This window comes from Mesoplodon densirostris, chromosome 19 (assembly GCF_025265405.1).
Source record: "Mesoplodon densirostris isolate mMesDen1 chromosome 19, mMesDen1 primary haplotype, whole genome shotgun sequence".
Lineage (NCBI taxonomy): Eukaryota > Metazoa > Chordata > Mammalia > Artiodactyla > Ziphiidae > Mesoplodon > Mesoplodon densirostris.
The window spans coordinates 2657496-2801674 of NC_082679.1; the positions used below are offsets into that span (position 1 = coordinate 2657496).

At 42.1% G+C, this 144179-nt stretch overlaps 4 protein-coding genes, 1 long non-coding RNA gene and 1 other non-coding gene across 16 annotated transcripts; 2 read left to right on the forward strand and 4 right to left on the reverse strand.

Moving 5' to 3' along the window:
* Positions 1-1428: 1428 nt before the first annotated feature.
* On the reverse strand, positions 1429-26929 carry LOC132480270 (zinc finger protein 582). Of its 5 annotated transcripts, none has more exons than XM_060084347.1 (5): positions 26577-26897; positions 25193-25281; positions 23439-23565; positions 23095-23190; positions 1429-2802 (listed from the first exon to the last, which is right to left on the reverse strand). In XM_060084347.1, exons 2-5 carry the CDS (start codon positions 25199-25201, stop codon positions 1751-1753), a joined length of 1284 nt encoding a protein of 427 aa, XP_059940330.1. In that variant the 5' UTR covers positions 25202-25281; positions 26577-26897; the 3' UTR covers positions 1429-1750. The 5 variants fall into 5 exon arrangements, with proteins under 5 accessions (XP_059940330.1, XP_059940331.1, XP_059940329.1 ...); XM_060084348.1 differs by lacking the exon at positions 1429-2802 and adding an exon at positions 9716-9755; XM_060084346.1 differs by lacking the exon at positions 1429-2802 and adding an exon at positions 13113-14554 and having other exon boundaries at positions 26875-26929.
* Positions 26930-39214: 12285 nt separating this feature from the next.
* Positions 39215-62298, forward strand: ZNF583 (zinc finger protein 583). 3 transcript variants are annotated; one of them, XM_060084333.1, is made up of 5 exons: positions 39215-39497; positions 41378-41468; positions 53024-53150; positions 53448-53543; positions 60102-62298. In XM_060084333.1, exons 2-5 carry the CDS (start codon positions 41460-41462, stop codon positions 61577-61579), a joined length of 1710 nt encoding a protein of 569 aa, XP_059940316.1. In that variant the 5' UTR covers positions 39215-39497; positions 41378-41459; the 3' UTR covers positions 61580-62298. The 3 variants fall into 3 exon arrangements, with proteins under 3 accessions (XP_059940316.1, XP_059940317.1, XP_059940315.1); XM_060084334.1 differs by lacking the exons at positions 53024-53150; positions 53448-53543; XM_060084332.1 differs by lacking the exons at positions 39215-39497; positions 41378-41468 and having other exon boundaries at positions 53012-53150.
* Positions 59615-79174, reverse strand: LOC132480276 (uncharacterized). Its single transcript, XR_009530626.1, has 5 exons — positions 79039-79174; positions 76911-76958; positions 63968-64063; positions 62590-62677; positions 59615-60055 (listed from the first exon to the last, which is right to left on the reverse strand). It is a non-coding gene; the product is annotated as an uncharacterized LOC132480276 (long non-coding RNA).
* A 1706-nt stretch (positions 79175-80880) lies between these two features.
* Positions 80881-108095, reverse strand: ZNF667 (zinc finger protein 667). Of its 5 annotated transcripts, XM_060084327.1 has the most exons (8): positions 107961-108095; positions 106606-106944; positions 100275-100456; positions 100007-100169; positions 94650-94741; positions 92794-93022; positions 91405-91497; positions 80881-83720 (listed from the first exon to the last, which is right to left on the reverse strand). In XM_060084327.1, exons 5-8 carry the CDS (start codon positions 94680-94682, stop codon positions 82141-82143), a joined length of 1935 nt encoding a protein of 644 aa, XP_059940310.1. In that variant the 5' UTR covers positions 94683-94741; positions 100007-100169; positions 100275-100456; positions 106606-106944; positions 107961-108095; the 3' UTR covers positions 80881-82140. The 5 variants fall into 5 exon arrangements, with proteins under 5 accessions (XP_059940310.1, XP_059940311.1, XP_059940313.1 ...); XM_060084328.1 differs by lacking the exon at positions 100275-100456 and having other exon boundaries at positions 100007-100166; XM_060084330.1 differs by lacking the exon at positions 100275-100456 and having other exon boundaries at positions 92794-92920.
* A 24582-nt stretch (positions 108096-132677) lies between these two features.
* On the reverse strand, positions 132678-136356 carry LOC132480273 (zinc finger and SCAN domain-containing protein 5B-like). Its single transcript, XM_060084355.1, has 5 exons — positions 136310-136356; positions 135317-135821; positions 134817-135023; positions 133750-133900; positions 132678-133377 (listed from the first exon to the last, which is right to left on the reverse strand). The coding sequence occupies exons 2-5, from the start codon at positions 135698-135700 to the stop codon at positions 132731-132733; spliced, it is 1389 nt and encodes a 462-aa protein (XP_059940338.1). The 5' UTR covers positions 135701-135821; positions 136310-136356; the 3' UTR covers positions 132678-132730.
* Positions 136357-138602: 2246 nt separating this feature from the next.
* Positions 138603-138709, forward strand: LOC132481022 (U6 spliceosomal RNA). The gene has a single exon (XR_009530730.1). It is a non-coding gene; the product is annotated as a U6 spliceosomal RNA (small nuclear RNA).
* The last annotated feature ends 5470 nt before the right edge of the window (positions 138710-144179 follow it).

Consider the following 144179-nt stretch of genomic DNA (forward strand, 5'->3'; position numbering starts at 1 on the left):
GATATTTTCTATACACTTATAGTTTGGTAAATCTTTGCTCTTAACAACTGATAATACTACAGTTAAAAAAAAACACTTAAGTGGATTCCCTATAAAATCTGTCCTTTTCTAATATTCAGTCAACTCTGGAAAACTTAGTTTTTTCTTTATAGGAAGTGAAGTATATCTAAATTTGAAATTTATTGGTATCAAAAATGTAAAGCATGCAACCTTATTTTTGAATACTCTTTATGTGTTATTACATCCTTGTTTTTTTGTTTGCTTGTTGACATCCTCATTTTTAACAATACTGTAGCATACTTTTACGAAATTTATAAGTGCTTATATTTTCTTTTTAAAGAAAAGGCTTCAAGGTTAATAAAACCTACTTCTCTGTTTAAATTTCAATTAATTTTTTTCTTAATTCTGTCTGTTGGTGAGTTATGTTCATTTTCTACCTTCTCAAGGTCTCTGGTTCACTTATTATTTACATTGTTTGTAGTTTTCTTATCTATAAATGCATTTAAAGTAACTTTGAGTATAGATATGGTCACATCCCATGGGTTTTGTTTTATACTGCTCATTCACTTCATCGTGCTCTCACTGTTTTCACTGAAGGAGAAAATATTAGGTAGTATGTAACATAAATATTTTGTTAATGTCTAACTTATTACATTTTTACCTGAGCTATAGCCCTATATGATTGGTTACAAACTTCTCCACACCTTCCTCAACTTGATAGTTAAATGTTTACCTGTTGTTCTTAAATGTGTGCTGTTTTATTCACTGTGTATTTTCTGATGCACAATAAATGATGAATGGGATTTTTTTTTTTTTTTTTTTTGCAGTATGCAGGCCTCTCACTGTTGTGGCCTCTCCCATTGTGGAGCACAGGCTCTGGTGTGTGCGCAGGCTCAGCAGCCATGGCTCACAGGCCCAGCCGCTCTGCGGCATGTGGGATCTTCCTGGACCGGGGCATGAACCCGTGTCCCCTGCATCGGCAGGTGGACTCTCAACCACTGCGCCACCAGGGAAGCCCGGGGATTTTTTTTTAACTTACATTCTTCAAATATGAATTTTCTGATTAAAAGAGAGTTATGGGGCCTCCCTGGTGGCGCAAGTGGTTGAGAGTCCGCCTGCCGATGCAGGGGATACGGGTTCGTGCCCCGGTCTGGGAGGATCCCATATGCCGCGGAGCGGCTGGGCCCGTGAGCCATGGCCGCTGAGCCTGCGCGTCTGGAGCCTGCGCGTCCGGAGCCTGTGCTCCGCAACGGGGGAGGCCGCAGCAGTGAGAGGCCCGCATACCGCAAAAAAAAAAAAAAAAAAAAAAGAGACTTATGGCTAAAGAACTTCCCACATACCTGACATTCACAGGATTACTTTCTCTTTTGCTTTCTTTTATGTAAGTTAGAATTAGCTTAAACTAAAGGGTTTCCAAAATTTCTCTACTTTGATGGTTGCTAGCCAGGATGAATTTTCCAGTTACTAATGATTGACAGGTAGTGTTGGGAAGCTTTGCTACATTATCATATTAATATGGTCTTTAATGTTGAATGTGATGGTGATGAATCTGCTGATGAATGTAACATAAGTTGAACCAAAAAGCGTTTCTACATTTCACAAGGTTGTACATAATTACCTGATGTTCCTTGAGGGATGAGACCAGTGAAGTCTTTGCTTCACTTATTTATAGGGATTTTCCATAGCATGAATTCCTTAAAGTTGAGGAAGATGAGAGTGCCCGAAGGCCTTCCCACATTTCTTACATACATTAGGAATGAATTTTCTTATGTCGAGTAAGTTGTGAGCACTGACTAAAGGCTTTCCCACATTCCTTGCATTCATAAGGCTTCTCACCGGTGTGAATTATCTGGTGTTGTTTAAGCTGTGAGCCCTGCCTAAAGGCCTTCCCACATTCATTACATTTATAGGGTTTCTCACCAGTATGAATTCTTTGGTGGTGGTTAAGCTGTGAGCCCTGCCTAAAGGCTTTCCCACAAACCTTACATTTGTAAGGTTTCTTACCAGTATGGATCCTCTGATGTTGAGGAAGATATGAACGATGGCCAAAGGCCTTTCCACATTCATTACATTTATATGGCTTCTCACCAGTATGGATTCTTTGATGTTCATTAAGTTGTGTGATACCTCTAAAGGCCTTTCCACATTCCTTACAGACATAGGGCTTTTCTCCAGTATGAATTCTCTGATGTTTAATAATCAGTGATAAGTAACTGAAAGCTTTTCCACATTCAGTACATTGATAGGGTTTTTCACCAGTATGAGTTCCGTAATGTACGTTAAGTTGTGAGAGCCGAACAAAGGTTTTTCCACAATCCTTACATTCATAGGGTTTCTCACCAGTATGAATTCTCTGATGTCTGGTAAAGCGTGAGACAGAACCGAAGGCCTTTCCACATTCTGTACATTCATAGGGTCTTTCCCCACTATGAGTTTTCTGATGTTGAGGAAGATAGGAACGGCGATGGAAAGCCTTCCCACATTGCTGACATTCATAAGATTTCTCACCAGTATGAATTTTCTGATGACTAAGAAGACATTTCTTCTGCCAAAACCCTTTTCTACATTCATTACACACATAGGGTCTACTTCCAGGTGGAATGTTATGAAGCAGGTTATGGGATGTTTGCTGTCTCAAAGCAGGTACTTCTTCATGAGTGATGATGACTTGACTGGAACCTCCTTCCTCATTTCTGTGATATGTTTCAAATGTGCCTTCACATTCCCAGTCATCTTGGAAACTGGGATTCTCAGGATCTTTGTTTATAAATTTTTCCATTTTCTCCCATTGGGATACCTGATCTGAAAAATAATGAAAAAGCAGAGATGCTTTAGTCCCTGGTGTCAGTTAGAGCTTCTTTAGTAGAAACAGTTTTAAACTGAAAATAATGCTTATGAAAAAAGTAAGTGTTCCATACAGCTCCCAAATGTGACTAAGCAGTTCCTGTTCTCCAAAATCCCCAGAGTTCCTGCTTTAGCAGGAAGGATCCAGCCAATCAGCAATGCATGCCTGAAACATTGATGGGATACTAGGTGGGCTCTGACCTGGAAGAGCTGCCCCCCTGGCTGCAAGGCCCAGACACAACCTCATCAGAGCAGCACGCAGGATGAGGTTGGGTGCCCTTGGCCAAGGAGCAGTGCACAAGCCCAAACCAGGAGCAAGAACAAGATAACAGCATATATTGAGAGAGAACATAAGTATGGCTTAAAATGCATCAAGAGATCAAGGAAGAAACAAAAATCTTAACTGCTGAAAGGAAAACAAACCAAGCAAAGGACACTGACAAAGAACTAAATAGAAATTCTAGCAATTGAAAGTACAGTGACTTTAGTTCGTTTTGTCAACTGGCATTCAGTATCCATTCCCACCTCCTAGTTGGCCTTCCTCTACTTAGGCCGGGGAAAGTAATTTTCCAGCTCCTGGCACTGAGGACTCTGAAGGGAACGAAGTTTCCACCCTTTGGGTGCACTTGTGTGATATTCAGATGATAGAAGCAACGTTTTCTGCTGCTTTGGCTATCAAAAGGTGGTTGCTGGCCTCTTCACTCCAGTTTCAAAGTACGTGTGGCGGCAGTGGTGGTGGTCTCTTCGCCTTACTTTCTTTTTAAATTTTATTTATTTATTTTTGCTGTGTTGGGTCTTCGTTTCTGCGCGAGGGCTTTCTCTAGTTGCGGCGAGCGGGGGCCACTCCTCATCGCGGTGCGTGGGCCTCTCACCACCGCGGCCTCTCCTGTTGCGGAGCACAGGCTCCAGACGCGCAGGCTCAGTCGTTGTGGCTCACGGGCCTCGTTGCTCCGCGGCCTGTGGGATCCTCCCAGACCAGGGCTCAAACCCGAGTCCCCTGCATTGGCAGGCGGACTCCCAACCCCTGCGCCACCAGGGAAGCCCTCTTCGCCGTACTTTCTGATCCCAGATCGTAGCTCAGGCAGCGTGCACTTGGAAGTGGTGGTCGTAGTGGCAGCCCCTGCGTCTCCATCTTGGCTGAGGCTGAGGTCGCGCATCTTCCAGAGGTTCAGTGTTGCCACGTTCCGGAAGGCATCTCTGGAGAGCCGGCTCCCGTAGCCCTGCTCGCCGTTTTTAAGCACCCATTTCCCATATTTCATATATTTAACTACCTTCCTAATTTAAAAAAGACACACACATACACAGTCTTAATACTGATCTTAAGAAATTAGGAAAAAAAACAAACCAGGATTTCAGGAGAAGATAAGCCAGAGCAACCCTTGCAATAAAACCACATTTAAAACATAAAACCTACACCAAAAAATCTTTATCAAAGATCTGAAAAAAACAGCCCAGAATTACCAGGCAAAAATCTAAGGAAACTTGAGCTACCAACTCAAAGAGTCCTGAAGCTGGTTTGCCCTGAATACCAATCCTAAGTTTAGTTCAGGTGAGAGAGAGAGAGAGAGAGAGAGAGAGAGAGAGAGAGAGAGAGAGAGAGAGTGTGTGTGCGTGTGTGTGTGTGTGTGTGTCTTTTTTTGCCCAAACCCATGTCAGGTGTCTTAGTCCATTTGGGCTGCTGTAACAAAATACCACAGACTGGTTACAGAAAATTTTTTCTCACAGTTCTGGAAGCTGGGAAGAATGAGCTCAAGGTGCTGGCACTCAGTGTCTAGGAAATAAATTCTTATGTTGAGCCACCATATTTTGGAGTCAAGCTAAGCTTGCAGCTTAGCCTGAGCCCTAACACAAAAGTAAAGTCAGTTTAAGATCACATGTGAAAAAAAAAAATCGCACGTGAAAGGAGCCTCATTTTCTCTGTAAACCTTTGAGAAAAGAGTTTAGAAGGGGCTTCCCTGGTGGCGCAGTGGTTGCGAGTCCGCCTGCCGATGCAGGGGACACGGGTTCGTGCCCCGGTCCGGGAAGATCCCACATGCCGCGGAGCGGCTGGGCCCGTGAGCCATGGCCGCTGAGCCTGCGCGTCCGCAGCCTGTGCTCCGCAACGGGAGAGGCCACGACAGTGAGAGGCCCGCGTACCACACACACACACACACACACACAAAAGAGTTTAGAAGGAAAACCTCTGCAAGCCAAACAGGTGAGGTTTGTTGGTTTGTTTGTTTTTCCCTGCAGTGGCTTACCCCTTCCTCACTCAGCTACAGGTGAGGTTTGTTGGTTTGTTTTTCCCTACAGTGGTTTAACCCCTTCCTCACTCAGCTCCTAGGCTGCTGTCTCTGCACCACCAACAGCCATTCCCTTGTTCCAACAATCGATCACACTTGACTTAGAATTGCTAAACTTTACATATAGGAAAATGAGTGGGACCTGGTCATGCTATTGCTATCCAAATGCCCAGTCCCTTGAGGGGACATGGATATAGCAAAGGAAAGAGAATGGCTTGAAAAATCAGGAAGGTGAAGTTTCAGAAGTAACTCAGACCTATTTCCAACTTTACAAATCTCAAACTGTTGCTTCCAAAATGCAGTCAACACTTTAGCACTTCCCTGGAGGGTCAAGATGGAGGAATCATGATGCTCAGGTGATAGTGAATTATGAGAGGACGGTCTTAACCAACAGCTGAGACTCCTGTCGTTCTCCAGTTTGTACACATCCCTCTAGGTGGCTATGTGTGGGAGGAGAGGGAGGGAATTAGCCACACACACACACACTGCTCAAGTGGAGTTGATGGCCACATCTTTGTGGTTATCCTGGTAAGAAAAACTAACATTTTTAGACTTTGAGAGCTGAGTGACCACATGACCCTGAGAGGAAGGGCAAATTTGCCTCGGAAAGGGAAAGAAGGCACTATAAAAAATTTTTCTCAGATAGCCTTAATGTATTGAGTCCAATACTAGTTAAATAAATTACCTAACACCCATGGATTTACTCATTTTAAAAAGTATTTGAATGTAATCGGCAAATTTCTTTCTGACAGTGCAATTTAAATACAATTATTTTTTGAGAACACATACATCATTGTGAATGTTTAACATTACCACAGACATTTTCCCTTGTTCTGAAAAATTCTTCACACATAATTTTTATTAACTGTAGAGTAATCCACCACATGAATGGACATGAGATTCACGTGTAAGTCTGTGACTTGCCCAGTCATTCTTGATTGTAGGGCACTCCTTTTAGATAAGACCTTAAGGTCTTTCCCAGAATCTGGCTCTAGACTAGTGGTTCCCAGTTTCTGAGAGGTGGTGTACATATATTGAGTCTAAACAGGGTGAGACTGCTGGGGTTGGAAGGACAGCTGCACCAGTGTCCTTAACTCCTCCATGCCTCAGTTCTCTAAACTTTACAAGGGATAGGTGACACTATGTACCTCAGAGTGTTGCTGTGAGGATTGACTTATGTGCTTACTATATTATACTGCTTGCTACATAGTTATTAGCAAATATATATATGTATATATAAATCTGTATGTATATATACACACATCTATACCTACAGATCTTACTCAATTTACTATGGCGTTATGGCCTGATAACCCCATGGTAAATTGAAAATATTCTAAATCGAAAATGCAATTAATACACCTACTGAACATCATAGCTTAGCCTCGCCTACCTTAAACGTGCTCAGACCACTTATATGAGCCTACAGTTGGGCAAAATTGTCTAACACAAAGCCTATTTTATAATAAAGGGTTGAACATCTCAGGTAACTTATTGACCACTGTACTGAAAGTGAAAAATAGACTGGTTGTAAGTGTATCCATTGTTTACACTCAGAACTTCCTGGCTGCCTGGGAGCTGCAACTTGCTGCTGCCCAGCATCATGAGAGCATCATAGAGCATAGCACTAGCCCAGGAAAGGGTCAAAATTAAAAATTCAAAGTAGAGTTTCTACTGAATGCATATCACTTTCATGCCATTGCTAAGTGAAAGAATCCTAAACTGAACCATCGTAAGTTGGGGACCATCTGTATATATAGAGAGATATCTATATCGACATGTATCAGATATATTTATCAATGGATATCAATCAGTCAGTCTCTATCTGTCTTTCTATACACACACACACACTCTCTCTCTCCCTGAACTAACTCTAGTCAGGCTCCTCTAGGCCACAGTCTTGGGCTCTGCCCTTCACCCATTTAGTCCAGTTTTAGGAAGAATTCCCCTGGGTCAGTTTATCAAGAACACCCCCACCTGCCCCCATCCTGAACATCTCATCACTCTCGCCAGCCCTCAGCAAGAATCCTATTAAGACCTTTTAGCCAGATTCTCCCTCTTACCCTTGATGGTTCTTTTTTAGTAACCGTATATCCAGTGACACCGCCCCCCTTCACTATAAATCCCCACTTGTTCTTGTATTTGGAATGGAGCCCAGTTACGGACAAAGGTCTCTCGCCCTATGGCAATAATTCCTGAATAAAGTTTGCCTTAAGAAGCTTTCGATTCTGTCCGGCTCTGGTACTTTTTGACAATATACTGGGGAAGGCTCAGATAACTTTGGGAATCCATACAACTATAGTCCTCTTCCTAAGAGAAAACGCAAAAAAAAAAAAAAAAAAAAAAAAAAGCAAAACTGTCCAAAACCTTAAGTGGTTTGCGGGGTCTACGAATCCCAGATTAAGTATCTTTAAGGAAAAGACGCTGGGATCCATTTGTGGCTGGACACATTCCCTGTCGCCATGGTCTCTGAGAAACGTAGTCCAGAACTTGGTCATCCCATCACCACCCCTGAACCCCCAAAATACCTTCCCCGCCACCCATAAAGAGCTCGGCCCCGGCCCCGGGCGGAGCGGAACGTCGACCCACTCTAACGCGGCAACAATCGCCCGGAATTAAAACGCGCGAAGGCTCCGCGGACGAACCCGCTTCTAAACTCCAGGGAGCTTGGGCTCCTCAGCTGGACAACACGGAGGCATCCGAGAGCGGCCCTACCGCAGTGCCCTCTGGGAAATGTAGTCCAGAGCCGGAGGGCCCGTCGCCCGAAGAATGCTGGGAAGACAAACCCGGACCGTGATTGGGCCCCGGCCGCAGTTGGATTTTGGGAGTGTAGTTCGGTGTGTCCCTCTGTTCGAGCTGGAGCCCGGTCTTCCATCTCCTCAACCTTGGCCTCGTCTGACCGCCCAGAACCGAATCTTTCTCCGTGAGTTCTGCCTGTGGGCCATGACCTGTCCTGCGTACTTCTCCGGGTATGAGCTGTGGGGCAGCCTGTGTGTGACAGAGGGGAGGCTGTGGGTCTGTGACGTGAGACGGTTTGGCCCAAGACGGTGCCAGTGACTGAGGGTGGGGAGAGGCAGGTGAGTGGATACACCTGCCTCTGCGTGAGTGGCGGATGGGATTCTGCGACGTGGAGCGTTACCGTGCGAGAAGGGCTTTGTATGTGACGTGTCTTTGTGTGTGACCGCAGGTCTTAGAATGTGTGGCCTTGGTTATGTGTGAAAAGTTGGTGTGACTCTCAACCTTACTTCAGTCTATCAATGTGACCGGAGTTGTTCAGAAACTGTGTAGGTTTAAGATAACATGAATGTGGGTTTCTGTTTGGTTGCCTGTGGGGTTGTGATAACTGCTTCCAGGTTTGCTTTCCCCCTTTACAAATAGGGTAATAACTCCAAATTTCTTATTACCCTGAAGTTCTGCAGCAAAGCACAAACAACATAAAAACATGATAAAAACATGACTTTTACATTAAATAAACTCAAAATTATTATAGAGAAAAATTCAAAATCAGCCTAAAATGTTAAAACATGAAGATGGGTTTCAAAACAATTTCTTATCAATCGTATGGTACCGCCTGTCTTGGCTCTGACCCAAACACCACAGTTAGTCATTTCCTTTTGCTGACTGGAATGTACCTGCAGAAATTCGGGAAGCCTTGGACTGCAGCATTAGCGTTACCCATCCTGAAGCGCTCATCTAGAATATGCATGGCCTGGTCTGCCCGCTCTCTGAGGAAGGGCGCTTTCCCTCAGAAGGTCTCGAAGCTTGCCCAAGGCAGCAATTTCTCCCTGAGCCAGACCCAGAACTCAGAGTTTCTACCCCTTAATATAGTTTTGTTTTCATCTGGCCTCATGGCTTCTGTGATGTCATGAAGCAAATGTCTGTTATCTCTGATATTGCTTTCTCTAAGGAGTTTACCACCTTGATTCCACCCATATGGGGCTGGAATAAATAGAGGAACATTTCCCTGTAGGCCTTGTATTTCATGGAAGGAAATTTTAGAGTCACAGAGATCTGACTGGAAATACTAACTCAGCCACCCACATTCTCCAAGTCACTTGTAGTTTGTGGTTTTCAGCAAGTCACTTTTCTACATCGGTCTTATTTTTTCTCCTACAAAGAAAATCTGACTGCAAGGTTATTTTGAGGAATTACGATTACTGATATTAAAAGTGATGTTAGCATAAAGAGGTTGAATCTCACACTTTAGTTGTTACTGCATCCCTTTTACATCTTCAAGTTTTTGAATCATGAGGATATACTGCTTATTCAAAATATTAAAGATTTTTCAGCAGAAATAAAATAGAACAATTGAGAATAAACAATATTTAGAAGAAAATTATCTTGGGCTAAAAAAAAAGGCAGGAGATATTTAAACATACCCTGCTAAGTTCCTGAATTCTAAGGATAGAAAGAAACTCTTGCCAAATGCTGGCATGGAAGCAGTTACTGTGGTAGGCAGAATTATGGCCCTCCAAAGATGTCTACGTCCTAATCCCAGGAACCTGTGGGTATGTTTTTACATGGCAAGAGGGAATTAAGTTGCAAATAGAATTAAGGTTGTTAATCGGCTGACCTTAGGACAAGATTATCCTGGGTTGTCCAGATGAGCCCAATATAGTCACAAGGGTCCTTAAAGGTGAAAAGAAAGGCAGAAGAGTCAGTGTCAGAACGATGCAATGTGTGAAAGACTCAGCTGGCTACTGCTGGCTTTGAAGGTGGAAAGGGGCCACACCAAGGAAGGTGGTGGGTAGCCTCCAGAAGCTGAAAAGGCTAGGAAACAGATTCTCCCATAGAGCCTCTAGAAGAGAACACAGCCCTGTCAAGACCTTGATTTTGGCCCATTGAGACCTGTTTCAGACTCTGACCTCCAGATAATAAATGTGTGTTGTTTTAAGCTGCTAAGTTTTGATAATTTGTTACAGCAGCAACAGGAAATGAATACAATCCCCATAAGCTAAGAGAAACAGACTAGCATTGGGTTCGTCTTCTAGAAGATCAGAAGCCAGAATTCAGTGAAGTGACATCTCTGGATTACTGAGAAAAAAAATATAATCCAAGAACATTCCACTAACGAAAAATATAATTTGTGAAGGTCCAAGAAACTCTTTTGGACATATAAGGATTCAGAAAATACCAACTATGTAACATTTATTGAGATAAATATAAATACTCAATAAAATAGTCTAACCAAATTGCATTTGAAATAAATCTGTTACCTCAAGACAGGGGAAAACAGTAAAAAAACAGTGGCCAGCAATGAATGTTACTCTGAATACTATATTTAAGTTTAAATGGAAATCATGAATGGGTCTGGCAGTAAGTAAGATAAGCTTCAAATACAGTAAGTCCCCTATATATGAACCTTCAAGTTGCAAACTTTCAAAGATGCAAACATGCATTTGCATATCCAATCACGTTAGTTCATGTGTCTGGTGTGCATTGTCATGTGTATGCATCCTCTCCAAGTGGTTGTGCTTTTGTGTACTTTACTGTGCAGTACTGTGTAGAGTACAGTAGTACAGTATCTTTATTTTAAGCCCAGGATGTCTGGAAGCAAGCGTAAAAGCAGTGGTGATGAAACTGGTAAGAAGCGCCAGCTGTTGTACTGTACTCCAATACTTTTCAAGGTACTGAACTGGAAGATTAAAACTTTTATTTTTGTGTTTGTTTTTTATGTATTATTTGTGTGAAAAGTATTAAAAACCTATTACAGTAGGTACTATATAGCCGATTGTGTTAGTTGGGTACCTAGGCTAACTTTGTTGGACTTATGAACAAATTGGACTTACGAACATGCTCTCGGAACAGAACTCGTTCGTATGTAGGGGACTCACTGTAAATAAGAGTAAAACTAGAAGCTTTGGACTATGAGTTTTCATTAGGTTAGTAAAATGGAGGAAATGTTAAAGAACAGGCTGTGAAGGAAGGGAAAGAGAAAGCAAGGATGGTCTCTTCTCAGAGGACAGTAACAAAGAAAACTAATGATGGGTTAGAAAGTATAACAGTGCTCTCATTCTGCCCAATAATGATTAAGAACGGGGAGATAACCACTACCCTAAGCACAGTGGGAAGTTCCAATTTAGCAAGAGAAAAGGAACATAAGGAAAGGAAAAGACCAAGAAAACATAAATAGTACAAAGTAAAATGAAAGGAATAAGGTGGAGTTATTGCACTAAATAAAAATGTGAATTTCCCTACAGAAAAAGAAATTTGTATTTTGAGTTATTTAAAAAATTAGCTATATTTTTTTAATAAGAAATAACTAAAATGACAGGGGTTGAAAATAAATGGATGGGCAAAAACATACCAAGGAAACGAGGATAAATCATTATTATTAGTGTTACACAGTATGGAAATAAAATACCAAAAGGATTATACTAGGCCAAGGTTGGCAAACTTCTTATCTAGAGGGCCAGATAGGAAATATATAGGCATTGTGGCCATAGTCCTTGTTGCAACCACTCAGCTCTACTGTTGTAGACAATATGTAAATAAATGAGCATGACTGTGTTCCAGTAAAACTTTATTTATAAAACAGGCAGCAGGCCAGATTTGGTTTGTTGACCCCTACACTTGGCAGAGTAGGATATTGTTTAGTGATAAAAGTATGATTCTTAAATAGGGGTTAAGTTATATGTCTTTATAGGTCAAACAACATAAAGTAAAAAATCTCCAGATATTCAAGATTGTGGTTAAAAAATTCAATTTTAGGAAATTCTGATCCTGTATACCAAATTATATAAGAATGTGGAGAATTTTATCATTATAATCTACTGCTTAAATAGATTCTAGTATCCGAAAAAGAATATACATTATTTTTCAATGTTATGGAACATATACAAAAATCAATCCTGTACTTAGCCACAAAGAAAAATGTTAAATACAAAAAAGTAGATACTTTCAGGCCATATTTACCAATCATAATAAAATAAAATTTGAAGTTACATCATTTAGGATGCTTTCAGCTGCAAGTTTACAATATATCCAACTAAAAGTAACTTCAGCAATAAAGGTTTATTTTTCTTAGATAACAAGGCATCTAAGAGTCAGTTCCAAATTGGCCTCATAGCTCAGTGTTAGGGTGCTGGGTCAGCTTCTTTGAGGTCCTCTCTTTTCTGCTCTTGGTTCCAAGATGGCTGCAGCAGCTCCAGGCATCAAGTTCTCAGAGGAAAATGTTTAAAAGCAAGAAATGAAAGAAGAGGGAGTCTTCCTAATGTATCTGTCTCTTCTGAATGAGGAAGATCTTTCCCAGAAGGCCCTGTGGATCCCTAGAACATACTGGCCATACACTGGAACATCTGGCCATCTTGAGCTGCAAAGAGGCCTGAGAATTAGCATGTGACATCTGCAGCTTCTAAGACAAGACACAGGTGCTGCCAAGAGGAATGGGAATTGGGTATGGCTGCTAGGTAGGCAACCAACCCCTTCTGTCTGTGATAAGTTATAAAAGATCATCTAAAACAACCTGGAAACTAAGAAACAGTCTCCTAAATTTAGTTTACTCTTGGATCAGAAGGAAATAAAAAATGAGATTATTGTAGGATAACCACTTTCTATTTCATCATTTTCTGTTAATGTATTCATCATCAGGGTGTTTGGTATTCTCTTTTCTGGCTTCTTAAATAATACACTTAGTAAATTTGAGTACTATCTTTCAGGTTTTCATGTTTTGCATATACTTAAAGGCCGTAAAAGTTCCTCTGAGTAACTTCAGCCACATCACACATTTCTTGACATGTAAAAACTCTCATTGTCATTCTGTTCATTACCACTGATGGTAACTGCATGACTTAGTTTCTTGTTAACCCAAGAGTAATTTGGCAGTTTTTTTTTCTTTTTTAATTTCCAATAAAATTCACACTTGGCTATTGTTAAAATTATTACACTGTGGTGAGAAAATGTGATTCTGGTGTGTGTTAGAGACAAAATTTTTTCCAACATTTTCATCTTTGACAATCATGGTCTAAAAAATTTGCATCCATATAATTTTTCTTCAATATGAATTTTATTACTCAGGATAAAGGACAACTCTGAATAAAGTAATTCTCACTTGCATTACATTCTTCAAGTCTTTCTCCAAGATATAAAGAGTAAGTTGTGATTAGCCTAAGCTAATGGACTCTTCCCATTATTTCCATTCATATGGTTGCTTGCTAACATAAATTCTCTGATGATTAATAAGGGATAAGTGCTGATGGAAGGTTTTTCTACATTTATTAAATTCACTTGTGTTTCTCTATTATGCATTCTCTGATGTTGAACGGTAGTTGAGTCATGATTTAAAGTCCTCCCACATTCCTTATATTCATAGGGCTTTTCCTCAGTATGAATTACCTGATGTTGAATCAGTTGTGAGCAATGGCTGAAGGCTTTCCCACATTCCTTACATTCATATGGTTTCTCACCCGTATGAATTCTATAATGTACAGTAAGATGTGAGACCCGTTTGAAAGCCCTACCACATACCTTACATTGGTAGGGTTTCTCTCCTGTGTGAATTCTCTGATGTTGCTTAAGTTGTGAGTTCACCCTAAAGGCCTTCCCACATGCCTTACATTCATAGGGTTTTTCACCAGTATGAATTCTCTGATGTCGAATAAGAGTTGAGCCTTGATTAAAGGCCTTCCCACATTCTTTACATTCATAGAGTTTCTTGCCAGTGTGAATAGTGTGATGTTGAATCAACTGAGAACGATGACTAAAGGTCTTCGCACATTCCTTGCATGCATAGGGTTTTTCACCAGTATGAATTCTATAATGTACTTTAAGATGTGAGATCCGATTGAAGGCCTTGCCACATTCCTTACACTGATAGGGTTTCTCACCAGTATGAATTCGTTGATGTTCAATCAACTGTGAGCTTCGACTAAAGGCCTTTGCACAATCCTTACATTCATAAGGTTTCTCACCAGTATGAACTCGCTGATGTTGTATGAAATTTGAACCAGAATTGAAGGCCTTTCCACATTCCTTACATTCATACGGTTTCTTGCCAGAATGAATATTCTCGTGTTGAATTAGTCGTGAGCCATATTTAAAGGCCTTCCCACATTCCTTACATTTGTAGGGTTTCTCATTAGTATGAATCCCTTGATGATTAATAAGGTAGTCCTCTGGCCAGAAGTCTTTTCTACATTCATTATATCCATAGGGTTTTTCTCCAATATGAATTTTCTGATAAAAAGTAAGAGATGCTTGCTGGTCAAAAGTGGACATTTCTTCATTATCGATTATCATTTGACTCAAATGTCCATCTGGATTTCCCTCTTGCCTGTCAAACTGACTTCTGCATTCCCAATCATCTTGGAAACTTGAGCACTCAAAACCATAACTTGTAAGGCTTTCCATTATCTGCCACCGGGGTGATTGTACTTCATGACTGTGCTGCTTTGGAGATAATACCTTAGTATCATACCTGGACTCCAATACTGAAAAAGAACAAAACAAGTATGTATTTGTTTTTTCCTTTTCCAGAAAAAGTAACTTCTATAGTAAAAACTGGAAAGTTCAGACTCAGGATAATATCTGTAAGCTCTTGAATGTGACTAAGAAATTAGAAATGGAGTAGAACAGAGAAAGAGGAAATACCATAAATTAAGATGAATGAGGTAATCAGAGAGATTATAAGAGTAGTTCTAAAATGTTAGTGTGGATCAGAATCACCACTGAACCATGCTTTTAAAAAATGAATGTTTCTATGAAACCCTAGAAGAGACACATATGAGTAACAGAAAGAAAATCATTTGTTGCCAGGGGCTGGGGGGTATGAGCAATTGTGTGGGAAAGAGCATAAGGGAACTTTTCAGGGTGATAAATATGTTCTCTATATTGTCTGTGGTGGTGGTCATGTAAGTGTATACATTTGTCAGTAGCCATTAAAATATTGTACTTAAGATGCATGCATTTAATTTAATATAAATTATACCTCAACAAAGTAGATTTTTAAAAATGATGGAGAGGGGTGACTGGATACTTCTCTGGCCAGAGGAACATGACAGTGCATCTGCTTGACAGGGGGGTGTGGTGGTATAGGAGGGCTATTTTCACATGTCCACTGGAAGGTGTAATAACACAGCTGTGGTCATCTGCTGTGATGCTTTCTGTCTCTGAAGTTTAGCTGAACACCGTGGCTAGAGCTAATGTCAGCTGGACCAGTCTCTCCTGGACTTTTCCACTGCCTAAAATGGACCTTGGAAAAAGGAGGGCCTTGTTCCTTGTTTAGGAGATTAGGCCCAAATTTAATGGGGGTGGCCTCTTCCAGAGCAATATTCTTTGCTGGTTATTCAAACTGCAAGGAAAGGCTGAATGGTGTGTTTGATCTTGATTCCACCTGGTACATGATTTCCATACAGTGGCCCGTTTTACTGCAATCACAGAAATCAGTCCCCTTTGGTTAATAAAGAATTGGTTGCAGCTTCATGCAAGGAACTATGGGGAAAAGTGAATGGGTGCTTTTGAATGTGTTCATAAGTTATAGACAGAAGGCCAAAGGGGACTTTATATGGGGCACTTTCTATGCTTCCTGTGGTAGCATATCAGAGACCACTATTGGTTTTTTTGTGAAATTATTAAGCAAAAACTACTGGAATCCACGATTACTTTGACGATGCAAGAGGATGAAGTCTGTGAAGTATCAATTTTCTGGGAAGGATGCCGCTATCACCTCAAAAATTTGCACCACGTGAAGATGTAAGAACAAAAAGAGTGAACAGAGCAAAAAGTAGAGGCATTGTGTGAAAAGAGCAAAAAGCAGAGGTATTTTTTCAGACACCATGTTTGATTGCTGAAGAGGGAAGCTCTCTTTACGGGTCTCTTTACTGTGCTCTAACAACTGTGCTAAGACAGATTCCAAACACATCCATTATAAGGGCTACCTATGAACTGGTGGTCCATCTACTCAATGGTTAGCAACATCTGGCTGCCATCCTATAAAGAAGGGACCAAAAGATTGCAGTGGACCATGGAATATTAAAGCCAGCCTGGTGGACAGAAGAAAATTAGTTTGGGAATGTAACTATGCCCGAATGGAAATCTGGGTTTAGGAACTAAAGTGATAACACATTACTTGGTCTTTTTGGCAATGTAAAAAAAACTGCCTCTAAGGACATGCCATTAAAAGCACTCCTCTCTCCAAACTGCCATATTTTCTGTCACAGATATCAGACACAGTTGAGTTTTGCTGATTTATGGCGGTCAGAGTACAGTGTTTATTCCATGAGCACTCTGCACTCATCTGAATTAAGCCATCTCTAATCATATATTGTGCTATAACCATATAAAGATAGTACTAATTTTCTAATTTCTGGCTTCTGTTCTACTTCTTGTAAAGTTGCAAAATAGCAACAATGATAATGAGGTCCTCTGTATTATTTTTATATTTTCCTGATAGGATCTGGTGCAGTTTTTAGAAGTTGATTATTTAGCATTACTAGTTACTGTTTTTAACAACAAATGAAATAATGTCTAAAAATCTTATGTATAGTCTTAGCATTAAAATGTTTTGGTTTCCTCATATGGAAACTCAAAGGATCCCAAATGGCCAAAACAATCTTGAAAAGGAAGAACAAAGTTGGAGGCCTCTCTCACTTCCTGATTTCAAAGCATATTAAAGAGCTACAGTAATCAAAACAGTGTGGTACTGGCATAAAGGAAAACATAAAGACCAGTGGAACAGAATAGAGAGCGCAGAAGTAAACCCATATACATATTGTCAAATAATCTTCAACAAGGATGCCAAGACCACATAATGAGGAAAGGACAGGCTCTTCAACAAATGGGGCTGAGGAAATTGGATATCCACATGCAAAAGAAAGAAGCAGGACCCTTACTTTATACCACATTTAAAAAAATAACTCAAAGTGGATTAAAGACCTTAACCTAAGACCTAAAACTATAAACTAGAAGAAAACATAGGGGAAAAGCTTCATGACACTGTATCTGGCAGTGGTTTCTTGGATATGGTACCAAAAGCACAGGCACCAAAAGCAATAATAGACAAATGGGACTATATCAAACTTAAAAATTTCTGTGCATCAAAGGAAAAAAATCAACACAGCGAAAAGGCAACCTACAGAATGGGAGAAAATATCTGCAAACCATATAACTGGTAAGAGGTTAATAGACAATATAAAGAACTCTTAAACTCAACAAAAAACACAAATAACCTGATTTTAAAATGGGCAAAGGACTTGAATAGACATTTCTCCAAAGAAGACATATAGATGACCAACAGGCGTATGAAAAGATGCTCAACATCACTAATCATCTGAGAAATGCAAATCAAAACTATAATGAGATACTGCCTCACAGCCATTAGGATGGCCACTACTAAAAAAAAAAAAGTGTTGATAGGGTGTGGAGAAATTGGAGCCCTTGTGCACTGTTGGTGGGAATGGAAAATGGTGCCATCACTATGGAAAATAGTATAGTGGCTCTTAAAAAAGTTAAAAACAGAATTACCATATGATCCAGAAATTCTACTTTTGGGTATATATCCAAAAGAATTGAAAGCAGAATCTGAAAGAGATACCTGCCCACCCGTGTTCACTGCAACTTTATTCACGATAGCCAGGAGGCAGAAGCAAGCCAAATGTCCACTGACAGATGAATGGATTAAAACATTGTGGCATATAGATACGGCCTTCAAATGGAAGGAAATCCCTTCACATGCTACATTATGGGTGAGCCTTAAGGACATCACGCCAAGTGAAAGAAACCAGACACAAAAGGCCACATATTGTATGATTTATGCGAAATATCCACAATAAGCAAATCCATAGAGACAGAAAGCAGATTAGTGGTTGCCAAGCACTGGGGAGAAGGGGGAACGAGGAATGACTGCTTAACGGGTATGGGTTTCCTTCTGGGGTATGTGTCTAGGAAAAACACACTTCTCAACACCATTCTACTCTCCATGTTTCACTTCTGACACTTATGGTCACCAAATGTGTGTGGGTTTTTCGCTTACACCAAGCAGCCCTCCATCTCTTTGGTAGATACTGATTGGGCAACCCACAAATTCAATTCTGACACTATCTTTCTGCAGATCTCACACATGAAGGGCTCAGTCTCACAAGACTGCCCCTACCAGCGCCCCACCCCCCATAAATGGAAGTTCCCACAACCCCCTCCATGGGTTTTAATCATTTGCTAGAATGGCTTGCAGAATTTAGGAAAACAGTTTACTTACTATATTACCAGTTTATTACAAAGGATGTAACTTACGACCAGACAGACAGAAGAGGTGCATCGGGCAAGATGTGGGGAAAGGCTGTGGAGCTTCCATACCACCTCTGGGCACACCACCCTCCCAGCACCTCCATGTGTTCGGCAAACTGGAAGCTCTCTGAACCCCATACTTCAGGGACTTTATGGAAATCTCACTGTGTAGGCATGATTGATCAAATCATTGGCCATCAGTGATTAACTCAACCTCCAGCACCCCCTTCCCTGGGGTTGGGGGTGGAGCTGAGAGTTCCAACCCTTTAATCACATAATTGGTTCCCCTCTCAACCAGCCCCCATCCTGAAGCTATCCAGGAGACCCCAGCCACCAGTCATCTAATTAGCATATAAGAAGACACTTATGACTCTGGAGATTCCAAGGGTTTTAAGACTTGTGTGCCAAAAAACAGGGATGAAGAACAAATATATATTTCTTATTATAAATCACAATACCACAGGGTGATAAAAATATTCTGAAACTAGATAATGGTGAATGTACTAAATGCCAATGAACTATACACTTTAATAAGGTGAATTTTGTTATGTATATTTTACCATAACTTTAAAAAAATTAAAAAACATTTTCCATAAAAACTATAAATGACCACAACTGGCTCAAGAAATGCAACACCTGAATGTTAGATTCAGTATCAGGAGTTCAGTATTAGGAAACCTATTCATATAATGCAGATTTTGTAGATGGAAAGAAAAAAAACAATAAAATATGAAAAGGTGGATCTTCTTTAACCTAAGAAAATACCCCTGTCTCATTCCTATGACTGATATTATGCTTAATGAAAGACACTAAAAATATTCCTATTAAGGTCAAGAACAAGATTAGTACATAAAACCCCTCTTAACAGTGTTCTGCGGGTACTACATAATCAGCATCCTAATCAGGCAAGAGAAAACAACCTGCAAGGTATAAAATGTAAAAACATTATCACCATTTGCAGATGATATAATTGAATACTTGGAAAGCTCAAGAGAGTTACATAAAAAACTGTCATAGGGCTTCCCTGGTGGCACAGTGGTTGAGAATCTGCCTGCCAATGCAGGGGACACGGGTTCGAGCCCTGGTCTGGGAAGGTCCCACATGCCGTGGAGCAACTAGGCCCGTGAGCCACAGCTACTGAGCCTGCGCGTCTGGAGCCTGTGCTCCACAACAAGAGAGGCCGCGATAGTGAGAGGCCCGCGCACCGCGATGAAGAGTGGCCCCCGCTTGCCACAACTAGAGAAAGCCCTCGCACAGAAACGAAGACCCAACACAGCAAAAATAAAATAAATTAATTAATAAACTCCTACCCCCAATATCAAAAAAAAAAAAAAAACAACTCATAAACAAGGAGAAAATGCAGTAAGTTGGGTTAGCTACAAAATTCATCTGAAGATGTGAATGGCTTCTGTCATATATAAAAAAATAACCAGTTGGAGTATAAAATGGATGAATGCCATATTAGTCTATATTATAGATTATGCCAGTAACAGCAATAAATATAAATTACCTAGGAATAAATATAATAAGACACATATAAGATCTATATAAAGAAAATGTTAAGACCTTAATCAGGGATGGACATAAATGAAAGGAAAAGCCTGTCACGTTCTTCAACAGAAGACTCCGCATAATAAAATCAGTTTTCTCCCAAATTAATCTATAAATTTACAATGATCGCAGTAAGAAACATTGCATGATTTTATTTTTTTTGAAAGCAAACATTCTGATTCTAGGGTTTGGACAGAAAAGTAAATGAGACTAGCCAGGAAAACTCTGAAAAATAAGAATGAAGAGGGACTAATTCTACCAGATATTTAAAACATTTAAACTCTTAATAAATGAAAACCATATGGTATAGACACATGGTTAGAGAGATTAATGGGCTAGAACAGAAAGTCCAAAAATAGATCCAAATACAGAGGTGATAAAGCAGATGACAAAGGTGGCTTTATACATGAGTGGTGAAGAGATAAATCCTGTTTCAGTAAGTGGATAATAATCTGGAAAACAACATGAAATCACCTTATACTGGGAAAAATTCCATATGGGTCATAAATTTCATCATAAATAAGCTAGAAAAATATCACAGGGGACTCAACCTCAGAGGGTGAAGTTCTCTTTAAATATGACACAAACCCACATATCTAAGGAGTAAACAAATTGAACACCTCAAACAAACACATGTTGTCAAAACTCAAACGACAAAAGCAAAAAAATCTGTTCTGTGACATTTCAGGTGTGGTAGGCAGAATAATGGCCTCCCAGAGATGCCCATGTCCTAATTCTCGGAACCACGAATATGTTAGGTTACACGGCAGCACACAGCTTCTCTCCCCATGTTCACTCCACCGCTGGTCTCACTCACTCCAGGGGGCCAACTACCACTTCAACGTGGATGAATCCACCGCATCAGTAACGCTTAGTTCTTAGCTTCCCGTTTGAAATTCTCTTGAATGCTGCAGAAACTGTTTATGGACATGATTTTGGTCTCGTGTCACACTGTAACTTTGGGTCTAATCAGGGAAGATTTTGCCCCCCACCCCAGGGGACACTTGGCAATGTCTGGAGACATTTTTGGCTTCACAAGTAAAGGGAGGCCAGGGAAGCTGCTAAACATCCTGCGATGCATAGAATGACACCCCCTCCACCCTGGCCCCAACAAAGAATGATCCCGCTCAAAATGTCAACACCACTGAGGTTGAGAAATCCCCCATCCAGAACAGGAGCACCCCAGGCAGACGGGACAGCAAGGGAAGAAGCCTCGAAACAGGAATAAGCTTGATGTTTCAAAGCCAGGATGCATATAATTGTACTGTCTGCTTTCGTGCTCCCATGGCAGAGCTGAGTACTTGCGACAGAGACCACAGAGCGGGCAAAGCCTGAAACACTTACTGTCTGGACCTCTAAACAAGACATTTGCCAACCTCTATGTTAATGTAACAGCAAAGAGGCTTGTGTGGCTGTAACCGCGTCAGCAACATGGAGGGCGGCAGGAAATCAAATCAGAGTGGAGGCTGCAGGGGAGATTCTGTAGAGCAACTTAGTCCAACACAAGTTTCTGTGATACTGAAAATGTTCTATTCTGCACTGTCCAGTACGGCAGCCACTAGCTACACATGGCTACTCAGCATTGGCACTGTGGCTAGGGCGACAGTGAAATGGAATTCTACATTTCATTTTAGTTAAAATTAAAATTTAAATAGCATGTGTGGCTGATGGCTACAGTACAGACACAGAGCCTTCTAGGCCATGGTATGGGTTTTGGGTTTCCTCTTGAGTGATGGGAAGTTGTGGGCAGGGTTTTTTTTGTTTTTTGGGGTTTTTTTGCGGTACGCGGGCCTCTCACTGTTGTGGCCTCTCCCGTTGCGGAGCACAGGCTCCGGACGCGCAGGCTCAGCGGCCATGGCTCACGGGCCCAGACGCTCCATGGCATGTGGGATCTTCCCGGACCAGGGCATGAACCCGTGTCCCCCGCATCGGCAGGCGGACTCTCAACCACTGCGCCACCAGGGAAGCCCTGTGGGCAGGTTTTGAGCAGAAATGTGATACACCCTCACTGAAGTTTTGAGACGGTCCGGCTGCTGTGTGGAGAATGCACTGTAGTGGACAACAGTGCAGGCAGAGGCACGGGGAGGAGGCTATGCAGTAGCCCAAGTGGTGCTGGGGATGTGGGTGGTAGCAGTGTTGTTTGTTGGTGAGAAGTGGTTAAATTCTGGATATATTTCAAGGCAGAGTGAGCAGGATTTCCTAACAGACTGAATACATGTGTGAGACAGAAAAGTCAAGGGTGCTTCAGCAGTTTTTGACTTGAGCAATTAGAATAGAGTCCCCTGTTACTGAAGTGCAGAAGAAAGGGGGAAGGATCATCTGTTAGGAAGGATCAAGGACTCCCTTTTGGACTTAAGCTCAAAGTGTCTGGTGAACATCCAAGTGGAGTTGATAAGAAGGCTGTAGGATATAGGTATCTGGAGTTTTAAGGGAGAAGCTGAACGTGAAGGTAATAATTTGTGTCGTCCAAAAGAACTTTCTCCAGTGATGGAAATATTCTGCATCTGCATTGTCCAGTTCTGCAGCCACAAACCACAAAACAGCTATGGAACATCTGCAATGTGGCAAGTGCAACTGAGGTACTGAATTTTAAAGTGTATTTAATTGTAGGGGATTCCCTGGCGGTCCAGTACTTAGGACTCCATGCTTTCACTGCCAAGGGCCCAGGTTTGATCCCTCGTCCGGGAACTAAGATCCCACATCCGGGAACTAAGATCCCACAAGCCACACGCCATGCCCCCCACCCCAAAAGTATTTAATTGTAATGAATTTAAATTTTGATGGCCACATGTGGCCAGTGGCTCCATATTAGACAGCACAGGAGTGGTACTTATAGCATGGTCATGGAGAAGGTCCTGGGGAATGGAAATAAACAGAAGAGGCCCAAGTCTGAGCCCTGGGGTGCTCCAGCTTTTACAGAAAATGAGAAGATCCACCAAAGGAGGTTGAGGATGGTTAATGAGGTAGGTGAGAACAAGAGGTAGTGATGACCCAGATATACGTAAATGTTTCAGGAAAGAAGGAACAACCACTTTTGTCAAATGCTGCTGATAAGCTAAGGAAGAGGATGACTGAGACCAGACCTCTGAGTTTGGCAACTTGGAAGGAAAATTTTCTAACTCGAAAGGACTGCCTCCTCGCCAGCCAGCTGGACAGTTATCTGCAGTGGGTCCTCTCTCCCCACACATGCCTCACTCACCTGGGCAATGGCCTCCTGTCGCTACTTTCTCCACCATCCAGGGCTCTCTGCCTTGTTCCAGGAAGGAGATCACATCAGGTTTGGAAATGGCAAAACCTGGATGCGAGAAAAAAACATGCCATGCAGTTACGGTGCGGGGCCAGAATTCAGACCCAGGGCCTGGCTATCGGGCAGGAGAGGCAGATGCAGGACGGGCCAGGGGAATATGTGAGTCACCTGAAGGCTGAGGAAGAGGCAGCGTCAGGCCCCAGAGCTACCCCTTAACCAGTCAAAAGACACCCCAAAACTGATAAGAAGGAACAGATGTGCCCGGGGAAACCTCCAAACTGACCACATCGCCTTACCCAGTGAGACCAGGTTGCTATAGATCTCCAACATCACATCTCTGTACAAATCCCTCTGAGCAGGCGCCAGCTGTTCCCATTCTTCTTGGGAGAAGACTATGGCCACATCCCTGAACAAGTCTGAACCCTGGAACAACAGGCAGCTATGTTATGTGTGTATTTCAAGGAAATGTTTTTCGCTGGGATGAGAGGAGACGGAGGAGGTCTCTGCAAGAATGGGGTGTTCTGGTGAAAAAGAAGGCTGGGGCTGGAGGCCTTAGATGTGAACAAGTGACAGGAAAAGATGAGCACAGGTAAAAGAGATGTTTAAATATTCTTGAACTCCCCTTTTTACTACAAACCAAAGCTCTTGTACTCGGTTATGGGATGAAAATTAAAATCCAGCCAAATGGAGTTTCTCAGTTGTGACAATATAATCAAGCACACTGCCTACTCTGTCCTTGGTATATGATAAATTCTCAATGTGAAACCTATCATTTGTACTTTTATGGAGTAACAACAACAAAACGCAACAATTTTTGGTAGACTTTCCCCAAAATGTTTTATTAAAAAATATTTTCTATCTTAGAAAACAGAACTTTCATTTAAGTCAAGAATTGCTTCAAGATGTAGGCTCATCATTATGTGAAAGCGTATCACATTTTTCCTTATGAGAAAAATCTTCAATGAAGATTACTTTGTTAGCTGTACAATTTTCTATCAAGTGAAATAACTGACTCAACCATTCTCTTCCTTTGGATGCAGAGGTCTCCAAGGTCAGATCTCTTAAGGCTGTTCCAAAACTATGACTACCCAGATTCTGAACAATTTATCCATCTATCTGATGGATAGATGGATAGATCTATCTGAACATCTATCCATCTATCTATCTTTCAGTCCTCAGCTCTGCACTTTGCTTGCTTTTAAACTCAAGAAGCTGATGGAGAATGACCAAGATTCCAATGCTCTGTTCAACTGCAAACTGGACCTTAATTCTGGCATCTTAATCTCTCCTAGATGCCCAGCTAAACTTCAGTTACACACCCAGTTGTCAATACAGGAGATGTCACCCCCCCACACTGAAATTGAGACCAACCAATACCAGCTTCCCTGCTTTTTTGTGTGTGATCCCTCATCAGTAGCCATCACCATATCATCAAACTTCAGTTCCTATAAGGGATGCTCTCCTTTTGTGTAAGGAAATGGATTTCTTCTCCCTCTGGCCTCCCAGCAAAATACCAAGCCAACAGAAGATGTGGAATGCTATATAGAATGAATCCGTCTGGGCACTGATCAGAGTAGATGGGGCTATGGGAGAGGGTACTAGCTGCCTGGTCTTTTTTTTTTTTATTTTAATTTTTTTAAAATTTTTGGCTGTGTTGGGTCTTTGTTGCTGCGCGTGGACTTTCTCTAGTTGTGGCGAGTGGGGGCTGTTCTTCATTGTGGTGCAAGGGCTTCTCATTGCAGTGGCTTCTCTGGTTGAGGAGCACAGGCTCTAGGTGCGTGGGCTTCAGTAGTTGTGGCACGTGGGCTCAGTAGTTGTGGCGCACGGGCTTAGCTGCTCCACGGCATGTGGGATCTTTCCGGAGACTAGGGCTCGAACCCGTTCCCCTGCATTGGCAGGCGGATTCTTAACCACTGCACCACCAGGGAAGCCCTGCCTGGTCTTTTTATTCCCTAAAATGGGAACCTCTGAGAACCAGATTCTTGGATGGAACCAAGGTGGGAAGCTTCAGGATAAGGAAAGCAAATACTTATATGATTTTAAAACTCACAAGGGACATGACTGTCAAAATTTCATGGGTTGATGGGTCCTCCTCCTGGTTTCTCTCTTAGGGAAGGGCAGAGTCCTGAGATGGCAGAGCTGAGGGAGGAAAGAGCAGACATGAGCGGCGAGGCTTGCTTCACAGCTCCCAGAATGCCACGGTGACAAACGCCCACCTCCTTTCCTCCCCATCCCCCAAAATTAGAGGGAGCTGGGACAAACTGTGGCCTTTACCCAGCTCCACCCTGTTACTGATGCAAATCTGAGGTGGGGATGCTCAGACCTGGTCCAGTGACTAAGGATGGTGTCCCAAGGACAAGGAAGGCCATCCTTAGGCCAGGGAGCAAAGCTTGCCTGATCTGCATCAGCCCAGCCCACAATGAAACATTCCCAGAACCAAAGCATTTAACTGTCTCATTCCCACAATGTAATACCTTTGGAAGTCTCCCTGGCTCTTACCCTAACTTCCTAACTCACAAAGAACCTTACAGCCATACCTAAGGCCTGGCAGACACCATTTTGTAGACCCTGCCTGAGTCAAGAAATGTTTGCAGTGGGCAAATTAGATGGAGCAGGCCCCGTACTCCATTATCATCACATAAATGTGCCCCTGCACAGAGATATAACAGTGAGCAAAACTATGTGCACAATATTTGCTGAAAAAACAGAACCAAAGATTAGTACCTAACAGTTCACAAGTAGGCAAGTGGTTGAATCATTTTTGGCACAGCCGTATGATGGATGCCAAGCAACTATCAAAAATGATGTGGAACAACATCAACTGACAAATATATTCACAACTGGACCCTTTGTACAAGAGAACATTCAGCAAAAGAAGTCAAACCCACCCACCTACTGACACACAGGCTAACCCCCACCCTCCCAAAAAAAAACCCCAAAACTGGAATGGAAAACAACCAAGTGTTAACAATGATGCCAATTAACCACTTCCTGAGTTCATCAGTAAAACCGCAGTATTTTATAAAAGAGCTTTGGACAGTGCCTGGCATGTTACAAATATTTAATTCTAAGTAATGTTTAAATGAAATAATGATAAGTGTTCCTTAATATAATGTAGTAGGACTTTTTCCTTATGACCACTTTTTTTAAAGCATTATTTGTATTATCTATAAATAGTCTGTTACAGCGGTGGCTGGTGATTTACTCAACCACTTCCCCACGGTTGGACAAATTTTCAACAAGATCCTCTAAATTATCTCCAAGTTGTTCCTTCTAAACTAGTGGTTCCAAATCTTCTGGGGTCTTGCAACTCGTTGACAATCTCATGAAACAAGACTTCGCCCCAGATCTTTTAAAAAGCACGCGTAAGAATAAACGCAAAACATCCGTAAGTATTTTCTGGAGGTGGGGACTCCCCCAACAGACACACCCACCTAAGGGGTCCATGGACCCGGGCTATGAGCCCTGACGCCGACAGGGGGCGCAAGCAGGGCGCGCGCCGCGAGGGACAATGGGAAGTGTAGTCCAGAGCCGGGAAAGCCGCAGACCGACGATGAAGCGAGACGTTCGGGTTCTTCCCAGGCCCGCGACCCGCCCGGCCGCGGCGCCCAGTCCTGCGTGGATTCCGGAGCGCTTGGCAAGCTCCGAAGCCCCTCACCTGCCGCCTCCTCGGGTCCAGTTGCCCCCGTGATCGCGCCCCGCGCAGCCCCAGGTGAGCTTCCCCCTCCGTACCGGCGGACTCGGGAGCCGGAAGACAGCGCAGACGCACAAAGCCCCTCGGCTGATGTGTCGCGATTGGGCCAGCGCCGCAGTGTCTTCTGGGAAACGTAGTCTCCAGGCCTAAAGGCCGGAACCAAACCGCAAGGCCGCGTCTCGCGATGCTTCGGGTGGGCGGGGTGCTTACGTGCGTGGGAGGCCGTCGGGGTTACGGCAGAGCGTGTTGGGTTCACTGAGTCGCAGAGTGAGGGTCGGTCCGTTGGGCCCGTTGTCTGCGTGTGACTGTCTCGCTGATTGCAGGTGAGTGTGTGTGACTGGGCGCGCCGTGTTCGGTTCTCACCCGGTCGTTGAGTGTGTGACTGGGACCGTTAAACGCCAGGTACACGTTTGCGTGTGGCTGTGTAAAAGTGGTATATGACAGAATTTTTCTCGTCTGTTGTTAAATCACCTTTGCCGTGGAACAGCCATTTTATTGAAAGATTTGGAGGGAGGAAAAAGCCGGAGAGTTCATTTGGTAACTAATTTTAAAACATTATGTCGAAATACTTGTAGATTATGAAGAAGAATGCAGAATCAGCAAAAATGTTTTAAAGGAGTTGTCAAGGAGTTTCCTGTTATGAGATGACATTTTTCGGCCAAGGCCTCTAGTGCTACAACTTTGGTTTGTGAAAGCATGAGAAGCTCTGAACTTCACCCATCCCGGGACAGCGTGTTCCAGTATGGTCGGAAGTCCAATGTCCTGGCTGCCGGTCAGGCCCTGTTATGCCTGGTCTGTGAATGAGGAAAGCATCCCTATCCAAGGTGGTACATTTGTCCTTGACCCAGGCCCACAGTCCAGAGACCTTGTCTCTTGATTTCTCTTAGAACATGTACTCTTGTGTCCCACTTCTTGAAACATTTTTTTGAGATCTGTGCACATCCATGTTGCTGCATGTCTGGAGGATGTCTTTTTCTCTAAATTAGTTTAGAAATGTAATTTAAACCCAGTAAGAATACCAGTGCTGTTTCTCCATTGGAAGTAGACAAGTTGATGCTAAAGTTCAAATGAAAAAATAAACATACAAAAATAGCTAAGAATACTCTGAGAAAAGAAAGCTATGGTGTATGCTAACCTTATCAGATATTAAAGCATTCTAAAAACTTCTATAATTATACCTGCTGTGTGGTATTGGCTCATGAATTGTCAGGCGGAAGAGACTAGCAAGTCCAGAAATATCAAATACAGAGGGAAATCTACTCTGTAGTAAAGGTGGCAAATCATTGGGATAAAAATGAACTTTTTAATAAATAACCTTGTGGAATAATTGAATAGTCAGTTGGAAAAAGAATTGTATTTTATACGACTATTATTATAATTATTATAATTATAATATTTATAAAATACAATTATTATTATATAATTATTATACAATTACTATACAATTTTATACATACCTCACATCATGCAAAAGAATAAACTCCAAATTGATCAGAGTTCTAAATTAAACCATGCAAATAGCAGACATGTACAGAGGTGAATTCTATTATAACCTGGATGTGTGGAAAGACTTTCTAATTTTGACTTAAAAATCCAGACTTAATAAAAGACTGCTGCACTTGAAACATAAAATTAAAGCACTTATGTAAGGCGAAATACACCACGAACAAAGGCAAAAGACAGATGGCAAAATCTTTACAACTTTAAATCTCAGATAAGGAGCTAATATTGCTAATATATAAAGACAAAAAGCCAGAAAATGCAAGCAGTTTCTGAACTCAACTTAGTAGATTGTTTTTCCTAATAGCTTTGGTGTAGTGATTTCGAAACTTGTGTGCATCATAGGATTGAGCAAATGAATAAATATATAGATTTGTTGGGAGCCAGTGTTTTACTGTGGGAAAGGAGAGATTAAATAAAGGGTAATGGAAGGTAAGGAAGAACCCTGTGATGTTGGGTTGGTGTGAACTCATGATTAAAAGTGTGTCTGTGTACCTCTCCCAGATCAGTGTTAACACCCATAGTGAGGGCATGCTGATATCATTTACTTTTGCTAAGATGTGGTGGAAATTACAGTTTCACCTCTATGGTCTTGCCTCCCCAAAACGCATAACCCCAGTTTGACGACAGAACGTCAGACAAAATTGAGGGACATGAGACAAAATATCTGACTCAAACTCCTCGAGACTGTGAAGGTCATTGAAAACGAGGAAAGTCTTAGAAACCATCACAACTAAAAGAAGCCTAAGGGGACACAACTACACTAAAAATAATGTATCCTGAAGGAGATCCTGGAACAGAAAATGAACATTAGATAAAAACTAAGAAAAAATAAAGTGTGGACTTTAGTTAATAATAATGTATCAATGTTGGTTCATTGTTAAACAAAAAACAGACTAATGATAGGGGAAAGTGGGTGCAGAGTATGTGGGAATCTTCTGTACTATCTTTGAAGTTTTTCTGTAAATCAAAAACTTCTAAAATAAAGTTTATTTAAATTAATTAGTCTTACTATTACTTTAGAAAAAGTATGTACTTATGTATTTTCTACTTTTCTATTTGGTGAATGGGCCTGGAAGCAATGATGCCTCAGTAGCAATAAGCAGACCTTGGTCTTTAAATACAGTTCTCTAATAAAAGGAACCAAAGCTTCTTGGGGTAATGTCTGATTCCAGGACGATGGCAGGGAAAGTACAAGATGAGTATGGAATATCTTCTTGTGCCAAAAAGTAGGGAGATGCTCAAAAAATATCACAGAGGATTCCCTGCTCACAACTGTGATGGTGTGATAGTACTAAACTAGGTAGGAAGCAAGTCTTTTCAGATATTGGACAACTGGTAGTGCAAGACTTTGATCCCCAAGAGAGGGAAGAATAAATGAGTTCCTACAGCTGCAGTGGCTTTCTCCCTGGAGGCATATTCCAGACAATGCAGGAAGGAGGAACGCAAGCAGAGCGCAACAGATTTGCTAAAGTGAGACAAACAGCAGAACTTGGGGAAACTGAAGTAACTGGAATTTGCTAAGCAGAGCATGGAAGAGGAAGGAAGAGGAAGGAGGGAGATACTCTGAGAAAGAGCTCCAGAAGTATGCATAGGAGTCTCCCTGAGTTTTTGGCTGAAAGCTAAACTGCACATAGATCTGTTTAAAGTGAAATTCTAGAACATGCAAAACTGTAGGGACAGAAAGTAGATGAGTGGTTGCTTTGGCCCAGGGGCCCAGGGAAAGTCAGAAAAGGAATAGAACGGGAATTTTGGGGGTGATGGAAACCTTCCATATCTTTATTGAGGTGATGATTGCATGGATGTATATATTTGTCAAAGCTCTTTGAAGTATATTCTTCAGGATTCAGCTTGAAGGGGGCTTCTGTGGGCAAAACCGGGACAATTGAAGCATCAATATAATTAGAGTAGCAGTATTACTCAAAATATTTCATATGTCCATACTAAAATAAATGATGAATTAATGAGATGAGAAAGAACTTACAGAATTCCAAATAGTAAATGTAGAAGGAATGATAGAGTTAGAAAATATCTTTCAACCATCATGGTAGTAATTGATTCAGGCAGAAATCTCATTGATTATAAATCTGTTGCTAAAGACTGATGATGAACAGGATATCTTTGTAGTCTCAAATTATCTCCCCACAGATAACTTGCTACAAAAACAAAAATGCTTTAGCGTGATCACAGTTAATCAAATGATTTGAATTTGCAGCTGTCTTCTGGACTGTAGGTTCTCGAGGTGTGAAATTCAAACTTGCTGTGCTCAGTCACTTCTTGATTTAATATAGTAACCAGATCTTGTCTCTAAGATGTTGATGTTTTGTTTATCATGAACTTTTGTTTTTTAATTGAGACCACCAGTGGGTCTTCACACACACACACACACACACACACACACACACACACATTTTATTTATTTATTTTTGTCTGTGTTGGGTCTTCGTTGCTGCACGCAGGCTTTCTCTAGTTTCAGAGAGTGGGGCTACTCTTCGTCATGGTGCACGGGCTTCTCATTGCGGTGGCTTCCCTTGTTGCGGAGCATGGGCTCTAGGCGTGCGGGCTTCAGTAGTTGCAGCACGTGGGCTCAGTAGTTGTGGCTCGTGGGCTCTAGAGCGCAGGCTCAGTAGTTGTGGCGCACGGGCTTAGTTGCTCCACCGCATGTGGGATCCTCCTGGACTGGGGCTCGAACCCGTGTCCCCTGCATTGGCAGGCAGATTCTTAACCACTGCGCCACCAGGGAAGTCCCTATCATGAACTTTTTGCATTGATCTTTATTTTAAAAAGTATTTCATTGATCTATCATGTTTTTTGATTTCTGGGGGGTTTTTTTGGTGCCCCATTAAACGTTGTGCTTGAAGGAGTGCTTCACTCACCTCACTCTAGTTGTGGCCTTGGCTTAAGCATGTCTGGGGGCGGTGAGGAAAGGAAGGATGGAAGAACAGATGTGCTGCAGCATCTGAACTCTCCCCTATTCTCAGGCTCCTGTCCCTTCTGTTCTTCGAGAAAAGTTGTTTTCTTCTCACCTCTTTGAAAGACTCCTTGGCCTTTGAAAAGCTGTCTGATTCCAACAGTCCCAAACTAATCATTCTAAAAGCTGCGCTTTGTGCTTCACATATACTGACAGTGTAAAACAGATACTATTTTCCTCATTTTGAAGTAAATGGAGATGGGCAAAGGTTAAATGACTTGCTAAAGGACACAGAGCTGGTGGAGTGGGGGCGTTGGTATTTTCACCAAACCAGACCTTCGTACCTGTGGGTGGAGACCATGCTGCCTCTGCCTTCTGAGTGATGAGTGAGCCAGTGTGGTGGAACCTTGGAGAAAGCATCTTCAGAGACAGAAGACATTTGCTTCATGATGTCACAGAAGCCCTGAGGCCTCTTGGAAACAGAACCAAAGTGATTGGAGCCCTGGACTCTGGGCTGGGACCTGAGGGAGACAGAGTGTGAGGGTGCCCAGAAGAGAAAGTCACTGGGCCATTCAGGTTTGTGCTGGTTATTCCAAGAAATAACCACAGAGGATAGATTTCTGGTCAGGGCTGTAGGGTAGGTCAGCTGGGATTCCTGAGGCTGTGAGTGTCAGGCAGCTGGATGACCCAACTGGGAACAAATTTGAATGGAACCACAAAGCCATAACAAGGCTGAAGGTGAGGAACCCCAGGCACCCAAGTGGGGACGGGTTGTTGGTGGGCGGCCAGTATAACAGACCAGAGTCCTAACCTCTGTGGAGGTAAGATCGGGCGTTTGGTTTGGAATGTGATAGTTTGAAATGTCTGTTAGGTATATAAGTAGAAATACTGACCATGACTTCAGGGGAGATGTCTGGACTGAAATCTTAAATTGAGAAATATTTTTATCGGGTAGTTATTTTGTATTCTGTTACATACTGAGGCATATCAGTTTTTCCCTTTCTACCTATTATTTTGCTCAAAAGTTGTTTTCCTACTCCTAAATTATAAATGTCCATCTTTATTTTTCTGTAGAACTTTATGGGAATATTTACAATGCATTTATTTCCATCTGGTTGGAATTTGTTATGCTGTAAAGTGTGATGGATCAAATACTATCTGTAAAATCTGTACTTTGAAGATTTATTAAAGTTTTCTTCATGACTAATTATCAATGATTAATTGTAAATATTACATGGTTATTTTAAAAGGATGACTAAAATTTTTCTTATAGTTCTTCTTCATCTCTTTTTCTTAATTTTAATATTCCTGTTATAGTTTGGGTCATTTGGATTTTTTAATTCTCTGATGTGGTCTTTCATAGTTTTAATCTATTTGATTTCTGTATTAGTTACCTATTGTTGTATAGCAAATTACCCCAGAACTTAATGGCTTAAACAACAGTCAACATTTATAATCTCCCACAGTGTCTGTGAGTCAGGAATTTGGGAGCAGCTTAGCTGGCTGTAGTCAAGATGTCATTTAGGGCTTCAGTCAACTAAAGGCTGAACTGGGACCAGAATATCTGCTTCCAGGTGTCTCACTCATGTGGCTGGTAAGTTGGTGCTGGCTTTGGGCAAAAGGCCCTAGTTCCAGGAATTACCTGGCAGTCCAGTGGTTAGGACGCCACACTTTCACTGCCAAGGATGCAGGTTCAATCCCTTGTCCAAAAAAGGCCCCAGTTCTACTCCGTGTGGGTCTCTCCATAGCGCTAAGTGTCTTTATGACATGGTGGCTAGATCACCCCTAGAACGAGTGATCCAGGAGCTGCAATGACTTTTATGACCAAGTGTTGACGAAAAAATTAACGGTTGATCTAAGAAAGAAATGGAAAATTTTATTCAAGCCAACCTGAGGATTATAAGTGGGGAGACACTCTTTTAGAAAGCTCTGAGGACTGTTCCACCCACTAGAGGTCAAAGCACAGTTATGTAATTTTTTTGAGACGAAAGGTTATATGTATTATACGTGTCATTATATCAGATGACATTGACTGCTTACACAATCCAGATCTACACGTACAAAGCAAGTCATCAGTCATGGGTCATCATGCCCCTTATAAGATTGAGAAGGAAGGCTCTCTCCTAAGGAGTTGTGACCCCTTATGAGATAAGAAGGAAGGTTATCTCCTAAGGAGGTCTGGTTAATGCAGATGCACAATTCACAATAAAGGGGAGGGAGGAAGCCCAAATGGGCAAAGAAAAATTTTGTTTTTGAATTTTTCTTGGCTTGCCATAAAATGTGAATTTTTATTTCGTCGGAAGTCACACACCACCATACTTTGTTGGTCACGTAGACCAGTTCTGACTGAGTCAGTACGGGCAGAGACTACACAAGGGTATGAATACTAGCAGGCAGTTATCATTGAGGGCCATTTGGGAGGCTGACTACCACAGTTTCTTTCAAGTGTTGACGTAAAAATGTACAACATGAGAGTTGTGAGTTTAAGTTTTATTCAGTCTTAACTGGATAGCCCGAGAGACACTCAGTAGCTCTGAGTGACCTCAGAGCTCCCAGTAGGTGTAGAGGAGGAGCCCCGGTATACGTATGGTTTTGAGGGGCCAGGATATACATGCAGTCAAGCATACATCCTGGTAAAGGATTCCTGCTAATCACAAAGAACAGATATCTCATGTAAATGATTTCAGTGCTTTTCTATGTATGGGAAGATGCAAGAGTCTGGGGTGTTGAAATGCTTCCTGAGATACGCATCTTAACTGTCTTAAGGGCCTGTTTTGCCAAAGCACTGAGTGTCTCATACTGGTTTTTCATCCTCATTTCTCCTCGGGGTGCACTGTTGGTGGGTGATTGCAATGGGTTGAGACTTAACCCTTGTATAACTGGATGATGAGCGATACTCTTTGTTCCTTTTTTGTCCACACAAGAGTACATGAATGTCTTGATGCCTCTCCATTCTCAGATCCACAGCTGCCTTGTCAACCACTTCCCAAGAGATCACCCTGTACACTCTCTTGTGCCAAAATACACGCACAGTAACTCTAGCTCTCCTCTTCTGTAAACCCTCAGCTACATTCGTGGTTTTGCTATATTCTTTCTCTCCATGATGGGACCTGCTATTATCACATGAATGAAATCAGCTGTGGGGAGGCCATGTCTTGCAGGGAATGTTTCTGGAACAAGGAATGGAAGAAACAACAGAGTGGATTCTAACCCTATCTTAGCTACTCCCTCCCTGTATGACCATGACCATGGACACCTCCCATAACTTTTCTGACATACAATCTCTATAAAGAAGGAAACGAAACTCTGTAGGGTTTTAGGTTTGTATACTTTTGTTGTGTTTTTCTTTTTCATTAATAGCAGTTATTCAGAATTAACCCTGTGTTTTGCTGTTATTACTGACAACACTATATATGGTTCTCAGAGTGCATCTTTCTCGCTGGTAGAAAATTCAAACGTAGTTTCAGTATTTCAGTATTTTAATATTTTAAATATATATTTATTTGTAAAGAAAGTTTTATAGGTAATACAAATTTGAGTCCTCTAATTATTTGAGAAGGTCTTTAATATCCCTCAAATTGTCAAGTATTTTACCTAGATCTCTTTTCATCTTTAGCTATTGTCTTCATAGCTTCTGTTGTTATCTTTACATATAAGTCTATTCAGTCTATGATTATATGACCTTATTTCAGAGGACTGTGTTTGTGCTTAAACCAGACTTATGGAGTTGTGCAACTAAACCACCTGGCACCTCTGTCCACTTATACTAGAAACCTAGGTGGTATCCTTGACTCTTACCTCTCATTACCCTCCCTTCATCCAATCAGATGCCAAAGCCTACTGAGTCTACCTTCTAGATAAATAGTGGGGTTTTTTTCCTAGTGAGTAGATTTTATTTGCTCAGTCCTATAGATTGAATGCTCCCCCCCACCCCTGCCCAAATTCATAAGTTGAAAGCCAGTCCTCAATGTTATGGTATTTGGAGGTGAGGCCTTTGGGAGGTGATTAGGTAATGAGGGTGGAACCCTCATGAATGCAATTAGTGCCCTTAAAAAGGAGGCCCCTAAAGCTCCCCAACCCCTTCCATCATGTGAGGTTACTGTGAGAAGATGGCTGTCTGTGAACCAGGAAGCTGGCCCTTACCACCTACCCAATGAGCCTCTTCCAGCTGGATGTTCGTCTGTACCCTTTATCATACCCTTTTGTAATAAATAGGTAAACGGTAAGTAAACTGTTTTCCTGAGTTCTGTGAGCCACTGTAGGAAATTAATCAAACTTGAGGAGGAGAGTCATGGAACCTCCAATTTATAGCTGATTGGTCAGAAACACAGGTGACGACTGGGGTTTGTGATTGTCAGTCTCATGGGACTGAACCCTTAATCTCGGGGGTTTGATGCTATCTGCAGGTAGATAGTGTCGGAATTGAGTTAAGTTTCTAGGACACCCAGCTGGTGTTGCAGAATTGCTTGGTGTGGGGGGCGGGGCGCCCCCACACATCTGTTGTCAGAAGTGTAGTGAAGTGTTCTTTGTGAGAAGAAAGGAGACACACAGGAGTGTAGGTTTTCTTTTCAACAACCTAACAAAACATGTAAGATGTATTTAAAGCAGGGCTAAGAGGGAAATTTAGAGCCCTAAATGCTTACATTAGAAATAAGGAAAGGTCTTAATTAATATTCCAAGTTCCTACATCAAGAAACTAGAAGGGCAAAAATAAACCCAAACCAAGCAGAAAGAAAGAAATAAAGGTGTTTTTTTTTGTAGTTATAAGATAAACTTTTCCTAAAACTTACATGGAAAGGCACAGGCTCTAAAATAGCTAAACAATCTTGACAAAGAATAGTGGGAGAACTCAACCCAATATCAGTGCTGAACTGTATTGCTACAGTAATCAGTACACACATAGGTCAATGGAACAGAATAGAGAAACCAGAAGTAAACCCTCACTGTATGCTGAACTTATTTTAACAATTTTATTGAAAATGTAATTCACATACCATGAAGTTCACCTATTCAAAGTATACAATTCAATGGTATTTCAGTATATTCACAGGGTTATGTAACTCTCACTATTAAATTTAAAACATTTTCATCACAAAAAAGAAACCCTCTATCTATTAGTGCTCATTCTTCATCATCTCCTCCCATCAGCCCAAAGCAACCACTAATTTACTTTCTGAAATTTGCCTATTCTGGATATTTCAGATAAATAGACTCATACAATATGTAGTCTTTTGTGACTGGCTTCTTTCACATAGTGTGATGTTCAAGGTTCATCCATGTAGCGTGTGTATCAATACTTCATTACTTTTATTACTTTCGATGGCTGAATAATATGGGCATTTGGGTTGTTTCCACTCTGGCTATTATGAATAGTGCTGCTATGAACAAGTTGTGTACTAGTTTTTGCATGCATGTATGTTTTCATTTTTCTTAGGTATACACCTAGGACTGAAATTGCTGCTTCATATAGTAACTCTATATCTTTATCTTTTTAAGGAACTTCTGGAATGTTTTTCCAAGGCAGCTGCTTCATTTTAAATTCCCATTCACAATGTATGAGGGGTTCAGTTTCTCCACATCCTCACCAACACTTGTTATCTGACTTTTTGATTCTAGCCATCTTAATGGGTGTGAAGTGGTAAGTCATTTTGGTTTTGATTTGCATTTCCCCAAGGACTGATGATGCTGAGCATCTTTTTATGTGCTCTTGGACCTTTTGTTTATCTTCTTTGGAGAAATGTCTATTCAAATCCTTTGCTCATTTTTAAATTGTGTTAATTGTATTTTTATTAGTTACTTGTTAAGAATTCTTTACATATTCTGGATACAAGTCCTTGTCAGAACTGAATTTCTGATAAAGCTGCAAAAGCAATTTAATGGAGGAAGAACAGCATTTTCAACAAATAACACTGGAGCCATTAGACATCCATAGCCACATAAGAAAAAAGAGAGAACTTTGACCTCACATCTCTTACAAACCTTAAAGTACAGACTTAAATTTGCTCCAGTACTAACCCATGAAAAAAATAAATGTATCTTCATTGTGACAGTGAGGGAAAAATAAATGGTTCCTTCTGTCTCGGATTCCATATTCTATCTCTAATACTCAAGATTATGTACTTAGATTATTACATTAAATTTAGATATGCTAGGCAGACATTTGCTTGCTGATTATCGACTTGAAAATGATAAATGTGTTTTTTATGCAAGTCAGTAGAGTTTGATACAAGCTTTGTAGAGGGTTCTGTCAACAGAAGGAGCTTAAAAGGTAATGGTTGAAAACGAAAAATGTTATCACCTATCTTCTTATGTGGAAAAGGCTGCAAAAACCTGGACGTTTACTGATATGTCTTTTTTTTTTTTTTGCGGTACGCGGGCCTCTCACTGTTGTGGCCTCTCCCGTTGCGGAGCACAGGCTCCAGACGCGCAGGCTCAGCGACCATGGCTCACGGCTCACGGGCCTAGCCGCTCCGTGGCATGTGGGATCTTCCGGACCGGGGCACGAACCCGTGTCCCCTGCATCGGCAGGCAGACTCTCAACCACTGCGCCACCAGGGAAGCCCTGATATGTCTTAACTTGATTAATGTTTGCACGGTTTCAGAAAGCAAGAGGTAAGGTATCAGTAATAATTTCAACACTAAAACCCAAAACCATCTAGTTTTTGTGGACTGTGTTCCTTTTACTTTTTCTGTGTGTGTGTGCGGTACGCGGGCCTCTCACTGTTGTGGCCTCTCCCATTGCGGAGCACAGGCTCCGGACGCACAGGCCCAGCAGCCATGGCTCACAGGCCCAGCCGCTCCGCGGCATGTGGGATCTTCCCGGACCAGGGCACGAACCCGTGTCCCCTGCATCGGCAGGCGGACTCTCAACCACTGCGCCACCAGGGAAGCCCCTCCTTTTACTTTTTTATACATAGGAACAGTTTTCCAATTTTGCAATCTTAGTGTAATTGTAACAGCTCTGTGCCTCCTCAAAACAAAAGAAATATTTCTACAGGTTGCTTCATCATCACGATTATTTTTATGTTGTATAGTTTCAAACAGATGTAGTTATGACTTCTATTTTTAGCCATATTGTTTATATTCAACATTTTATTACTATGTACAATGTTTAAATAGCTTTGTGAATATAACATTTGCATTTTTACATTTCCTCAATATAAAAATTACCAGCTTATTTAATGCTTTTTGTCATTGGTTACTTTGGTGAGACAAGTTACATTGAAGCTCTGCATCTTATAACGCAATTTCTAAAGAGGTGAGGCATGAATGTGGGTTAGGACTAGAGATAGAAGTTTATGAAGTATTTTCAGTCATAGGTTGAATAGGAACCAGAGGGTGTAACAAAGAACTAAGAACTGAAAGAATGATGTTTATACTCTGTTTTGCTTTTCTTTATAACGCGTATCAATTCCAAGTATATTAGTACCTTTTTTCTTCCTATTAAATTTCTGCCATAATAGAATGTCAGCTCCACGGGTGGGGATTTTTGCACGTTCACAGTTGCGTCCCCAGCATCTACAACAGTGCTTGGCACACTAGGTGCTCAATAAGTGGCGAATGAAAGGATAGGGAGGACAGAAGAAACAGAAAAAGAGAGCAAAAAAAGAAATCCCGAGCACCTTATCTCTTAACTACGCCCGCATCCTCCCGGGATCCCCCCGTCCGGCGGGCCCCAGCCCTCACACCCAGCCTCGCCAGCTGCGTTTTCCCCGCACCGGGCCAGGAGCCCCACCAGCTGCGCCCGGGCGCGGGCCCGACCACCGCGCATGCGCATCACAGCCGCGTTCGCTACTCGCGGCCGACGCGTGCACCGAGTCTGGACGCCTCCGCGACGCGAGCAAGCTGCACCTGCGCAGTTCGAGCCGGCCAATCCAGGTCCGGGCTGGATTCGGTGGCGGGGGCGGCGGGTCGGACGGCCTGAGAGGGCTGGGCGGGTGCGAGTTCTGGGTCGCAAGGTCGGGGGGCTAAGGAGCGTGGCGACGCGAAAGGACGAGGCAGGAAGCAGCTGTCGCCCCGGCCCCCGCGGCGAGCAGTCCCAGGATGCTCCGCGCCGCACCGCGCCTGGCCCCGGACTCCATTTCACAGCAGCCACTGCGGCTGGCGCCGACAGCCTCCCCGAGCGCTTTGGCCCCTTTGTGAGTCCGCCCGTGGGGCCCGAGATCGAGTCCACGCCCCGGCCGCAGAGCGCTCGGCTCCCCGCCTCCGCGAACGGTGCGGACCCAAGTGCCGACTCTCGGGGAGAAGGCGGTGAGGAGCCCGGGCTGGGTGCGCGCGCCTGGGCAGGTCTGCCGGGCGGGAGCGAGCGTGTGAGGGGGCCTGTGACGGTGGGAGCCTGGGTCCGGTGTGTGTGACCGTGTTTGAACAGAGTGAAACCGTGTGACAGTGTGTGAGGCTGTGTGGGACCGAGGGAGAATGTGTGACAGTGAGAATGTGACGGTGAAACCGTGTCACTGTGTGTGACCGTGTATGGGACCGTATGTTACAGTGTCACTGTGTGTGTGACCTTGTGTATAGGGCTCTGTGCGACGGTGTGTGAACAATATTTGAGAATGTGTGTGACAATTTCTGTAACAGTGAACGTGCAACTGTGTGTTCATGTGAGACTGCTTGAGATTGTGTGACCCTAGGAGTGTGTGACAGTCTATGGCACCATGTGTCATCATGTCAGTGACTGTGTGACTCACTGCGAGGGGTGGGCAAGCTACAGCTTGGGAGCGTGTCCACAGTCTGCCAGGGGAGCTGCCAGCGTGAGGGATTGTGTGGTTTGTGTGGTGGCTGGGAGGCTGTGTGGATGCTTTGGGAGGCCAGTGGGCTCCAGGATTTGGGAGACTGTGGTAGCGGGAAGACCGAGATTGAGATGAAGGGGAAGAGATGGAGTTTACGGAGAGGAGAGAAGGGGAAGGGAAGAGAGCTGGAGAGGAGGAGAAAGCCTTGGGCCTGGAGAGCGGAAGGCTGAGCTGCTGGACCTTAGTCCTCTCTGGCACAGAAGGTCTCTCCGTCCCTCTCCTAGAGAGGAATCGAAGAGAAAAAAGGACGGGGAGACCTACTGTGTGCTACTTACGAAAATAAATGATTGAATGATATTTATTGCACACAAAGAACGTCCAGGGACTGTGCTAAATGCTTGATGTGGATCATCTTATGACCCTCCCAACCGTTGATAGAGGGTAGGTACCACTGTGTTGATGAGGAACTTGAGGTGTGGAGTGGGGGCTGCAGAGCCAGCTGAGTGGTGGATCAGGTGTCTGCGCTTCTGGTCCACACACCTGGTTGTTCTTACCACCGAGTTATGCTGCTTCTGAGATAATTTCTTTACTCTCCAAGGCAGTGAAGTTTAGTGGAAAATAATGAATGATTAAGGGGTTGCAGTGACTGTTTCTGCATATCCCTCCCCGCAGCCCCTTCTGAGGAAATTTCTCCGAAAAGTTGAGAGATTTGTTTTCAGGTGCATTTTATTATAAGCCAGGACCAGAAGCAGGATGTCCTTTTTGGTCCAGTGTCCTCCAGACCACATGATCCCTCTGATGCCTACTCTGTGTAAAGATGCTTTCTCTGAGGCATTCACTTTGTAGTTTTCTCTCTCATCTTTGTAGAAAGGGTGGGGAGATATTTCCTTTCAACGTCATCATCTGGTGGAAAGACTAACGAGTCAAACCTGGATCCAGTTGGGCTCAATTACTTAATTACCATGAGGCACTGGGTGATTTCACTGATGAATAGCCTCCATGTGTGAAGGGGGAAGTTATCCTTATTTGGCAGTGCCGTTCTGAAGAATAAATACTGTTACTTCTTATCAATATAAACGAGGTATCTTAAGCACAGAAAGTTTATGTTGCATATTGAGATCTAAAGCACGTGGGAGATTTAAGTGGAGTATAATCTTTAAAAATATTGAATCACTATGTTGAACACCTGAAACTAATATAACACTATAAATCAACTATACTTCCAAAAATAAAGTACACAGGTGAAAGAATTGTAAATTTAGATAGGAATGACCAAGGCAGTGACACCTCGTATCTGCTTCTGTGGTTGGGGCACAGAGAAGGAAAGGAGAGTATCTAGGTTGGTGATGCCGGGAGCTGAGGGCAGGCCCAGCGTTTCACGTTTCCTTTCTCCCTCTCCAGCTGTTTTCTCTGGACACTGCCCGTCTCCCAAAGAGAAGCCAGAAGGAGGAGGACGGAAGGGCTGTCCTCAATTCTTAAAGCCATGTCCCAGGTAAGGAAGCTTCTCTTCTCGCTTCTCTGAAATGCCTTGTTTTTCAGATTTTATGTGAACATTTTGCTTTTCTTCTGAAATTTCCCATTCTAAAATTCCATTAATTCAGTGACCTGGTCCTCATGTTCTCCAGCCTAGTAAAAGGAGGTCCCCCAAAGCCCACTGAGCCTCCTTTTTTTTTTCTCAGCCAGAATTTTCATCTTCATTCCAGAAACAGTTTAGCACTTCCTGTGGGTTAGGTGTTCTGTTGGGAGGTCTCAAGAGGCAAAAATACACTCCTTTGTGGAATCTGAAAGTCTTCCCTTGTAGGGAAGTGAAGTGATTCACTGAGGTCAAGGTGGGTGTTCAGATGTGACCAACAGTTTCCACAGACCTGGGTTTGAAAAGTAGACAGGGACTACTTGGGGAAGTCTTTGTTGTAGTATTGATACATGACAGGGTTGCTTGCTCAAGGTGATTTTGAGGAGTGGGATTTGTTGGGTCTTGAGTATTAAAGTGTGGGTCAGCTAGGGCAGGAGTGTTTTTCAGGCATTCTGCGGGCACTGAAGAGTAGGATTCCATGGGGGTAATGAGGTCCTGTTCTAGGGATATCCTGAGTTAGTAGCTGGTTACAGCTAGAATATTCTAGATCATGCAGTAAAGATTAGAGGAGTTAATATGGAAAAATAGGGAATTTTTTGAAAAAGGAGAATAATAGGGAGTATTGAATCTACATTAAAAAATGGCTATACACATCTGTAATAACAAATCGTAAATAGTAAATAACAAAAATAGTAAACAGTATACAATGAGAGCCAGAAGAAATAAATGAAAACATCAGCATATAATGTCCAGAAACAAATGCAAATATAAATAAGAATAGAAAATATTTATTCATTCACTGAATATGTAGTTATTAAAGACTTACTGTATATTATGTGCTGGCACTACTGTGGTGAAAAAAATACTGTCTTCATGGAATTTAATGTCTACTAGTTTGTTTATTACATAATAACGTAATGATGTTATTTTAAATCAGTGGAGAAGGGCTGGAGTATTCATTTAGAAAAAAATTTTCTTCCTCATACTTTGAGGTTAAATACATTTTGCAGGTTAAACATAAAAAAATAAAACCATACAAACTGCTACATCTTTTTCTTACATCTTAAGAAGATGACTCAGAAGCAGAAATCACCTGGAGAAGCACTGTGATGACTGATGATAAACGTGCTCTATGTTTGCACTGCCCAGTACAGAAGCAACTAGCCACATGTGGCTGTGGAGTGCTTGTATGTACTAGTGTGACTGAAGAACTGAATTTTAAATGTTAATTGATTTAGATTTAAATAACCACACGTGGCTAGTAGCTAGTGTATTAGACAGCAAAGATGGAGGTTCATAAAATGATAAAGCCAGGAAGAAAATTATGGGTGATCTTCTCTAAGACACTTGTTTTACAAATGAGGAAAAAGCCAAGGAAGGAAAGTGATGTATACACATCACTAGTTAGTGACTGTCAGATGTAGGAAGTTGTACTATATATTGAAGGTCAGTAACACAGATGATGGTGAGAGATTTAAAGAGGGTGGTAGAAAATAATGAAGGACTCTAGGGAGCAGTGTGCTCAGTGTGATGGAGCACATCATTTCACTCCTTTGCCCAGAAACTTTGTTTGCTTCCCATTTTACTTGGAATGAAATCCAGTTTCCTTACCTGAGCCTATAAGGTCCTACATGATCCAGCTCCTGACTACCCCAGACCTCATTTTCTACAAGTCTTTACTGCTCTCTGTTCCAGTCACATTGGTCAACTTGCTGTTCCTCAAATGTTCCAAGCTACTTTCTATTTCTGAACCTTTGCATTTGCTCCTCCCTCTTCTGTAATTCTCCCCTGGATGATGACATGGCTGGCTCTCCCACTTTATGTATTGATAGATTTTTGTTCAAAAATCACCTCTTTGTTAAGTTTTACGTTACTTTAAAAAAATAAATTTATTTATTTTTATTTATTTTTGGCTGTGTTGGGTCTTCATTGCTGCGTGTAGGCTTTCTCTAGTTGTGGCGAGCGGGGGCTACTCTCCATTGTGGTGCATGGGCTTCTCATTGCGGTGGCTTCTCTTGTCACAGAGCACAGGCTCTAGGTGTGTGGGCTTCAGTAGTTGTACCATGCAGGCTGAGTAGCTGTGGCGCACAGGCTTAGTTGCTCCACGGCATGTGGGATCTTCCCAAACCAGGGCTCGAACCCGTGTCCCCTGCATTGGCAGGCAGATTCTTAACCACTGCGCCACCAGGGAAGCCCTACATTACTTTATCTTACTTTATCTTACACAAACGCTCCTGTAACTTTCCTTGTTTTTTGTCATAGTATTTAATAGTACATGACACTGTATGACCATATGGGTTTTGGGGGTTTTTTTTAATCGGGGTATAGTTGCTTTACAATGTTGTGTTAGTTTCTCCTGTACAGCGAAGTGAATCAGCTATACGTATACATATATCCCCTCTTTTTTGGATTTCCTTCCCATTTAGGTAGCCACAGAGCACTGAGTAGAGGTCCCTGTGCTATACAGCAGGTTCTCATTAGTTATCTATTTTATACATATTAGTGTATATGTGTGTATGACCTTATGTTTAGTGTCTTTTCTCCTCTGTTAGAATATTAACTCCACAAAGGGAGGGGCTGTATTCTGTTCACCTTTGTATTCCCAACTCTTAGAACAAAATAGGTAGTAGGCATTCAGTAAATATTTGCCAAATTAATATATGAATCAACAAAGGAATGAATTTGTGAGACCAGGGCAGCAAGAGCCAGCAGGCAACCTCTTCTTTCCTGCCCCTGAATTGGTAATGGAAGAAGGAGAAGGCAGAGGATATGATGTGTAGAACAGACAAAGCCCATCAGCCCAAATGCCCTTTCTGGAATGCCACCCCAGGCCTCCTGAATCACAGTCTCTTGTGGTGCTCTAAAGATTATATTTAAAGTATGCCTCTTATAAACAGTATATAGTCTTTTTTTTTTCCTCCCCTGTGCTCACAGCCAGGCGCTTGGCCCAGTGTGCCTCCCAATCCCCTATGCCTCTCATGATCCTTTGTGCCTGCCCCCAAAAAAGGTTGGCTGGTTTTTAAAAATCCAGTCTGATAATCCTGGTCTTTTTAAGTAAGTGTTTAGTACATTTTCATTTAATGTATTATTAATATATTTGTGTTTAAGTATACCATGCTGCAATTTATTTTCTACTTATCCCATCTGTTCTTTCTTCCTTTATTTCTCCTTTTTTGCCTTCTTGTGGATAAATCAGGTTTTCCTAGTTATCTTGTTAATTATACATTACTTTTATTATTCTTTTAGTGGCCACTCTAGGATATGTACCATTGCTTCTTATGTAATGATCTTCTTTCTTCTTTCTGTAATCTTCCTTCTAAATAATTAGTATTCTTGCCACTTTCTGAATAAGGTAAGTCCCCTATTATTAGTAGATATAATAATATTTTGGAACTAAACACACTATGGGGGACTTACCTTATTCAGTTTGTAGTTAGTTTTGGGGCTGTTAATTTCTTCCTGTGTTTGTTTGGGTTTTTTTAAATATTTATTTATTTATTTTGCGGTATGCGGGCCTCTCACTGCTGTGGCCTCTTCCGTTGTGGAGCACAGGCTCCGGACACGCAGGCCCAGCGGCCACGGCTCATGGGCCCAGCCGCTTCGCAGCACGTGGGATCCTCCCGGACCGGGGCATGAACCTGCATCCCCTGCTTCGGCAGGCGGACCCCCAACCACTGTGCCACCAGGGAAGCCCTCTTCCTGTGTTTTGATGCTTCCATTTTCCTTTTATTTCCATTTTCTTTCTATGTGAAGAAACTTTATTAGTATTTTTTGACTACCAGTCAACACTTTACTCCCAGCCTGAATTATTTTTTCATTAAGTCCTATTCTGACTGGGTCAAAATAGTGTAAACTGTTTTCTGATGTTGAGTAAGTTTGGGAAATCCTAGTCTCAATGGAGAGAAAAACTTTTAGGAATATATTTTAAGAAAATAATTAGAGACCTCTGTAGCATCATAGTGAGAAATTAAGATTCATATAACTGAAAATAAGCAAGGGGATAGTAAATAAGATATCGCATATTTACATCATGTAATATCCATCTAACAAGTGATGTTATAAGAAAATGAATACGTATATATAATCAGACATGACTGTATAAGGAAACATTTGAACAAATATATAGTAACTAAATTTTGATTGCTTCTAGGTCGGGTGCCATGGTAGGTAGGTGCTGAGGGTTGAGGACTTCCAGTTTTTTACCTTAGAAAGGGAAAAAAATTCACTGACGGTAGAAATACCAGACTTTTTCGTTTTTGTTCTTTCAAGCCATCACCATATTTTATAATTTTTATTATTTTTTTTATTGACATAAAATTCGACATATTTTTAACTGACATTGATTTACAATCTTGTGTTAATTACTGCTGTACAGCAGAGTGATTAGTTATACATATATATTCTTTTTTTATCTTCTTTTCCATTACGGTTTATCACAGGATATCGAGTATAGTTCTCTGTGCTATACAGTAAGACTTTGTTGTTTATCCATCCTATATATAAAAGCTTACATCTGCTAACCCCAACCTCCCACTCCATCCCTCCCCCAACTGCCTCCCCCTTGGTGACCCTCAGTCTGTTCTCTATGTCTGTGATTCTGTTTCTGTTTCATAGGTAGGTTTATTTGTGTCATATTTTAGATTCCACATATAAGTGATATCATAGGGTATTTGTCTTTTTCTTTCTGAGTTACTTAGTATGATAATCTCTGCTTGCAACCATGTTGCTGCAAATGGCATTATTTCATTCTTTTTTATGGCTGAGTAGTACTTCAGTGTATATATGTACCACATCTTTATCCATTTATCTGTCGATGGACATTTAGGTTGTTTCCACATCCTGGCTATTGTAAACAGTGCTGCAGTGAACATTGGGGTGCATGTATCTTTTTGAATAATAGTTTTGTCTAGATATATGCCCAGTAGTGGGACTGCTGGATCATATGGTAATTCTATTTTTAGTTTTCTGAGGAACCTCCGTACTGTTCTCCATAGTGGCTGCACCAACTTACATTCCCACCAACAGTGCAGGAGGGTTCCCTTTTCTCCACACCCTCTCCAGCATTTGCTTTATAGACATTTTAATGATGGCCATTCTGACTGGCGTGAGGTGGTACCTCATTGTAGTTTTGATTTGCATTTCTCTAATAATTAGCAATGTTAAACATCTTTTCATGTGCCTATTAGCCATCTGTATTTCTTCTTTGGAGAAATGTCTAGGTCTTCTGCCCATTTTTCTGTTGGGTGGTTTGTTTTTTTGGGTTGTATGAGCTGTGTGTATAATTTGGAAATCAAGCCCTTGTTGGTCACATCATTTGCAAATATTTTCTCCCATTCTGTAGGTTGTCTTTCCATTTTGTTTATGGTTTCCTTTGCTGGGTAAAAACATGTAGGTTTGATTAGATCCCATTTATTTATTTTTGTTTTTATTTCTATTGCCATGGAACAGTGACCTAAGAAAACATTGGTACAATTTATGTCAGAGATTGTTTTGCCTGTGTTCTCTTCTAAGAGTTTTATGGTGTCATGTCTTATGTTTAAGTCTTTAAGCCATTTTGAGTTTATTTTTGTGTGTGATGGGAGGGTGTGTTCTAACTTCATTGATTTACATGCAGCTGTCCAGATTTCCCAGCACCACTTGTTGAAGAGAATGTCTTTTTCCCATTGTATATTCTTGCCTCCTCTGACAAAGATTAATTGACCATAGGTGTGTGGGTTTATTTCTGGGCTCTCTTCTGTTCCATTCATCCATATGTCTGTTTTACTGCCAGTACCACACTGTTTTGATTACTCTAGCTTTCTAATATTGTCTGAACTCTGGGAGGGTTATGACTTCTACTTTGTTCTTTTTCTTCAGGATTGCTTTGGCAATTCTAGGTCTTTTATGGTTCCACATGAATTTTAGGATTATTTTTTCTAGTTCTGTGAAAAATGTCATGGGTAATTTGATAACATATTAAATCTGTAGATTGCCTTGGGTAGTATGACCATTTTAACAACATTAGTTCTTCCAATCCAAAAGCATAGGATATCTTTCCATTTCTTTGAATCACCTCAGTTTCCTTTATCAGTGTTTTCTAGTTCTCAGCATATAAGTCTTTCATCTGCTTGGTGAGGTTTATTCCAAAGTAATTTATGTTTTGAGTTGCAATTTTAAAAGATTTTTTTTTTACATTCCCTTTCTCATATTTCATTGTTGGTGTAAAGAAATGCAACCGATTTCTGTACATTAATGTTGTATCCTGCTACCTTGCCAAATTCGTTTATCTGTTCTAGTAGTTTATGTGTGGGCTGTTTAGGGTTTTCTATATGTAGTATCATATCATCTGCATATAATGACAATTTTACCTCTTCCCTACCAATCTGGATATCTTTTTTTAAATTTTATTTATTTTTATTTTTGGCTGCACTGGGTCTTCGTTGCTGCACGCGGGCTTTCTCTAGTTGCGGCGAGCAGGGGCTTTGTTGTGGTGCGCGGGCTTCTCATTGTGGGGGCTTCTCTTGTTGTGGAGCACAGGCTCTAGGTACGTGGGCTTCAGTGTTTGTAGCACGCAGGCTCAGTAGTCGTGGCTGGCGGGCTCTAGAGTGCAGGCTCAGTAGTTGTGGCGCACAGGCTTAGCTGCTCTGCGGCATGTGGCATCTTCCCGGACCAGGGCTCGAACCCATGTCCTCTGCATTGGCAGGCGGATTCTTAACCACTGTGCCACCAGGGAAGCCCTAATCTGGGTATCTTTTATCTCTTTTTCTTATCTGATTGCTGCAGCTAGGACTTCCAATATTGTGTTGAATAGAAGAGGTGAGAGTGGGCATCCTTGTCTTGTTCCAGATTTTAGCAGGAATGCTTTCAGCTTTTCACTGTTGAGTATTATATTGGCTGTGGATTTATCATAAATAGCTTTTATTATCTTGAGGTATTTTCCCTCTATACCCGTTTTGGTAAGAGTTTTTGTCATGAATGGATGTTGAATTTGTCAAATGCCTTTTCTACATCTATTCAGAAGACCATGTGGATTTTGGCTTTTCTTTTATAATTGTTCATAGTATTCCCTTACAGTTTTTTGTATTTCTGTGGTGTCAGTTGTTATGTTTCCTTTTTCATTTCTTATTTTGTTTAATAAAATAAGTTCTCTCTTCCTCCTTGAAGAGCTTGGCGAGAGGTTTGTCAATGTTGTTTATCCTTTCAGAGAACCAGCTCTTAGTTTTATTGATTTTTTCTATTTTTTTAAATGTCTTTTATTTATTTCCTCTCTGATCTTTATTATTTCATTCTTTCTGCTGACTTTAGGTTTTGTTTGTTCTTTTTCTAATTCTTTGTGGTAGGTTAGGTTGTTTGAGATTTTTGTTTTTTGAGGAAAGCCTGTATTGCTATGAACTTCTAAGAACTGCTTTTGTTGCATTCCGTAGATTTTGTATGGTTGTGTTTTCATTGTCATTTGTCTCAAGGTATTTTTAAATCTCCTCTTTGATTTCCTCATTGACCCATTGGATTTGTAGTACCATGTTGTTTAGTCTCCATGTAATCATTTTTTTCTCATTTATTTTTCTGTGGTTAATTTCTAGTTCCATGCTGTTGTGGTCAGAAAAGATGCTTGAGATAATTTCTATACTCTTAAATTTGTTGAGGCTTGTTTTATGCCCTAGTATGTGGTCAGTTCTAGAGAATGTTCCACGTGCACTTGAAAAGGATGTGTATTCTGTTTTTTTTGGATGTAACGTACTGAAAATATCAAGTCTAGCTGTTCTGTTGTATCATTTAGTATCTCTGTTGTCTTATTGATTCTCTATCTGGAAGATCTGTCCATTGATGTGAGCGGGGTGTTAAAATCTATTATTATTGTAGTCTTCTCAATTTCTGCCTTTATTTCTTTTTCTTTTTTATAAATTTATTTATTATTTATTAGCTGCTTTGTGTCTTTGTTGCTGCACACGGGCTTTCTCTAGTTGCGGTGAGTAGGAACAGGGGCTACTCTTTGTTGCGGAGCATGGGCTCTAGGCACGCAGGCTTCAGTAGCTGTGGTGCATGGGCTTAGTAGTCATGGCTCTCAGGTTCTAGAGCACAGGCTCAGTATTTGTGGTGCATGGGCCTAGTTGCTTCATGGCATGTGGGATCTTCCTGGACCAGGGCTCAAACCCATGTCCCCTGCACTGGCAGGTGGATTCTTAACCACTGCACCATCAGGGAAGTCTCTCTCCGTATATTTCTGTTAGTATTTGTTTTACGTACATGGGTGTTCCTATATTAGGTGCATATATGTTGACGTAAAATCCTCTTGTATTGATCCTTTTTTCATTATATAGTATCCTTCTTTATCTTTCTTTATGGCTTTTGTCTTAAAGTCTATTTAGTCTGATATGAGTATTGCAACCCCACTTTCTTGTCATTTCCCTTTGCATGAAATATCTTTTTCCATCCCCTCACTTTCAATCTCTATGTGTCCTTTGCCCTAAAGTGGGTCTCTTGTAGGCAGCATATTGTAGGCTCTTGTTTTTTTTTTCCCAATCTGCCACTCTGTGTCTTTTGATTGGAGGATTTAGTCCATTGACAGTTAAGGTAATTACTGATAGATATGTATTTATTGCCATTTTAAACCTTGTTTTCCTGTTGATTTTATATTTCTTCTTTGTCCCTTATTTTTCCTTTTGTGGTTTCATGATTTTGATATTATACTTATGTTCTCTTCTTTTTGGTTTTTGTGAATCTACTGTATGTTTTTGATTTGTGGTTACCCTATTTTTCAAGAATGTTAACCTCTTCCTATATGCTTGCCTTAGACTGGTAGTTATATAGGCTGAAACACATTCATTCTAGGAAAGAAAAAGAATCTACACTTTTTTACTCTCCTCCCCCACATTTTATGATTTTTTTTTTTTTTTTTCGGTACGCGGGCCTCTCACTGCTGTGGCCTCTCCCGTTGCGGAGCACAGGCTCCGGACGCGCAGGCTCAGCGGCCACAGCTCACGGGCCCGGCCGCTCCACAGCATGTGGGATCTTCCCGGACTGGGGCATGAACCCGTGTCCCCTGCGTCAGCAGGCGGACTCTCAACCACTGCGCCACCAGGGAAGCCCACATTTTATGATTTTGATGTCCTGTTTTACATCTTGTTCATCCTTTTGCTGTTCATTGTGGTTACCATCATTTTCACACCAATTTTTGGATTTTTTTTCTTTAGTCTGTGTCCTGGATTTAAATTTAAAGTAAATTTAAGTAATTTACTTTCCAACTGTGATTTTTTTTTCTTTCCTATAGATTCTTACTTCTTTTCTATTTAGAGAAGACCTTTCAATATTTCCTTTAGGATAGATTTAGTATTTTAGTTTTTGCGTGTCTGAGAAATTCTTTATCTCTCTTTCTATTCTAAATGATAATCTTGCTAGGTAGAGTATCCTAGGTTGCATATTTTTCCCTTTCAGGACTTTGAATATATCTTGCCACTCCCTTCTGGCCTGCAGCATTTCTGTAGAGAAATCACCTGATAGCCTTATGGGGGTTTCCTGGTAATGAACTCTTTGTTTTCCTCTTGCTGCCTTTAGAATTCTCTCTTTAACTTTTGCTGTTTTTATTGTAATATGTCTTGCTGTAGGTATGTTTCGGTTTATCTTATTTGGGACCCTCTGTGCTTCCTGTACCTAGATATGTGTTTCCTTCTTTAGGTTTGGGATTTTTTTTTTTTTTTTTTTTTTTTTTTTTGCGGTATGCGGGCCTCTCACTGTTGTGGCCTCTCACGTTGTGGAACACAGGCTCCGGATGCGCAGGCTCAGCGGCAGTGGCTCACAGGCCTAGCCGCTCTGCGGCATGTGGGATCTTCCCGGACTGGGGCACGAACCCATGTCCCCTGCATCGGGAGGCGGACTCTCAACCACTGCGCCACCAGGGAAGCCCCATTGGGAATTTTTCAGACATAATTTTTTCAAATTCGTTTTCGATCCCCTTTTCTCTTTCTTCTCCTTCTGGAATCCCCATTATGTATAGATTGGCATGGTTTATATTATCCCATAGGTCTCTTATATTGCTTTCATTTTTTTTCATTTGGCTTTCTGTCTGCTGTCCTTGTTGGGTGATTTCCATTTTTCTATGTTCCAGGTCACTTATTCATTCTTCTGCATCATTCATTCTGCTATTCATTGCCCTTAGCTTTCATCTCTGCAGATGAGTTTTCTAATTTTTTGTGGTTCCTCTTTATAGTTTCTAGTTCCCTTTTACAGTACTGTGCATTTATGTTGATAGCTTTTCTTACTCCTCCACTATTTTCATTATATTCTTTTTGAAATCAGTGTCTATTAGAATGAAGAGGTCTGTTTCACTGTTTGTTCTTTCAGGGGAAAGGAAAACCACTGGGAGTGGTTTCTCTGCTGTTTACCAACCAGTGTGGAAGGATTTCAATATTTGACAAGTCAGTTCAGCTGTTTAGGGCATCTACATATCAGCTCAACTTAAGAGTAGATTTTGCTCTGTGACATGCCAAACCTGTGAAGCATATACCAAATCAGACAGCAAGCCTTGATAAGTCTGAAGCAGATTTACCACATTAGGAAGAATGCCCATTTTCAATTTCTAGGGAGCAGACTAGGTCATCTTCCATTCTATAAAGATCCTTAATATAACATACAGTGGTATTTAAAGAGCTATGTTTTAACATTTAAAAAACTGTTGCTCATTAGATGTGCACAATTGGGTATGTTCCTCTAGTGAGAGTTGTAGGTATTTTTTGATGCACTTCATTATCACGTTTGAAATGTTCACTCTTTAACTTAATTAGTAGTGCTTAAAATTACTATTATTTTGTCTTTTAGGTAGCATGATAAGTTACCAGCTGTCTTTGAAGCTTAGTGATGTTGTCAGAGCTGTTATGTAACCTTTTGTTGTCCCTGATTGTTCTCTGTAATGGCATATATTGTTTAAGTTATATTTTTGCACCATAAAACTTCACTGTTTCTATTATATTTGTATTTAATTTTAGAAAAACAGTTATAAGCATCAAATATATTTTAATATATACCTTATTGATATAGCTGGAACATTGACCATTCCATTGTAGCATTTGGGAAAATGCTGGTTTAGACCATGTACGTCCTGTAAGGCATAACTCATGTTTCTGCCTCCTCTTTGAAGCCTTTTTCACTGCCCCAGTCTGTCCTTATTTTCCATATTGAGAAATGCTCTAGCATTTAGTATGAATAACATTTTGCACTTGATTGTTTACAGTGTTCTGTTATTGCCAATTTTTGTGTGTATCTTTTCTCCATCAGTAGAGACTCTGAAATTGTATACTTTCCATGACAGAATATCAACACTAAGCACAGAGAAGCTGTCTAGCAATTACTTGACATGTGTTGCTCAGAACTCAAGATACTGACAGAAAATTTCACTACCTGTAGTATTTCTCTCCAGAAGTATAGAGAATTCAACTTTTTAAACTATGCTCATGTGAGGGTAAGAACACTAGTTGAGCAAGAATATGTTTATGTCATTTCAGGATTTGGTGACATTTGGGGATGTGGCTGTAGATTTCTCTCAAGAGGAGTGGGAATGGCTGAACCCTGCTCAGAGGAATTTGTACAGGAAAGTGATGTTGCAGAACTATAGGAGCCTGGTATCACTGGGTAAGGAGGTCTCCCTGTAATTTAGAATCTGCACGTAGGGCTGCTTTCCAATGTAATGTTTGGGAAACCTCTGATATAGTTTGCTAAATTTCTGATTTTTGTGCTCCCCCAAATAAATTTAGTTTTGTAGAATTGGCAGCTTCATTAGACTGTCCATGCAACTTCATCTTCCCCATTCTTCAGAATCCTTCACCTCTTCCTCAGCTCCCTTCTATAATGGCCTCACCTTCCTGATGACCAAGCAACTTGATCTGATTTATGGGCCTGGCTAATTCCCCTTTTATTTCTTGTAAGCAGGAGTTTCAGTTTCTAAGCCAGATGTGATCTCATTATTGGAGCAAGGAAAAGAGCCCTGGATGGTGAAGAAGGAGGGGACAAGAGGAGCATGCCCTGGTGAGTGAGAGAGAACTAGGGAGGCAGAGACCATTGCAAGGAAAAGCTCAGCTATTGTGAAAGTTCCAGCTCATAGTTGATGTTTCCTGGGTAGCCTGAAAAGGCTCAAGGCCTGGGAAGAAACACTGAGGTGTGTCTAGCGTGAGTTTCCCAACCTAACTCTCCTTACACATCATGTGTGTATATTTTCTCTCACACATAACTGTCTTCTCTGATAACATTTTCTTATTCTCTGGATGCAGATGTCACAGTTATCTCCTTGTCCTTGCTTTTTAGTTTTACACACGTTGCTCCATACTATGTTTAAAAATCCAGACACAGCAATGCATATTTTTTCCTTTTTGGTCACTCATTCCTTTCAGATAGAAGGATTGATTCATTTACTTATTCACTTGATTCACTGAATTTCTACTTTCATAAAATCATTCTGCACAATTTTTAGGATTATTCAGAGGTTTATAAACCATCAAAGAAAAAATAAAGCATTTCCAGTTGTATTTTCAAGTCTGGGTAACTGGGAAATGATAGCATTTAATAGAAACAAGTCAGAAGAAAGAACAGGTTGGTAGAGGAAAAGATGAATTTGGCTTGGGACAATAAGAGACTAATTTTTAAGAGATGGGGAGATTGCCAAGGGAAGATATGCAATGTATGATTGGAGGGAGATGGAGGCTAAGAAAAAAAAGTCTGATTTAGAGATGTTAGTGTGAAGGAATGAGGTCATAGTCTTAGAGTTTGAGAGAAAAGTCCTGGTACTGGGGCCTTTGTGGGGAAGTGGACCTTTGACAACTTTCTCAATGTCTTCTCTGGTAAATAACCTCCCTATAGTTTTTTCCTTGGGTTAAATTATATAAATATTAATTTTTCTAGTTAGTTACCCTTTTCATTTAGATTACAGATTTATTTCTATGAACCCGAGCAATAATCGCTTATAATTGTTTTTCTTTTATATCTAGTAATTTCCAGTTTTAATTTATTTTACATAGCAGTTCTTTTTTTAGAAGTTGTTTGGTACTCATTAGTCAATTTTATTAATTTTTATTTATTTTTAAAATCCAGCTTTTGGACGTATCTGTTAAATATAAAATATAGTGTCATCATTCTTCTCTTTTCTAATTCTCTATTTTCTGCTTTTCTCTTTACTAATTGTTTCTAATTTCCTTAGGTTTATTTTGTTTTCCATTTTGCTGAAAAAAATTATTAATTTCATTTTCTCATTCACTAATGACATTATTAGGAGTTTTAATTTTCCTCTGAATATAGCTTTAGGTGACTTCCATAGATTCTGATATGTAGTTGTTTTTATTTCCATTTCCTAGACAACCTATTTTTTTTTAAAAATTCCCTTTTACACAAGAGTTGTTTAAAAGAAAGTTTTCTTGTTTTATTGTATCTTGATCAAATTGTTTTATCATATTTGATCAGGATAGTAATTCGTACTAATTCTACTCTCTAACGATTGGAGGATTTTATATGTCCTAATATAGCATTAGTTTTCTTTAACGGTTCCATAGGCTCCAAGGTATAGTCTCTATTTTCAGTGTAAAGAGCTTATTACATGAGTTTCTTTTTATTATGTTACTAAAGTCTCTCTTTACTTAATCTTTCTTGATTCCATCTATAACTTTTTCTTTCTTATTTATTTTTCGCTGCATTGGGTCTTAGTTGTGGCACGTGGGATCTTTTGTTATTGCACACAGGCTCTTCATTGTGGTGCTTGGGTCTCTAGTTGTGGCATGCAGGCTTCAGAGCACATAGGCTTTCTAGTTGTGGCACATGGGCTCAGCAGTTGTGGCATGCAGGCTCCAGAGTGCATGGGCTCTGTAGTTGTGGCACACAGGCTCTGTAGTTGTGGCACGCAGGCTCAGCAGCCGCGCAGCATGTGGGATCTTAGTTCCCCAACCAGGAACTAAGAAGGCGGATTCTTTACCACTGGACCACCAGGGAAGTCCCTCTAATTTTTTCTTAATAACTTTAATTATTTACATACAGTAAATTGCATTCATATAAATTACACGTGATGAGTTCTGACAGTTGTATAAGTACATGAAACCATCACCACAATCAAGACATAAAACGTTTCCGTCACCCCAAAAGATAGCTTGTACCTCTTTGCAGTTCATTCTTCTTCACTCCTGGTTCAAACACTAATCTGATATTTGTCATTTTAGATTACTTTGCATTTAAACTAAATGGAATCATACTGTTATGTGTGGCTTATTTTGTCATCAAAATTATTTTGAAAATCATAGTTTCATATATAACTTACTCCTTTTGTTTCTGAGTAGCAGTCTATTGTATAGATGTTCCACAATTTTTCTATTCACCTGTTGATGCACATTTGGGTTGTTTGCAGTTTGGGGCTATATGAAGTGGTCATATACAGGACTTAGTGTGGACATATGTTTTCATTTCTCAGGTAAATATCTAAAAGTGGAAAAACTGAGTCATATGACAGGAATATGTTTAAATTTTTAAGAAACTGCCAGATAGTTTTCCAAAGAGATTGTATCATTTTCATTCCCACCAGCACTGTAGAAGAGTTCCAGTTGCTCTATATCCTCACCATATCTTGGTGAGGTTTTTTTCTTTTTTTAAATAATTTTATTGAAGTATAGTTGATTTACAATGTTGTGTTAATGTTTGCTGTGCAGCAAAGTGAATCAGTTACATAATATATATTCTTTTCCATTATGGTTTATCACAGGATATTGAATATAGTTTCCTGTGCTACACAGTAGGACCTTGTTATTTATCCATCCTATATATTGATATAGGACTTTGCATCTGCTAATCCCAAAATCCCAATTCTTCTCTCTCCCACCCCTCCTGCCCCTTGGCAAACACAAGTCTGTTCTCTAGATGAGTCTGTTTCTGTTTTGCAAATATATTCATTTGTATTGTATTTTAGATTCCACATATAAGTGATATCATATGGTATTTGTCTTTCTCTTTCTGACTGACTTGGCTTAGTATGATGATCTCTAGGTCCATCCATGTGCTGCAGATGGCATTATTTTATTCTTTTTTATAGCTGAATAATATTCCAGTGTGTGTATGTATGTATATATATGTGTGTGTATATGTATATATATACACACACATATGTACCATATCTCCTTTATCCATTCACCTGTTGATGGACATTTAGGTTGTTTCCATGTCTTGGCTACTGTACATAGTGCTGCTATGAACATAGTGGTGCATGTATCTTTTTGAATTATAGTTATGTCTGGATATATGCCCAGGAGTGGGATTTCTGGATCATATGGCAAGTCTAGTGTTTTGAGGAACCTCCATACTGTTTTCCATAGAGGCTGCATCAATTTACATTCCCACCAACAATGTAGGAGGGTTCCCTTTATGGTGAGCTATTTTTAGTTTTGTCCATTCTAATGATTGTTATGGTATATCTCGTGGCTTTATTATGTATTTATCTGATGACTAATGATGTTGAGGATCTTTTCATGTGCTTATTGGCCATTCATGTATCTATTGTGAAGTATCTGTTCAAATCTTTTGCCCATGTTTCATTAGGTTGGTTTATTATTACTGTAAAAGTCCTTAATACTGGCATGCTTCACTTTACTGTACTTCGCAGATATTTCACTTTTTACAAATTGAAGGTTTGTGGTGACCCTGCATTGTCAGATGATGGTTAGTATTTTTTGGCAATAAAGTGCTTTTTAATTAAGGTATGTAAATTGATTTTTTTAAGACTTAATGCTATTGCACACTTAATAGACTACAGTATAGTGTAAACATAACTCTTACATGCACTGGGAAACCAAAAAATTCGTGTGACTCGCTTTATTGCAATATTCATTTTATTGGGGTGGTCTCAAACTGAACCCGTGATGCCTGTATAGTCCTGATACAAATTCTTTGTCATTTATGTGTATTGAGATATACGTACCAATTGTGACTTGTATTTTTATTTTCCTACTACTGTCTTTTGAACATCCAAAGTTTTCAATATTTGTGAAGTCCAAATTATTGCCTTGGTTTGTCTTTTTCGTGTCATATCTAAGAAAGTCTCACTACCCACAGGTCACAAACATTTTCTTCTGTGTTTTCACCTAGGAATGTTATCATTTTGGCTTTATATTTTGGTATATGTTCCACTGAGCTAATTTTTGTGTCTTGTGTGAGGTAAAGGTTGAAGTTCTTTTTTTTTCCCCCCAATTTGTATATATAGTTTCTCCAGTACCCTTTCTTTTAAAGACTTTCCCTTCCCCATTATATTGTCTTGTTGGTACCTTTACTGAAAATCATTTGACCATATATGCATGCATTAAGTTCTAAATTCTGTCCTTTCACCAGTACCACACTGTCTTCGTTACTGTAGCTTTATAGTAAATTTTGATATCAGTTCAATTTGTAAAATCACTTTGACTATTTTAATAGATCATTTGCAATTCCATATAAATTCTAGGATGAAGTTGAGAATTTCTACCCAGAAATCCTGCTGGGGTTTTGGTTGGGACTGTGTTGAATCTATGTATCAGTTTGGAGAGAACTGACATCCTAATATCATTTTTTTTCAATTCCTGAGTATTGTTTATTTAGCCATTTTTTACAGTCTTAATTTCTCTTAGCAGTCTTAGTTTCTCTTAGCAGTGTTTTGTTATATCCAGTGTAGTGGTCTTATATTTTTAAGTATTATATTTATATAGCTATATATAAATATATATATATACTTACATCTAAAATTTTTTTTTCCTGGGTCTTTTATGTTTTTTGTGCTGTTATATTAAAAAGACCATTTTCCAATTGTTTGCTGCTAGTATGTAAAAATGTAAATGGATTTTTTTTTTTTTTTTTTTTCTTTTTGCGGTATGTGGGCCTCTCACTGTTGTGGCCTCTCCCGTTGCGGAGCACAGGCTCCGGATGCGCAGGCCCAGCGGCCATGGCTCACGGGCCCAGCCGCTCCGCGGCATATGGGATCCTCCCAGACCGGGGCACGAACCCGTATCCCCTGCATCGGCAGGCGGACTCCCAACCACTCGCGCCACCAGGGAGGCCCTGGATTTTTTAAATTTATTTTTTTATTAAAGTATAGTTCATTTACAATGTTAGACTTTTATATTAACTTTACATCTTTTGACCTTGCTGGATTGATTTAGCAGCTGTTCTAGTAGTTGTTTTGTAAGTTCCTGAGGATTTTCTGCATGAACAGTCATTTTTTTCTGCAAATAGTTTTATTTTTTCCTTTCTGATCTTTATATGTCTTCTTTTTCTTGACTTATTGTAATAGCTAGGACCTCCTGTAAAATGTTGAATAGAATTGGTAAGAGCATATATACTTGCATTGTTGTAAGGGGAAATGTATTCACTCTTTCACCATTAAGTTGATGTTAGTTACAGATTTTTCATAGATGACCTTTATCAGCTTGAGGAATTTCCTTTCTGTTCCTGGTTTGCTGAGAATTTTTATAATAAACAGGTGTTGAATTTTTTTTTTTTTTTTGTGGTATGCAGGCCTCTCACTGTTGTGGCCTCTCCCGTTGCAGAGCACAGGCTCTGGACACACAGGCTCAGTGGCCATGGTGCACAGGCCCAGCCGCTCTGGGGCATGTGGGATCTTCCCAGACCAGGGCACAAACCCGTGTCCCCTGCCATCGGCAGGCAGACTCTCAACCACTGTGCCACCAGGGAAGCCCTACAGGTGTTGAATTTAGTAAAATACTTTTATATCTATTGAAATGATATGATTTTCCTTTTTAAAATCTGTTAATGTTGTGAATTACATTGATTTTCATATATTAAACCAACCTTGCATTCATGGGACAAACTCCACTTGGTTATGATTATGCCTTCATATTTTCCTGGATTTTATTTGCCATAATTTTATATAAGCTTTACATTTATGTTCATGTGCTACATTGCCTTTTGTAAATCATAATAGGACTTCTGGTTTTACTATAAATAAGGTGAGAAACCATTGGAAAGTCTTGAACAGAATAATAGGTAATTTGATTTGGGAATGAAAAGGGTAAGGCAAATTAAAGCCAATGGCAGGTTAATAAAACCAAGAAATTTGATACAAAATTACTTCTATATGAAGGCATCTTAGCTTGAGTATCAATTGAAAACTTACATTTGGTTGGAACATATCACATAGAAAATGATATTCAGGAAGACTGCTTCCAGGCTGCAAAAGTTTAACCATGGAGTTTTATGTACAGCCTATGGTAATTAATGGTACCGGGAGTTTTTTTAGCCACACTGACATGAAATTGGTTTTTTAAAGGTAATGAACTTAGCTTGAATGCAGGAGAACTAGCAGCAAGAGAGGAAGGGTGTTTGCAGACTGTTACATTAATATATATATAAAAAGATTATTATGATTTTTCTGATAGTTACCTTAATAGTTATGCATTATTTTCTTAAAATTTTCCTTCATTCTCATTCTCTATAATCTCATGATTAGACTGCATTTAACAGCTGTTAAATCCTTGAACTTCTTATGTAGTTCATTCACCAATTTGTGCTTTAGAGGTTCTTCTTTTCTAATGCATAAATACAAAAGACATTTGTTTTCTTGGTATCTTTTAGATTGGAAGTATGCACTTAAAAACAATGAATTTTCATCAAAGCAAGTTATTTATGAGGAATCATCCAAAGTAAGGACAATGGGAAGAAGCCATCTTAGTTATAACCTTGACTGCTCCAGTTTGAGAGAAGACTCTAAAAATGAGGACTGGTTTAAGAACCACTTGGGAAGTCAGGAGATACATTCTAGTCAACTGATCATCACTCATAAAGAAATCCTGACTAAAGATCAAAGTAATGAATATACTAAATCTTGGCAAACTTTCCATCAGGATGCAATCTTTGATATAAGGCAGAGTTTTCCCACCAAAGAAAGAATACATAAGCATGAGCCACGAAAGAGAAGCTACAGGAAAAAATCTGTTGAAATGAAACGTAAGAAAGTCTATGTAGAAAAGAAACTTTTGAAATGTAATGAATGTGAGAAGGTTTTCAACCAGAGCTCATCTCTTACTCTTCATCAGAGAATTCACACTGGAGAGAAACCCTATGCATGTGTTGAATGTGGGAAAACCTTCAGCCAGAGTGCGAACCTAGCTCAACATAAGAGAATACATACTGGAGAGAAACCCTATGAATGTAAAGAATGTAGGAAAGCCTTCAGCCAGAATGCCCATCTTGCTCAACATCAGAGAGTTCATACTGGAGAGAAACCTTATCAGTGTAAAGAATGTAAAAAAGCCTTCAGCCAGATTGCACACCTGACTCAACATCAGAGGGTTCATACTGGAGAAAGACCTTTTGAATGTATTGAATGTGGAAAGGCCTTTAGTAATGGCTCATTTCTTGCTCAGCATCAGAGAATTCACACAGGAGAGAAGCCTTATGTATGTAACGTGTGTGGGAAAGCCTTCAGCCATCGGGGATACCTAATTGTACATCAGAGAATTCATACCGGAGAGAGACCCTATGAATGTAAGGAATGTAGGAAAACCTTCAGCCAGTATGCACACCTGGCTCAACATCAGAGAGTTCATACTGGAGAGAAACCTTATGAGTGTAAAGTATGTAGGAAAGCCTTCAGCCAGATTGCATACCTTGATCAACATCAGAGGGTTCATACTGGAGAGAAGCCCTATGAATGTATCGAATGTGGGAAGGCCTTTAGCAATAGCTCGTCACTTGCACAACATCAGAGAAGTCATACCGGAGAGAAACCTTACATGTGTAAGGAATGCAGGAAAACATTTAGCCAGAATGCAGGCCTTGCTCAACATCAGCGAATTCACACTGGAGAGAAACCTTACGAATGTAACATTTGTGGGAAAGCCTTTAGCTATAGTGGATCTCTTACTCTACATCAAAGAATTCATACTGGGGAAAGACCCTATGAATGTAAGGATTGCAGGAAATCTTTCAGGCAGCGAGCACACCTTGCTCATCATGAGAGAATTCATACAATGGAGTCATTCTTGACTCTTTCCTCCCCCTCCCCCTCCGTGTCCAGTCAGTTGCCAAGACCTGTAGGTTCTATCTCCTAAATATGCCTTGAATCTGACTCTAATTAATTTCCATTCTGTCATCTTCGTCCAGTACACAATAATCTATTTGACATGGACTATAGAAATAACTTTCTAATTGATCTCCCTGTGTTTACCATTTCCTGCTAGTAGTGCATATTGCAGTCAAACTTGTGTTTAAAAAGTTTAATCATATCACTTCTCCTTCATTAAAACCCTTCATTGGCATCCCATAGGTCTTAGGTCAAGGCACACATTCCTCAAAATAGCCTAAAAGACCTCCAACCCCCAATACTTTGTTCCAGTCTACATTTCAGAGTCCCATCTCATGTCAATATCCATCTCATTCTTTGGCTACTTATCAACATTAAGAATTTATAGTGCAGCATCAAGTAGATCTGGGTTCCAATTCTTACTCTTCCATTTTCTGGCCCTCTAGTTTTGGAGAAACCTTTTGTCCCTTGTAAGCTTCAGTCTTTTTATTTATATTATGGAAATAATAATGGTACTACCTCAAGTTAATGTAAGGATTAAATGAAATAATGCATGTGAAGTGCTCAGCAGAGTGCCTAGCATAAAGTAATCACTCAATAAACACTAACATAAAATTAAAAGGTACTATGAAAAAAGATCATTTCAGCAATGATTATCTGCGAAATAACAAAGCAACCCAAAAGACTGTAAAGGTTTTTGATTAGGAACAGCAGTCATTGTTCTAAAGGTGGGTAATAGTGGTATCCAGCACAGGAGAGTTAATGTTGGAGTCCATGATGACAGAGTAAGATGGGGGCTTCTCTGTTTCAACATGAATACACAGAGAGATGATTTTGTTGATAAGAAAAACTAACTTCATTATATAGTCAACAGTTTTAAGAAGCCAGGTGTTAAAAATCACTTGTAATAAGTAAAATTTACTGAGATGTATTCATCATTTGCATTTAAACAAAGGCAAAATCATTTTTAAAAGACAGAAAACTTTAAAAGATCAATAAGCAAAGAAGAATAGAAAGTAAAATTTAAGTTTAACTCACCTCTCCTAATTCCAGGTAGATGAATTGTATTTAAACACATGTCATTTAAGTAGAAAAGTTGTTAAGCTTCTAAGCTGTAATTCCAAAACTAGAGGGAAAAGAAACCAAAACTATAGGTCAAAACTCATCAACATGTTTGATTTGATATGCATCAAGTTTCAAATGAATATGAATACCTTTAGATGGGATGTGTTTTCCAGTTCTCCACAGTTCAAACCACTACCTGTTCCCTTACATCTGACTTGTTTTACACTTTATATTACTTCCTGACTCCTGAAGGCTTTGAGCATGCAATCAATGCAGTAACCAGTTCTCTTGTGAACATAAGTACAAAGAAAATGACTAAAGTTTAATGGAGAATTAAAAGAATAGACATTTTATCCTTCTGTAGGGGAAGACTCAGTATTCTACAGACGTTAGTAGGCTCCAAATTAACCTATAGATTTGTTAGTAGGCCCCAAATTAATCTATAGATTCTTTGTACCACACAAAATAAGACTTTCTTTTTAAGGCTTGAAACATTGTGTTTGTCAACATACACACATACACATTCACAACATACTATACATTAAAGGTGATATTTCATGTCAGTGGCTTAACAGTATTTGGTAAATGAGATTCTGCTCAAAAATATTATTTCTGTACAAAACAATCACCTCATTCTTTTATCCAGATGCAAAACAAAGTCATTAGAGGACACTGTAACATGCTTTATAATCATGGAGAACAGTCTTCCTAAATACGACATGAGATCCAGAAGCCACACACACAAAGATTCTAGGTTTGACTATATAAGAACTTTAATAAGCTTTTATATAGTCAAAGATAGTACAAACGAAAGGTTTTTAAACATTAGAATTGGAAAAAAATCATTAAAATATGTTTAGCTTATGAAGTTCGTATCAACATAAAAGTGCTTCTACAAGTCATTTAGAAAAATGACACCTCCTCCCCTCATGGGCAAAAGGGTATAAAGAGGCAACAGGTGACTGATGAAAGTGGTAAGTACTGAATCTCACAAGGATCAGAACACAAGTTAAACAAATGAACTACCATCTTTCAATATCAGGTTGATAAAATTTGCATTGCAAAAGCATAGGAGAGGAGGTACTTCTATGTACTGATGTAAGGGTGTATGAATTTGTACAGTATTTCTGAAAGGTAACTTGTCAGCATCAAAATTTTCATTGGGAATCAAGGTTTTCTTTTGCAGTTAAACACAAGTTTATCTTTCCTCCATATCCTATTAAACAGATAAAACAATTTAAAAGGTATCAAAAAAGAGCAGAAGTCATCAGTGGATGAAAGAATCAAATTTTATAAAAGACAAAAGGGAAAAGAGTGGTTATTCATGAAATGTTGCAGAAGAAGCTGTTACCTGAAATGTTGGCATGACAGGGATTTCAGTAATGGGAGTCAGTCTGTCCAAAGGGTCCCTAGAAAAGTTCATGCTTTCAGTTGGCTTGTGTAGAGGCTGGGTAATAAGGAGACACGATGACAAGACAGGTAATGATTTTTTATGTGAAAGTTATGTGTACCCCTGCCAACAGCTTTCCCACTCCACCCTCTCTTCTATAAGTAAGTTGAAATGGATCCCTTCCTTCACACCATTCACAAAAATTAGTTCCAGCTGAATAAAATCCTAAATGTTAAAGTAAATAGTAAAAGTATTAGAAGAAAGTATAGTACCATATGGTTATGACTTTGCTGTTGGACATATCTTCCTAAATTAGACCAAAATGAAAGCCATAATGAAGTTGATTATATCAAAAGTTAGAATGCGGGCTTCCCTGGTGGCGCAGTGGTTGAGAGTCCGCCTGCCGATGCAGGGGACACGGGTTCATGCCCCGGTCCAGGAAGATCCCACATGCCGCGGAGCGGCTGGGCCCGTGAGCCATGGCCGCTGAGCCTGCGCGTCCGGAGCCTGTGCTCTGCAACAGGAGAGGCCACAACAGAGAGGCCCGCATACCGCAAAAAAAAAAAAAAAAAAAAAAAGTTAGAATACTTTTAAAAAGACAAGAAACAGAATGGGAAAAAACTGTAATATAATACAAAGGGAAAGATGTAAGAGTACCTATAAATAGGTAAAGGACAACCAAGCAAGAATAAAAATGAACAAAGGATAAGAATGCGCAAGTCAGAAGAAATACAGATGGACCATAAGTATGAGTCCCTGCTTAACCTTGCTAGTATTGAGAGGTGCAAATTTAAGTAATCTACAATAATAAAAAAAAAACTTGGTAGTTGTGTAGAGAAATAAATACTCTCATCAGTGCTAATTTAGAGGCACTGAAGTTTTAAAAATGCTCACTATAACCCCTTTGGAGGGAAGCACAGTACATGAAACTGGGAACAATCTAAATTTCCATCAATAGAGTCATGACTAGAAGTACTAGCACCAGTTTTAAGAAATGGACTCGTGGGCTGCCCTTGTGGCGCAGTGGTTGAGAGTCCGCCTGCCGATGCAGGGGACACGGGTTCGTGCCCTGGTCTGGGAAGATCCCACATGCCGCAGAGCGGCTGGGCCCGTGAGCTCTGGCCGCTGGGCCTGCGCGTCCGGGGCCTGTGCTCTGCAATGGGAGAGGCCACAAGAGTGAGAGGCCCGCGTACCGCAAGAAAAAAAAAAAAAGGACTGGTAATATTGGTATAGATTTGACTAAAAGACACTGATTGAAAATGGAAATTTTTCAGAATAATAGAGTATTATATATTTTAAATATATTTCTAATACTTTTATACAAGTATGCAAGTACTTAGAAAAAGTCCTGAACAGACACATCCAATTGATAAGTGTTTCTTTGGGGGGAGGGAACTAGAATTGGACATTCTGGTCAAGAGGGTAGATTTACCATTATCTGTAATGTTTTAAGTTTTAAATAAGAATGTTAAAATTTAAAAAACTTAAACTATGAAAAACTTCAACAAACTCACAGAGAACTAGAGCAGCTAGAGTGAGAGTTGGCAGCCTAAGTTGAAACCTTTTTTGGAATTTGGAGAATTTCTCATCAACTCACCAGCCCTTCCCATGCAGGCAGAGATCCCAGTAAACCTTTTCATTCAGGGAAACAGATCTACAATGAGAATAACCAAAGAACCTCCTGCTATCTACCTAAGATAATCAAACCATATCATTCTTAAGTGTGAACAGACAGCTAAGGATCATCACAGATGAAGAAAAGTACCAGCATAATAAGGACCAAGAGAGACTAAACCAGAGCAGGGAAAGTTATATAATGAGAAAAAAATAAAAATTTATGTTAGTCTGAGATTTGAATAGATGTTGCACTTTTAAAGCAAATATGGGAAGCTGCCAAAAACAGGAATAAGACAGAACTCCTAAGAATGAAAAAACATTATTGCTGTAAGGTTTGAAAGAAAATTGTGGAAACTCTTCAAGTTCATAAATTGAAAAGTTAAATGAGAAACAAAAGGGACCTGGAAGTTCAGAAGGTCCAACATCTAATTAATATGAGTTCCAGAAAAAAAATTAATAGAGAAAATATAATAGGAATGTATCAAATAAATGATTAAGAATCTTTCTAAACTGAAGAAAATTATGAACACTCAGCTAGGAATAGCTCACTCAATGTTGGGCAGGCTGAAGTGGCAAAAAGCACAATTACAATAGGAAAAAAAAGACACCCAGAAATACGCTTGTGAAATTTCATAATACTAAAGATGAGCCCATCCTAAAAGCTTTCAAAAAATGGAAGTTTCTCCTGATAAAGAATAATGATCAAGATAGCATTAGCCTTCCCTCTGATGAGCAATATTAGATTGTAGAATACAGAACAGCACCTTCCAACTTATGAGTTAAAACTGCTTTGAAGGGCTTCCCTGGTGGCGCAGTGGTTGAGAGTCCGCCTGCCGATGCAGGGGACACGGATTCGTGCCCCGGTCCGGGAAGATCCCACATGCCGCGGAGCGGCTGGGCCCGTGAGCCGTGGCCGCTGGGCCTGCACGTCCAGGGCCTGTGCTCTGCAATGGGAGAGGCCACAACAGTGAGAGACCCGCGTACCGCAAAAAAAAAAAAAAAAAAAAACTGCTTTGAATCTAGAACTTTATACCCAAACAGTAATTAAACATGAGGCCAAGGACTGATATTTTGTGTTACCAGTTTACTTCAGTTTACTCCCACTGTCTTTTAATAGGGTGTTGAATGATTAGCTTCAGCAAAATCTGGACGGAAAAGTAAAAAAACAGGAAAGGCTTTAAACAGTGGATCTAACCTAGTAAAGTGGTGTTGAGGATGAATAGGATGATCACCCTGCAAGAATCAGACCAAATTACTGGTAGGCTAGATATCCAGGGAATCAGTGAAGAGGAACTTAAGAATGAAAGGGGTGGGTTACATTAAATAAAATTAATTCAAAGTTTGAGGATTTTAGTAATATGGTGAAGACAGAAGTTCGTCAGAAGGAAAGGAAAACAATTACTGGCTCTGGAAAAAAAAAAGGAGAAGCCATACCAGATATTATGGTCCTAACATAAAGCAAGCCCCCATAAAATGTGACATGACTTTGGAAAATAACTAGAATATGAAAAAAAAATCCGTATGACTGATACAAGGAATAGATTCCTTTAGGTGGGTACTGGGATAACATTGGACTTGTAGAGCAGAAAATGTAATCGTCACACGTTACTTGGCTCTGACTCTTCAGAGAATAATATTTACGTGGTGATAATGATCTAATGCTATTTTATTTCCAACTTTAAAATAGACAAATCACTGAAGTCTCTGTGTATATATATCTACATATCTAATATCTACTTAATAATGTAAAGGCAAAATATAGCTGATATAGACTGGATGGTTGGAGGTTGCCAAGGAAATAGCTTGAAGCAAGGATAAAGGGAAATATGCTCATTGTATATAGAGGGGATTCAGGACATGTCTAAAGGTGATGGAATAAGAAATGTAGGTTAGCTGTATTTCAAGTTAAAACACATCAGAGGAGCTAATATAACTCAGTGGGATGAATTAAATCCTTACCTTTCATAAGAAAGACTGTATAAAGTTGGTAAATTTACAAATAAAATTACAACAACTGTAATCAGGATTATGACAGAAACCCAATTCAAATCAGCTTAGGAAAAAGGTATCTATTAGATTCTATAACTCAAAGATGTAGAGCATGTATGTTACAGTCTCAGGTAGGCTGCATGTAAGTGTTCAAACTCATCAGAGATTAGTAGCTCACAGCTCTGTGTTCAGTTGTTTCATTCTCTGACAGGTTCTGTCTCTTGGTAGGAAGAAAATGGCATCTGATGATATTACACTTAAAAAGTCCTTAGAGCTTTTAATCTCAAAAGCAAGGTAATCTTCTCTTTCTGAGCCTCCATGTCAATCCCTGGGAGAAAAATATAATTTGTTCTAGTTTATGCTATGTGCCCACTCTGGACCAATCACCAGATCCAGGGTAGGGAGTACTCTGGCCAAGCTGGGTCAAGTTCACATACCAGGGGAATTGGATCATTGGATGGCCAGTTAACAAAATTCCCATGGGATGGGGGTAGGGTGGAGGGCAGTTGAGAATCAGTTCCCGTAAAGAAAACAACAGACCTGAACTGACATGTAAGGGAATCACTGATTCACTAAATGTGTAGATATACCTATCTTTTGCTGCAGAAATACTGTGTGTAATTACAGGGAGCTGCCTCAGCCCCTGTAGCAAGGGTAAGTTAAATTTCCAGGGGCCAACTGGACTCAGTACACAGTTGCTAGTAATTAAGCTATCGTGCCAGACTCCTGAGATGGCTGCACATTGGACAAGGTAATTCCAACAGCAAGAGACTAGGGCTTGGGTGACAAGTGGCTGGGCCTCACCTGCACCATTTATGCCAGGAGACATCAGGGGAGTTCCCTTTAAAGACCTCCAAAGAAGGCTTTCTGCACAGAGGATGTCAGAGACAGCCAACAAAAAGTGAAGCTGTTTACAAAAAGGACAGCAGATCTGCTCTACAAAGGGGATTGCCTTCCAGTTTAGAAAAACTCCATTCCCCCCCGCCCCTTTTCATGGTCTCTATGGAAGGGTAGCAGACTGGTACATTCCCATAAGGAGGCAAATTCAAATGTATGTATGCGGGGCTTTTAAAAATACTAACTTTGAATTTAAAGTGGTGGGACCGTGGGCTTCCCTGGTGGCGCAGTGGTTGAGAGTCCGCCTGCCGATGCAGGGAACGCGGGTTCGTGCCCCGGTCTGGGAAGATCCCACAGGCCGCGGAGCGGCTGGGCCCGTGAGCCATGGCCGCTGAGCCTGCGCATCTGGAGCCTGTGCTCCTCAACGGGAGAGGCCACAACAGTGAGAGGCCCGCGTACCAGAAAAAAAATAAATAAATAAATAAAAATAATAATAAAGTGGTGGGACCAAGATATCTCTATCCATTTTTCCTTTCTGAAACCAAGTGAAAGCAACAAGAAGAATAAGAAACAGAAGGAAACACTATTTTCGATGAAGTAAAGAAACATCTATAATTCTGAGTCTCAAAATCCACAAGGAAATGCTGCTAAATGTGGTGAGAATCCTGGGAGAGGAAACTGATGAGCACAAAATACCTCCAAAGTGGTGGCATATCTGGAAGGGCAAAAGAAAAGGCACCTCAACTGAAGCCTCAGTATTACTCTGAAAAGTCTGGCTTTAGAAGTCTCCGTAAATTCTGTTTACAATTGCAAAAGAGTGGCAGGGGTGAGGAGCTGGAGTGTTCAAGGAGGAAGTACATGGGTTTTGAAGAGGTGATTTATCATCTGACAGAGGAGAGGGAAGCTGCGAATGATGTGCAGGACTGCAAGGTAAATGCTAAATCCTTGCTACTCAACATGTGGGGCATGGACTAGCAGCATCAGCCTCACCCCGTAATTTCTTAGGATTCCATAATCTTGGGCCTTAGTCCGGAGCTAGTAATTCAGAATCTGTATCTTACAAGATGCCCAGGTGATCTGAATACACAGTAATAAGTGAGAATCACTAAGCTAAAACAAATTTCCTACTAGTCTAGAATACAGGCCTTTGATAAACAGCCAGATCAGGAAGAGCTCTACTCATTCAAAAATGTAGTCTAGTCTTTCAGAGACCCTATGGAATGATAGTAGACTCAGATTTAGAAATTCCTCTTACTAAAATTGAACAAAGTGAGGAAGAAAAAACCCCAATAAACTAGCATCGTTGAAAGAGGAAAGTGATACCACCTTATATCACACACTATGAAAAGTAGAATACAGAATTAACAGAGCCACATTAAAAGAACATGCCAATATCTTTGGCACTGTCTGCCCTCTGGTAAAGTGGCATAATGGAGAAAAAGGCAGAAGAAATTCTGAAAAACTTTACTAATATATCTCAAGATGGGCAAGATGTAGGCAGCACTGGACAAAGGTACATAACATTTCCTTAGCTAACCTTCATTCTAGATAAATACTAGTTTGAATAGGAAAGGCAAGTTGGCAGTATCTATCAAAATATGCCTATCTTTTGATCCAGCAATTTAATTCTCAAAAAATATTGGTAAAAAATTTCAAAAGCACATGTGAAAGACTGTTAATTGCAACCCTGTTTTTAAAAATAAATCCTAGCTCCACAGTGAGGCCTACCCTAACTAAATGCTTATTTGAGATCTGCTGGTGAAGATGGAATTATAGAGAATTATTTACCCTCCCATCTGAAACAATAAAACACTGGACAAAACATGAAACCTTGGCATTCAAGACATTGGATAACAGGCAATGAAACAGAGATCCCTGAAAAATGGGAAACAAATGAGATGAGTACTATGATTTCCCCAGATAACTGCATGGAAAGTTTCCAGGCTGTTGCCTCCCAAAGTTGAGGAAATGAAGTTAAAAGTCACGGAGACTGAGGAGACTGGAGTTCACAGGATGAAGTGCCTGAAAGCTCTTAGAGGAAAAAACCCTAGACATCTGCAGAAATTTTAGCTGAATTTTACCTGAATATCATCAGAACATGCATGTGAAGAAACTACCTGAAGCTGGAGAAAAAAACTGATAGAACTACAAAAAGAAATAGACAAATCCAAATCTTTAAAGTAAAGACTGTTACAAGAAACAAAGAAGGACACTACATAATGATCAAGGGAGCAATCCAAGAAGATATAACAATTGTAAATACATATGTACCCAACATAGGAGCACCTCAATATATAAGGCAAATATTAACAGATATAAAAGGAAAAATCCACAGTAATACAATAATAGTAGGGGACTTTTAACACTCCACTTACATCAATGGATATAAATAACACACACTTAAATAACACAGTAGAGCAAATGGACTTAATTGACACCTATAGAGCAGCAGTCCCCAACCCTTTTGGCACCAGGGACTGGTTTTGTGGAAGACAACTTTTCCACAGACCAGGGTTGGCAGGGCGGATGGTTTCGGGATGATTCAAGCACATGTCATTTATTGTGCACTTTACTTCTATTATTATTACATTGTAATATATAATGAAATAATTATACAACTCACCATAATGCTGACAGGAGGTGGAGCTCAGGTGGTAATGCGAGCGATGGGGAGTGGCTGTAAATACAGATGAAGCTTCGCTCGCTCGCCTGCCGCTCACCTCCTGCCATGCGGCCTGCTTCCTAACAGGCCACAGACTGGTTGGGGACCCCTGCTATAGAGCATACTATCCAAAAGCAGAATACACATTCTTTTCAAGTGCACATGGAACATTCTCCAGGATAGATCACATGCTAGGTGGCAAAACAAGCCTCATTAAATTTAAGAAAATTGAAATCATATCATCTTTTCTGACCACAATGCTATAAGGCTAGAAGTCAACTACAAGAAAAACTGCAAAAAAACAGACACGTGTAGGCTGAATAAAATGCTACTAAACAACAAATGGATCACTGAAGAAATCAAAGAGGAAATCAAAAAATACCTACAGATGAAAACATGACAATCCAAAACCTATGGGACACCACAAAAGCAGTTCTAAGAGGGAAATCTACAGTGATACAATCTTGACTCAGAAAACAAGGAAGAGCTCAAATAAACAACCTAACCTTACACGTAAAGGAACTAGAGAAAGAAGAACAAACAAAACCTGAAGTTAGTAGAAGGAAAAAAATCATAAAGATTCAGAGCAGAAACAAATGAAATAAGAGACTAAAAACAATAGAAAAGATCAATGGAACTAAAAGCTGGTTCTTTGAAGAGATCAATAAAATTGATAAACCTTTAGCCAGATTCATCAAAAAAAAAAAGGGAGAAGGCCCATTTCAATAAAATCAGAAATGAAAAAGGAGAAGTTACAACCGAAAACACAGAAATAAAAAGGATCATAAGAGACTACTATGAGCAGTTATAGGCCAATAAAATGGACAACCTAGAAGAAATGGACAAATTCTTACAAAGGTACAATCACCCAAGACTGAGACAGGAAGAAATAGAAAATATGAACAGACCAATTACCAGTACTGAAATTGAATCAGTAATTTTAAAACTCCCAACAAACAAAACTCCAGGACAAGATGGCTTCACAGGTGAATTCTACTGAACATTTAGAGAAGTTAACAACTATCCTTCTGAAATGATTCCAGAAAACTGCAGAAGAAGGAACACTTCCAAACTCATTCTGTGCAGCCACCATCACCCTGACACCAAAATCTGACAAGAGAATTCCCTGGTGGTCCAGTGGTTAGGACTCCGTGCAGGGGGCCCAGGATCACTCCGTGGTCAGGGAGCTAAGACCCCACAAGCTGTGTGGTGTGGCCAAAAACAAAAAAACAAAAAACTCAGACAAAGATATCACCAAAAAAAGAATTACAGGTCAATATAACTGGTGAACATAGATGCAAAAATCCTCAACAAAATACTAGCAAACCAAATAATACATTAAAAGGATCACACAACCAATATCAAGTGGGATTTATCCCAGGGAGGCAAGGATTTTTCAATATCTACAAATCAGTCAATGTGATGATACACAACATTAAAAAACTGGAAAATGAAAACCATACAATCATTACCATAGACGCAGAAAAAGCTTTTGATAATACTCAACATCCATTTATAAAAACTCTCCAGAAAGTGGGCTTAGAGGGAACATACTTCAACATAATGAAGACCATATATGATAAAGCTAACATCGTAATCAATGGTGAAAAGCTGAATGCATTCCCTCTAGGAACAAGACAAGGATGCTCACTCTCGCCACTTTTATTCAACATACTTTTGGAAGTCCTAGCCACAGCAATCCGAGAAGAAAAACATGAAAAGAAATCCAAATTAGAAAAGAAGAAGTACAACTGTCACTGTTTGCAGATGACATGATACTATACATAGAGAATCATAGACACTACCAGAATACTAGAGTTCATCAATAAATTCAGTAAATTTGCAGGATATAAGATTAATATACAGAAATCTGTTGAATTTCTATACACTAACTACAAAATATCAAAAAGAAAAATGAAGGAAACAATTCCATTTACCACTGCATTAAAAAGAATAAAATTCTGAGGAATAAACCTATCTAAGAGGGCAAAAGACCTGTATAAGACTGATGAAAGAAACTGAAGACAATACAAACAGATGGAAAGATATACAGTGCTCTTGGACTGGAAGAATCAATATTGTTAAAATGACCATACTACTGAAGGCAATCTGCAGATTCATTGCAATTCCTATCAAATTACCAATGGCATTCTTCACAGAACTAGAACAAAAAAACTTTTAATTTGTATGGAAACACAAAAGACTCCTAGTAGCAAAAGCAATCTTAAGAAAGAATGGAACTGGAGGAATCATGCTCCCTGACTTCAGACTATAATACAAAGTGACAGTAATCAAAACAGTACAGTACTGGCACAAAATCAGACAGATCAATGGAACAGGACAGAAAGCCCAGAAATAAACCCACACACTTATGGTCAATTAATCTACGACAAAGGAGGCAAGAATATAAAATGGAGGGCTTCCCTGGTGGTGCAGTCGTTAAGAATCCACCTGCCAATGCAGGGGACATGGGTTCAAGCCCTGGTCTTGGAAGATCCCACATGCCGCGGAGCAACTAAGCCCATGCACCGCAACTACTGAGCCTACGCTCTAGAGTCCACAAGCCACAACTTCTGAGCCCACGTGCCACAACTACTGAAGCCTGTGTGCCTAGAGCCCTGCTCCACAACAAGACAAGCCACCACAGTGAGAAGCCTGCGTACTACAACAAAGAGTAGGCCCCACTCGTCACGACTAGAGAAAGCCCATGCGCAGCAACAAAGACCCAAAAAATAAATAAATTTTTAAAAAAAGAATATAAAATGGAGAAAAGACAGTACCTTTAATAATAAGTGCTGGGAAAACTGGACAGCTACATGTAAAAGAATGAAATTAGAACATTCTATAACACCATATACAAAAATCAACTCAAAATGGATTAAATACCTAAACGTAAGACTGGACACTATAAAGCTCCTAGAGGAAAACATAAGCAGGACACTCTTTGACATAAATCATAGCAATATTTTTTTGGATCCTTCTCCTAAAGTAATGGAAATAAAAGCAAAAATAAACAAACGGGACCTAATTAAGCTTAAAAGTTTCTGAACAGCAAAAGAAACCATGAACAAAAGACAACTTAGGGAATGGGAGAAAATATTTGCAAATGATGCAACCACAAGGGATTAATTTCCAAAATATACAAACAGCTCATACAGCTCAGAATCAAAAAACAAACAACCCAATTAAAAAAAAAAATGGACAGAAAACCTAAACAGACATTTCTCCAAAAAAGACATACAGATAGCCAACAAGCATATGAAAAGATGCTTCACATTGCTTATCAGTAGAGAAATGTAAATCAAAACTACAATGAGGTGTCACCTCACACCAGTCAGAATGGCCATCAAAAAGTCCACAAATAATAAATGCTGGAGAGGGTGTGGGAAAAGGGAACCCTCCTACACTGTTGGTGGGAATGTAAATTGGTATAGCCACTACGGAGAACAGTAAGGAGGTTCCTGAAAACACTAAACATAGAGTTACCATATGATCCTGCAATCCAACTCCTGGGCATATATCCAGAGAAAACTATAATTTGAAATGATACATGCACCACAATGTTCACTGCAGCACTATTTACAATAGCTAAGACATGGAAACAACCTAAATGTCCATCAAAAGATGAATGGGTAAAAAAGATGTGGTATATATGTACAATGGAATACTACTCAGCCATAAAAAAGAATAAAATAATGCCATTTGCAGCAACATGGATGGACCCAGAGATTATCATATTAAGTGAAGTAAGTCACACAAAGACAGATATCATATAATATCACTTATATGTGGAATCTAAAAAAAAATGATACTAGGGCTTCCCTGGTGGCGCAGTGGTTGAGAGTCCGCCTGCCGATGCAGGGGACACGGGTTCGTGCCCCGATCCCGGAAGATCCCACATGCCGCGGAGCGGCTGGGCCCGCGAGCCATGGCCGCGGAGCCTGTGTGTCCGGAGCCTGTGCTCCGCAACGGGAGAGGCCACAGCAGTGAGAGGCCCGCGTACAGCAAAAAAAAAAAAAAAAAAAAAAATGATACTAATGAACTTATTTACAAAACAGCAAAAGACTCACAGATACAGAAACAAACTATGGTTACAAAAGGGGAAAGGTGGGGAGTGGGAATAAATTAGGAGCTTGGGATTAAGAGATACACACTATTATATATAAAATAAACAACAATGACCTACTATATAGCACAGGGAACTATATTCAATATCTTGTAATAACCTATAATGAAAAAGAATCTGAAAAACATATATATATAAATATATATATAATACTAAGTCACTCTGCTGTACATCTGAAACTAACAACACTGTAAATCAACTATACTTCAATTTAAAAAAGAAATAGACAAATCCACAATTATAATAGATTTTGACATGCATCTCCCAAAGAACAAGTTGACTGAAAATCAGTAAGGGCACTGAAGACTTGAACAACACTATCAGCCAACTTGACCTAATTGACATTTAAAAAACACTCCACCCAAGAACAGTAGTATGCATTCTTTTTAAATGCACCCAGAACATTTACCAAGATAGACAATATTCCAGGCCTTAAAACACATCTCAATAAATTTAAAAGGATTCAATTCATACAAAATTTTTTCTAACTAGAATGGATTAAGTTAGAAATCAATAATAAAGATAACTGGAGGGCTTCCCGGGTGGTGCAGTGGTTGAGCGTCCGCCTGCCGATGCAGGGGACGCGGGTTCATGCCCTGGTACGGGGGGATCCCACATGCCGCGGAGCGGCTGGGCCCGTGGGCCATGGTCTCTGGGCCTGCGCATCCGGAGCCTGTGCTCCGCAGTGGGAGAGGCCACAGCGGTGAGAGGCCCGCGTACCGCAAAAAAAAAAAAAAAAAAAGATAATTGGAAAATCCCCCAAATATTTGGATCTAAATAGCACAATTTTTAGTAATCCATGGGTTAAAAGAGAAATCAAAAGGCAAAACAGAAAGTATTTCTAATTGAATGAAACTTGTAACACAACATACCAAAATATGTGGAATGCAGCTAACACATTACTTAGAAGGACACATAATATTACTGTCTAAGTTGTAAAATAAAACTCTCAAATCCATGACTTCAATTTCCACCTTAACAAATTAGAAAATGAAGAGCAATGAAACCCAAAGTTACCATAAGAATGGAAATAAAGAAATCAGTAGGAAACAGAAAAGACAAAAGCAGGTCAATAAAACCAATAAATCTGCACTCAGACAATATGAAAAAGAGATAACATACAAGTTACCAATATCTGGAATGGCAGAGATGACATCACTACAGTTACTAAACGGATAAGGGAATATTGGGAACTTTATGTAAATAAATTTAACCACTTAGATAAAATGGAAAAATTTTCTTGAAAGAACCAAACTGCCAACCTTACCCAAGAAGAAATAGATAATTCTTCAACTTATTCCTGGATTATCCTTTGTCAAGTGCTTTTTTTTTTTTTTTTTTTTTTTTTTTTTTGCGGTACATGGGCCTCTCACTGCTGTGGACTCTCCCGTTGCGGAGCACAGGCTCTGGACACGCAGGCTCAGCGGCCATGGCTCACGGGCCTAGCCACTCCGCGGCATGTGGGATCTTCCCGGACCGGGGCACGAACCCGTGTCCCCTGCATCGGCAGGCAGACTCTCCACCACTGCGCCACCAGGGAAACCCCTGTCAAGTGCTTTTTATAAAGGAATAGATGTTTGATTTCTTCATATATCTGCCACAATTAGTAACAGACCCAGTTTCCCACAGCAAATTTTATAACCTTCATGAAATAAACACAAAGTGAAACTCACCTTTCGGGATCTTAAATAATGAAGCAGGCAAGGTAGATGAGCTTTTGTCTGTCAACAAAAAGATCATTAACTTTAAATTCATAGTCAAGAAGTATCAAAAGCAGAATTAATGACCATGGAACATAAACTGAAAAACTTGTATCTTGCAAACGAATTTGAGGAAATATAGGATTGGTCAATTAAAAAAATAGGATTGAGTGTACAGTCTACCTTGGCTTTTTCCAAATAGCTGCTTGTTCTCTTCTAAATGACTCAAAGTTCATTCCATTTTTCGGCAATGTGGCAGGAGTACTGGGAATCAAACATACTGGGGCAGTAAGAAATGACTGAGGCAAATTCAGCACGAGGTCATCGAGCAGATGCCCACAGGATGTAGGTTCTGTGTCACGTGGTGCCAGCGGTGGAGGAAAAGGTGGGCTTGCTCCTCGAGGTGGCGGGGCCCGAGGGGGGTGGCCCGAGATGCAGCCAGAGTAGTGGAGTGGTCTGCACTTTAGGAAGTTAAATTACATGTCAAGTTCTTGACTTTAAAATCAGGTGGGAAATTGGGGGCTTTCTCATTTCTAACCTGTTACATCTGCCTGAATTGCCTGAATTTCTGCATATGTATCTGAGAAAGAAGAAACTGCTGAAGAAAAACCCACACGTTTGAAGATTAAATTATTTGATGCTTATTAGCCAATTTCTGAATTCTTATGTATTTCCAGGAGTGTGTGACATATCAGAAAACAGCACAGAAAGTATCACATAATGGGTCTTTCCCATCATGATTTAAATCCCAGCATTTTCAGTTACTTCTGTGATTCCTCTGTACTCATTACAGTTGACCCCAAATCACTTGGGTCTGATCTGCGTGGGTCCCCTTATTCAATAGTAAATTTAATTCTGTATCTATTAAAAAAGTGGAATTTGTAATTTAAACCTTCCAAATGTTTTCAGATACCATGCTGTTATTGCTAGTTTAGTTCTGTATGAACAGGGAATATACTTTATATAACTAAATTTTAAAAATTTATTAAGATTTGTTTTACGGTCTCTCTTGGTAAATGTACCATGTGTACTTGGAAAGAAAGTGTATTCTACTCTTGTGGAGTGGAATGTTTTATAAAGGTCAACTCATTAATTTGGTTGATCATGTTCAGTTTTATATTCTTACAGATTTTCTACTTGTTCTATCAATGACTGAGAGAGAAGTGGTGAAGTTTCTAATGATAACTGTAGACTATTTACACTTTCTTTTTTCCTTTGTGAAATCTGCACCTCTGTAGTTTGATGCATATACGTTTAGGATTGTTATGTTTACCTGGAAAATTTATTGTTACATAGTGTCTTTTTCCCTGATTATATTCCTTACTCTGAAGTCTACTTCATCTGATATTAAAAGTGAATTCAGCTTCCTTTTTACCAATGCTTGCATGATCTATCTTTCCCCACTACTTAACTTTTACCTATGACTTTAAAGTGACTTTCTGCTAGACAGCATATAGCTGTGTCCTGCTTTTTCATGCAGTCTTATACTCTGTCTTTTAACTGGTGTGTTTTGACCCTTTTTTTTTGCGGTACGTGGGCCTCTCACTGCTGTGGCCTCTCCCGCTGCAGAGCACAGGCTCTGGACGCGCAGGCTCAGCGGCCACGGTTCACGGGCCCAGCCACTCCGCGGCATGTGGGATCTTCCTGGACCAGGGCACGAACCCGTGTCCCCTGCATCGGCAGGCGGACTCTCAACCACTGCGCCACCAGGGAAGCCCTGACCATTTATATTTGATGCAATTTTTTATATATTTAGATTAAAACCCATCCATCCTCTTAACTAATTGTTCTATTCTTTGGTTTTTGTTCTCTTTCTGCCTTCTATTAGGTTAACTGAGGATTTTTAATTATTCCATTTTATTCTATTAACTGCTTACATCTCTTTAAAATGTTTTAGAGGTTACTGTAAGGTTATAATATGTCTTTAACTAACCAGAATATATCTTCAAGTAATGTAACAAGATATTACACAATATATTTCTTAATTTCTCCCTCACATCCTTTGTGCTTCTGTCATCTATTTACACTGATATATGCTATAGCATACTGTTTTAGACAGCTTTTAGGTATTTAGATAAGTTAAAAAAAAAACCTATCTTACCTTCATTTATTCCATTTCCAGATCTTTCTTTGTGCATCTCCTTCTGTTTAAAGAACTTCATTTAACAGTTCTTTTAGAGTAGGGTCTTCTGGCAATGTATTTTCTCTGTTTTTTCCTCCTCTGAGAAAGTCTTCATTTCTCTATCAATTCTGAAAGACATTTTCATGAAAAATTTCATAAAGACAGTTTTTCCCCCTTTTGTTCCTATGTAATGTCTTTTAAAAAAAATATTTCCTTGTATTCTTTGAAGCCTTATAGATTTTTGTTCTGGTGTCATTATCCATTGTTTATTCAAATATTTCTTCTCACCCAATTTCTCTATTCCTTCCGGGAATCCAATTCTGCATGTGTTGGACCAATAGATCTTTTCCCACAGCTCTTGGGCGATCTGTTCTTTTCTGTCACCCGTGCCCTCCTCTGTGTTTCCGTTTGGCTATTCTTCTTGACTTACCTTCAAGTTGACTTATTCTTTCCTTGGCTATGTCAAGTATACCTATGGGCCTGTTGAAGGTATTGTTCCCCATCTCTTTACTGTGTTCATTTCAGTATTTCCATTTGATTCTCATAGTTCCATCTCTGATCAAATGACCCATCTAATTTGCCTGTTGTACACTTTTTTCATTAGAGCCTTTAACATATTATTTAAAATTCTGTGTGAGGTAGTCTGGGTCTAGTTCTTGACTGCTTTGTCTTTTGGTGGGTGGTGATTTTTCTTGCATTTTTGTATGTCTTGTAAATTTTTATTTATTTTTTGGCCCAAACCCAGGTATCTCATGTAGGACAGTAGAAACAGAGGTAAACAGATTTAAGCCCTAGAAACGGTCATGTCATTTCTTGTTATGCCTTTCATGTAGGAGGTTTTCATTAATATAGTTAAAAATTGGACTAGGTTTAAGGTTGCTCCTTGTTGTGGTTACCCTAAGTTCATCACAGCCTTCAAAGTTCACTAGTGATTCCTTAGAGTGAGGGCATGTTTTCCATGGGTTAATCTCAATGTCTGTGTGACCTTCAAATTTCAGTGTTCTTTGGATTATGCCTTAGAGACATGCCAGCTAAACTAAGATATTTTCATTCATTCATTCAATATTATTGAGTACTTACCACTTCCTATGTGCCAGTCACTGTACTAAATGCTGGAACTTGTAACTCCCCTAATACTCCCCTAATACTCCACAACCCTCTGCCTTTAGTTTGTACCTCTGTATTTTCTCTCTTGCCTTCAATAGCCTCCCAACTTTTGTGTGCCTAGTAAATATCTATTCTTCTTTTAATATTATCGCTGTCTCCAAAAGTGATCCATCACCATGGAGTTCATCATCCTCTATATTACCTGTGTACCTTATATGCTTCCATATTTAAATATCTTGTATTCCCTAAACTGTAAATGCCTGCAGACAAGAATAGTGTCTTATTAGTACATATTAGGTTTGTGACCATTGATTTGGAACCAACCTCTATGGCAGATTGACAGAGGACTTAACAAAGTAGAGGGGTGTGTGTATAGAAGGATAGGGAGAAAAGACATGCCCCTCCATGAGCCTTCTCTATGCTGTTTGCTCATCCATTTGCTTCAAGTGTTGATTTTTTATGCTGATCTTGCAGACTGATATGACAAGTTTAAATGGAAAATTGTTCTATTATCCTACATGCATGCTCCCTTCACAAATCCAGTTGTTGTCTTCTCAGCTGTGGTCAAAGTTAGAGGGCACTAATCCATGAGGTCAAACATTTCACAAAGTTGTCTTAGATATAGGTGCTTTCAAAAGTAGCTTTTGCAATAGAAAAACGCACACAGAAGAGTCCAACTGTATATAACCCAATTCCAAAAAAGAATTCTGATTTTATTTCTTACACATTTTGCACAAACTGGAAAGAAGCACTGAAAACTATTATATATATGGTGAACAGCTGACATGAAAGAGCCTGGCACATAAATGCAGGGTTTTTCCCATGTATTAGTCAGTTTAGGTTGCCATAACAAAATACCATAGACTGGGTGATGTAAACAAAATTTATTTCTCACAGTTTTGGAGGCTGAAAGTCTGAGATCAGGATGCCACAAGGTTGGATACTGGTGAGGGCTAGTTTCTCGGCTTGCAGATAGCCACCTTCTTGCTGTGTCGTCACATGGCAGAGGTCTCTGGTGTCTCTTCTTTAAAAACACTAATCCTATTATGAGGGCCCCACCCTCATGGCCTCATCTAACCCTTATTATCTCCCAAAGGCCTCAATTCCAAATACAATCACATTGGGGGTTAGGGTTTTAACAAACGAATTTTGGGAGGACACATTCAGACCATGACATCCCATTCTCCACCAATCACTTGTTGTACACCAGTGTTTTCACAGGAAAATACCAATGTTACTCATATAAATATAAATTCGTTTTCAAACAAAACAGTAACAAATGATTTCTCCTTGTTCTGAAGTTCCTCATTCTTCAATACATCCTGTTTTTTTTTTCATTAGCTTGTCCCAGGCTTGTTAGATTTTTCACACCATTAAGATCATACGTCTTCATATCCATAGAGACAGTATGGTAATGACTCTATTGCTCCACACAATTGTGAGTGCTATCTTTACTCAATCTTCTTTATTCTCAACCAGAAGTTTCTGCCAGCTGAAAATGGCACCCTGGTTTATGAGGAAATCCCTTCTGTGTGATACTTCTAGTTCTAAGGGACAAACTCAAACTCTTTCTTCATGTGACCTTAAATCAGGCTCACAGCTCCATCCAGAAAAATGGATTTACAATTCACTTTGTTGTACATAACCAATGAAATAGCTTTAAAATTACATTGGAAATAAAGTACCAGTTATTTTTATCAAATGAAGAATGCTCTTCATTAAAAATGACTGATCCTATCATCTGAGCTTGCTATTTTGAAACAAAGACCTATGATAAAGTCACTGCCTCAGTTGATTTCAAATACTCAGGTCAAAATCACCAATGACTTTTGCTCTTTGGGTTTCAAAGTGGGACACATCATCAAACTGTCCCATTTTTACACAATTTATGTTACAGACAAATGCATTTTCCCATGCCTGTGTCTCTGCTACTTTGCTAGCCTCCCTCTTAGCTTTTACATATTTAAAACAATCTTAAGCCTTTTCCTCAGAATGTGTATTCTGATGTCGAATCAAGGATGAGCTCCGACTATATGCCTTCCCACATTTACTACACTCATAGGGTTTCTCTGAAGAATGACTTCTCTGATGCCGAATAAGATCTGAGCCACTGCTAAATGCCTTCCCACATTCGTTACATTCATAGGGTTTCTCTCCAGTATGACTTCTTTCATGTAGAATAAGGGATGTGCGTTGGCTAAAGGCCTTCCCACACGTTTTGCATGTATATGGTTTCTCTCCAGTGTGAATTCTTTCATGTTGGGCGAGGTGTGCACTCTGACTGAAGGCCTTCCCACACTGATCACATTCATAGGGTCTATCTTCAGTATGAATTCTCTTATGTCGAGTAAGAGATATTCGGTGACTGAAGGCTTTCCCACATTCCTCACACTGATAGGGTTTTTCTCCAGTATGGATTCTCTGATGTTCAATAAGAAATGACTGGCGGCCAAAAACTTTACTACATTTATTGCATTTGAAAGGTTTCTCTTCAGAATGAATGTTTTGATGTATTTTAAGGTTGGCAATTCCAGAAAACATCTTCCCACATTCCTTACATTCAAACAGTTTCTTTTTCTTTGTATGAATTTTCTGATGTTGAATAAGGGATGAATGCCGGTTGCAGACCTTCTCACATTTATTACATCTGTACAGTTTTTCTCTATTATGAATTCTTACATGCAGAGTAAGGGTTGAAAGCCGCATGAAGATCTTCTCACATTTATCACATTTGTAGGGTTTCTTTGAAGCGTGAATTCTCTGATGAAGCATAATGGATGAAATCCTATTAAAGGATTTCCCACATTTTCTGCATTTATAAGGATTCTCTATATGGTGACTTCTCTGCTGTAAACTCTGATTTAAGGCCTTCTCACTTTCATGGGTTTTCTCTCCAGTATGAATTTTTTTATGTAGAACAAGGACTGATTTCTTACTGAAGCCTCTCCCACATTCATTGCATTTATGTATTTTCTTTCCATTGTGAATTTTCTTATGAAGTAAAAAAGATGACATTCGAATGAAGGCTTTTTCACATTTTCTGCACTGGTAGACATTTTGGACAAGGTGGATTTTCTGATGTATACTCAGAGATTGGCATTGACTCAAGGCCTTCCCACAGTCAAAGATTTCCTTTTCATCATGACTTCTCCCATGTAAAATAAGGGTTGTTCTTTGAATGAAGCTTTCCCCACATTTATCACATTCATAGCTTTTCCTTCCATTGTGAATTTTCTGATGAAGAATAAGGGATGAGATCTGTCTGAAAGCTTTTCTACAATTGCTGCATTCATAAGGCTTCTCTCCAGTATGAGAGTTCTGATGAAGTTTAAGAGATAAGCTTTGACTAAAGAATTTCCCACAGTCGTTACATTTTAGAGATTTCTTCTTTGAATGCACTTTCTTGGGTTTTATTAGGACTGAATTTTTCTTGCAGCCTCTCTTTCCTGTGGGAACTTTTTGTGGTGCAGAAACTGCTTTCTGATAGATGCTTTGCCCAGATTTGTTGCACTGATATGGAGATAACTTCTTGGTCTCACATTTAGACCCTAAGTCTGAAAGACATCAAGAAATTCAATTTGTTTTCCTGTGCTAGAAAAATAAAGCTATTTGCAATCATTATCATAATAACGATGATAATCAGAATAACTTTTTAGTGTCTTATTATGGTTTTAACACAGTAAGGGCTTTATAGAAACATTTAATAACTGAAATTCAGGGAAGCGCAATTGGAAATGAATAAATAAAGGTTTTATTTAGAGAATAAATGTATACCATATACCACATTAAACTCCATACATTGTTCAGCAGATGAATGTAGTTTTATTATAGGAAATGTCCAGAAAAGGCAGAAGGTAAAATACAGACAGAAGGTAAATTACTGGTTGCCTGTGGCTGAAGGTGGAAATGGGGATTATCTGTAAATGGGCACGAGGGATCTTACTGAGGTGACAAAACTGTTCTAAAACTGTTTTATGGCGATGGTGGCACAACTTGGTAACTTTAGCAAAAACTACTGAATTACACACTTAATATGGATGAATTTTACAGTATGTGGCTCAATAAAGTTGTAAATTTTAAAAGTGTATTCTTAAAATCGAATCTTAAAAAAAACCAAACTGGACTTCTGGTTTCTGGCTCCTCATGTAAAAGTTTGCAAGTCACCATTTTGTCCTACAGCTCTTCTTAGATCCATTATAGAGGGGAGGGCACAGGGCGAACCACTTCCTCCAAGACTGGAGAGACAAACCGAAGCTTACTGGAGCAGAGACTCACAAGCACAACCACCAAGGGAACCTGTGCTGGGGCAGGAAAACCTGAATTATAATTAATGAATTGTTGGAGGCTCAGTGCCAACAACTCTGAGAGTTAAAAACTCCAGGGGGACCTAGTTAAAGCAGCCCACACAATATGGCGAGATTTACCTTTAGGAGTTTGATCAGATTCTCACCTTAAATATAGGAGAAAAATTCTCTTGGGCTGCCTCCAGGGGGTGGGGAAAAGGAATCATTTTGAAATATGCCAGATCAGTCCGTTCCTCTTAACAAGGCCTGCCCTCAGGGGACACTAGGTAGGTAACCAGAGCCTAGCAGGCTGAGGTATTATCAGAGCTTAATTGACCTGGGGAAGGAAAATATCCAACTCCACCTGGCTCTAGCCAGCTTGTCCTACCTAACGTGGGAGGGAAAAACAGAATCACTTGTGATGTTCACAGTCCAGAGAATTCTCACTAAAAGACTGAAAACCTAATCATAGGACTAAAGACTTCTCCCCTCCCCCACCTCACCATCACATCACTAAAGGCCTATTTAGAGCAGTTCCTTTTAAATGGTGTATCATGGCTGGCTATCAAGAAAAAATTAGAAGACATACCAAAAGGCAAAAAACACAACTTGAACAGACAAAGCAAGCATCAAAACCAGATTCAAATATGGCAGGGATGTTTGACTTATCAGGTCAGAAATTTTAAACAAGTATGTTTAATATGCTAAGGGCTCTAGTGGATAAAGTACAGAGTATATTAGAAGAGATGGGCAATGTAAGCAGAAAGATGGAAATCCTAAGGAAGAAACAAAATGAAATGTTAAGAGATCAAAAACACTGTAGCAGAAATGAAGAATGCCTTTGATGGGCTTTTTGGTAGATTCAACACAGCTGAGGAAAGATTCTGTAAGTTGAAGAATTTATCAATAAAATCAATTTATCAATAAAATCCAGGTAAAACCTGGAAAGCAAAGAGAACAAAGGCTGAAACAACAGAACAAAATATCCAAAGACTGGGACAATTACAAAAGAAATAACATATCTGTAATAGAAATACCAGAGGAGAAGAAAGAGAAAAAAGAATAATGACTGAAAACTTCCCCCAAATTAATGTCAGACACTAAATTACATATCTAAGCTGCTCAAGGAACACGAAACAGGATTAAATGTTAGGAAACCTATACCTAGGCATATCATTTTTTTTTTTTAGGCATATCATTTTTAAACTGCAGAGCATCAAAGAAAAAAATCCTGAAAGAAGCCAGAGGTAAAAAAGATCCCACCTACAGAGGAACAAAGATTAGATTTACATTCAACTTCTCAGAAACCATGCAAGCAAGAAGAGAGTGGCATGAAATATTTAAATTACTGAGGAAAAAACCCCACCAATCCAGTAGTATTCTGTACCTTGTGAAATTTTCCTGCAAAAGTGAAAGAGAAAGACTTTCTCATATAAACAAGTATTGTGAGAACTTGTTGCCAGTACATGTGCCTTGCAAGAAATGTTAAAGAGGTCCTTTGGAGAGAAGGAAAATAATGTAAGTCAGAAACTTGGATCTACATAGAGAAAGGAAGAGCACTGAAGAAGGAATAAATGAAGGCAAAAAAAAAAAACCCTTTTATTATTTTTGATTAGTCTAACAGATAACAGTTTATTCAAAATAAGATTACATATGCTTATGTATTTATCTTATGTGTGTGTGTGCTAATGTATACTTATATATATAAGTGAAGTAAATGACAGCAATGATAGAGGGGATGGGAGGAAGGAGTTAGCACTATCTTATTATAAGGTACTCATGCTATCCACAAAGTGGTACAGTGTTATTTAAAAGTGGACATGGATTAACTGTAAATGTGTATTGTAAGCTCTAGGGCAACCACTAAAAAGAGTTTAAAAAGTAAAAAAAAAAAAAAAAAAAAAAAGTATAAAAAAAGAAAGTATGCTACGGATAGAAAATGGAATCATATGAAATGTTCATTTAAAATCACAAAAGCCAGAAAAGAGTGGAAGACAAAAACAGGAACAAAAAATAAAGGTAACAAATAGAAAACAGTAACAAAATGGTAGATATAAATTCAACTACATCAATAATCACTTTAAATGTCAATGGTCTAAATGCATCAATTAAAAGAGATTTTTCAGGGTGCATAAAAAACATGACCCACCTGTATGATGTCTATAAGAAACCCACTTTAGATATGAAGACACATATGGATTAAGAGTAAATGAATGGAGAAAAGTAGACCATGCTGACACTTATCGAAAGACAATAGAAGTAGCTATATTAATTCTAGATAGAGCAGGCTTAAAAACATGGAAAGTTATCATGGATAAAGAGGGGTATTACATAATGATAAAAGGGTCAATTCTTCAGGAAGACGTAACAATTCTTAACATGTATATACCTAACAACAGAGCATCAAACTACATGAGACAAAAACTGATAGAACCACAAGGAGAAATAGATGAATCCACTATCATAGTTGAAGACTTCAACACCCTCTTCTCATAAATGGACATATCCAGAAGGCAGAAAATCAGTAAGGACATAATGGAACTCAACCACACCATCATTCAACTGGATATAATTGACACCTATAGAGTATTTCATCCAACAGCAGAATTAACATTCTTAAGCTCACATGGACCATGCACCAAGACAGACCATATTCTGGGCCATAAAACGCACCTTAACAAGTTTAAAAGAATAGAAATCATAGTGTCTGCTCTCAAACCACAATGGAATTAAACTGGAAATCACTAACAAAAAGATGACTCGAAAATCCCCAAATACATGGAGATTATTCAGCACACTTCTAAATAACACATGGGTCAAAAGAGAAATTTTAAAATACTTTGAACTAAATGAAAATGGAAACACAACTTATCAAAATGTGTGGGATGCACTGAAAGTAGTGCTTAGAGGGAAATTTATAGCACTGGATGCATATAATAGAAAAGAACAAAAACCTAAAGTCAAAAATCTAAGTTTCCCCCTTAGGAAACTAGAAAAAGAGCAAATTAAATCCAAAGTAAGCAGAAAAATAAGAATTAGAGCAAATCATTGAAAATGAAAACAGGAAATCAATAGAGAAATACAATGAAAGAAAAAGATGGTTCTTTAAAAATGAGTAAAATTGGTAAGTGTCTAGATAGACTAAGAGAGAGAGAGAAGACACAAATTAATATCAGAAATCAAAGAGGGGACATCACCACATATTTCATGGAAATTAAAAATATAATAAAAGAAAACTGAACAATTCTATGCCCACAAATCTGATAATCTAGATGAAACTGATCAATTCCTTAAAAGACATAATTTGCCAAAACTCACACAAGAAAAAGATGATATGAATAGGCATATGTCTATTTAAAAAACTGAATCAGTAATTAATAAACTTCAAAAACAGAAAGTACCAGGCCCATTATGTGTTCACTAGTGAATCCTACCAAACATTTAAGGAAAAAATCATTCCAGTTCTCCATAATCTCTTTCAGAGGACAGAAGCAGAGGGAATACTTACTAACTCATTGTATAAGGCCATCATTACCTTAATGCCAAAACCAGAGACATCACAACAAAGTAAAACTACAGACCAATATCGCTGGATAAATACTGATGCAAAAATCCTAAACAAAATACTAGCAAACCAGATTCAACAGCACATTAAAAGGATCATACACACGAGCCAGTGGGATTTATACCTGGAATGCAAGGATAGTTCAATATGGGAAAATAAAGGTAGTCTATCACATTAACAAATTAAAGGACAAAAACCACATGATCATCTCAACTGATGCAGAAAAAGCTTTTGACAAAATTTAACATGATAAAAACACTCAAAAAAATAGGAATAGAAGGAACTACCATAATTCCACACCAAAAACTATTTGAACCAATCAATGAATTCAGTAAAGTGGCAGGATACAAAATCAACACCCGAAAATCAGTTGTGTTTCTATACACTAACCATGACCACTCCGTAAAGGAAACTGAGAAAACAATCCTATTTATTATAGCATCAAAAAGGATAAAATATTTAGGAACAAGTTTAACTAAAGAGATGAAAGACTTGAACACCAAAAGCTACAAATATTGCTAAAAGAAATCAAAAGATACAAATAAATGGAAAGACATCCTGTGCTTGTGGATTGGAAGACTTAATATTGTAAGACTGTCCCTACCACTCAAAGTTATCTACAGATTCAATGCAATCCCTATCAAAATCTCAATAACATTTTTTTGCAGAAATAGAAAAAAGTCCTAACATTCATATGGAATCTCAAGGGACCCTGAAGAGCCAAAATAATCTTGCGAGAGAGGAATGAAGTAGGAGGGCTCAGACTTCCTGATAATTAAGATGGTGTGGTAGTACCATAGAGATAGATATGTAGACCAAAGGAAGAGAACAGAGAGCCCAGACATAAACTCCTGCAAATCTGGTCAAATGATTTTCAACAAGGGTGCCAAGACTATACAATGGGGAAAGAACAGTTTCTTCCACAAATGGTGTTGGGAAAACTGGGTATCTACATGCAAAAGAATGAACTTGGACCCCTACCATACACCATATACAAAAATTAACTCAAAATAGATTAAAGACCTAAGTGTAAGACCTAAAACTATTAAACTCCTAGAAGAAAACATAGGGGAAAAGCTTCAGGACATTGGATTTGGCACTGATTTCTTAGATATGGCATCAAAAGCACATGCTACAAAATGAAAAGACAGACAAATGAGACTACATCAAACTTAAACTTTTGCATGTCAAAGAAAACAACAGGGAAAAGGCAACCTATGGGTATTGTAAATCATATATCTGATAAGGGATTAAAGTGCAAAATATATAAAGAACTCCTACAATTTAAAAACAAAGGACAGGGGCTTCCCTGGTGGTGCAGTGGTTGAGAATCTGCCTGCTAATGCAGGGGACACGGGTTCGAGTCCTGGGCTGGGAGGATCCCACATGCCGCGGAGCAACTAGGCCCGTGAGCCACAACTACTGAGCCTGCGCCTTTGGAGCCTGTGCTCCGCAACAAGAGAGGCTGCAATAGTGAGAGGCCCACGCACCGCGATGAAGAGTGGCCCCCGCTTGCCGCAGCTAGGGAGAGCCCTCGCGTGGAAACGAAGACCCAACACAGCAAAAATAAATAAATTAATTAATTTTAAAAAAAATAAATAAATAAAAACAAAGGACAAATAACCCTGTTAAAAAATGGGCAAAGGACTTGAACAGACATTTCTCCAAGACAGACAAATGGCCAATAAACACATAAAAAGATCCTCAACATCACTAGTCATTAGGGAAATGCAAATTGAACCCACAACATCACCTCACACTATAATGATGGCCACTATAAAAAAAACCCAGAGGACTTCCCTGGTAGTCCAGTGGTTAAGACACCAGGCTCCCAGTGCAGGGGGGCCCGATTCAATCCCTGGTCAGGGAACTAGATCCCACATGCCTTAACTAAGAGCCTGCATGCCGCAACTAAAGAACCCACATGCCGCAACTAAAAAGAACCCACATGCCACAATAAGACCCGCGTGCTGCAACGAAGATCCCACAAACGGCAACGAAGATCCCGTGTGCCACAACTAAGACCCAGCACAACCAAATAAATAAATAAATAAATATTTAAAAAAACAAAAACAAAAATAACAACTGCTAGTGAGCATGAGCAGAAGTTGGAATCCCTGTGTACTGTTGGTGGAAATGAAAAATTGTGCAGCCACTGTGGAAAATGGTATGGAGGTTACTCAGAAAATTAAAAACATAACTACCATATGATCCAGCAATCTTACCTCTGGGTACATACCCAAAGGAATTGAAATCAGGATCTTGAAGAGATATCTGTACTCCCATGTTCACTGCAGCATGATTCACAATAGCTAAGAGGGGAAGCAACCCAAGTGTCTATTGACAGATGAATGGATAAAGAAAATGTGGTATATACATACAATGGAGTATTATATAGCCTTAAAAAGAAGAAAACCCTGTCACATACTACAACATGGATGAAACCTTGATGACATTATGCTAAGCAGAAAAAAGCCAGTCACAAAAAGTCAAATACTGCATGATTCCATTCATATGAAGTATCCATAATAGTCAAAATCATACCAAGGGCTGAATGGAGAGGTGGGAAGAACTAGTATTTAGTGGGTACAGAGTTTCAGTATTGCAAGTTAAAGTTCTAGATAACTCTTGGTCAACAATGTGAAAGTACTTAACAGTACATTTAAAAATGGTTAAGATGGTAAATTTAATGTTATGTGCTTTTTACCAAAAAAATAAACTCATAAATCTATAAAAACAAACCAAAAAAAAACCACAAAAAAAATTTTAAAACCCGTAACTTGACCAACCAAAGAGGAATCTATGAGAAAAGGGAATGAGTTCTTGAAAAGCAGTCAAAATAAAGTTATGGAAAAGATTTTTTTTTTTTTTTTTTTAAGGATTGAAGAAAATGATACAAGTTTGATCATTTGAAATGCTATCATTAGAGAAATCAGAACACTTTCTCTGAAGGGAAATATGAAAGCCAAGGCAGGGGACTGGATAGGTGGGGATGCGGCTGTTAAAAGCTAAGCTTCTGGGACCGGAAGCCAGGGTTCAAACTCCAATTCTGCTGCCACTTCCTAACTGGGTGACCTTGGGCAAGTCACTGAACCTCTCTGGCCCTCAGTTTCCTCATCTATAAAATAGGAATAATAATAGTACCTACCTTATAGGGTTGTTGGGAGGGACCTGTGCTTAAAAGAGTACCTAATAAGGAGCTTGTTAAATGTTGGTTATTCTCCCTCTTGAGGCTCATACTGAAGAGGCTTGCGTTTTCTGCACAAGCCTGGGGTCTCTGAGGTGGAGAAACTGGCTCTCAACTATTATCTTAAAGATGTTGCCCTCTCATGATGGAGGGCACCCTTACACAGAATGCCAGCTTCTAAGCCTTGGTTCTCTGTCACTCACCCAAGCCCCGGCGTCTTTTCACTGGCTCCACCATCCAGGGTGCTTTCCCTTTTTCCAATAAGGTGATCACATTTGGCCTCCGAAAGGAAAGTCCTGCACACAGGAAAAACACTGGAACTGAGCATGATGTGGGCACCACAGCTGTTAGAGCCAAGCTGTGTATCAACAAAAATGGGGTTTATTAGTGCAAGAGGAGCATGGAGCATGTAAAGGATAGGTGGAGAATAAGAAGGATGAAAGTTCAGTCATAGCCAGCAGTTATTCATTTCTAACTCTACAAAGCCAACTATTTTCATGAAAAGTTGGACCAGAAACTACTGAGGCTGGTTATTCAGCTATTGCCTTTCTGCTCCCAAGCCCACTGTTCTCTGGTCTGCTGTAATCAACACTTCTATGCCAGGTGCTCCGTGTCAGCATCCACCAATAGGGGTACTGGTGGTTTCAATTTATGCTTTTCTTTTTTTCCCTGCACTTCCAGAACTAGCCTCATCTTGCCCCCTCAGGAGGATAAACCAAGCAGTGCACCCCTCTCCTTCAGAAGTCTGAGTCTCTTCCTCAAAGTCCTAAAAACTCTAAACTCTTCCCTCTGTCCTCCCAGCCCTAGGATGGTGGCTGTGTCCTGCAGTTACCATCTGTGTCTAATATTCACCTTTTAATAGTACCTGTTAAGTCAATACTTTAAATTTTTTCTCAGAAACAACCCAGGTGTCCTCAAAAGGTTACATATATAGTTACCATATGACCAGCATATACCACTCCTAGGTATATACCCAAGAGAAATGAAAATATGCATCCACACAAAAATTTGTTATGTGAACATTCACAGCAGCATATTCGTAACAGCCATACAGTGGAAACAAGCCAAATGCCCACCAACTGGTGAATGGATAAACAAAATATGGAATATTATTTTGCCATAAAAAGGAATGAGGTATTGATACACACTACCATGTAGATGAACATCAAAAATATTACCTTAAGTGAACGAAGCCAGACACAAAGGACAACATGTTTGAATTCATGTTTATGGAATGCCAATAGGCAAATTCATAGAGACAGAAAGTGGATTCGTGTTTGCCTAATCTGGGGGGATTAGTGGGCAGGGGGAAATAAAAAGTGATTGATGATGGGTATAGGCTTTCCTTTGGGGATAATGAAAATGTTCTAAAATTAACTAGGGTAATGGATGCACAACTCTGTAAATACATTTTAAAAATCACTGAATTGCATACTGCAAATGGGTGAATTGTATAATATGTAAATTATACCTAAATAAAGCCATTAAAACAACAACAAAAAACTGGAGTGGCTTCTGTTTTCTTGACTAGACTGATTGATTCACGTCCCACGATGGGCCAGCTGTGGATTATGGGAGCAGGAGAGCCTTACCGAGAGAAACCAAGTTCCGGTAGTTTTCCAACATGACATCTTCATACAGATCCTTCTGAATGGGGCTCAGCCATTCCCACTCCTCCTGGGAGAAGTAGATGGCCAAATCCCCAAATGTGACTGGTGCCTGAAATGGAAAATCACATGTCCTTTCACCGTGGGCTTGTGCTTCCACATGGCTGAGAAAACGTTGGACTTCCAAACACGGGAGATACATGGTGCCAGGATTCTATTAAGGAAACATTTGCAGTTCTGAGATCAAAAGGGGCAGGTGCATTAAACAAAACACAATGCAACATGATAAAGATTTTGTTGCATAAAAAGCGTATCAACTTGGATTTACAGGGCACTGACAAAGACAAGGCATTTTTCTAAGCACTCTGCATGTACTGGCTCATGTTAGCCAGTGACTGGGGACCACAGCAACATTACAGATGAGGAAACTGAGGCCCAGAGACGTGAGGTGACTCACTGAAGATCTAATAGCTTATAAATGAAGGAGCTGGGGTTCAATTTGGGCAGTCTGGCTGCTGATTCATGTCCCTAACCACATGTGGCTGCGTTATACATGGCAAAAGTTTATTTGCAGATGTAATCAAGGTTACTAATCAGTTGACCTTAAAATAGGGAGAGTAGCCTGGATTATCCAGGTGGACCCGATGTCATCACAGGAGCCCCAAAGAGCGAAGAATTTTCTCCAGCTGGTGGAAGAGGAGAGCAGAAAGGGAAGTCTGGGAGATGTGAAGGATGAATGGGATGTGACCTGTTGTTGCTGGTATGAAGATGGGATGAAGGGAGCCACATGAAAAGCAGGAGGGGGAACTAATTTTGCCAATAACTGATAAGTTCAGAAGAGGACCCTGAGCTTCAGATGAGACCACAGCTGCTGACACCTTGATTTCACCCTTGTGAGACCCAAAGCAGAGGATCCAGCTAAGCCAAGCTGTGTCTGAACTCCAGCCCACGAACTGTGTAGTAAATGTGTGCTGTTTTGAATGGCCAAGTTTGTGGCAATAGGGAATGAATACACATAACTTAGAGGGCAAAAGTGTCTATTATGAGAAACTGCACTGAAGAGGCTTATTGTAGAAAATCACTTCATCCTCTAGAGTCTTGAAACATGCTTATTTCAGGAGGTTGACTCACTGGCCTGGCTCCAACTAACTCAACCTGAATACAGGGTTATGAAGAGTCTCTTAGAGAGATGTCCTCCTTGTAAAAATGGAGTGTACACGTAAAAACAAAGCAACATCAAGAGATTAACTCTGGGGCTTCCCTGGTGGCGCAGTGGTTGAGAGTCTGCCTGCCGATGCAGGGGACACGGGTTCGTGCCCCGGTCCGGGAAGATCCCACATGCCACAGAGCGGCTGGTCCCGTGAGCCATGGCCACTGGGCCTGCGCTTCCAGAGCCTGTGCTCCGCAACGGGAGAGTCCACAACAGTGAGAGGCCCGTGTAATGCAAAAAAAAAGAGATTAACTCTGGAGCATAGCATCCAATCCTCCTCTGCCCCAGCAGGTCCCACCTGGGCACTCATGTCCACCTCAAGAAATCATGGCGGCTCTGGTCTTCTCTCTGGGGAGAGTATTCCTCCCAGCATAGGCAGAGACCCTGGAGATGCTGAATGAATAGGTGAACGGTCATGTGCACATTGAGAAAAAAGGAGAGGGGGGCCGCTGAGTGGCTACCTGAGTCACTGGAGCCCTTCTCACGCTCCTACACCCGGTGGTGGTGATGGAAGGAAACCAGGGACTATGTCTCGGTTGGGTCCCTGTGGGGTAGGATGTTCCCATCGAAGGAAAGCAAATGGTTTCTTACAAGATGGAACTTTCCCAAAGGATGAGGAACCACTACTTACCTTGGACTTGGATTTCCCGCGTGCAGCAGGCATCCTTTCCTCCCCCTTGAGGGTTTCAATTTGGAGAGGGGCAGAGTGCTGAGAAGGTGGGGCTGGGAGAGAAGAGAAGTCATGAGTCAACTGGGGCTTCTGGGTGGTCCCAGGGTCTCTAGGATAAGAATCCGCTGGCCCCACACCCTGGTCACACACACGTGCACAGACATGCACATTGCAGGAGGTCACAACATCTTCTGAAGCATTCCTGCCCCTTCTCAGGACCAGGGAGGGACCACAGCCAACACTATCTGTTCTTAAGATCACAGGAGGGGGCTTCCCTGGTGGTGCAGTGGTTGAGAGTCCGCCTGCCGATGCAGGGGACGCAGGTTCGTGCCCCGGTCTGGGAAGATCCCACATGCCGTGGAGTGGCTAGGCCCGTGAGCCATGGCCGCTGAGCCTGCGCGTCCGGAGCCTGTGCTCCGCAACAGGAGAGGGCACAACAGTGAGAGGCCCGCGTACCGCAAAATAATAATAATAAATAAATAAATTTAAAAAAAAAAAAAAGATCACAGGAGGCCCCAGATCAGAAGGCAAATGAGACAGGAAGACACCTGTTCTTTCATTTGACAAGGAATTGTGGAGTGCTCACCAGGTGCCAGGCACTGTCCCCGGTGCTGGGGAGAGAGCAGAGTTACAGCAGAGAGGTACTGGCTCCCAAGTACCTTACATTCCAGCAGGGAAGACAAGTCCATATAGAACACAGTGTTAAAAAAAAAGAAAGAAAGAAAAAGAACACAGTGTTAGCTGAGATCACTGCTATGCAGGAAAAAAAGGACCCAAGCAGGGGATGGAGTGAGGGGGTGGCAGGGAAAGGCCTCTCAGAGGAGGCAACATTGAGCCGAGGTGTGAATGCAGTGTGAGCCACCTGGGCACTGGGAGAAGGGCATTCTGGGTAGAGGTAAACAGGTGCAAGGGCCCTGAGGCAGGCACATGCTTGGCATGTGAAGGGAAGTGCGAAGGCGGGTGAGCTGAAGCAGAGTGAGCGAGACGGGGAGTGGTGGACTAGGAGGTGTCTGGGGCCAGATCATGAAGGGGTAGGGAGCAGTTTGGAATTCATCCTAAGCATGATAAAGCATCACGGGGGGTTGGTGGCTGAGCAGAGGAATGATGTGGCTGACCTAACATTTAACAAAATTTTTCTTGGTGGCTGTGTGTCAAATAAACTGGGTGTGTGTGGTGGGGGAGAGGCGAGGGGGAAGCAACAGCTGGAGAAGGGACTCATTAGATAGGTATGCAGAAATCTAGAAGGGTAATCTCAGTGGTCTGCATTAGTGGGAGAGGAAGAGGCGAGATGTCAAGTATCACCTCCACAGGAGGCCCTCTATCACCCCGAGTCACTCTATACCTGTGCTGCCCAACACATGCCAGCAGCCACGTGAGACATGGAGTTCTGGAAATAAGAAACTGTTTACTTCAATTCGTTTATTATTAAAACCATAATTAATGATAAATACTAAAATCACTGAATTAAAATTTATTATTAATCTAAAATTAAGAATTGATCCTTAATTCAGTTACTGTAAAACTTTTAAGTATGTTTGGAACAACTTGGGTGCGTGAATCTACTTTTCCAATGGTAAATTTTATAAAATTTAAATACAGATCAATTAAGTGTCTGGATTGAGGCGCACTATACATGTAGAAGACACACCTGACTTTAAAGACTCAGTTAAAAAAGAAAAAAAGAATGTAAAAAAATCTCACTGGTAATTATTTATATTGATTATGAATTAAAATGGTAATATTTCAGATATACTGTATTGAGTTAAACAAAATGTATTATTAAAATTAACTTTAATAATTAATTTGTTTACCGTTTTCAATATGGCTTCTGGAAAATTTAAAATTCTGCCTTGCATTATGTTTCTACAGGACAGCACTGCTTCATACTACAGAGTCTACGCCATTCTACTGCTCCATTTTCTGTGCAGTACCCCCGGCTTCCTGAAAATGGCTTGTTTATGCAGGTACCATCTCCCCCATGTGACTTGGGCTCCATGAGAGCAGACACCTTAACTGTTTTGTTCACTCTCTCCTCCTGTGTCTGGGACCATGCCCTGTGCAGAGCAGTGCTCAATAAAAATTATTGCCTGACTTAGTAACCAGTCCAGAATGCTTCCTGGCATGCTGAAAGTGGGGTGGAGTGCAACCATTTTATGTTGAAACCACAGCACAGAGAACAGTTCTAACAGCAGTCATTCCAAGCCCTCTTGTCTTTGGAAAAGGGCAGGGTCTAAAAAAGGCCAAAATGGGGACTTCGCAGATATGATGAAATGAAGGATGCTGAGGTGGGGAGATGATCCTGGATTATCCAGGTGGGCTCAATGTGGTCACAAGGCCCTTACGAGAGGGAGGCAGGAGGTCAGAGACAGAGAAGATGATGGAAGCAGAGTCAGAGAGAAAAAGGTCTGGATACACTGTGCCACCAGTTTTGAAGATGCAGCAAGGGAATGCAGGTGGCATCTAGAAGCCTCCAGAATGAACATGGCCCTGCCTAAACCATTTCAGACATCTGACCTTCAGAACCGTAGGAGAATGAAGGTGTGTTGTTGGAAGTCACTAAGTTGGTGGTAATTTGTCACCAAAGCAATGGGAAACAAATACAGTGACCCTTCCATTTGTTCCTTCCCATTCATGTGCCCTATAAGTGGGCTTTTCTTCTCTTCTGTCAATGACCTGGTGCTAAAAAAATGCATAATTCAGAGGAATCTCAGGGATGCGCTAAGGCCAGATGAAAGGGGCTGGTTGGAGATCACTGAGGTTAGCCTATGCGGTCACTCCAACAGGGCAGAAAGGAGCCGTGGGACACCAGCCCTGCCTAACTCAGACTCACAGGTCCAGAAGGAGCTTGGAGCCCTGCCCTGTCTTCACCTGGGTTACAGGGAAGGGCTGGGTGGCCTGGTGTGTGTTAAACACCTCACTTTGAAGTTGGACCACCTGGGCTTGATGACTATTTTTATTAGCTGTGTTACCTTGGGCAAATTACTTAGCCTCTCTGTGCCAGTTTCCTCCCCTGTTAAACGGGGACAACACAGAACTACTTCTGGAGTTGTCGTGAGGATTAGGTAAGAGTCTATGTGTAATATCTGGCCTTATTTTCCCTCCCATGAGCTATGAATTCAGGTCTTGCAATTCTCCCCTTCCTCACACTGGCCTCCTTGCCAATCCCTGTACGAGCTGCCCCAGTCCTGCCTCAGGACCCCGCCTGCAATGCTCTTTCCCCGTCTCAGTTCCTCATTCCCTTCAACCTTTGTTCTAACCTCACCTTCTCTGTGAGGCTCACCCTCACCTTTCTGTTTATTACTGCCACCCACCTCTGACCTCCTGTCCATCACCCCCCACCTCTCCCTTTCCAGTTCTGACTTCTCTTTCCTCCACAGTTCTCCTTGCTAACACACACACACTGTGATCTGCTTCTGGTGCTTACAGTCTGTCCCACCCACTTGAGCATAAGCCCCACGTGCCCAGGAGCTGGCACGTGGAAGGGGCTGGCTAACTATTCGCTACCTGAATGACTAAATGGCCCAGTAGTAAATACTCTCTTTACCATCACTTCTTCACAGAGCCCCCCCTGGCCCCCTTAGCTGGGGTAGGGGCCTCTTGAACATGCAGTAGGTGCCACTTCATTACGTGGGAAACTAATTCTATTGTTACTACACCCACCTCTGCCTTCACCTCCTGTTCTACACTGCACACTGTGAGTTGACCAACATTCCTGTGTGTAGCTGTGTGACCTTGGGCAAGACACTGAACCTTACTGGGTCTTTACCTTGATCTTTTATGCCTGCAAAAGGAAGGTGAAGGGCTGCTGCTGTGAGGAGCAGACAAGACAATTATCGTGGCAGCTGTATTTATCATTATCGTTGTTATTAGTGTGGCATGTGGCCAGTGCTGTGGGCTGTGAGTCTTCTGTTCTGAACAGTCTACTGTCCTTCTGTTCACGTGCTCTGGGGAAGCCCTCAGGTGTGTGCATGCTAAATGTGCTCAACCCCTGGTGACAACAATGCCTCCCAGTTAATAATAAGTATGAGATAATAAGGACTTACTGTGCCGCACAGGAAACTCTACTCAATACTCTGTAATGACCTATATGGGAAAAGAATCTGAAAAAGAGTGGATATATGTGTATGTATAACTGATTCACCTTACTGTACACCTGAAACCATCACAACATTGTAAATCAACTATACCCCAATAAAAATTTAAAAATTAAAAAAAATAGTAAGTATGAGACTGAGAGCTGTACTGGATATTTATATGCATTATATGATTTCACCTTTAGAGCAAACTGACCACATGGGTTCCAGTTTCCATTTTGAGGATGAAAGAGGGAAGAAGACCTGCCCAATGTCTCAGAGCTTTATTTATTTATTTTTTTTTGGCGGTACACGGGCCTCTCACTGCCGCGGCCTCTCCCGCCGCGGAGCACAGGCCTGGGACGCGCAGACCCAGCGGCCATGGTTCACGGGCCCAGCCGCCCCGCAGTATGCGGGATCCTCCCGGACCGGGGCACAAACCCGTGTCCCCTGCATCGGCAGGTGGACCCCCAACCACTGCGCCACCAGGGAAGCCCTATCTCAGAGCTTTAAGTGATGAAGCCTGGGTTTAAGCCCCATCCACATGCAGCACAGTCTGCCCTCTTGGAGCAGGATAAGGGTCTACATGGCAAATACTCCCACTGTCTTCTCTGGCAGGGTTCAGGAGGTGTCAATGTGGCACCACAGTTACGAGATATTCACCTTTGCTATATCAGAGTGCCACAGCACTTGGGGAGCTTTGGAGCAGACCACATTAAGGTTGAGGAGTTGGGGCTCAGTGACAAACTGAGTGGCCTGGCCTTCAATTCTCTGACTGTGCTAAGCAAGGCTTCCCATGTGTAGAAAATAGCGACAAAGAATCCTGGATGCCTGAATTCTCTCTGTATTCAACCTTGGGACAGTGATGTGCTGGGTAATTTGCAGTGTCTGCCATTTCCATGGTGTACATACTCCCACCAGGGCCCACTGTAATATATCAAACTGATGTCACTGAACATGGAACTGGGGAGAGGTGTGCACAACGGGTTCATGTGAGGCGGGGCAGGCCAGCTCCAGCACTTCACTGACACGTGGCGTCTGAGAACTTCTGACTAATGTCCCTGCACGGTAGAGGAGGGTTAATGGCTAGCCCTGTGGCCTGAGAATACCCCAATGCAGCTGCCCCATAACATAAAACTCTTGAAATCTTCTGTTTTGTTCTGAAACATCCATATAACTTTTGCATCCTACATCATGATAAATCTGAGTCTGTGTTCATATAAAATCATGTTTTAAATCATTTACCGGATTCTTCCCTTCTGATTCCTCAAGTAAAATGGATTGCTCCAGGAAGTGGCAACGCATCCATCCTGTGGTTTCTCATGGCTGTTTGCCCTTGGCACACACCCCAAGTTGAAGGAGCACGATTCTTGTCCACAAAATAATTTTCTCCAAGAACTCAGCACTGCTGGGGAGGAAAGAACAGCAGTTTGATATTAGATAATTTTGGATTCAAACCTTGCTTCTGCCAATTATTGGCTGTGGGAGAGCCACACAAAGCCTGTTTGCTCACCTGTGCAATGGGGTAAACAAAACCTGCTTCACCCTTCGCTGTTAAAAGTTTACATGAGAGATCTTCAGGAATAGGCACACGGTTATTTCTTGCCTTCCTTTTCCTTTTTAATTCAGTATACACCACGCATCACCAAGGAAGCCTGACACTAAGAGGGCCGAAGTAAGAATTCTCACACAGTGCTGGTTGGAGAGAAATTAACAATATCTTTAAGACTGAAGGTGCACATACCCTTTAACCCAGTAACCTCATTTCTGGTATGTGTCTTCAGACGTCCTCGTATGTGTGTACAATGCCAGGGTTTGTAGGAAGACGCAGTACAGTCCTACAGCGAAGGACATCCCTCTGGGGCCAGGCTGTCTGGGTTCAGCTTCCAACTCTGCCACCCCCTACCTGTGTGACCTCAGACAGGCTCCCTGTCCTCTTTGGGCCTGAGCTTCCTCAACAGTCAAATGAGGTAAACAACAATGATGACTCCACAGGGCTGTTGTGAAAATTAAATGAATGAAAACATGTAACACACTTAGAGCAGTGCCAGTGCTAAACAGAATGTTAGTTTTTTTATTATCATTATGTTACTGAGTCCAATCTCATAGTGTTCGCCCTACGACAGGCCAGTAAATCGAGAGACGAGTTGTTGGGGCAAGGAACAGTGACAGAGATGATGATGACTCATGTCCCAAAGAATCATCTTTCCTGAGTTAGGATTCAAGATTTTTTTATACTATAAGGAAGGGAAAAAAGTCAAACATTTCAGAGGGGATGTGTTCATTTCTTCCTTCCTGCAGTCATTCACAGGTGGGTTTGGTCAGGATGTTTCCTATGGGCTAAACAAAGGTATTTTAGCTTAATGCTCATTACCTGGGAGGCAGGGTTTCCCAGAGAACCCCATTATGTGTAATTCAAGCTTATAGGCAACCTCCCTTTAGTGATTAACTTGTAATAGAATACAAAGGTTCTGGGACTTCCCTGGCAGTCCAGTGGTTAGGACTCTGCACGTCCACTGCAAGGGGCACAGGTTCGACCCCTGGTCGGGGGAACTAAGATCCCACATGCCTCGCAGTGCAGCCAAAGAAAAAAAAAAAAAAGAACACAAAGGTTCTTCCCTATTACAATTACTACTCCTATCAAGAGATTGGAAACAACTGCCCATCAATAATAAAATCAGTGAATGTTACACGCACATATGGGACACCGTGTAGTTCTTAAAAGGAACAAGGCAGCACTACCTCAGAGGTCCTTTACTGGGGGCAATTTTGCCCCTGGGGGACACTTGCAATGTCTGGAACATCTGTGGTTGTCCCAACTTGGGGGTGGGGGGTGCTCCTGGGATCTAATGGGTCGAGGCCAGGGATACTTCTAAACGTCCTATAATGCACAGGACAGCACCCAAAGCAAAGGACAATCTGGCCCAAAATGTCGACTGTACTGAGGTTGAGAAACCTGCTCTACATGTACTGTGTGAAATGATCTCCAAGATATGGTATAATGAGGAGAATAAGGTATAGAGAAAGTACTTAGAAAAAACAAAATACAGGATACGAATACATGAGTTTGAAAAGGAACAGACAAGTTCTGGAAGGGAAATAAAGAAGCTGGTAGCAGCGATTGTCCCTGAAGAAGGGAACTGGGTCACTAGGCTTGGAAACTCAAAACTCACTTTTCCCTATCTATCTACGCTTTGGCGTTCTGTATCATATATATCATTACCTTTTCAAAACATCATCACCACCACAAATAAAGAGGCTGGATCCTACACCACCTCAGGGCAGCGCTGTAAACCTGGCCTCTCTTCCAAGTCCCAGACCTTAGGGTGGGAAGGGGCTTTGCAATTTACCACAAAGCTAAATTCCTGCTCCTAAGGTAAGGATGGCTAGAACCTGGATGAAAACAAGCTTAAAGAGTTACTGGCGAGACTTCCCTGGTGGCACAATGGTTAGGAATCCGCCTGCCAGTGCAGGGGACACGGGTTCGAGCCCTGGTCCGGGAGGATCCCACATGCCATGGAGCAACTGGGCCCGTGTGCCACAACTGCTGAGCCTGCGCTCTAGAGCCCGCTGCTGCAGCTGCTGAGGTCCTCACGCCTGGAGCCCGGTGCTCCGCAACAGGAGAGGCCACAGTGATGAGGGGCCCGTGCACCACAAGGAAGAGTGGCCCCCGATCGCCACAGCTAGAGAAAGCCCGCGTGCAGCAATGAAGACCCAATGCAGCCAAAAATGATAATAATAATAAATTAATTAAAATAAAAAGAGTTACTGGACAGTGCCCATGCCTCCCCTCGGGGCACAGTACCCCTGTGATCCTGGGGGCCTGTGCTGGCTGTTGAGTTGGGGGTGGGTCCTGACATACCTGAAAGCCAGCCATTAATGCACCCACACACTGCTTCCGTTCAGCCAGAGTTTGTTTTTGCTATACCACCTATCTAGTATTTTAAGATCACCTCTATCCTGAACCTGCCAGCCCCAGAGGCCGGGGATATAGAAAGGTACTTTCTCCAAAGACCCAAGCCCAGCTATAGCAGAAAATATAAGCTTTGCATCTGAATGTCAGACCTGCCCTTGCTCTGCTGGCACGGGAAAAGATCTGATTTCCTCACTTGTAGGATGGGGCTAGGAATGTCCCTATTGCAGGGAAGTGCAGCTGTAGGGACTGCCTTTGATAAGATATTGAAAGCACTCAGAATTAATTTCTTTCATTCTGAGAAGCCCCCCCAGAGGAGCCCACAAACTCTCACAGCTGCAGCTCTCAACCCTGTTTGTACACAGGAATCTCTTGGGAGCTTTTTAATAACTACTGATGGCTGGGCCCCATGCCAGAACCATTAAGTTGGAATCTCTGGGGATGGAGTCCAGGCATGTCTGATTTTTATCTTTTAAGATTTCTAAATTATACGCAAGGCCACAGTTTAGAGCTACTGCCCCAGTCTCCAAGCCTCAGTCGCGGGCTGGAGATATGACCTCTCCTTGGTAAGAGTCCAGACCTCAGCACTGGGGAGGAGAAAAGTCTTTGATAAGCTCAAAGCCAAACCCTTAGATTCCCTGATCAAAGGATTCCAAGGAGTCATTGATGGTGGCCATTCTTGGCTTTGGAGTTGACTGAGATGCCCATGGGAAGCCTGGGTGTCGACACTGAAAACAGCACCCAGTGTCACCCTGTAATCCTTTCACCTGCTTTCCTTTTCAATATAATTACTGCCACCTGTTATAAATTTAATTTTATCTCTCTACTAAATGCAAGCTCCAATGAGTAGAAACCTAGTCCATCCTGACTAGCAAGGTGCTTGGCCCATGGCAGGCATCTGACTGCTGAATGAATGAGTGCCTCTCAGAGCCTACCCAGGTTGCAGGCTTTGGACACCCTTTCTTCTCATCTCAGAAACATTATCCCTTTATCACCTCTCTCATCCATCCCCCTTGCTCTCCTCCCCACCCTCACGCCCCGAAAATGTTCATGGTGTGCCCTCATCATAGTCCTGTACACCAGTGGTTCTCAACTGGGGTGATTTTGTTCTCCGGGGGATACCAGGCTGTGTCTGGAGACACTTCTGCTTGTTAAAATTGGGGCAGCAGGGGTATGCTACTGGCATCTGGGGGGAAGAGAACAGGAATAATTCTAAACATCCGACAATATATAGGACAGCTCTCCCCCGTCTCTGAAGTATCTGCCCCAAAGCATCCAAAGTGCCAAGGCTGGGGCTTCCCTGGTGGCGCAGTGGTTAAGAATCCACCTGCCAATGTAGGGAACACGGGTTCGAGCCCTGATCCGGGAAGGTCCCACACACCGCAGAGCAACTAAGCCTGTGCGCCTACAACTACTGAGCCTGCGCTCTAGAGCCCGCAAGCCACAACTACTGAAGCCCGTGAGCCACAACTACTGAAAGCCCGCGCGCCTAGAGCCCGTGCTCCGCAACAAGAGAAACCACCTCAATGAGAAGCCCACGCACCGCAACAAACAGAAGCCCCAGCTTGCCGCAACTAGAGAAAGTCCACGCACAGCAACAAAGACCCAACCCAACGCAGCCAAAAATAATCAATCAATAAATAATAAATAAATTTATTTAAAAAAAAAAACAAAGTGCCAAGGCTGAGAAGCCCTGGTCTAGACACGGAGATGTCTCCAGATCGCTGTGTTATCAGGAGATACTCCTCCTCAGTCCCTGCCACTGGGTCTTGACCAGTGGGCTTCTCAGAATGAAAGAAATTAACTCTGAGTGCTTGGGTCTTGACTCCACAGGCTCCCTAGGGATATCTCCATATAGGAAGACCCTCTGTTCGTGCCCTCCTAGGACCCCGACTAGAAAATTCTGAACCTAAGCTCAATTTAGCCTTTAGGGTTACTTTATCTCTTAACCCGCAACTTTTTCTGAGGCTTCACTTCTTGCTTTTCTTCCTGTGGATTTTATTCTCTGGGTGTGGAATCCTTGGGGTTATTAGGTAATAATAAAGCAATTAGCATTTATTCCTTGCTTACTTGTGTCAGGCACTGTTCTACTTAATGCTCACCGCAGGCCTAAGATTGGTACTATTATTATCCCCATTTTGCAGGTGAAACTGAGGGTCAGCAATTTAAGTGACCTCTCCCAAAGTCACACAACTACTGAGTGATGGAACCAGAAGTCCCAGAGTCCCCCAAGCTACACTGGTTAGGAAGCAGACACACAACCATACGCAGCCTCAGGTCCCAGAGACCAGGCAGACACTGCCCTCCCTTCAAACGCACTAATGCAATAACAGACAACAAGGAGCAGCTGGGCTACTGGGGCACCGCCTCTCAGCTAGAAGAGGTCAGATCCGCAGCTCTGAGAAGGACTGCTCAATCTCAAGTTCAGAGATGCAAATTTCTCCAGCGTTCACCACCGCGCTCCTACCTCTGCACGGGGACAACGAAAAACGACCACCAGCACTCCAACAAACACCCAGCACCTACACAGGGCGTGGTGACTGCCAAGCTCGGCACGGGGTATTTCACTACGTTACCCCATTTATATAATTTTCCCAAAACTGACGCGGGTGTTGTTATCCTGTTTTACCGAGAAGGAAAGCCTCCCACAACCGCACACATACTTCCTTGCCAGGAGCCTGCACGCCCGTAAAGCCGCTCAGAATCCTCCCCACAGGGATCCTCCTTCCACGCTTACAGGGAGACATACACCTCGACAGCGCAGTCGCACACTGCTACACACTCACAACCGCAAAGCCACTGAAGCACAATCATACAGCCACCCGGTCAAATCACGCAGCCACTTCAGACGGCGATAAACGGCCACCTACATCAGTCGGTCACACACACACACACACACACGAACGCGCTTCAACAACACAAATTCTCACAGCCACACTTACATACCCACTCCCGGCCCCCTCCCACAGGCGCAGTCACCTCTTCCTCACATAAACACCACAGACCTTGCGGTGAAATACGAACATGGTCCTGAGGCACGTCCCCGTCACCACACGGCTGGCTCCGTCACAGACAAACGCAGAAACGCCACAACCTGCTCTCCTCTCACAACACAGCGACGCCACCACACGCTTCAAACACACTCCCTCACCTCACACTCCGTCACCACACAACCAGACAAAACCCCACAGGCGGTCACGGGCGGAAAATTCCAGGCAGCCGTGGGCGCACACCCACAGCCACACTCACCCTGTCCTCCAGGGTCGCGTCCCGGCGGCGCCCGCCCCAGCAGCTGCGCAGGCACGGCGCGCTCCCCGCGCTCCCCGCGCCTGCGCACTCCCCTCCGCGGCCCTCGGTCGGCACTGGCTGGCCCCGCCCCCTCACGCGCGAGACACGTCGGCGAGCCGAGGCCCCGCCCCCAGGCGTTCCAGAGAGCGCGAGGCCCCGCCCCTAAATAAACCCACGCGGTGCGCAGGCGCTTACTCACCTCTCCCAGGACCTTTCCACAGGCACAGACCTGAGGCCCCGCCCCCTCACACGCCGGCGTACGCAGGCGCGCTCGCGCACTCGGAGCCGCTCTTGGGGGCATCGCCGCTCTCGTGCCCGCCCGAGGCCCTGCCCCTACACCAGCCCTCAGAACACGCTGCGCCGCGTGCACGCGCAAGGGCCGCCTAGCGCTTCCTAGGGCCCCACTTGTTGCTGTCCTTATAAAATCACGTAATGTTTTCAGGTGCTGAGACCCTTCCTTGATCCCTTCAACCAAACCCAGCCTCCCCAGCATCCACACGTACACGTTCCCGTCCGGGGGCTTCTAGCCCCAACACCCTCCCCTTTGCCCCTGGAGCTCAGAGGGGTTTGAGGAGCCAGGATCACCCGCGGACTGTAACGCACGCGCTCGCGAATGCGCACTGCGAACTCAGGCTGCACTTACCAGAAGCCTCCGGGACGTGGCGCCGTTCAGGACGGCCACGCCCGAATCGTGAGGTTGAGGGATCCCGGCCCGCGCTGGCTCCGATCTGTCCGGCCCGGACACGAATGGACCCAGGAGAGGGGCGAAGGGATGTTTCTCCAGGCCAGGGGTGGGATACCGCTTGCGCCTTCTCTGAACGAACAGCCCCAGAGTCCTTTGCGCGGCGCCTTTCCAGGCCCCAGACTACATCTCCCAGGAGGCCCTGCGGCCCGTTTCCGCCCCGTGTAGTGACGCGGCTGCGCGTCGGGCGGGCGGGGACGCGAGCGACCTCCTGTGGCGGTGCGTGAGGTGACCGCGAGTCTGTGAGAGAAAACGGGAGGTGTGAGCCCGCCCCTGAGGTCTGGGCGTGCGGGTCTCGGGTGGTCATTGTGCATGTATGTGTGAGGCCCAGGTTGTGTTGTGTGTATGTGTGAGGATGAACCTTTGTGAACGCGTGTGACCGGATTTTTGTGGTTGTGTACCCTTGTGTTTTGCGTGTGTGAGAAACCCAGTTTTTGTGGTTGTGTACGTGTGTGCGTAAATTCATTTTGAATGTGTGTGCTCGTGCACCTCAATGTGCCATGTATGGATGTTTTTGCGCAATGCAGAGCTGAGCAGTTGCCACAGAAATTGGCCCACAAAGCTTAAAATACCGACTCTGTAGATCCCATTTTTTGTGGCTGCGTAGTTGTCTGTGGACCCGCAGATAGTGAGTGTGTGTAGAAGCTACCACTTCTGGAAGTGTGCGTTTGTACAAGTATGCGTGTGGCCCACTTTTTGTGGTTGTGTATGAGCGTATGGGAAACCAGTGTGTGTGTGTGTGTGTGTGTGTGTGTAGTGATCCAGTTTTGCGTTTTTAGAGGTGTGTGTGTATGTATAACTGATTTCAATTCCGGTGTGTGGATTTTTTACCCCCCACCATCAAGCAATTTTCTGAAAGCAGCTGGGAGTCCTAACAATTCAACTCAACTCTGACACTGTCTAGCTGGTGATAGAGGCAGATTCCCATAGGTTAATTAAAGGCTGGGTCCCCAAGATGCCCCCACCCCCCATAGGTGCCAGTCACAAGTCCAGGTATCACCTGTGCTCTGACTGACCCTCTATAGATCGGAGGTTCCAATGACTGCCCCCCCACCTCCTTGGGTTTGATTAGTTTGCTAGAGCAGCTCACAAAACTCAGAGAAAATGTTCACTTACTTTACTTAATTTACTTACTTTACTTACTTTACTAGATCACCCACCAATTTTTATAAAAGGATATAACTCGGGAATGGAAAGATGGAAGAGATACACAGGGCAAGATACGTGCGGGAAGGGGCACGGGCTTCCATGCTTACCGCTCTTCCAGTGTGTCCATGTGTTCACCAACCCGGAAGCTCTCTGAACTCCGTTCTTTTGAGTTTTTGTGGAGGCTTCATTACTTAGGCACGATTGCTTAAATCATTGGCCGTTAGTGATTGAACTCAGTCTCCAGCCCCTCTTTCCTCCCTGGAGGTCTAGGGGTGGAACTGAAAGTTCTAACTGCTGAGTAATTGGGTTGGTTCCCGTGGCAACCAACCCCCGACTAGTCGTTCATTAACATAACAAAAGACACCTTGATCTGGCTCCTCACAAAGGAAATTCCAAGAGTTTGGGGAGCTCTGTGCCAGGAACTGGTGATGAACGTATTTCTTATTATAAATCAGAATATCAGGGTATGTGTAGGGGGATCCCAGGGCTTGTGGTTGTGTGTATGACCCTGTGAGTGTGTGAGTTTCTGGGAGTAGGTATCAAGAGTGAATGTGTGAACAACTAGTTTTGGTTTCCCAATTCTGTGACTAGGTAGTGATAATCAAAAGAGCAGCTAACTGTACTATTATTAGGACTTTTACTATTTCTACCACCACCACTACTACTAGCAGTTAGCACTTAACTGATTGCTGTCCCTGGTCAAAAGTATATTGTCAACTGAAAAAACCTAAAATTGAGAATTATGGTTTATTTGGCAGACTGATATGGCAAGCAGCATTTTTCATTCACAATGGCATATTGATTATTTTGAAGGAAAGTTACATAAGAAATAGGTGGTGAAAGAGGGATGCTTTGACCCACCTCTGTTTCCCTGAAAGCAGGAAATCTCCTGTGTGAAAGGCGCTTTTCCTGTACCAGAAGGTAGCGAGACATCCTTATCACCAGAGATGGAATTTAGGGCCAAGAGACCTGTATAAGCAAAATTTACTACTTCTTTAATTTACCAGCTAAACTTAATCCTGTTTATATTCTTCACTAACTGAGCAACCAAAACCTAAAATTCTTTGTCCTGTCATTTCCTCACAAATTTATTGTTTGTCTGTCTAAAAAGTATAAAAGCTGCCTGCTTTGGCCACTTCTTAGGTCTCATTTCTTTGAATTAAAGTTAGTTTCTTTTTCTCCTGTTACTCTGTCTTGAGTCAATTGTATTATTAGTCCAGCCACAAGAACTCAAGAGGGGGAGGGGAGAAATTTCCCTCCCCTCCCCCCCACAGTCTCCACAGTCATGGAGGTCACAGTCAAATAAATGACCCTTACTGTAAACAAGCAAACAGAAATACAGTACAACATTCATAAAATATAATACACTGTGATATAAGAATATTCTGATCATTCATCCACTACATCACAAAAGATGGGTTGAGAGAGTTTCGTGCAATTTAGATAATGTGTTTTGTATCACATGATTTAAACTATTACAGAGTCACATTTATATCTCTAGGGATATTCAAAGTTAGAGCCTTCCTTTGAAGGTCCTGAAATTTTGCATCACAGGACTGTGGAGCAGTTGATTGGGAAAGACATGCCCTATATATAGATGTCATGATTAGAGGAGTCCCCACTGGGTTTCAAACGTAAACACCAAACCCATATTTCCTCTGAATTGTAAGTGATGATTTGTAACTGAGCTGCTTTCCACATGGGCAACTCAACGTTGGGCACTTTACACTAGCGGGCAACAGAAATGTATTACTTAGCTAAGGAAGACAAAGTGTTCTCTGGAGCAATACCAAGGAAATTATCTAATATACAAACATGCCACTTTGAACAATGTTTTCTGATATGCTCATTTTGAATCAAGTTTTAATCTGTCCCACAAACAGAGTACAACCAGAGACGTGATCCAAACGGACCTTGCATTATTAGCTCACCTTGACCTTGGAATTGAAGCATGACTTGGGAAAGAGTTGAATGGGGAGGGGAGGTTTAGAAACATGGTTATTTCTCATTCTTTACTTGTCCTTGCCTAGATTTATTTCCTGTCTATGGTGACTGATCCCAGTTGATGATAGATTGTTCCCTTCTTGCTGACGTCAATCCAAACTTTTCATTTTAAAAACTCTGCTGTTTTCCTAACATGCTTTTGAGATGCAGTTGTTTCTATATTGTTCACCTTATGGTCATTAACAGATCGTTTTTGTACTAATTTTAAATGTCAAAACTAATCTCTGTTTTTTCAAGTTAAGCTTTATAATTGTGGACCTTAAAGTTGAATAGAAACTTAATCTTCAATAAACAAAATTGTAAAGGAAAAAATAATCTGTTTTCCTGATTCCGTTTTGTTGCCTACCTCTGTTCTCCTGTAGCTCACGGAGCTTCTTTAAGACGATGACTTTGAATTCTCCAGCAGGCTGCTGGCAGATCTCCATTTCTCTGGGATCAGTCACTAGGGCTTATTTCCTTCATTCGATGATGTCCTGTTTCCCTGATTCCTCGTGATCTTTGTAGCCTTGCGTTGATGTCTGCACTTTGAGAAGCAGTCGCCTCTTCCAGTCTTTATGGACCGGCTTCAGGAGGGAAGGACCTCCAGCAGACAGCCCGGCTGGAGATTCTGGGGGTCCCTCCTGGAGGGGATGTTTAGGATTGTGTGTCTTCCCTCTATGCCACAGTGATCTCGGGTGGCCTCAGCCTGCAGCAGCTTCAAGCAGGATTTCGGTTCCTGGCCAGAGGCTGAAGTCAGGCCATGGCAGAGAGATCACTGAATCCTAGTCACTAGACCAGTGGCCAGTGACAAGGCCCTGGCCCATATGGCTTTGGAGAAAATGAATTTCCACAAAGAAACGGAAAGTAGTGAAACAAGTGTTTATTAGGAGGAAAAAGAGTACATGTGAAAAGGCACACACAGGTGGGCTCCCAGAGAGAGTCACGCCCTTGTGGTAGCTTGAATCACTTATATGGGGCATTTCTTCCGGGTTTCCTCTGGCCAGTCATCTTGCTTTGCCTGGTTCTGAGTCCATACTTGGTTTATCTCAGGGTCCTCCCCTGTGTGCGCGTGCATCTCTCAGCCAAGGTGGATTCTTGCGAAGAGGCCTCTGGGTAGGCTGACGTCACTCCCTTTTTGACCTCCGAGGAGCCTTTCTGCGCATGTGTAGTCAGGAGAGTCTCCTTGACCTCGAGAATGAGAAATATGTGGTGTCTTATCTGGGTAGGACTCAGCTCCTCCTCCTCTTCATCTTGGAGTATCTGTCCACAGGAGACAGAGTCCAGCTGCTCAGCCCGCGGCCCACCTATCTCCTGCCTCAACAGGGCTGTGTCAGGTGTGGAGCACTGCCAGCCTTTCCCCAGGGCACTGCCCCAAAGTGCTGGGGTGATGGGTACCAGCTTCACCTCTTTCCCTTCTCCTGACGGACCAGCCTCAGGACCGGGTGTCTCCCTCGGTTCTGCAGGGTCAAGCCAGTCCGTGAGGTCTGTGCCATCCGTGGGGGCGCCCAGGTGGTCCTTGAGACCCTCGAGCGGGTTGCTGCCATCCTTACCCCATTTCTTTGATCTTAGCTCTCCCCAGGCCACAGCCACGTGGGTTTCCTCACATTCCATGTGTGAGGAGACAAGCAAGTCTGTTGGGCAGCGGGTCTCAAAGCCTGGAGAAGCCAAGCCCCTCACTTTGCTTTCTCTTTCCCCACTGGGTGAGAAGGGCTCAGCCTGAGATGTAGCAGCTTTGGAAGGGGTGATGCGGGCAGGGTGAGGCTGTTCTCATCCTGTCCAACGTGGCTGAACTTGGAGTCCGTGGTCCACGTGGGGAACGGAACTACTCTCCTGGCTTCCAGAGCTCTCACGCTATTGTCATCCGGGGACAGGGCCTCCTATTTCACCATCTTGCTGACATCACTCTCATGCTGTCCTTTATGCTGCAGCAGAAGCTAGTCGAGGCGCCCCCCGCCCCAGTATGTCAGCCCCTATTCTTGCTATTCATCCAACTGGTCTCCTGTAGACTTTTTTTTTTTAACAAATTTATTTATTTATTTATTTTAGGCTGCGTTGGGTCTTTGTTGCTGTGCGTGGGCTTTCTCTAGTTGCGGCAAGTAGGAACGGGGTGGGGGGCTGCTCTTCATTGTGGTGTGCAGGCTTCTCATTGCGGTGGCTTCTCATTGTAGAGCATGGGCTCTAGGGGCGCAGGCTTCAGTAGTTGTGGCTCGTGGGCTCTGGAGTGCAGGCTCAGTGGTTGTAGCGCTCAGGCTTCAGGTGATGAATTCCATCAGCTACTGCTTGCCTGGAAAACTCTTTACCAACTTTGCTGGGTGAAGTAGTCTTGGTTAGAAGTGTTTTCCTTTCAGCACTTTGAATATATCCTGTCACTCCCTTCTGGACTGCAAAGTTTCTGCTGAAAATTCTGCTGATAGCCATATGGGGGTTCCTTTGTAAGTAATACTTTGTTTTTCTCTTGCTGCTTTTAAGAGTGCACGTTGCTCCAGATTCTCTTGCCAGAGAAGCAGGGATGGGAAGGGACCAGGTGGAGATCAGGCAGCAAGCCAGTGGTGGAGGGGAGATCCCAGCCGGGGCTTCTGGTTTCCTAGGTGCACAGAGGGACCCACTCAGGAGGTTTCAAGTGCCTCAGAAAGGCCCCCAGCAGTGCATGAATGTTCTGACTTCTCTGTATCCTCACCAACAGTTATTGTTATCTGACTTTCTAATTCTAGCCACCCTAGAGGGATGTGAAGCAGTCTCACATTGTGTGTGTGTGTTTTTTTAATTGAAGTATAGTTGATTTACAATATTATATTAGTTTCAGGTGTACAGCATAGTGATTCACTGTTTTATATTTAAGCTAATATCTTGTTAGTTCATTTCTACTTGTCCCATCTGTTCTTTCTGATTCATTTCCCCCCCTCACCATTCCATTCATCTCTGCTATGGGCTCAATAGTAATACCTGTTTCTTTTTATTTTTTTTAATAAAAATAGGCTAACCCATCTCTATCTAGGCTTAGCCCCTGACTCTTGACCAGAATATATTAAAACAGTGAGAAATTCCCCAACCACGGCAAGGCCAGCCCTTGCTTCCCTCTCACTCTTGGTGGCCATGCATCCATTTATTTAGTCATTTCGGTTGTTGAACTAGAGGTATGACCATCCTGATGCAGACTTTCCTGTACTTGGACAATGAACCAGTATTTCTCTACATATGGACGACAAACATTGACCAGAGGCTGTGCTTTTTGCCCTCTGGCTTACCCAGTATCTCTCTCTTTTTTTTTTTTTTTTTTTTTGCGATACACGGGCCTCTCACTGTTGTGGCCTCTCCCGTTGCGGAGCACAGGATCCAGACGCGCAGGCTCAGCGGCCATGGCTCATGGGCCCAGCCGCTCCGCGGCATGTGGGATCTTCCCGGACTGGGGCACGAACCCGTGTCCCCTGCATCGGCAGGCAGACTCTCAACCACTGCACCACCAGGGAACCCGCCCAGTATCTCTTTCTCTGAGCTCTTCTTCCGGCCACTTTCTGTGTCACACCAAATCCCAAGACACATTTTGAGCTTTGCTTACTGTGCTAAAAAACTCACGGGACATTATTACAATTCCAAAATCTCTGCAAAATATGTTTATGTAACAGCAAAGGGCACAGGGAGATTGAAAAGAATCAGGAAAGTGGATATGCTTGGAATTCCCAATAAGAAAGAGGTTTCTCTCTCTCTCTCTCTGGTAACTTATGTTACCAAAGGGGAAAAGTGGGGGGAGGGATAAATTAGGATTTGGGGATTGACATATACACACTACTATATATAAAATAGATAACCAACAAGGACCTACTGTATAGCACGGGGAACTATACTCAATATTTTATAATAACCTATAAGGGAAAAGAATCTGAAAAAGAATGTATATATAAAGAATATATATATGGAACTGAATCATTTGCTGTACACCTGAAACTGAATCTATATATGTGACAGAATCACTTTGCTGTACACTTGAAACTAACACAACATTGTGAATCAACTCTACTTCAATTAAAAAAAATAGAAGTACCTATGACTTGCCAAATTCTTTCTATTGCCCTTAACCAGGAAAAAGGATTGTGAGGTCTTTAATCTATGTAGTACAAGCAATTATTTCAGAGCATGTTGTATATTTGAGGGCTTAGTTTTTGTTTTCTGGGTCTTGAGAGCAAGAAAGAAGCTATATTCATCCAGGTGTTACAGAAACACTGGGGAGTTTGCCCCCAGACTGATCTATATTAAAATAATTGTTAGACCTATACTTACTGAAAGAACTTGGAGTAAAAATTTAAGCTCCCTGAACAAAAACGTTCCTGGGTGTTCCACGACAGCAAAACCAACTTGAAAGAGATTACAAGGGCTTTAAAAACACACAGGTGACCTCCTTGGCACACAATCCATGCTCCAAAATTGGATCTTTGATTGTAATTATATTTCTCCATTGACTATATGAACGCTATTTTTTTTTTTTTTTGGCTGAGCTGCGTCGCATGCAGGATCTTAGTTCCCCGACCAGGGATAGAAGCTGCGCCCCCTGCAGTGGAAGCAAGGAGTCTTAACCGCTGGACTGCCAGGAAAGTCCTCTTTGAGCTCTTTATAGAACTGAAACCCCCAACAAATGGAAGATGTTAGCTTTCTTCATTCCAGAGAAGACCACCTGAGGCCAGATGAGAGGAGTGCAGTCCCTGCACACACCCTAATCCTTACCAGCAGCCCCACCCTTGAACCATGGCTATAAAACTCCTCACCAAATCCTCCTGAGTTGGGACACACAGTTTTGAGGGGCACAAGCCTGCTGCGTCCCCCTTTGCCTGGCAAAGCAATAAAACTCTGTCTCCGAGATTCGATTTGGCACCAGTGCACAGAGGCCAAATTTTCGGCATCAACTACAGTGACTCACCTGCCTACCCTGTTCGTACCAACAGTATGGCTTATGCCGACCACCTGCTTTCCTTCTGGGAGTCTGGGATTTGGGTAGGTGCTACACAGGGGGAGCCTTTGTGGCCAGCCCCCAGTAAAAACCCTTTGGCCCTAAGTCTCTAATGAGCTTCCCTGGTGGACACCTCACAGGTGTCGATGAAAAGATTAATCAATAGTTGATCTAAGAAAGAAATGGAATTTATTTATTTATTTATTTTTTTGGCCATGCCACATGGCTAGTGGGATCTTAGTTCCCGGACCAGGGATTGAACCAGGCCCTTGGCAGTGGGAGTGCCGAGTCCTAACCACTGGACCACCAGGGCATTCCCAGAAGTGGAAAATTTTATTCGAGCCAACCTGAGGGTTATAACCCAGGAGACAGTCCTTCAGAAAGCTCTGAAGACTGTTCCACCCATTAGAGGCCAAAGCACAGTTATATAAGTTTTTGAGACAAAGGGTTATAGTCAGATGACATATTGACAGTGTACACAATCCAGATCTACACATACACATACAAACTGAATAGTGGTCTAAGCAGATAGGGTAGGGGGTGTCCAGAGAAAGGGAACCAGGCATGGCTTTCTTGACACAGAGAAGCCTTTTTTTTTTTTTTTTTGCAGTACGCGGGCCTCTCACTGTTGTGGCCTCTCCCGTTGCCCAGCCGCTCCGCGGCACGTGGGACCCTCCCGGACCGGGGCATGAACCTGCGTCCCCTGCATCAGCAGGCGGACCCCCAACCACTGCGCCACCAGGGAAGCCCCAGAGAAGCCATTTTTGGCCTGAGCCACTTTGTGATCTGAGCCTGCAGTGCTTATCCTTGAACAGGCCTCACTAATTAATGATCTTGAGGGAACAGAAGAATGCAGGAACAAAGGACTGTTATCAGGCAAGCGAAGTGACAAGAGCAAAGATAACAAATCAGTTGTAAAGACGCCCAGTTCTGTTTCACATTAGCCTGAAGCACATCCTTGAGCTGTTTTGAGGAATTTAAACCCTCCTCAAGGGCGCAACCGCCAGATGAACTGGATGATGTTCACCTTTTCTGACCCTCTTGACTTCAATCAAATAACACTTGGACTCAACCTTGGGCCCCAATTCTATGCTGAATTCTCCTCCCTTAGCTTAGAACTTCCCCAATTTTGCTGTTTGGGAAAAATCCCTGGTGTTCTCCTTCCTTGCTGCAAGTAATACAACCTTCTTAATCCCGATCTTTGGCTTGGTTATGTCTTTTGGTTCGATACCCACCAAGAGGGGCATCCAGTTTTTGGGTAACAGTGGGTCATGGGTCATTGTCGCCCCTGACAAGATTAAGAAAGAAGTTTATCTCCTGAGGAGGTCTGGTTAAGGCAGGTGCACAACACACATTAAAGGGGAGGGAGGAGGCCCAAACAGGCAGAGAAAATTCTTACATTTAAATTTTCTTGCCTTGACATAAAATATGGATTGGATTTCATCACAGGCATTGTCACATCACTAGAGGAGTTCAGTGTGATCAGCGTAGGGACTTCCCGGGTGGTCCAGTGGCTAAGACTCCGCGCTCCCAATACACGGGGCCCGGGTTCGATCCCTGGTCAGAGAACTAGATCCCACATGCGTGCCACAAAGATCCTACATGCTGCAACTAAGACCAGGTCCGAGGAATAAAGACGCAGACGTAGAGAATGGACTTGAGGACACGGGGAGGGGGAAGGGTAAGTTGGGACAAAGTGAGAGAGTGGCATGGACATATGTACACTACCAAACGTAAAATAGATAGCTAGTGGGAAGCAGCCGCAGAGCACAGGGAGATCAGCTCGGTGCTTTGTGACCACCTAGAGGGGTGGGATAGGGAGGGTGGGAGGGAGGGAGATGCAAGAGGGAAGAGATATGGGGATATATGTATATGTATAGCTGATTCACTTTGTTATAAGCAGCAACTAACACAACAATGTAAAGCAATTATACTCCAATAAAGATGTTTAAAAAAAAGACCCAGTCCAGCCAAATAAATAAATTTATTTATTTATTTATTTATTTATTTATTTATTTATTTACGTGTGATCAGTGTGACTCACAAGGAGAGGACTTGGAAGCTTGGGCCTGGTTTTCTGCAGACCCCACCCCATGCGCCTTTACCTTTGCTGATTTTGTCGTGTATCCTTAGCTGCAATGAACCATAGCTAGGAGTACGACTCTACGCTGAGTCCTGTGAGGCTTCCTAGGGAATCATCCAACCCGGGGGCGGGCTTGGAGGCCCGCAACGCACCCACATGCAGCCCCTTCTGCCTCCTCACCCTGCCAAGTCGACCCCACATCTGTTGCCCCCCAGGCTGGGTTTGCCTTGATGCACCCTCCATCCCAGTACTTGCCACCGGTACCCAGGTGTATGGATATACTTTTTCAAGCTCATCTAGATTCCATACACACTTTTTATATTTTCTTCCAGTATTTTACATCTTTTTTTTGAAACAACTAGCTATGTGATTTTGCCTGAATAACTATTATGGGATTCAGTTTCTTTATCTGGCAAATTAGGGGATTGGTCTAGTCTTACCCATGGTCCCTCTCAGGCCTCAAATTCAAAAATATTGTGTGACCGCGTGTCAATTTTTAAAGCCTATATATAAGAGGCGGAAAAGTCAAATGTTTAGAGGTGTTAGACACACAGGATCAATGAGTGAAGTGTGGTAGCTATGGCTGACAGTGAACCAGGCAACAAAAGACCATCCAAAGCTGTGTGACCAAGACAACCTACCACCTGGGAGAAAATATTTGCAAACGATGAGACTGACAAGGGCTTAAACTCCAAAATATACAAACAGCTCATACAACTCAATAACAAAAAAACCCCCAAACAACCCAATAAAAAAATGGGCAGAGGGCTTCCCTGGTGGCGCAGTGGTTGAGAGTCCGCCTGCCAATGCAGGGGACACGGGTTCGTGCCCCAGTCCGGGAAGATCCCACATGCCACGGAGCGGCTGGGCCCGTGAGCCATGGCCGCTGAGCCTGCGCGTCCGGAGCCTGTGCTCCGCAACGGGAGAGGCCACAACAGTGAGAGGTCCACGCACCGCAAAAAAATAAAAATAAATAAATAAATAAATTTTTTAAAATGGGCAGAGACCTAAATAGACATTTCTCCAAAGAAGACATACAGATGGCCAACAGGCACATGAAAAGATGCTCAAAATCACTAATTATTAGAGAAATGCAAATCAAAACTACAATGAGCTACCACCTCACACCAGTCAGAATGGCCATCATCAAAAAGTCTACAAATAACAAATGCTAGAGAGAGGGTGTGGAGAAAAGGGAACGCTCTTACACTGTTGGTGGGAATGTAAATTGGTGCAGCCACTGTGGAAAACAGTATGGAGGTTCCTCACAAAAGTAAAAATAGAACTACCATATGATCCAGCAATCCCATTCCTGGGCATATATCCAGAGAAAACCATAATCCGAAAGGATACTTGCATGCCAGTGTTCAATTGCAGTACTATTTACAATAGCCAAGACATGGAAGCAACCTAAATGTCCATCGACAGATGAATGGATAAAGAAGATGCTGTACACATATACAATGGAATATTACTCAGCCATAAAAAGGAATGAAATAATGCCATTTGCAGCAACATGGATGGACCTGGAGATGGTCATGCTAAGTGAAGTAAGTCAGACAGAGAAAGACAAATATCACATGATATCACTTACATGTGGAATCTAAAATACAACACAAATCAACATACCTACAAAAAAGAAACAGACTTGGAGAGAACAGACTGGTGGTTGCCAAGGGGAGGGAGGTGGGGGGGCGGGAAGCATTGGGAATTTGGGATTAGCAGAGGCAAACTAGTTTATACAGGATGGATAAACAACAAGGTCCTACTATATAGCACAGGAAACTATATTCAATATCCTGTGGTAAACCATAATGGAAAAGAATTTGGAAAAGAATATATATATATATGTATATAACTGAGTCGCTTTGATATACAGCAGAAATTAACACAACATTACAAATCAACTTTACTTCAAAAAATTAGAAAAAAAAAAAGCTGTGTGACCTTGGGGAGGGCGCTCAGCTTCTCTGTGCCTGTCTCCTCATATGCAAAATGAGGATGACAGCAGAATCCACTTCAAAGGCTTGGTGTAGAAACCCAATGAAGTCATTTGCATACTGCATTTAGCAAAATATTTAGCAGGAGACTAGAGCTTGACAAAAGTTAGCCAATGCTATTATTAATGATTTTAAAATTGAAATAATAAGAAACTACCCTTTAAGTTTCGGGGACAATGACATGAGAATAATGCAGGTAAGGCATAAGCACGTAAGAGACACTTAATAAAAAGTCACTGTATTAGTCAAGGTTCTCCAGAGAAACAGAACCAATAGGAGATATATCGATACAGATATATACTGTATATTTATTATGAAAAATTGTCTTATAATAATTGGTTCATGATTGGCAGAGAAATCCCACAATCGGGGAGAACCAGGAACGCCAGCGGTTCCAGTCCAAGGGCAAGAAAAGACCAATGTCCCGGCTCAATAGTCAGGCAGAGAGAGAGAGAGAATTCGCCCTCCCTCCACCTTTCTGTTCTGAGTTGGGTGACCCCTACCCACATTGGGGAGGACCATCTGCTTCACTCAGTCTACCGATTCAGACATTAACTCTTCCAGAAACATCCTCACAGACACACCCAGAAATAAACATCTGGGAACCCTGTGAGCCAGTCAGGTTGGCACATAAAATTAACCATCACAGTCCCCTGAAAAGAAGGTGAGGGAAGATTTATTTTGAAAATACCGTAAGACCATACTATAAGACATCACAAAGTGGTGAGCCACGGGCTATAGCCAGCCTCCACGTGTGTTTGGCCAATATAGTGTTTGCAAAAATATTTTTGATTAGTTCCCATCTCTGAAAATGGAGATGCTTTCCACACGCATTGGAATTTCTTCCGGGGGGGGTGTGGATCACAATTTAAGAGAATTAATTCTAGGTCTGCATTCCACGTGGCGACGCTTTGCTGGAGATTTGCGAAGGCTTCGCAGTATGCAACAATCCCCATCGCCCCCTGTGTCTCACACCCAGACAGCTTCCCTCACTTGCCCCATTCGCCTGGCTCCCCCAGGGAGCCGAGATTGAGATCCCCGGTAGAAGCAGCACCCCTAGTTCCGCGGAGCAATTGCGGGATGCGGCCACCAGGTGGCACAACGGCTGCGTGCTGTTCAACCACCAGGTGGCGCGCGAGTCATTCCCACGGGCCAGAGGCTCTCAGAAGAGCATCTCACACCTACCAGAGGCCCTACTATGTACCAGCAGCCTCACGTGTTTCTTAAATCAATCCTCACACGTGCACAGAGGGAGTCATGCTTCCTACGTGGCAGCGGAGGCTCAGAGACAGAGGCTGTGACTCAGTGTCTCCATTTATAAGACAGGCGTTGCAGCAAGGATTCCATGAGATGGTGTGTCAAGTTGTTGGCAGAATTTCTGCTGCGTAGTCAGGGTCTTTCCACCTCCGGGGTGGAACCCTGACTTTCAGCTGGTCCGAGGGCAGCCTGATCAAGGCTACACTTCTCGGCCTCCCTTGCAGCCGGTGTTCTGGGCCATGGGACGTGGCATAAGTGGTGTACCCTCCTCACCCGCCTTCACCTCATGTCTCCTCCTTTACATTTCCCTGAGCTTCTTCCCAGAAATCGTCCCTGGGGTTACCCCTGCCCCGCCTCCCCTCCCCCAGCTTGGGTGAAGGAAGTACTTACTTGCTCATGATCCCCTAGGAGCCTGTACTTTTCCTCCTTATAGCACTTTTCACATTCTTATGGTTACCTATTCATTTGTCTTCCCGACCCTTGCCAACACCACCCCATCCCAAAGGTGTCTGCAAGGTGCAGCGGACAGCCTTGTGGCAGGGCAGGCACTCTTGAGCGGCAGGACGCATGAGGACGTACTTCTGGCCTAAAACGCCAGGCTCTCAACCTGGGCTGCACCTCCTGGGGAGCGTTTTGTTTTTTTGGGTTTTTTTTGGTCCCAGCTTCATTGAGCTATAACAGACATAACACTGTGTAAGTTTAAGATATTAAATGTGTTGATTTGATATATTTATATATTGCAATATGATTACCACCATAGCATTAGCTAACGCGTCCATCCTATGACATAATTACCATTTCTTTAAAAAAAACCATCCCAGCACCACCTGGAGCCAATTGAAGCCCAGTGTCTGCGATGGGGCCCCGCCATGGTGATTCCAAGGGGCAAGAGATTAAGTAAATGCTATAGGTTGCTGTGAAGCTTTGCAACTACGAAGGACCAGACCTTGCCATAATTTAGTGGTTATCAGGTTTCTATGACCCTTAAAGTACGGAGTAAGAATCTTAACATTCTCAAGTATCTGTAAGGAGCCTAGCACTCCTTAACTGACCCTTCAAGTGGTCAGAATATAAGCAGCTTTTGGCAGGAAAAAGCTCTTTGCAGGAAAGAGCTCTCTTCAGAAGGCATCCCTTTGTCTTGTCACTAATCTTAAACCAGGTGCCCCCATGCTCTACTTATCTCCGGCCCTAACACACCTTTCAAATCTTTTGATCACACGATACCTTGCCTAACCTGTTGGATTTTCCGTAGATCAAAGATGTAGATATGAAGAATAAGTAATTAACTGATGACCAGATCTCTTCCCTAGCTTCCCCTTCAGTAATCTCTCAAACAAACTGTGTGAACAAGATAGCATCTAGAGAAAAATCACAAGAAGTCAACAAGACTGCACACAAACCTGCACACAGTGGGGGATGGTGACGACTCTGACCCCCCCATCTCAGTGATTAACCGAGATGACTTCCCTGTTTCCCTTTAAAAGCTTTCATGACGGAACAGAATCTTCAGAGGTGGTTTTTGGGGGACGCTGAGTCCACCATCTCGCCAGACCGCTGGCATCCTGATAAAAGGCAGCTTTCCATTCCACCAACATTTGTGAGTATTGATTCGGTAAGTGGCAAGCAGCAAGAGTGATTTGATAACAAGACGCCACAAAGGAAAGTCTTGGAGTGCTTCCCTCCTCCCACCACCCCCAACACAGGATGACCATATCAGCCGGGTTTCCTAATCACCCTAATTTTATCCCTTCTCTACATCATTTTCAAACTCGAGCACATCAGAACCACCTGAAGGCCAGTTAAAACACGGAGTGCTGGCCACACTCTCTGTGTTTCTGGTTCCGTGGGTCTGGAGTGGGCCCCAAGGAATTTGCGTTTCTAACAATCTCCCAGAAGGTGCAAGTGTTGCTGGTGAGGGGCCCCGCAATTTGAGAACCATTAGCCTGAGTACTTCTGTTTTGTTTTTTTTTTTGGCCGTGCTACACGGGTTGCAGGATCTTAGATCCCCGACCAGGGATGGAACCCTCGCCCTCAGCATTGAAAGCGGTGAGTCCTAACCACTGGACCGCCAGGGAATTCCCAGCCTGAGGACTTTTTAGATTTTAATTTTCATGAAATAGTAATGAGCTCGTACTCAGGCTGGCTCTCATCCACGTGAGGTAGATGCATCTGAGACTTCCCCTGCCCTGTGGGGTGGGCACCATGATGCAGGCGTGGAAAGGCATTGGGAAGGCAGGTGATGCGGGCCCTGTATCACCACCAGACTCCCCCAAGGCTCGGAGGATCCCTCGGAGGTGCGTGGGCTGTCCTGGTCTTGCTCAGAGTCAAAAAGAAAGGGGGGGGGGTGCTTTCCTAGGGGCACAGAGGACCGAGGAATACAGAAAAGGGTTACGTGTTCCAATTCTGACACCAATTACAACGTGTGTTTTTTTCACACACCACCAAGCAATTCTCTGACACCAGCTGGGCGTCCAACAATTCAACTCAATTCTGACAATATCTACCCAGAGATAGCATCAGATCCCACAGGGTAAGGGCTCAGTCCCCCAAGACTGCCCTGTCCCCTCCATGTCAGACACCAAACACACATCCAGGTTGTCACCTGTGCTTCTGACCCACTGGCTATGGATTTGAGGCTCCAACGACCCCCTCCTTGGGCTCAATTAACTGGTGAGAGTGGCTCACAGAACTCAGAGAAACATCTTACTTACCAGATGACCATTTTTTAATTTTATTTTATTTTATTTATTTATTTTTGGACGCACCGCATGGCATACAGGATCTTAGTTCCCCGACCAGGGATTGAACCTGGGCCCCCTGCAGTGGAAGCGTGGAGTCCTAACCACTTGACAACAAGGGAATTCCCACCACATGACCAGTTTATGATAAAATAATGTAACTCAGGAATAGCCAGATGGACCAGATGCATAGGGCAAGGTGTGAAGAAAGGGCTTGGGGCTTCCATGCCCTCTGCGGTGCTCCGCTCTCCCAAATCTCCATGTGTCCACCCACCTGGAAGCTCTCAGAACCCCATCCTCCTGGGCTTTTATAAAGGCTTCATTACCTCGGCATCCTTCATTAAATCCCTGACCGCTGACAATCGCCAGTCGCCAGGCTGGCGCCCCTGGCAACAAGCCCAGAGTCCCTACCTGCTTGCCCAAAGCCATCTCACTAACATATCAAAAGCACCTTTAACAACTCTCATTACTTATGAAATTCCAAGGGTTTTAGGAGCTCTAGGCCCTAAAGAATGGGAACAAAGACCAAATATATGTTTCTTATTATAAACCACCCTTGGATATTGCTATGAAATCGCTATAATATCAGAGGTGGCAAAACGTGTGGCTAAGGGCAGATCTTCTGACATTAAGGAGATGTGCTGGGTCTAGTTACTTGCTCTGTGTCCCTGTTCAAGTGAGGCAGCCTGCTTCAGGCTTGACTTTCTTCTTGGTGAAATGGGGATTTTTGAGAGGAACTACATTCATGGGATTGCAGTGAAGGTTGAGTAATAGAAGCGCTTTATAACGCTTTGGCACACGATGAGTATTTGATACGTGGTAGCTGGCATGAGCTGATATGAATTCTATTAAACCTGTAATGTCTATCATTTTTCGAAAGCGATTTTGTGCCAGCCATTTTGCATTTATCATCATTAAAAATAATTCTAAACAATCATCAATGATTACTGAACTCTTGTAAGAAAGCATTCTTAAGAGCTGTGGGTGTGGTAGCCTAGTGTTTAACTCTCGTAAGACGTCTCTCAGAAGATGCCGTCCACCATTTTAACATGAGGACCTGAAACCCTGGCCACCAACCCCATTGCTGGGTAGCTACAGAGCCAAGATTCAGACCCAGGTCAGGATGCAGAGTGCAAACTCCTAACCAGGATGCCTTATATCAGCCCAGAGGAGGGAGCGGGCGAGGCTCAGAACCCGCACCCCCTTCAAATTTGCTCCTTCTCCTCCCAGGGGGAGCTATGACGTCACATGCGAGCTAGGAGGGGCTGTTACCACGGAGACTGGGAATCCCAGTGGGAAACCCGGGTAGGGTATCTGGGGATATCACTCACCTCCCCGGGCACTTCTACGGAGCCCGCAGCTCTGGCCCCGGGAACGCAGCCCGGAGCGCCTCGCGTGCGCAAATTTGGCCACGCCCCAAGGCGACCTGCGACCCCACCCAGTAGCCGGAGGTTTGCGGACCCCGGCCTCCACTAACCGAGAATGCGCACGGGGCCAACGCAGTGCGCACGCGCACCCCTGACCTGTCCTTCAAAGCCGGTGACGTAGTCGCTCCGCCAATCAGAATCCTTCTTCCAACCTGGCCCCGCCTCATTTTTCTGGCTTTCAGCGTCTCGCTGTCTCCAAGGCAACCTTCGGACTGAGGGCCTGGGGAAGAGCGGCCCGGAGACTTCTGGATATTGTAGTCTCAAAGGGGCAGAGAAACGGGAGGCGCACTTGTTCGTAAAAAGAAGACTGTGATAACAATGGTTGTATTCAAGGATGACTTCGTGGATAGAGATCGCTTGTAAATGGTTCTCAAACTGTTATTTTCTGGGGAAAAATAGCACCCGGATCCGGCAGTGGCCGCCGAGCAATCGGGCCGCCGATGGGAGTGAGAAATGTCCCTGAACCAGCGTTCCCGTTTTCTATCCCTGGCCCTGCTTGCCAGGTCCTTCCTGCCAGGTGGCCTGGCCCGTTCGCTGGCCTCGGGGTCGGTTGTGGAGGGCTCGACCATCACCTGTGGAAGTGTCTGAGCCTATCGCGGTAACCATGGTAATACCACACGCTCGCTCCCCGCCCCTTGCGAGGTGACGTCACGCGCCGGGCCCTGTGATGAAGCATTGAGCTCGTGCGCCTGGGGAGGGCGGTGATGGGGCGGGTCCTGGGAGGAGCCCGGTGCGGGCGGGGCCGCTTGAGAGCTGTCCGCCTAGGGTCGGGGAAGCCTTATTATTGAAATAATCACTAATAAATGATCGTGCCTGCTTTGTAGTAAGTGCTAAGAGACTTCGCTGGATTCACTCGCTCGTTTTTGTTTATTATTTTTTTGCTCCCAATTTTGTTGGAAACCCAGACTTTCCATTTCAGGCCTGTCTCCATGACAAATGGGCCACTAATGAGTCTCAGGAGCACGCCCGCCTCCCCCTGCCCATCCTGGGCCTTCATTTATTCATCCAGCGGGTCGTTATTAAATGCCCGATAAGTGCCCGTTGCCATGGAGACAGCAGGGAACAAACAAGGGGATGGACGTTTTGAGCGAGGAGACGCAGAAAGTGAACCCATGTTTCTCAGCCTCAGCGTTATTGACATTTGGGTCTGGGAGCCGTCCTGTGCACTGTAGCGTGTAGAACAGCACCCCTGGCCTCCCCCTATGCCCAAATTGCTGTATAAGAGTTTTTGCTCCCCACTTAAGGACAAACTGGAAATTGTAGGTCCATATACCCAAACTAAAAACAAAGCAAAACCAACCTCTGGTCATATATCAAAGCATTGGCAAATATGTGTACAATTACAGATTTTAAAGTAGTTTCCATTGCCCCTTTTAACCAACTTTTTGATGAACCAAACGACTGGTCCTGATTGTGATGATTAGAGGTCGTATACACTCTTAATATCCCCACTTTATAGATAGTAAAACGCGGCATTGAGAAACAATAACTTCCCCAGAATGGCAATCCAGTAAGGGGTGGAGCTGGGATCTGGACTCAAGTCTTCTATATTCTCCACTTACAAAGCAGGCATCATAATAGAACCTTCTTATAGGGTTGCTGCCAGAATTATGTGATAGATAGGACTCTTCGCACACCTGCCACCCCACATGCAAAGTCTCAGTGGAAGAACCAGGCACTCCGCCATTTCAACAAGTGTACACTTTATTAGAGAAACAGCGGGAAAGAGTTGATAAAGGCTGAAGAGGAGTTGTGAGGGAGGCCCCTGCAGATGCTCACTCAGCTACACTCTGGGCCCATCTTCTCAGAGACACCTTCCTGCCATGCCTCTGGGCAGATAGGCACTATTCCTCAAAGGACCCAACTCATTACCCTCCAAATCGGCAGTCCAGGGAACAGGGAGTTTTCACAGGAGGTGAGACTGACTACCTGGGAGACGGAGGACTCATGAAGGTTGAGCCGAGATGGAGCAGGGCCACTAGAAAGCACAGCAGGGATCGTTTCTAAGGAAGGCAAGAAAGGAGGGAAATGTATCTGTGCAGCGATTTATATCCTAGACCACTCTCCTTGCTCACTGGGCTCTGCTCACCCTGCCCCTCCAACTCACCAAGCTGACCCACTACCTGGAACATGCTTCCCTAGATCTCAGCCGGCTGGCTCCTCCCCATCGCTCAGTGCAAATATTTTCTCCTCAGGGAGGGGTTCTTCTGACCACCCAGTGGAACAAAGCTGCCCCTTCCAGTTCCTCTCTGTCACAGCACCTTCTAGGAAACTCAGGTGATTGCTAGTTTATCCCCTGCACTCCCACTAGAGGGCATGCTCCAAGAGCACAGGGAGCTCCCCTGCTGCAGCCCTGCTGCACCCCCAGCCTGTCACACTGGGGTCATGTAGAGTTGGTGCAGGGTGTGAATATATAAGGCTTGCTCTGGGCACTGGAGTCCCAGGGAGAGATCAAGCATCTTCTTGCTCCCAGAGGGGCTCACAGTCTGCTACATTAGTCTGAAACCTACAGCCTGAGGGTGACTCCAGCCTCCACCCCTTTTTATAGTTTTAAAAACTGAGGTAAAATCCACATGACATAAAATTCACCGTTTAACCATTTTAATGAATCCAGAATCCATCATAGAGCAGTTACTCAATAAAAATGTATTGACTGCATTTCTCAATAAGTTCAGCATAGAATTATCATATGACACAGACTTTCTGCTCCTAGGTGTGTGTACCCCAAAGAACTGGAAACAGGTGTTCAAACAAAAATTTGTACACAGATGTTCATAGCAGCACTTGTAACAATAGTCAAAAGGTGGAAACAACTCAAATGTCCTTCAACTGAAGAATGGATAAACAAAAGTGGCATATCCATGCAAAGGAATACTATTCAGCCATGTAAAAGAATGAAGTGTTGTTACATGCTACAACCTGGATGGACTTTGAAAACATTATGTTACGTGAATGAAGCCAGACACAAAAGGCCACACAGTATATGATTCCACTCATATGAAATGTCCAGAACAGCTAAATCCAGAGAGAGAGAGAGAGAGAGAGAGAGAGAGAGAGAGAATATTATTCAACCATAAAAAGAATGAAATTTTGCCATGTGCAACAACATGGATGGATCTGGAGGGTATGATAGTGGAATAAGTCAGACAGAGAAAGACAAATACTGTGTGTTATCACTCATATGTGGAATCTGAAAAATAAAACAAATGAATGTATGTAACAAAACAGAAACAGACTCACAGATATAAAAAAGAAACGAGTGGTTACCACTGGGGAGAAGGGCAGATAGGGGCAAGGGATTAAGAGTTACAAATGACCATGTGTAAAATAAATAAGCTACAAGGATATATTGTACAGCACAGGGAGTATAACCATTATTTTATAATAACTTTAAATGGAGTAAAATCTATAAAAATTTTGAATCATTATGTCGTACACTTGAAACTAATGTAATAGTAATCAACTATACCTCAATACAAATTATAAAAATATGTAAAATCATAATTTAGTCTAATAAAATAGCATAATAAATAAAACAGGTTATAATCTAATTGGAAGATTATCATATAGTAAGCACAATTTGATCTCTATATAATACTTTGGGGTCAATAATAATGATCTGTATAATAAAATATTTCATTTTATTATTTATAATATATTTATATATTATAAATAATAATAATAAATATTATAAATAAATAATAATGATATAATATATAATAAACATATATATTTATACATAATATATAATAATAATTATATATAAAATATACAATATATATTAATATATCATAATATATTATTAATATTAATAATATATTATATATTATAATTATAATAAATATAATAATATATTATAAATAACAATAATAAATAATAAAATATTTCATTTTATTATTTATAATATATTTATATATTATAAATAATAATAAAATAAATAATAATAAATATAAACTAATAAATAATATAATAAAACTAATAATATATTTAAATATAATATAATATTTCTTTATAAATGTATTCATTTACTTATTTATTTATTTTTTCGGGGGCTGCGTTGGGTCTTCTTTGCTGCACACGGGCTTTATCTAGTTGGCGAGCGGGAGCTACTCTTCATTGCGGTGTGCGGGCTTCTCTTTGCGGTGGCTTCTCTTGTTGCGGAGCATGGGCTCTAGGAGCACAGGCTTCAGTAGTTATGGCATGCGGGCTCAGTAGCTGTGGTGCATGGGCTTAGCGGCTCCGAGGCATGAAGGATCTTCCCAGACCAGGACTTGAACCCATGTCCCCTGCATTGGCAGGCAGATTCTTAACCACTGAGCCACCAGGGAAGTCCCACAATGACATTTAAATATACCATTCTAGTAAAAGAAAAAAATGGCAGGTCATGTGAATTATCAAATGAAGGATCAAATTCATTCCCACACTAACAGCAGAAAGATTTATTTTTTTTTCAACAGATACTCATTCCTTGAAACATCAGTTAGCAAAACATTTCCTCATTTGAAGAACTGGTTATTTTACTTTATTTTTCCATTTTATTGTTTATTGAAGTATAGTTGACTTACAATATTACATTAGTTTCAGATAGACAAAGTAGTAATTCGATATTTTTATAGAATATACTACATACTTTATTATAAAATATTAACTGTACTCCCTGTGCTGTATATTACATCCTTGTAACTTAGTTTATACCTACTAGTTTGTACCAATTAAATCCCTTCATCTATCTTGCCCATCCCTCTTCTTTCTCCCCACTGGTATCACTAGTTTGTTCTGATTCTGTGAGACTGTTTTGTTATAATGTCCCTTTTTTTACTTTTTAGATTCCATTGGTTATTTTATTTTATTATTATTATTATTATTGGCCATGTCATGCAGCATGTGGGATCTTAATTCCCCGACTAGGGACCAAACCTGTATCCCCTGCATTGGGAGCATGGTGTCTTAACCACTGGGCCACCAGGGAAGTCCTGGTTATTGTATTTTATTTTATTTTAATTTTTTGGACATTTTAAATTATTTTTAATACAATTTTTAAAGGTTACACTCCATTTACAGTTATTACAAAATATTGGTTATATTCAGCACTATTCACAATAACCAACACATGGAAACAACCTAAATGTCCATTGACAGATGAATGGATAAAGAAGATGTGGTACATATATACAATGGAATACTACTCAGCCATAAAAAAGAATAAAATAATGCCATTTGCCACTACATGGATGGACCTAGAGATTGTCATACTGAGTGAAATAAGACAGAAAGAGAAAGACAAATACCATATGATATCACTTATATGTGGAATCTAAAATAAGACACAAATGAACACATCTATGAAATGGAAACAGACTCACGGACACAGAGATCAGACTTATGGTTTGCCAAGGGGGAAGGAGGTGGGGGAGGGATGGATTGAGTGTTTGGGATTAGCAGATGCAAACTATTATCTACAGGATGGATAAACAACAAGGTCTTACTGTATAGCACAGGGAACTATATTCAATATCCTGTGACAAACCATAATGAAAAGATTATGAAAAAGAATGTATGACTGAATCACTGTGCTGTCCAGCAGAAATTAACACAACTTTGTAAATAAACTATACTTCAATTTAAAAAAAAAGCAACCATAGGCAACAATATTGAGATTCTAACCAGCAAAGAGGTACACTTCAAAATGATGGCCTTCTATTTGTGCCTCTGGAGGCAAAAAGTACAACATCCAGTTTGGCAAGAATGTAGGAAAATGATGACCCTGCTCTCTGCTGGCTGGATTGTGAAGTGTTAGTTTCCTGGCAGGTATTGTATCTGGTAAAATATACTAAATGTTGTATGAATGTGCACGTGTCTTGACCCAACAATTTACAATTATCGAAATCAGAGAAATGTTCCAAACTTGCTAAGAAGAGTTAATTGTCACTTATTTATTGTTACATTAAATTAATGACAATGGCTAAATATTCCCTATATTTAAAAAAATAATAAATATATATATTATATATATAATATATATATAGGCTATATTCCCAGTGTTGTACACTACATCCTTGCAGCCTAATTTACACCCAAAACTTTGTACCTCCTACTCCCCCACCCATATATTGCCCATCCCTGCCCTCTCCCGACTGGTCACCACTAGTTTTTTCTCTATATCTGTGAGTCTGCTTCCTTTTCGTTATATTAGTTTGTTGTATTTTTTAGATTCCACATATAAGTGACATCATATGATATTTGTCTTTCTCTGTCTCACTTACTTCACTCAGTATGACAATCTCTAGGTCCATCCATGTTGCTACAAATGGCATCATTTCATTCTTTTTATGACTGAGTAATATTCCATTGTATATACATACCACACCTTCTTTATCCATTTGTCTGTTGATGGACATGGGTTGCATCCATGTCTTGGCTATTGTAAATAATGTTGCTATGAACTTTGGGGTGCTTGTATATTTCTGAATTAGTGTTTTGGGGTTCACTTGGGTGACAAGTTCTTCTCATCTCACAGAAGAGTTCAACAATCAACCATAGTTAATACGAGGATCCAGAGAGGTCAGTTGTTTTCCCAAGGTCTCCGAGTTAGCTCGGAGAATAGAAAGTTGAATAGAAAGCCAAAACTTTCTGAAACCCACTTCTATCTGTCCTGATTTCTAAGTATTCTCTTTAAACATTCCCACTTGGGACTTACCCCACAGAGCCCTCTTGACCTCAGTGTCCTCAAGTCACGGACTTGCTCTCAAACTGTGCCAGGAGATGAAATGTCTCTATATATATGGAGCTGGGGGAAATTCCAGGGGTCCCTGACTGTTACCCAGTAAGCAGAGTGATTGGGTTAATGTTGTGGAACGAACCATTTTGGATAATCCAGGTGGATTCAATTTTCCATGGAAACTTCACCAGGAGAAACCATGATTTATTCAAGAGGATTCCATATTGGTTTTGTGGTAGACTTCTTTATTGTACTTTATTTATTCTAGACTTTTATGGATTGCTTTTTTGGGGGGTGGGTGGGAAATGGATTGGTATTCCTGGCTTAGTGAATTATTTTCTCATTTGCCTGAAGTGTTCCAGGGAGAAAAAGAATAGAGATCTGATAGTTGGTGGGTTACCTATTTTTTCTCATGTACATAAGGCTTAAAAGACTTTTTTCTAGGACTTCCTCTGTGGCACAATGGTTAAGAATCCTGCCAAGGCAGGGGACAGGGGTTCGATCCCTAGTCCAGGGAGATCCCACATGCTGCGGAGCAACTAAGCCCATGAGCCACAATGACAGAGCCTGCGCTCTAGAGCCAGCGAGCCACAACTACTGAAGCCTGCGTGCCTAGAGACTGTGCTCCACAATAAGAGAAGCCACCGCAATGAAAAGCCCTCGCACCACAATGAAGAGTAGCCCCTGCTCGCTGCAGTGAGAGGAAGCCCACATGCAGCAACAAAGGCCCAATGCAGCCAAAATAAATAAATAAAATTAATAAAAAGTTTTTAAAAAAATTTTAAAGACTTTTTTTTTCTAATATCAGCTGATGAGCTCAACTGTAAGAACCTATTTCTGAGTAGGCATTTAGAAAACCAGAGGTTGAACACCAGTAGGGAAAAAGAATGATGCCTATCAATTTAGGAAGCCTTCCATTTTCTAAACACCTAAGGAAGCAATATCTGAACAAGTATAGAGGAAACATATTTCAACATAATAAAGGCCACATAGACAAGAACACAGCTATTATCTACTCCACGTAGAAGTCTTGGAGGAGGAAATACACAGAACACTCTGACAGAAAAGTGTTTGTTTATTTGAAATTTAAATTTCACTGGTTATCCTGTATTTAATCTGGCCACCCTACATGGAGCATCCTATTTTACAGTGAAATCATGCCTAACAGGAAGACAATCAACAGCAGCCTCAGTTTCACGATGAAGTACTGAAAACCAATAAGACATGACTTCATTGGAAGAAGAACACAAAGCAAAAGCTTATCAGAAAAGCATAGACTACACTAAAGTAGAAAACAAAATCCAAAGGGAACTATAAGTTATCACTCAAGGATCCTCCTAATTCACGTGAATGGAACCCCATTAGGTTCCAGTATAATCCTAAATTCTTCAAATGTCATCATTTCTTTTTTTTCTTTTTTCTTTTTTTTTTTTTTTTTGCACGGTACACGGGCCTCTCACTATTGTGGCCTCTCCCGTTGTGGAGCACAGGCTCTGGACACACAGGCCCAGCAGCCATGGCTCACGGGCCCAGCCGCTCCACGGCATGTGGGATCTTCCCAGACCGGGGCACGAACCCGTGTCCCCTGCATTGGCAGGCGGACTCTCAACCACTGCGCCACCAGGGAAGCCCAAATGTCATCATTTCTTGATATTACATGAGTAACATATTATCCTGAATTTCCTTCTTGGATCAGAAGGGACTGGCATCTGAGGGCAGGGACTGGGGTGAGTTATTTGGAATGTATTTTCTGGTGGCGTTTGAAGGTCCCCAGCTGACAGAAGGCACTGTTACACTCGGGACACACGTAGGGTTTGAGCCCAGAGTGGGTGCGTTGGTGAACATTGAGGTTCCCTTTGTGGCTGAAGGCTTTGTCACAGTGCTCACATCGGAAAGGCTTCTCCTTGGTGTGGGTCCTCTGGTGAGCACGCAGCGTCGAGTCGTGGGTGAACTTCTTGGGGCAGAGATCACAGCAGTATGGCTTCTTGCCTGTGTGGATTCGCTCGTGAGCTCGCAGGTCCGAAGCCTGCTTGAACCCTTTGGCACACGTGTTGCATCGAAAAGGTCTCTCTCCTGTGTGTGTCCTCTCGTGAAGGGTAAGCTGAGATGGATAAGGAAATCTCTTCTTGCATTCCCTGCATTCATAGGGTGCCCATGCCCGGGCTTCTTTTCCCTCAGGAAGAATGTTGGGTCCCACCGTGCTAGGTGAATCAATGAAAGGGGACCCAAGTTGTCCTGAGAATTCTCCTTTGTCCAAAGATGTGGCTTCTTCTTGATGTACTTCTTGGAAAATGGGACTGTTGGCCCGTTTCCTTTTGAAACTTCTTAGACCCCTCAGAGAACCTTTTCTGTATCCACACTTAGTAGAAACTTCTCCCTCTGGAACACAAGAGGAAAATGCTCAGCATCCACATTTGAAATATGAATTCCTTCTTGGGGATTCTTCCCACCCTCTGCCCTCTCAGAATGTTCTGAAAAAAGAGATTCAGAACACAGCATTTAACAAGGAGCATTTTCCGTGGTGCCAACCTCATTGAAACCCAGCGCTGATGTGGCAGAGAACTTCCCATCAACTAAACTACCTAAGAGTCTAGATTATGACACATTCTGGAAAGGGGATGATAGAGAAGGTTGGTTTGGAGCACCAACTCCCCACCCCTCCCCAAGGGATGGTAATGCTGGGTACCCAGCCCCAAGCCACCATAGGAAGGGAGTTACTAACTCTTCTGAATTCCAAGTTTCCAGACTCACCAGGACCTTTCAGATGTTCAGGCTCTTGAGATTGATGGGTTCTTGTCTCTTCCATGTCTTCCAACAGGTCTTTCTCCAAGTTCTCCTTGGATGTCAGACCCTCCATTTCACCTGTTTCAGGAAAGGTCTCTGGCAGGAGACCATTCTGGTCCTGACAAGGAGCAACCAAGCAGAGTCAGTAACCCATCTACCTTAGTCCATGAAAAGCTGTTTCCTCTTTCCCCGTCCCTGTCATATCATGATCTAAGACTCCAACTTTCTTAATATCAGTTTGGGGGATATGCCCTGACTTCTTCTGGGCCACCCCCATCACCCCAATTGATAATCATCTCCTGATACCTAAGTCTGTCCTTGATCTCTACTGGCCACTTCTTGCAATCAAGTCTGGATACCACAGTTGGCACTCTGAATTCTCAATGCATACAACTCTCTGTGTCATCCCAATACTCCCTGCCCCTGACTCTGGAAGGGTACATTCTCCCAAGTTCATCACTTTTTCCTACTTTGTTTGAATTCGTCCTTATGGTGGTTACGCAGTACATGGTAAGATGATGAGCAGCATCCCTGGTCCCTACTCACTAGAAATCAATAGCATCCCCTCCCCCACACCCAACCCCATTTGGACAAATCAGCTGTCTCCAGACATTCTCCAGTGTCCTCTAGGAGGAAAAATGAGTCGAATTGGGAACCACTCCTTCAACTCCAAGGGTTGACCATATTGTGGACTATGAAGTGCCTCTGAGGAAAGCAACCATGTGGAAATCAGCTGTCAGTGCATTTACCCGCGGCAAACTGACCTAGTACCATTCCACTGAGGCAGGATTCCTTTCTCCCCACTCTTAAAACTACACGTATTCATGGAAAAGGGACAAAAATGGATGAGTCTTCACTCTCACACAAGCTGGAAAATGTCTAGGAACTGAAGGCATCCATGAAAATCCCTGAAGCCAATGGGTCCATTCCTGTCCTTTGCCAAAAACTCCCAATTACTCTAGCAGCAATGTCCACCTGAACCTCTTCTAAGTTCTCCCGGACTCTCTCCAGAGACCAGGGCATCACACACTCACCTGCCCCCTTGACAGGTCCTTGGCTCCTGCCAGAATATGCAGCTCTTGTCTTTTCTGCTGACCGTTCTCTGGAGGTATCTCACTCACAGGGGATCGGGGCTCCCTGCATTGGCCTCTCTCATCGTTCATGTCACTGGCTTCGGATTCAACCGTCTCAACTTCTGAGCTTCGCACAAGAAATTCCTGTCCTTGTATGCGGACTATGGTCTGTGAGGGAAAAAACTCAATCGAGATCAGTCTCCTATATGACCTGGAAAGCAGCTCTCAAGGCATCCAATGGCATCGTACCATACAAGCACACATTTTTTTGTTTAAAAGATCTACATCCCTCAAGTTGGGACAGCCAAAAATAACTCCCAACGATGCCAAAGAAACCTCTCACCCATTTGAAAATTACTGATTTAGAGTCAACCACTCAGGTCCTATCTTGTTCAACCCCCAGCTTGCAGGTCCCATCCCATCTCTCCCTTTCCCATACCAATCCCAAGGTTCCTACTCACCCACTTCTTGGGTTTCTGCTTATTTCTTAGCATGTCCTCCAAGGCTTTGCAACTCTGCACCCCCGTTTCCTTGACTAAGACCTGGCACTCCAGCGGCATGCAGATCATAAACTGCTCCAGCACCAGCTTGTCCATCATCTGCTCCTTGGTGTGAAGATCTGGCCTCAACCACAGATGGCAGAGCTCACGGAGTCTCCTCAGATCCTGGACGGGGTCGGATTCCTCTGAGCTCATAAATGTTCTGAAGTGGACATGCCACGTTTCCTGGTCACAGTCTGGTTTTTCCACAAGTGTATCTTGGTGTGGCACAGACACTGGTGACTCTGATCCAGGGCTGTCGGGGGGTTTTCCTCGACCCCAGAAAAATGTCTGGTCCTCAGCCATGTTGATGGAGGAATTTTCCAATAGGACTCTGAGGAAACACTCGTAGAGCTGGTGCCAATTGAACTCTGTGGAAAGGGATTTCCTCTGCTTCTTCTCAGCAGTAGAGTCACTGTTCAGAAGGCTGGGGTAAAAAAAAAAAAAAAAGAAAAGGAAAGGAAAGGAAAAGAATGAACCAGATGAGTTTCATTTTATTCCACCCTTCCCTCTCCCATACATCCCACATCCAAATACTGGGCATTACTACCCCACTGGTTCAATATTTCATACCGCAGACAATAATCCATTCTATTATAATTCTGGCATCCACCTTTATAGGAAAACAAAAAAAAAAATGTCTGGTCAAAATATCCATAGCGCCACGGTTCAGAAACCCTAGTTGAAAAAATGAACCACAGCACACCACACCATGGAGTGTAGAAACATTCTTCTCATCTCACAGAAGAGTTCAACAATCAACCATAGTTAGTGTGGGGTTTGAGGGAGATCTGCTGCTTTCCCAATGTCTCCGAGCTAACGCAAGATGAATAGAAAGCCAAACCTTTCTGAAACCCACCTCCATCTCTCCCGATTTCTAAGCATTCTCTTTAGACATTCCCACATGTCACTTACCTCTTGGAGTCCTCTTGCCTTCAGCCTCCTCAAGTCTGGGACTGGCTCTCAAAGTGTGTCTGGAGCTGAAATGTCTCTATTTATATAAGAGCCAGGGGAAATTCCAATGGTCCCTTCCTATAACCTCATCATCCCAATGATTGGATAAAGGTCTTGGATGGAATCATTTTAGATAATCTGGGTAGATTCAATTTCCCATGGAAACTCCACCAGGAGAAACCATGATTTGTTAAAGAGGACTCCATGTTGGTTTTTTGTAGATTTTCTTTATCATATTTTATTTATGTTAGACTTTATGGTTTGCATTTTGGGGGAAAACAGATTGGTTTTCCTGATCTAGTGAATTTACTCTCACTGCCTGGAGAGTTTGAGGGAGTTAGAGAATTGAGATCTGATTGTTGTAACCAAACTGGATTACCTAATCTTTTTTCTTTTCTCATGAAATAAGTTGTAAAAGACTTTTGTTTAAAAGCAGCCGATGAGCTGAAGTATGCGAAGAACCTATTTCTCTTTTTTTTTCGAATTTTTAAATTTTATTTTATTTATTTATTATTTTTTAAGTTATTTTTTAAATTTATTTATTTATTTATTTATTTTGGGGTCTTTGTTGCTGTGCGTGGGCTTTCTCTAGTTGTGGCGAGTGGGGGCTACTCTTCGTTGCCGTGTGCGGGCTTCTCATTGTGGTGGCTTCTCTTGTTGCGGAGCACGGGCTCTAGGCACGCAGGCTTCAGTAGTTGTGGCATGCGGGCTTTAGAGCGCAGGTCCAGTAGTTGTGGCCCACAGGTTTAGTTGCTCCGCGGAATGTGTGATCTTCCCGGACCAGGGCTCGAACCCATGTCCCCTGCATCGGCAGGCGGATTCTTAACCACTGCACCACTGGGGAAGCCCTATTTTATTTATTTTTTTATACAGCAGGTTCTTATTTGTTATCTATTTTATACATATTAGTGTATATATGTCAATTCCAAGCTCCCAATTCATCCCACCACCACCACCACCCCGCCACTTTCCCCCCTTGGTGTCCATACGTTTGTTCTCTACATCTGTGTCTCTATTTCTGCCCTGCAAACCGGTTCATCTATACCATTTTTCTAGGTTCCACATATATGCGTTAATATACGATGTTTTTCACTTTCTGACTTACTTCATTCCATATGACAGTCTCTAGATCCATCCAAGGAGAAGAACCTATTTCTGAGTAGGCATTTAGAAAGCCAGAGGGTGTACACCAATGGGGAAAAAGAATGACATCCTATCCAAATAGGAAGCCTTTATCTCAACAAGTATAGAGGGAACATATCTCAACATAATAAAGGCCAGGTAGACAAAACCACAGCTATCATCTACTCAATGTAAAAAAGACTTAGAAGAGGAAACACACAGAACACTCTTTGACAAAAATGTGTTTATTTGAAATTTAAATTTCACTGTTTTTCCTATATTTTACCTGGCTGCCATGCCAGGAGCATCCTATTTTACAATGAAATCACTCCTAACAGGAAGACAATCAGCAGCAGCTTCAGTTTCATAATGAAGTACTGAAAACCAATAAGACATGCATTGTTTTTTTGTTTCTCGGGGTTTATTTATTTATTTATTTTTGGCTGTGTTGAGTCTTCGTTTCTGTGCGAGGGCTTTCTCTAGTTGTGGCGAGCGGGGGTCACTCTTCATCGTGATGCGTGGGCCTCTCACTATCGCGGCCTCTCTTGTTGTGGAGCACAGGCTCCAGATGCGCAGGCTCAGTAGTTGTGGCTCATGGGCCCAGTTGCTCCGCAGCATGTGGGATCTTCCCAGACCAGGGCTCGAACCCGTGTCCCCTGCATTGGCAGGCAGATTCTCAACCACTGCGCCACCAGGGAAGCCCAAGACATGCATTGTTGAAAGAAGAACACAAAGCAAAAACTTTATTTTAAAAAACATACGCTTGGGACTTCCCTGGTGGTGCAGTGGTTAAGAATCCGCCTGCCAATGCAGGGGACATGGGTTCGAGCCCTGGTCCGGAAAGATCCCACATGCTACGGAGCAACTAAGCCCTTGTGCCACAACTACTGAGCCTGCACTCTAGAGTCCGCGTGCCACAACTACTGAAGCCCATGCACCTAGAGCCTGTGTTCCGCCACAAGAGAAGCCTGCGCTCGCCAACTAGAGAAAGCCGGCGCCCAGCAACAAAGACCCGAAAGAAAAAAATAAAGAGTGAGAGAGAGCTCAAATAATGGGGTTTACATCAGTTACATACAAGGATCCTGCATATCTCAAAGACCCTAAAGTTTGTAACATCAAAAACAGGGAGTATGTGCTCACTTCGGCAGCACATATACTAAAATTGGAACAATACAGAGAAGATTAGCATGGCCCCTGTGCAAGGATGACACGCAAATTTGTGAAGCATTCCATATTTTTTACCTAGAGGGGTGGGATAGGGCGGGTGGGAGGGAAGGAGACGCAAGAGGGAAGAGATATGGGGATATATGTATAGCTGATTCCCTTTGTTATAAAGCAGAAACTAACACACCACTGTAAAGCAATTATACTCCAATAAAGATGTTAAAAAAAAACAAGGAGTAAATCTATAAAGTTATCAGCAGTAAATTTATTTTACGGTTGAAAAAAAAACCAAACAGTTTCCAAAACCAGCAACAGGCAGGTGGAATAGAGTGCTGGGGATGGAGGGCAGGGCAGTCTAACTACCCATTCACTCATCAATGGCCTTCCACAGGTCTGGGATCCCGAGGGCTATCTTCTCCTTCCGGCCTCCATCAGTCCTGGCCGGGGATTGGGGCGGGGGGGCACGACCAGGTGGTCTTTAAAGGCAGGGAGAACACACAGAATCCAGCAGACCCAGAGCACTGCTCGTCGGATGGGGCACCTCCACCGAATCGGGGGGAACAGGCTACGTGCTGACCATCCCTACTTGCCAGGGAGAGGACTGTGGCTTTGACAAGTAGACTTTGCTCAATGTGACCCCACCACGAAGTGGCAGAACTTGGGTTTGAGCCCAACTGCGTCTGGATCCAAACCTCACATCCTCTCCACTCTGCCACACCGTTGTGTCACTGAAATGTTGGCATGTGACTGATTTAACTGTCACGAAGCAGCACATCCCAAGTATACAGCAAGTACCCAATGGAGATGCGCTTGGGGGGAACGGGGAGAGAGGATGGAGGGTCCTCCCAGGAATTGCTGTAGTTTGTCTAATCCTCACAGCATCCTCATGCAGCAGGGGGACGTTGTTATACCCATTGTCACAGATGAGGAAACTCTGGTGTTGAGAGATGAAGGCGGCACACCAAGCCAGGGGCAGAGCCGGGACTTGAAGCCAGCGTTCTGGCTCCCGGATCCATGCAGCCCATCACTCTGTTAGACTAACCCTCAAGACAGGTCAGGAAATAAAGCCCATGGCCTTGAGGGAATGTGAGTTTAGGGTTGTTACAGGGTTGCCAATGCACTGCTCACAGGCCCGAGCCAGGGATGGAGCACTCAGAGCAGGCTCGCTCACTGCAACCCAGGAGATAGCCAGCACTGTTGAGGGTCCAGCCTCCTCACCCCTGGACAGAGATGGAGCGAGAAGACTCAGAGACAGAAAGGGCAGCCAGCATCCCACAGGTCTGGGAAGACGTGGGTCAGCACGCCGCTTAACCACTAGTCTGTGAAGTGGGTTCTCTTAATCCACATTTCACCAATGTGGAACTGGAAGACTTCCTAAGACCAGCAACTGGGAATGAAAAGAAAGCTTTAAAAACCACTGCTGTAAGTCCTTGACGTGTGTAGTGTATTGACACAAATCTCTCACATACACACACACACACCCAGGATCAAATCCAGGCTGCATCACTGGATGGCTGCAGGTAAGGTGCTGAGTTGCTTTGATCATTATAACGGCTAACATTGACTGTGGGTTTTACTACCTGCCAGCGTCCGTTCCAAGGAGGACTGGCTACCTAATCTAGGGGGCCCAGCGCAAAATGAAAGTATGAGGCCCCTCGATGAACACGATTAAGGATTTCAAGATGACAGCAGGGGCATCAGCATGTGGGGCCCCTCCCGGCTGGGGTCCTGCGTGGCTCTGCGGGCTGCTTGCCCATGAAGCCGGCTCTGGGGCTAGTCCTTGACATATGTACTCACCTAATCCCCCCAACAACCCTGGCAGGTAACAATCATTACTAGCCTTGTTTAACAGAAGAAGAAACTGAGGCTCAGAAAGGTTGGGCTAATTGCCTGAATGAACACGATTCATAGCAGAGCTACAATTCAGACCCAAGCAGATATGAGAGTCTTAACAATTATGTGTCCTGAATATTTAAGTCTTGGTTTTCTTTTTTCTTTTTTTCTTTTTTTTAACATAATAGGAATAACGTACATGTATTGAACAATTATTATGTACCTATACTCCAAAGGATTATGGCCTAGGAAACACATCCATTCACTTTGCAGTTTCGTCTGTCTAGATCATGATGTTCACTTGTTAATTCCTGTCTTGCTGATAAGCCTTGGTTTTCCATTCTGTCAAAGGGAAGTAACACGATAAAGTCTACATTCGAATTTGCCGGATAGAACTGGCCAGTGCATGTTCAGGGTTTAGCACTGGTCCTGGGGCCAAGAAAGCACCTCACACCAACTAGCCCATGTCAAAATCCCCTGAACATCCCATCAGATGGGGATCATTATCCCCTAGTTATATAGAAAGAGAGAAACTCAAAGAAACTGAAGTGGCTTACCCCCAGCCACCATGGAGCATAGCTGGTACCCCAACATGCGACAGTCACACTGACTACCTGCTGAAGGTCATTCTAAGAGCCTGTCACCCCTGCTCCCTGCAGAGGATCGTCAACAGAGAGAGATAATAGGCAACGTGCCAGAAGTCATACAGCTAGAAAGTGACAGAACGGGACTTCCAACTCAGCCCGGTCTCCACGGCCCAGGCTCTGAATCAGGGGGTCTCAAAATGTGGTCTCAGGACCACCAGCACCAGCATTGCCTGGGAACTGGTTAGAAATGTAGACTCAACCCACCACAAACTCTGGGGATGGCACTCAGTGCCTTGTATGTTAACACGCCCTCCAGGGAGTTATCCTGCTTGTTACAGCCTTGAAAATTTACAGTGACGGGAAGCTCTACCTTGGAAGGCATCTTTGGGCATCTCTGGGCAAACACTAGTCATTAGGAAGTTTTTGCTTTGGATAAGCTGAGCCCCCACTCCCTGTATTCCACCCGTGTTCTGCTCTACCCTCCTGGGACCGAGGAGGTGAAATCAACTCCACATCTTTCTTCTCATATTTTATTTATTTTTTTTTTTGGTCATGCCCCGTGGTATGTGGGATCTTAGTTCCCCAACCAGGGATCAAACCTGTCCCCCTGCATTGGAAGCGCAGAGTCTTAACCACTGGACTGCCAGGGAAGTCCCTCTTCTCATACTTTCACAACTTGTTCCCTGGCCCCATCTCAGCCAGGAACATTAGAACTCTCTTCCTAGGAGGGCAGTGACAGGGGATGCTACAGGTGTGCAGGAGGACAGGAAGGTCTCACCCGGTGGACAGGAGCAGAGGCTGGAGTCTCCGCCAGGCTGAGCAGGATGACAAGAAGGACCAGGAGGACAGACAGAGCCGTCTGAGGGCCGGAGGGGTGGGCGCTCAGGGCTGCAGAGCAGTGCAGAGAAAGGGTCGTTTGTTTACTGTGAAGTGGGTTCTCTTAATCCACATTTCACCAATATGGAAATAGAAGGCTTCCTAGGACCAGCAACTGGGAATGAAAAGAAAGCTTTAAAAACCACTGCTGTAAGTCCTTGGCGTGTGTAGTGTATTGACACAAATCTCTCTCTCTCTCTCTCTCTCTCTCTCACATACACACACTTTACTGAGGTATAATTGATAAGCAAAAAATTACAGACATTTAAAGTGTACCTCTTTGTAAGTCTGGACATATGCATTCACCTGTGATGCCATCAAGGCAATAGACACATCCACCACCTTCAAAAATTTCCGTGGGCTTTTTTTTTTTTAGTTTTTTCTTTATTTTGTCATGTACGATCTATCCCCTTAATGTATTTTTTCCTTCCAGTTTTACTGAGAAATAACTGACATGCAACACTGTATTAGATTAAGGTGTAACTGTCACTGTTTGCAGCTGACATGATACTATCCATAGAGAATCCTAAAGATGCCACCAGAAAACTACTAGAGCTAATCAATGAATTTGGTAAAGTTGCAGGATACAAAATTAAGGCACAGAAATCTCTTGCATACCTATACACTAATGATGAAAAACCTGGAAGAGAAATTAAGGAAACACTCCCATTTACCACTGCAACAAAAAGAATAAAATACCTAGGAATAAACCTACCTAGGGAGACAAAAGACCTGTATGCAGAAAACTATAAGACACTGATGAAAGAAATTAAAGATGATACCAACAGATGGAGAGATATACCATGTTCTTGGATTGGAAGAATCAATACTGTGAAAATGACTATACTACCCAAAGCAATCTACAGATTCAATGCAATCCCTATCAAATTACCAATGGCATTTTTTACAGAACTAGAACAAAAAATCTTAAAATTTGTATGGAGACACAAAAGAACCCGAATAGCCAAAGCGGTCTTGAGGGAATAAAACGGAGCTGGAGGAATCAGACTCCCTGACTTCAGACTATACTACAAAGCTACAGTAATCAAGACAATATGGTACTGGTAAAAAAACAGAAACATAGATCAATGGAACAAGATAGAAAGCCCAGAGATAAACCCATGCACCTATGACAAAGGAGGCAAGGATATACAATGGATAAAAGACAGTCTCTTCAATAAGTGGTGCTGGGAAAACTAGACAGCTACATGTAAAAGAATGAAATTAGAACACTCCTTAACACCATACACAAAAATAAACTCAAAATGGATTAGAGACCTAAATATAAGACCAGACACTGTAAAACTCTTAGAGGAAAACATAGGAAGAACACTCTTTGACATAAATCACAGCAAGATCTTTTTTGATGCACCTCCTAGAGCAATGGAAATAAAAACAAAAATAAACAAATGGGACCTAATGAAACTTCAAAGCTTTTGCACAGCAAAGGAAACCATAAACAAGACAAAAAGACAACACTTCCTTGCTCTTTTGAGAGAGTTTTTGGAAGCATATCTCTCTACATATATGGCTATGAATACGGATATGCATATACATATATCTCTCTTCCTTAAAAAGCCCAAAGCCCTAGGAGTTGTTATATCACCCTGTCACCATGAGGGGGAGCCAAACCTAGGACGATCCAACACCCAGAGTTTCCTTGTGTTTCTTTGTTATTGGTGTGTGTGTGTGTGTGTGTGTGTGTGTGTGTGTGTTAAGAACACGGGCATTATACGTGGAATTTTAAAAATGTTACAAATGAATCTATTTACAAAACAGAAATAGAGACATAGATGTAGAAAACAAACTAATGGTTATGGGGGTGGGGGAAGAGGGTGAGGATAAATTGGAAGATTGGGATTGTCATATACACATTACTATATATAAAATAGATAACTGGGCTTCCCTGGTGGCGCAGTGGTAGAGAGTCTGCCTGCCGATGCAGGGGACATGGGTTCATGCCCCGGTCCGGGAGGATCCCACATGCCGCGGAGCCGCTGTGCCTGTGAGCCATGGCCGCTGAGCCTGCGCGTCCGGAGCCTGTGCTCCGCAACGGGAGAGGCCACAGCAGTGAGAGGCCCGCGTACCGCAAAAAAAAAAAAAGATAACTAATAAGGACCTACTGTATAGCACAGGGAAGTCTACTCAATACTCTGTAATGACCTGTATGGGAAAAGAATCTAAAAAAGAGTGGATATATGTAAATGTATAACTGATTCACTTTGCTGAACAGCAGAAACTAACTATTG

Bases quoted from the DNA above. Each gene is read 5' to 3' on its own strand.
- LOC132480273 (XM_060084355.1), bottom strand. From the start codon at position 135,700: ATGGCTGAGGACCAGACATTTTTCTGGGGTCGAGGAAAACCCCCCGAC. The intron at 135,024-135,316 runs GTGAGTAGGAAC...TTTCCCTCACAG, and splicing joins AGCAGAAACCCAAGAAGTGG to ACCATAGTCCGCATACAAGG. The intron at 133,901-134,816 runs GTGAGTGTGTGA...GCTCCTTGTCAG, and splicing joins AGGACCTGTCAAGGGGGCAG to GACCAGAATGGTCTCCTGCC.
- ZNF583 (XM_060084332.1), top strand. From the start codon at position 53,012: ATGTCATTTCAGGATTTGGTGACATTTGGGGATGTGGCTGTAGATTTC. The intron at 53,151-53,447 runs GTAAGGAGGTCT...TCTTGTAAGCAG, and splicing joins TAGGAGCCTGGTATCACTGG to GAGTTTCAGTTTCTAAGCCA. The intron at 53,544-60,101 runs GTGAGTGAGAGA...GGTATCTTTTAG, and splicing joins GACAAGAGGAGCATGCCCTG to ATTGGAAGTATGCACTTAAA.
- LOC132480270 (XM_060084346.1), bottom strand. The intron at 23,191-23,438 runs GTAAGGCGATGT...TCTCGCATCCAG, and splicing joins TAGCAACCTGGTCTCACTGG to GTTTTGCCATTTCCAAACCT. The intron at 14,555-23,094 runs GTGAGTGAGGCA...GTTCTTTTTCAG, and splicing joins GACAGGAGGCCATTGCCCAG to TATTGGAGTCCAGGTATGAT.
- ZNF667 (XM_060084328.1), bottom strand. From the start codon at position 94,682: ATGCCTGCTGCACGCGGGAAATCCAAGTCCAAG. The intron at 91,498-92,793 runs GTAAGGCTCTCC...TCCTGTGTGCAG, and splicing joins CCGGAACTTGGTTTCTCTCG to GACTTTCCTTTCGGAGGCCA. The intron at 83,721-91,404 runs GTGAGTGACAGA...GATGTCTTTCAG, and splicing joins GAAAAGACGCCGGGGCTTGG to ACTTAGGGTCTAAATGTGAG.